This window comes from Phalangium opilio, unplaced genomic scaffold (assembly GCF_054372755.1).
Source record: "Phalangium opilio isolate 3A_F unplaced genomic scaffold, DU_Popi_V2 ptg000022l_1, whole genome shotgun sequence".
NCBI lineage: Eukaryota > Metazoa > Arthropoda > Arachnida > Opiliones > Phalangiidae > Phalangium > Phalangium opilio.
The window spans coordinates 5,289,988-5,427,913 of NW_028324154.1; the positions used below are offsets into that span (position 1 = coordinate 5,289,988).

Here is a 137,926-nt window from a genome sequence, read left to right on the forward strand (position 1 = left end):
TTGTGGGTACTTGTGGGTGCTTATAGGTACTTGTGGATTCATGTAGGTGCTTGTAGGTACTTGTGGGTGCCTGTAGGTACTTGTGGGTGCTTGTAGGTACTTGTGGGTGCTTGTAGGTACTTGTGGGTACTTGTGGGTGCTTGTGGGTACTTGTGGGTGCTTATAGGTACTTGTGGATTCATGTAGGTGCTTGTAGGTACTTGTGGGTGCCTGTAGGTACTTGTGGGTGCTTGTAGGTACTTGTGGGTGCTTATAGGTACTTGTGGATTCATGTAGGTACTTGTGGATTCATGTAGGTACTTGTGGATTCATGTAGATGATTGTAGGTACTTGTGGGTGCTTGTAGGTACTTGTAGGTGCTTGTAGGTACTTGTGGGTACTTGTGGGTGCTTGTGGGTACTTGTGGGTGCTTATAGGTACTTGTGGATTCATGTAGGTGCTTGTAGGTACTTGTGGGTGCCTGTAGGTACTTGTGGGTGCTTGTAGGTACTTGTGGGTGCTTATAGGTACTTGTGGATTCATGTAGGTACTTGTGGATTCATGTAGATGATTGTAGGTACTTGTGGGTGCTTGTAGGTACTTGTGGGTGCTTGTAGGTACTTGTGGGTGCTTGTAGGTACTTCTGGGTGCTTGTAGGTACTTGTGGGTGCTTGTAGGTACTTGTGGGTGCTTGTAGGTACTTGTGGGTGCTTGTAGGTACTTGTAGGTGCTTGTAGGTACTTGTGGGTACTTGTGGGTGCTTGTGGGTACTTGTGGGTGCTTATAGGTACTTGTGGATTCATGTAGGTGCTTGTAGGTACTTGTGGGTGCCTGTAGGTACTTGTGGGTGCTTGTAGGTACTTGTGGGTGCTTATAGGTACTTGTGGATTCATGTAGGTACTTGTGGAGTCATGTAGATGATTGTAGGTACTTGTGGGTGCTTGTAGGTACTTGTGGGTGCTTGTAGGTGATGTGGGTGCTTGTAGGTACTTCTGGGTGCTTGTAGGTACTTGTGGGTGCTTGTAGGTACTTGTGGGTACATGTAGGTGCTTGTAGGTACTTGTGGGTGCTTGTAGGTACTTGTGGGTGCTTGTAGGTGCTTGTGGGTACTTGTAGGTACTTGTGGGTACTTGTAGGTACTTGTGGATTCATGTAGGTGCTTGTAGGTACTTGTGGGTGCTTGTAGGTACTTGTGGGTGCTTGTAGGTACTTGTGGGTACATGTAGGTGCTTGTAGGTACTTGTGGGTGCTGGTAGGTACTTGTGGGTGCTTGTAGGTACTTGTGGGTACTTGTGGGTGCTTGTGGGTACTTGTGGGTGCTAGCCCCGGGTGCTTGTGGGTGCTTGCCCCGGGTACTTGAGGGGGCTTGCCCGGGTGCTTGTGGATGCTTGCCCCGAGTTCTTGTAGGTGCTTGTGGGTGCTTGTAGGTGCTTGTGGGTGTTTGTAGGTGCTTGTGGGTGTTTGTAGGTGCTTGTGGGTACTTGTGGGTTCTTTTGGGTACTTGTGGGTGCTTATAGGTACTTGTGGATTCATGTAGGTACTTGTGGATTCATGTAGGTGCTTGTAGGTACTTGTGGGTGCTTGTAGGTACTTGTGGGTGCTTGTAGGTACTTGTGGGTGCTTGTAGGTACTTCTGGGTGCTTGTAGGTACTTGTGGGTGCTTGTAGGTACTTGTGGGTGCTTGTAGGTGCTTGTGGGTACTTGTAGGTACTTGTGGGTACTTGTAGGTACTTGTGGATTCATGTAGGTGCTTGTAGGTACTTGTGGGTGCTTTTAGGTACTTGTGGGTACTTGTGGGTGCTTGTGGGTACTTGTGGGTGCTTATAGGTACTTGTGGATTCATGTAGGTGCTTGTAGGTACTTGTGGGTGCCTGTAGGTACTTGTGGGTGCTTGTAGGTACTTGTGGGTGCTTGTAGGTACTTGTAGGTGCTTGTAGGTACTTGTGGGTACTTGTGGGTGCTTGTGGGTACTTGTGGGTGCTTATAGGTACTTGTGGATTCATGTAGGTGCTTGTAGGTACTTGTGGGTGCCTGTAGGTACTTGTGGGTGCTTGTAGGTACTTGTGGGTGCTTGTAGGTACTTGTAGGTGCTTGTAGGTACTTGTGGGTGCTTGTAGGTACTTGTGGGTGATTGTAGGTACTTGTGGGTTCTTATAGGTACTTGTGAATTCATGTAGGTACTTGTGGATTCATGTAGGTACTTCTGGATTCATGTAGGTGCTTGTAGGTACTTGTGGGTGCTTGTAGGTACTTGTGGGTACTTGTAGGTGCTTATGGGTACTTGTATGTGCTTGTGGGTACTTGTGGGTGCTTGTAGGTACTTGTGGGTGCTTTTAGGTACTTGTAGGTGCTTTTAGGTACTTGTAGGTACTTGTGGGTGCTTGTAGGTACTTCTGGGTGCTTGTAGGTACTTGTGGGTGCTTGTAGGTGCTTGTGGGTACTTGTAGGTACTTGTGGGTACTTGTAGGTACTTGTGGATTCATGTAGGTGCTTGTAGGTACTTGTGGGTGCTTGTAGGTACTTGTGGGTGCTTGTAGGTACTTGTGGGTACTTGTGGGTGCTTGTGGGTACTTGTGGGTGCTTATAGGTACTTGTGGATTCATGTAGGTGCTTGTAGGTACTTGTGGGTGCCTGTAGGTACTTGTGGGTGCTTGTAGGTACTTGTGGGTGCTTGTAGGTACTTGTAGGTGCTTGTAGGTACTTGTGGGTACTTGTGGGTGCTTGTGGGTACTTGTGGGTGCTTATAGGTACTTGTGGATTCATGTAGGTGCTTGTAGGTACTTGTGGGTGCCTGTAGGTACTTATGGGTGCTTGTAGGTACTTGTGGGTGCTTATAGGTACTTGTGGATTCATGTAGGTACTTGTGGATTCATGTAGATGATTGTAGGTACTTGTGGGTGCTTGTAGGTACTTGTGGGTGCTTGTAGGTACTTGTGGGTGCTTGTAGGTACTTCTGGGTGCTTGTAGGTACTTGTGGGTGCTTGTAGGTACTTGTGGGTACATGTAGGTGCTTGTAGGTACTTGTGGGTGCTTGTGGGTACTTGTGGGTGCTTATAGGTACTTGTGGATTCATGTAGGTGCTTGTAGGTACTTGTGGGTGCCTGTAGGTACTTGTGGGTGCTTGTAGGTACTTGTGGGTGCTTGTAGGTACTTGTAGGTGCTTGTAGGTACTTGTGGGTGCTTGTAGGTACTTGTGGGTGATTGTAGGTACTTGTGGGTTCTTATAGGTACTTGTGGATTCATGTAGGTACTTGTGGATTCATGTAGGTACTTGTGGATTCATGTAGGTGCTTGTAGGTACTTGTGGGTGCTTGTAGGTACTTGTGGGTACTTGTAGGTGCTTATGGGTACTTGTAGGTGCTTGTGGGTACTTGTGGGTGCTTGTAGGTGCTTGTAGGTACTTGTGGGTACTTGTAGGTACTTGTGGATTCATGTAGGAGCTTGTAGGTACTTGTGGGTGCTGGTAGGTACTTGTGGGTGCTTGTAGGTACTTGTGGGTACTTGAGGGTGCTTGTGGGTACTTGTGGGTGCTTATAGGTACTTGTGGATTCATGTAGGTGCTTGTAGGTACTTGTGGGTGCCTGTAGGTACTTGTGGGTGCTTGTAGGTACTTGTGGGTGCTTGTAGGTACTTCTGGGTGCTTGTAGGTACTTGTGGGTGCTTGTAGGTACTTGTGGGTGCTTGTAGGTGCTTGTGGGTACTTGTAGGTACTTGTGGGTACTTGTAGGTACTTGTGGATTCATGTAGGTGCTTGTAGGTACTTGTGGGTGCTTGTAGGTACTTGTGGGTGCTTGTAGGTACTTGTGGGTACATGTAGGTGCTTGTAGGTACTTGTGGGTGCTGGTAGGTACTTGTGGGTGCTTGTAGGTACTTGTGGGTACTTGTGGGTGCTTGTGGGTACTTGTGGGTGCTAGCCCCGGGTGCTTGTGGGTGCTTGCCCCGGGTACTTGAGGGGGCTTGCCCGGGTGCTTGTGGATGCTTGCCCCGAGTTCTTGTAGGTGCTTGTGGGTGCTTGTAGGTGCTTGTGGGTGTTTGTAGGTGCTTGTGGGTGTTTGTAGGTGCTTGTGGGTGCTTGTAGGTGCTTGTGGGTGTTTGTAGGTGCTTGTGGGTGTTTGTAGGTGCTTGTGGGTACTTGTGGGTTCTTTTGGGTACTTGTGGGTGCTTATAGGTACTTGTGGATTCATGTAGGTACTTGTGGATTCATGTAGGTGCTTGTAGGTACTTGTGGGTGCTTGTAGGTACTTGTGGGTGCTTGTAGGTACTTGTGGGTGCTTGTAGGTACTTCTGGGTGCTTGTAGGTACTTGTGGGTGCTTGTAGGTACTTGTGGGTGCTTGTAGGTGCTTGTGGGTACTTGTAGGTACTTGTGGGTACTTGTAGGTACTTGTGGATTCATGTAGGTGCTTGTAGGTACTTGTGGGTGCTTGTAGGTACTTGTGGGTGCTTTTAGGTACTTGTGGGTACTTGTGGGTGCTTGTGGGTACTTGTGGGTGCTTATAGGTACTTGTGGATTCATGTAGGTGCTTGTAGGTACTTGTGGGTGCCTGTCGGTACTTGTGGGTGCTTGTAGGTACTTGTGGGTGCTTGTAGGTACTTGTAGGTGCTTGTAGGTACTTGTGGGTACTTGTGGGTGCTTGTGGGTACTTGTGGGTGCTTATAGGTACTTGTGGATTCATGTAGGTGCTTGTAGGTACTTGTGGGTGCCTGTAGGTACTTGTGGGTGCTTGTAGGTACTTGTGGGTGCTTGTAGGTACTTGTAGGTGCTTGTAGGTACTTGTGGGTGCTTGTAGGTACTTGTGGGTGATTGTAGGTACTTGTGGGTTCTTATAGGTACTTGTGGATTCATGTAGGTACTTGTGGATTCATGTAGGTACTTGTGGATTCATGTAGGTGCTTGTAGGTACTTGTGGGTGCTTGTAGGTACTTGTGGGTACTTGTAGGTACTTGTGGGTACTTGTGGGTGCTTGTGGGTACTTGTGGGTGCTAGCCCCGGGTGCTTGTGGGTGCTTGCCCCGGGTACTTGAGGGGGCTTGCCCGGGTGCTTGTGGATGCTTGCCCCGAGTTCTTGTAGGTGCTTGTGGGTGCTTGTAGGTGCTTGTGGGTGTTTGTAGGTGCTTGTGGGTGTTTGTAGGTGCTTGTGGGTACTTGTGGGTTCTTTTGGGTACTTGTGGGTGCTTATAGGTACTTGTGGATTCATGTAGGTACTTGTGGATTCATGTAGGTGCTTGTAGGTACTTGTGGGTGCTTGTAGGTACTTGTGGGTGCTTGTAGGTACTTGTGGGTGCTTGTAGGTACTTCTGGGTGCTTGTAGGTACTTGTGGGTGCTTGTAGGTACTTGTGGGTGCTTGTAGGTGCTTGTGGGTACTTGTAGGTACTTGTGGGTACTTGTAGGTACTTGTGGATTCATGTAGGTGCTTGTAGGTACTTGTGGGTGCTTGTAGGTACTTGTGGGTGCTTTTAGGTACTTGTGGGTACTTGTGGGTGCTTGTGGGTACTTGTGGGTGCTTATAGGTACTTGTGGATTCATGTAGGTGCTTGTAGGTACTTGTGGGTGCCTGTCGGTACTTGTGGGTGCTTGTAGGTACTTGTGGGTGCTTGTAGGTACTTGTAGGTGCTTGTAGGTACTTGTGGGTACTTGTGGGTGCTTGTGGGTACTTGTGGGTGCTTATAGGTACTTGTGGATTCATGTAGGTGCTTGTAGGTACTTGTGGGTGCCTGTAGGTACTTGTGGGTGCTTGTAGGTACTTGTGGGTGCTTGTAGGTACTTGTAGGTGCTTGTAGGTACTTGTGGGTGCTTGTAGGTACTTGTGGGTGATTGTAGGTACTTGTGGGTTCTTATAGGTACTTGTGGATTCATGTAGGTACTTGTGGATTCATGTAGGTACTTGTGGATTCATGTAGGTGCTTGTAGGTACTTGTGGGTGCTTGTAGGTACTTGTGGGTACTTGTAGGTGCTTATGGGTACTTGTAGGTGCTTGTGGGTACTTGTGGGTGCTTGTAGGTACTTGTGGGTGCTTTTAGGTACTTGTAGGTGCTTTTAGGTACTTGTAGGTACTTGTGGGTGCTTGTAGGTACTTCTGGGTGCTTGTAGGTACTTGTGGGTGCTTGTAGGTACTTGTGGGTGCTTGTAGGTGCTTGTGGGTACTTGTAGGTACTTGTGGGTACTTGTAGGTACTTGTGGATTCATGTAGGTGCTTGTAGGTACTTGTGGGTGCTTTTAGGTACTTGTGGGTGCTTGTAGGTACTTGTGGGTACTTGTGGGTGCTTGTGGGTACTTGTGGGTGCTTATAGGTACTTGTGGATTCATGTAGGTGCTTGTAGGTACTTGTGGGTGCCTGTAGGTACTTGTGGGTGCTTGTAGGTACTTGTGGGTGCTTGTAGGTACTTGTAGGTGCTTGTAGGTACTTGTGGGTACTTGTGGGTGCTTGTGGGTACTTGTGGGTGCTTATAGGTACTTGTGGATTCATGTAGGTGCTTGTAGGTACTTGTGGGTGCCTGTAGGTACTTGTGGGTGCTTGTAGGTACTTGTGGGTGCTTGTAGGTACTTGTAGGTGCTTGTAGGTACTTGTGGGTGCTTGTAGATACTTGTGGGTGATTGTAGGTACTTGTGGGTTCTTATAGGTACTTGTGGATTCATGTAGGTACTTGTGGATTCATGTAGGTACTTGTGGATTCATGTAGGTGCTTGTAGGTACTTGTGGGTGCTTGTAGGTACTTGTGGGTACTTGTAGGTGCTTATGGGTACTTGTAGGTGCTTGTGGGTACTTGTGGGTGCTTGTAGGTACTTGTGGGTGCTTTTAGGTACTTGAAGGTGCTTTTAGGTACTTGTAGGTGCTTGTGGGTGTTTGTAGGTGCTTGTGGGTGCTTGTAGGTACTTGTGGGTGCTTGTAGGTACTTGTGGGTACTTGTGGGTGCTTGTAGGTACTTGTGGGTGCTTAGAGGTACTTGTGGATTCATGTAGGTACTTGTGGATTCATGTAGGTGCTTGTAGGTACTTGTGGGTGCTTGTAGGTACTTGTAGGTGCTTGTAGGTACTTGTGGGTTCTTATAGGTACTTGTGGATTCATGTAGGTACTTGTGGATTCATGTAGGTGCTTGTAGGTACTTGTGGGTGCTTGTAGGTACTTGTGGGTACTTGTAGGTGCTTATGGGTACTTGTAGGTGCTTGTGGGTACTTGTGGGTGCTTGTAGGTGCTTGTAGGTACTTGTGGGTGCTTGTAGGTACTTGTGGGTGCTTGTAGGTACTTGTGGGTGCTTATAGGTACTTGTGGATTCATGTAGGTACTTGTGGATTCATGTAGATGATTGTAGGTACTTGTGGGTGCTTGTAGGTACTTGTGGGTGCTTGTAGGTACTTGTGGGTGCTTGTAGGTACTTCTGGGTGCTTGTAGGTACTTGTGGGTGCTTGTAGGTACTTGTGGGTGCTTGTAGGTGCTTGTGGGTACTTGTAGGTACTTGTGGGTACTTGTAGGTACTTGTGGATTCATGTAGGAGCTTGTAGGTACTTGTGGGTGCTGGTAGGTACTTGTGGGTGCTTGTAGGTACTTGTGGGTACTTGTGGGTGCTTGTGGGTACTTGTGGGTGCTTATAGGTACTTGTGGATTCATGTAGGTGCTTGTAGGTACTTGTGGGTGCCTGTAGGTACTTGTGGGTGCTTGTAGGTACTTGTGGGTGCTTGTAGGTACTTCTGGGTGCTTGTAGGTACTTGTCGGTGCTTGTAGGTACTTGTGGGTGCTTGTAGGTGCTTGTGGGTACTTGTAGGTACTTGTGGGTACTTGTAGGTACTTGTGGATTCATGTAGGAGCTTGTAGGTACTTGTGGGTGCTTGTAGGTACTTGTGGGTGCTTGTAGGTACTTGTGGGTACATGTAGGTGCTTGTAGGTACTTGTGGGTGCTGGTAGGTACTTGTGGGTGCTTGTAGGTACTTGTGGGTACTTGTGGGTGCTTGTGGGTACTTGTGGGTGCTTATAGGTACTTGTGGATTCATGTAGGTGCTTGTAGGTACTTGTGGGTGCCTGTAGGTACTTGTGGGTGCTTGTAGGTACTTGTGGGTGCTTGTAGGTACTTGTTTGTGCTTGTAGGTACTTGTGGGTGCTTGTAGGTACTTGTGGGTGCTTGTAGGTACTTGTGGGTGCTTGTAGGTACTAGTGGGTGCTTGTAGGTACTTGTGGGTGCTAGCCCCGGGTGCTTGTGGGTGCTTGCCCCGGGTACTTGAGGGGGCTTGCCCGGGTGCTTGTGGATGCTTGCCCCGAGTTCTTGTAGGTGCTTGTGGGTGCTTGTAGGTGCTTGTGGGTGTTTGTAGGTGCTTGTGGGTGTTTGTAGGTGCTTGTGGGTACTTGTGGGTTCTTTTGGGTACTTGTGGGTGCTTATAGGTACTTGTGGATTCATGTAGGTACTTGTGGATTCATGTAGGTGCTTGTAGGTACTTGTGGGTGCTTGTAGGTACTTGTGGGTGCTTGTAGGTACTTGTGGGTGCTTGTAGGTACTTCTGGGTGCTTGTAGGTACTTGTGGGTGCTTGTAGGTACTTGTGGGTGCTTGTAGGTGCTTGTGGGTACTTGTAGGTACTTGTGGGTACTTGTAGGTACTTGTGGATTCATGTAGGTGCTTGTAGGTACTTGTGGGTGCTTGTAGGTACTTGTGGGTGCTTTTAGGTACTTGTGGGTACTTGTGGGTGCTTGTGGGTACTTGTGGGTGCTTATAGGTACTTGTGGATTCATGTAGGTGCTTGTAGGTACTTGTGGGTGCCTGTAGGTACTTGTGGGTGCTTGTAGGTACTTGTGGGTGCTTGTAGGTACTTGTAGGTGCTTGTAGGTACTTGTGGGTACTTGTGGGTGCTTGTGGGTACTTGTGGGTGCTTATAGGTACTTGTGGATTCATGTAGGTGCTTGTAGGTACTTGTGGGTGCCTGTAGGTACTTGTGGGTGCTTGTAGGTACTTGTGGATTCATGTAGGTACTTGTGGATTCATGTAGGTGCTTGTAGGTACTTGTGGGTGCTTGTAGGTACTTGTGGGTACTTGTAGGTGCTTATGGGTACTTGTAGGTGCTTGTGGGTACTTGTGGGTGCTTGTAGGTGCTTGTAGGTACTTGTGGGTGCTTGTAGGTACTTGCGGGTGCTTGTAGGTACTTGTGGGTGCTTGTAGGTACTTGTGGGTGCTAGCCCCGGGTGCTTGTGGGTGCTTGCCCCGGGTACTTGAGGGGGCTTGCCCGGGTACTTGTGGATGCTTGCCCCGAGTTCTTGTAGGTGCTTGTGGGTGCTTGTAGGTGCTTGTGGGTGTTTGTAGGTGCTTGTGGGTGTTTGTAGGTGCTTGTGGGTACTTGTGGGTTCTTTTGGGTACTTGTAGGTACTTGTGGGTGCTTCTAGGTACTTGTGGATTCATGTAGGTGCTTGTAGGTACTTGTGGATTCATGTAGGTGCTTGTAGGTACTTGTGGGTGCTTGTAGGTACTTGTGGGTACTTGTAGGTGCTTATGGGTACTTGTAGGTGCTTGTGGGTACTTGTGGGTGCTTGTAGGTGCTTGTAGGTACTTGTGGGTGCTTATAGGTACTTGTGGATTCATGTAGGTACTTGTGGATTCATGTAGGTGCTTGTAGGTACTTGTGGGTGCTTGTAGGTACTTGTGGGTGCTTGTAGGTACTTGTGGGTGCTTGTAGGTACTTCTGGGTGCTTGTAGGTACTTGTGGGTGCTTGTAGGTACTTGTGGGTGCTTGTAGGTGCTTGTGGGTACTTGTAGGTACTTGTGGGTACTTGTAGGTACTTGTGGATTCATGTAGGTGCTTGTAGGTACTTGTGGGTGCTTGTAGGTACTTGTGGGTGCTTGTAGGTACTTGTGGGTACTTGTGGGTGCTTGTGGGTGCTTGTGGGTGCTTATAGGTACTTGTGGATTCATGTAGGTACTTGTGGATTCATGTAGGTGCTTGTAGGTACTTGTGGGTGCTTGTAGGTACTTGTGGGTGCTTGTAGGTACTTGTGGGTACTTGTGGGTGCTTGTGGGTACTTGTGGGTGCTTATAGGTACTTGTGGATTCATGTAGGTGCTTGTAGGTACTTGTGGGTGCCTGTAGGTACTTGTGGGTGCTTGTAGGTACTTGTGGGTGCTTGTAGGTACTTGTGGGTTCTTATAGGTACTTGTGGATTCATGTAGGTACTTGTGGATTCATGTAGGTGCTTGTAGGTACTTGTGGGTGCTTGTAGGTACTTGTGGGTACTTGTAGGTGCTTATGGGTACTTGTAGGTGCTTGTGGGTACTTGTGGGTGCTTGTAGGTGCTTGTAGGTACTTGTGGGTGCTTGTAGGTACTTGTGGGTGCTTGTAGGTACTTGTGGGTGCTTATAGGTACTTGTGGATTCATGTAGGTACTTGTGGATTCATGTAGGTGCTTGTATGTACTTGTGGGTGCTTGTAGGTACTTGTGGGTACTTGTAGGTGCTTATGGGTACTTGTAGGTACTTGTGGGTGCTTGTAGGTACTTGTGGGTGCTTGTAGGTACTTCTGGGTGCTTGTAGGTACTTGTGGGTGCTTGTAGGTACTTGTGGGTGCTTGTAGGTGCTTGTGGGTACTTGTAGGTACTTGTGGGTACTTGTAGGTACTTGTGGATTCATGTAGGTGCTTGTAGGTACTTGTGGGTGCTGGTAGGTACTTGTGGGTGCTTGTAGGTACTTGTGGGTACTTGTGGGTGCTTGTGGGTACTTGTGGGTGCTTATAGGTACTTGTGGATTCATGTAGGTGCTTGTAGGTACTTGTGGGTGCCTGTAGGTACTTGTGGGTGCTTGTAGGTACTTGTGGGTGCTTGTAGGTACTTGTGGGTGCTTGTAGGTACTTGTGGGTGCTTGTAGGTGCTTGTGGGTACTTGTAGGTACTTGTGGGTACTTGTAGGTACTTGTGGATTCATGTAGGTGCTTGTAGGTACTTGTGGGTGCTGGTAGGTACTTGTGGGTGCTTGTAGGTACTTGTGGGTACTTGTGGGTGCTTGTGGGTACTTGTGGGTGCTTATAGGTACTTGTGGATTCATGTAGGTACTTGTGGATTCATGTAGGTGCTTGTAGGTACTTGTGGGTGCTTGTAGGTACTTGTGGGTACTTGTAGGTGCTTATGGGTACTTGTAGGTGCTTGTGGGTACTTGTGGGTGCTTGTAGGTGCTTGTAGGTACTTGTGGGTGCTTGTAGGTACTTGTGGGTGCTTGTAGGTACTTGTGGGTGCTTATAGGTACTTGTGGATTCATGTAGGTACTTGTGGATTCATGTAGGTGCTTGTAGGTACTTGTGGGTGCTTGTAGGTACTTGTGGGTACTTGTAGGTGCTTATGGGTACTTGTAGGTACTTGTGGGTGCTTGTAGGTACTTGTGGGTGCTTGTAGGTACTTCTGGGTGCTTGTAGGTACTTGTGGGTGCTTGTAGGTACTTGTGGGTGCTTGTAGGTGCTTGTGGGTACTTGTAGGTACTTGTGGGTACTTGTAGGTACTTGTGGATTCATGTAGGTGCTTGTAGGTACTTGTGGGTGCTGGTAGGTACTTGTGGGTGCTTGTAGGTACTTGTGGGTACTTGTGGGTGCTTGTGGGTACTTGTGGGTGCTTATAGGTACTTGTGGATTCATGTAGGTGCTTGTAGGTACTTGTGGGTGCCTGTAGGTACTTGTGGGTGCTTGTAGGTACTTCTGGGTGCTTGTAGGTACTTGTGGGTGCTTGTAGGTACTTGTGGGTGCTTGTAGGTGCTTGTGGGTACTTGTAGGTACTTGTGGGTACTTGTAGGTACTTGTGGATTCATGTAGGTGCTTGTAGGTACTTGTGGGTGCCTGTAGGTACTTGTGGGTGCTTGTAGGTACTTGTGGGTGCTTGTAGGTACTTGTAGGTGCTTGTAGGTACTTGTGGGTGCTTGTAGGTACTTGTGGGTGATTGTAGGTACTTGTGGGTTCTTATAGGTACTTGTGGATTCATGTAGGTACTTGTGGATTCATGTAGGTACTTGTGGATTCATGTAGGTGCTTGTAGGTACTTGTGGGTGCTTGTAGGTACTTGTGGGTACTTGTAGGTGCTTATTGGTACTTGTAGGTGCTTGTGGGTACTTGTGGGTGCTTGTAGGTGCTTGTAGGTACTTGTGGGTGCTTTTAGGTACTTGTAGGTGCTTTTAGGTACTTGTAGGTGCTTGTGGGTGTTTGTAGGTGCTTGTGGGTGCTTGTAGGTACTTGTGGGTGCTTGTAGGTACTTGTGGGTGCTTGCCCCGGGTGCTTGTGGGTGCTTGTAGGTACTTGTGGATGCTTGTAGGTACTTGTGGGTGCTTGTAGGTACTTGTGGGTGCTTTTAGGTACTTGTGGGTGCTTGTAGGTACTTGTGGGTGCTTGTAGGTACATGTGGGTTCTTGTGGGTACTTGTGGGCGCTTTTAGGTACTTGTAGGTGCTTGTGGGTGTTTGTAGGTGCTTGTGGGTGCTTGTAGGTACTTGTGGGTGCTTGTAGGTACTTGTGGGTGCTTGTAGGTACTTGTGGGTACTTGTGGGTGCTTGTGGGTGCTTGTAGGTACTTGTGGATGCTTGTAGGTACTTCTGGATGCTTGTAGGTACTTGTGGGTGCTTGTAGGTACTTGTGGGTGCTTGTAGGTACTTGTGGGTGCTTGTAGGTACTTGTGGGTGCTTATAGGTACTTGTGGATTCAGGTAGGTACTTGTGGATGCTTGTAGGTACTTGTGGGTGCTTGTAGGTACTTGTGGGTACTTGTAGGTGCTTATGGGTACTTGTAGGTGCTTGTGGGTACTTGTGGGTGCTTGTAGGTGCTTGTAGGTACTTGTGGGTGCTTGTAGGTACTTGTGGGTGCTTGTAGGTACTTGTGGGTGCTTGTAGGTACTTGTGGGTGCTTGTAGGTACTTGTGGGTGCTTGTAGGTACTTGTGGGTACTTGTGGGTGCTTGTGGGTGCTTGTAGGTACTTGTGGATGCTTGTAGGTACTTCTGGATGCTTGTAGGTACTTGTGGGTGCTTGTAGGTACTTGTGGGTACTTGTAGGTGCTTATGGGTACTTGTAGGTGCTTGTGGGTACTTGTGGGTGCTTGTAGGTGCTTGTAGGTACTTGTGGGTGCTTGTAGGTACTTGTGGGTGCTTGTAGGTACTTGTGGGTGCTTATAGGTACTTGTGGATTCAGGTAGGTACTTGTGGATTCATGTAGATGATTGTAGGTACTTGTGGGTGCTTGTAGGTACTTGTGGGTGCTTGTAGGTACTTGTGGGTGCTTGTAGGTACTTCTGGGTGCTTGTAGGTACTTGTGGGTGCTTGTAGGTACTTGTGGGTGCTTGTAGGTGCTTGTGGGTACTTGTAGGTACTTGTGGGTACTTGTAGGTACTTGTGGATTCATGTAGGTGCTTGTAGGTACTTGTGGGTGCTGGTAGGTACTTGTGGGTGCTTGTAGGTACTTGTGGGTACTTGTGGGTGCTTGTGGGTACTTGTGGGTGCTTATAGGTACTTGTGGATTCATGTAGGTGCTTGTAGGTACTTGTGGGTGCCTGTAGGTACTTGTGGGTGCTTGTAGGTACTTCTGGGTGCTTGTAGGTACTTGTGGGTGCTTTTAGGTACTTGTGGGTGCTTGTAGGTGCTTGTGGGTACTTGTAGGTACTTGTGGGTACTTGTAGGTACTTGTGGATTCATGTAGGTGCTTGTAGGTACTTGTGGGTGCTGGTAGGTACTTGTGGGTGCTTGTAGGTACTTGTGGGTACTTGTGGGTGCTTGTGGGTACTTGTGGGTGCTTATAGGTACTTGTGGATTCATGTAGGTGCTTGTAGGTACTTGTGGGTGCCTGTAGGTACTTGTGGGTGCTTGTAGGTACTTGTGGGTGCTTGTAGGTACTTGTAGGTGCTTGTAGGTACTTGTGGGTGCTTGTAGGTACTTGTGGGTGATTGTAGGTACTTGTGGGTTCTTATAGGTACTTGTGGATTCATGTAGGTACTTGTGGATTCATGTAGGTACTTGTGGATTCATGTAGGTGCTTGTAGGTACTTGTGGGTGCTTGTAGGTACTTGTGGGTACTTGTAGGTGCTTATGGGTACTTGTAGGTGCTTGTGGGTACTTGTGGGTGCTTGTAGGTGCTTGTAGGTACTTGTGGGTGCTTTTAGGTACTTGTAGGTGCTTTTAGGTACTTGTAGGTGCTTGTGGGTGTTTGTAGGTGCTTGTGGGTGCTTGTAGGTACTTGTAGGTGCTTGTAGGTACTTGTGGGTGCTTGCCCCGGGTGCTTGTGGGTGCTTGTAGGTACTTGTGGATGCTTGTAGGTACTTGTGGGTGCTTGTAGGTACTTGTGGGTGCTTTTAGGTACTTGTGGGTGCTTGTAGGTACTTGTGGGTGCTTGTAGGTACATGTGGGTTCTTGTGGGTACTTGTGGGCGCTTTTAGGTACTTGTAGGTGCTTGTGGGTGTTTGTAGGTGCTTGTGGGTGCTTGTAGGTACTTGTGGGTGCTTGTAGGTACTTGTGGGTGCTTGTAGGTACTTGTGGGTACTTGTGGGTGCTTGTGGGTGCTTGTAGGTACTTGTGGATGCTTGTAGGTACTTGTGGATTCATGTAGGTGCTTGTAGGTACTTGTGGGTGCTGGTAGGTACTTGTGGGTGCTTGTAGGTACTTGTGGGTACTTGTGGGTGCTTGTGGGTACTTGTGGGTGCTTATAGGTACTTGTGGATTCATGTAGGTGCTTGTACGTACTTGTGGGTGCTTGTGGGTACTTGTGGGTGCTTATAGGTACTTGTGGATTCATGTAGGTGCTTGTACGTACTTGTGGGTGCCTGTAGGTACTTGTGGGTGCTTGTAGGTACTTGTGGGTGCTTGTAGGTACTTGTAGGTGCTTGTAGGTACTTGTGGGTGCTTGTAGGTACTTGTGGGTGATTGTAGGTACTTGTGGGTTCTTATTCTAGGAGAGCGATAGCTCTCTTAGATAAGACCTCATACCGACTTTAATGTATAAGGATGGTTTTTTGATTGGTTATAACTTTTTTTGTATCGTATTAACTGCTTTGAAAAAATTCCACAGAACTACAATTCGGGACCTAAATATGTGGTTAAAATTTCAAAAAGATCCATCCATTAGTTTTTCTTATAAAAAATAAAGTTGCTAAGGGTGGTTTTCATTTCCATAAAAATTTTACGATATTTTGATGAAAATCATGAAATTTTCCATAGAAATAACATGGGAAAAATTTAACAGATAGCCTTTTTGTGGAAGCCGTCATGAAATAACTATACGTTTGTTTGATTTGAAAACGGTTTCAAATGAAAGCCTCATATTTAGTATTTGTGCTTTCCAGCTTTCATTGATTAATTTTAAGTTTAAGTATGTTTAATTTTAAATTTTCAAAATTACCCCAATCTGCGTTATTTAAGCATGGATAGACTGATTTACTAGAAAATTGCAGCGCGACCAAAATTGGCCTTTTTTTGCGTTTAGTTGCGTCATATTAATCCGATTGTTTTTTCTTAATGCCTTTTGGTTGAAATGCCCTATCGGTAGTGAGATAAGACTGCTTTAATATTGCCGCCGTGACAAATACCCCGTTTGTGGTCGCCATTTTTTTAAGGGGAAAAAATTTGAGAGTGGGTCCTTTATCGTTGTCATTTTCATATTTTTTGAGGATTTGCTGATGGATAGATTTTAAATATAATATAAAGTAGGTTTCAAGTTTTAATATAAGCCTAATTTCATAATTTTCCACCTTTCTATTGTCCCACAATCTGTTTCTAAACTTGCCACTTTTTTTAAGGCGGTGAAACCCGTGAAATTGCGCTAAGCCTTGGTCGCTTCAGCCCCTTTAATGCTTCTAATCGTGGTGCGCAGCCATGGTGAATTAATTTCTCTAAGCCTTGGTCAAAACAATATCCATAGTGCACCAGGCCCGTCAATCTTATTTCCCATCCTGGTTTCCTCATATATGCTCTGTCTTCGAAGTCTGCTTTGTATTATGCTATGAATTTATGCTTTATTTATTTCGTAAGCATAGGTAACAGTAGTGATAGTTAAAAATGCCGTTATTTATTTACTCAAATCAGGGTTCCATTGTATTAATTAAAACCTTGTATTCTACCTAAATGATTAAAATGTTTCATTTGGTAATGCTTTATGAAAAACAACGCTCACTACAGAAGATTTATACACATATTCCTCACCAACGTAACACGTTTGTTTACCTTGTAAACTATTAAATACAATAAATACTATTGCCATTAACGGTGATTTTCTGGAAAGTATTGACAGCAAACCTTATTTTCTTAATTAATAGTTTACATATTTATAATTTAACTCAAACACACTTTTAACAAGTTATATTAATTGTGGTTATATGTAATATTTCATGAATGAAGCTCAGTTTCGAACAAAACCACTATTAGTGAGCCATCCAACAAACAATGGTTTGGAACTAATAATAATAATAATAGATGGAAATGATTAACGCAAGTTGATAAAGAAATTAATAATCTTTTGATTAATTATGTTAGAAAGGAAATGATTTACGCAAGTTGATAAAGAAATTAATAATCTTTTGATTGGAAATGATTTACGCAAGTTGATGATAAAGAAATTAATAATCTTTTAATTAGTTATGTTAGGAAGGAAATGATTTACGCAAGTTCATAAAGAAATTAATAATCTTTTAATTAGTTATGTTAGGAAGGAAATGATTTACGCAAGTTGATAAAGAAATTAATAATCTTTTAATTAGTTATGTTAGGAAGGAAATGATTAACGCAAGTTGATAAAGAAATTAATAATCTTTTAATTAGTTATGTTAGGAAGGAAATGATTTACGCAAGTTGATAAAGAAATTAATAATCTTTTAATTAGTTATGTTAGGAAGGAAATGATTAACGCAAGTTGATAAAGAAATTAATAATCTTTTAATTAGTTATGTTAGGAAGGAAATGATTTACGCAAGTTGATGATAAAGAAATTAATAATCTTTTAATTAGTTATGTTAGGAAGGAAATGATTAACGCAAGTTGATAAAGAAATTAATAATCTTTTAATTAGTTATGTTAGGAAGGAAATGATTAACGCAAGTTGATAAAGAAATTAATAATCTTTTAATTAGTTATGTTAGGAAGGAAATGATTTACGCAAGTTGATGATAAAGAAATTAATAATCTTTTAATTAGTTATGTTAGGAAGGAAATGATTAACGCAAGTTGATAAAGAAATTAATAATCTTTTAATTAGTTATGTTAGGAAGGAAATGATTAACGCAAGTTGATAAAGAAATTAATAATCTTTTAATTAGTTATGTTAGGAAGGAAATGATTAACGCAAGTTGATGATAAAGAAATTAATAATCTTTTAATTAGTTATGTTAGGAAGGAAATGATTTACGCAAGTTGATAAAGAAATTAATAATCTTTTAATTAGTTATGTTAGGAAGGAAATGATTAACGCAAGTTGATAAAGAAATTAATAAATTAATAATAATTTGATAAATATTATGGGGAAGAATATAATACTTCTTTTCCCCTTCTGATATGGGAACTCATGACGGAGACAATAGGGAGCTAACAGTTCTGACCCTGAAACGTCACACCCTTCTATCTCTTACTGGAGTTTCATCCCCCCTAACGGTTGGAAACAGTATTCTACTCGCAAAAATTCCAACCAGAGAGGGGCTGTGTGACGTCAGACTATCTGTTCCCCCTAGCCAGTTGTTAGCTCCTTATAGCTTTTAGACCAAACTACATTTTAAATGTCAGGAAGCTTTGACTGTAATTGGATTTAGGAATATTTTGAACTAATAATTCTACCCAAATGATTAAAATCTTAAATTAGGTAAGGCTTTATGAAAAACCACGCTTTCTAGAGAAGATATCCACATATTTCTCGCCAACGTAACATCTTTTTATACCTTGCAAACTATTAAACATAAGAAAAAGCACTGTCGTTAACAGTGATTTTCCAAGGAAAGTAATGACAGCACACCTTATTTTGTTAACTAATGGACCCCAGATTTATAATTTATCTCAAACACTTTTAACAAGTTTTATTAATGTTTATTTTGTTACATTTTAAATATTTTTTGTTTTATTACATTTTTAAATATTTTTGGTTTAATACATTTTAAAAAGTTTTGGTTTATTAAATTTATATTTTTTGACAGTTATGATTATTAATTTTTTTGAAAAAAGACGCTCTACAGTGCTGCCCCCAATAATTCGTCTTCAGCGCTAGCTAGGTTAGTGGTGGTCTTTAGAACTTTCGTAACCGACCAATCAAAATTGTTTTTGCTGGTTTGCAATCAGGGTTGGAAATAAGAAATATTTCTTATAGGACGTGTGTCCAGTGACCCCCTATTTGACTCGAAAATTTATAGGACATTGTAACTGGAGTGTGCGTGCCAAAATATTCTCGCTTCTCCATAGTCAAGATATCAAAATTTCGGGATACTCATTGGTCAAACTGTCCATAGTTTAAAAAAAAGTTATGGGACATTTTAAAATTTTATTGGACAATGTCCACTGTCCTGTGCTTATTTCCGGTTTCGGGCTGCCAGATTCTGAGTGAGTCTGACGTAGCAGACGACAAATGAGTTTTCCTTTAAAATCCTCATAGAGTGGCACAGGCTTAGCAATTTTAATTAATATTTTAGTTAAAAATGGTTTATTGTTCAGTTTTTAAGTGTAAAAGTCGCACGGAAAAAGATAAGGGGATTTCGTTTTACTGTTTTCCTTGTGTAAATAAGAAATATGGGCCTTATATTGAAGAACTTTCGCGTAAAAGAAGGCAGGCTTGGGTTAACGCCCTTCATCTTGAAAAAAAATTTTCAACTTTTGATCTAATACAGAAATGGCATAGAATATGTAGTCGTCATTTTATTTCAGGTAAGAAATACTAAAATTAAAGAAATGGTACAAGTTTTAAAATTTTTTCATTAATGCAATGTATTTTAATTTAGGAAAACCATCAAATTTGGAGGATGAGACGCACCCTGATTGGGTTCCATCACTTTTCCTGGGATATAGAAGTGTGCAAAGCTTAAGATCTCCAAAATCTAGACTAGATTTACATAATCGGTATTTAGAGCGTTCTGAGAAGAAGAGAGAATTGGAATCAAAAAGTGAAAATGCGATCTCAATGTCATCATTGGGAAATGATCTCTTCGTTTCTGTGTTAACGGAAGATAGTCAAGATGATTCTGTGTTAACGGTAGACAGTCTAGATGATTCTGTGATTATGGAAATAAGCATTCTTGAAGACAGAATTGAAGATTCTGGAAGAACTGAAGTTGCTTGTCAATGCGTACCACTTTTTTTAAATGCATCTGTTCAAGCAAATGTTAAAATGGTGGAGGCATCGAGTCAGACAAGCAATAATACATACAAAACTGCCGAAATTCAAACTGATCTAACCATAGAAAATATAAATTTTTATGAAGACTTCAAAAAATACAATCAAATGAAACGAGGACCGTTTATTATACTTGCCTTCCATCAATTCTGTAGTACCATTTGATTAGATTTAAGATGTTCATAGTATATTTTTGCAAATTTTAAATTTTTTATTGCACAATTAAGGTGGAAGGAATAAAAATTATCACAAATTAAGTTTTATCACTTTTTCTTTCCTGGTCTACCTCTACCTCGGTTTTTGGGTTGGTTTTTAGAAAATATTTTGTACTTGGGGCCTTTGTAATTTTTAAAGATATGTAATGAAAGTTATTATGAAACTATTTCTATCACAGTTCTCATTATCACAAGCTATCATTCTCCCCTCTTCCCCTTTACCGCAATAACAATACTTTTTATTGACCAGATTTTTACAATTGCGGCTAGAGAGTTCACTGGAATTTCTCTAATGCCATTATAGAGAACATTTCTTCTAAAATGCTTACAAACCAATTCTAATAATATGCACTTGTAAAAATTTTTTGTACATTTTTGAATTATTTCTTCCCAAAGTTCAGTCAGGTAAAATTCTTTCAATTTTGACTTCATTCAGTGTCCAAATGACAAAAATCACAATAACTTCTATCACGGATCATCATTTGGGTTTGTACTTGATAATAGTAAGCGTAACTAGAGGACAGTTTATACTTCTTCGTTTGTTAACAATATTCCAAGCATGAAGATTTCGTAGTTGCATACTCGTCTATTTTTATTTCTCTTACTGAATAAGGGCATTTGATTTCTAATAATCCAAGACCGCAGCATTCGCAAGAAATTTTGTTATCAGGTGAAGCTCCCATGAATGGGAAATCTGGGTTTATAACCAATCCTGACATAAAACACAGATTTGCAGGAGCATGTTTTGAAATTTCCAAAAATATTCAAACAAACATCTCACCTCATGTCATTGTTTTCAAGCAAATTGCTTTAATTTTTAAACCGTTTTCTTCCCTTTTATGACTGCATACTTATACTTTAAGACTTGGGCTCTTTCCACTAACATCTCTTTCTGCCACTTTCTACAAACTCTATATACTCCAAAAGGAGAATAATCGTTTGTTCAACAACGTTCAATTCTATGATATAAATGTAATTATAATTTTGCCCGTTAAAACCTAAAAACTACCCTTATGTGATAGATTTAAACAAGGTTTAACTAGTAAAACTTCCTTACATACAGCCGCAATTTTGATTTTTAATAGGGCACCTTCCCCCTCTTTAAAGTTCACTTTTTTTCGGCTTTTCGCCCTTACCACACCCCACTCAGGGAGCACATTATCCTATTTTTGAGCTCACTGCCCCACTCGATCACGCAAGTTGCACGCACTTGCGTGATCGAGTGGGCTACACCCTTACGAACTCTGCCTCTTCAAAGTTCACTTTTAGGCGGCAACTTTCCGAAGCCAGGCTTAAGGTTCGTATTCCTCTATTAAAAACCTGTATTTAATTATATCTATTACTTCAAATTATATTTAGAAGTATTTTATGGGTTAATAAGTTGGTTATTTAAACCAACTTCATACATCGTTTGTGCTCAATTATTTTTTTCTTTCCAATTTTCCTTTTGTTAAAGTTTATGATAAGCCTATTTTTTATTACTCACATTTCATTATTACCTACATCATTGAAATCTGAGTGTTTTGCAAAGGGTTCTTTGTGTACCTTTGCAAATTCAAGGGTTTCTTTGTGTACCTTTGCAAATTCAAGGGTTTCTTTGTGTACCTTTGCAAATTCAAGGGTTTCTTTGTGTACCTTTGCAAATTCAAGGGTTTCTTTGTGTACCTTTGCAAACTCAAGGGTTTCTTTGTGTACCTTTGCAAATTCAAGGGTTTCTTTGTGTACCTTTGCAAATTCAAGGGTTTCTTTGTGTACCTTTGCAAATTTAAAGGGTTTCTTTGTGTACCTTTGCAAATTCAAGGGTTTCTTTGTGTACCTTTGCAAATTCAAGGGTTTCTTTGTGTACCTCTGCAAATTCAAGGGTTTCTTTGTGTACCTTTGCAAATTCAAGGGTTTCTTTGTGTACCTTTGCAAATTCAAGGGTTTCTTTGTGTACCTTTGCAAATTTAAAGGGTTCTGTGTGTACCTTTGCCAATTCAAAGAGTTCTTAAAAAGTTCCTTGTGAACTGCTGGGTGTAACAAACATATTTGCAAAACCCGTTGCAATATATTATTAAATACATTATTGTGACAGCCATTCTTGACTATTTAAAATGGTTACTCGAGAACAAGCTAAGCGGAAAAAAAAACGCCTTGCAATGGGGAAATCTAGAACAGAAGCTAACTTAAAATTGCAAGCTGAGAGTAAAGCTTTGCAAAAGAAGCAAAGTAGGCAACTTTGCCTTAAAAAGCACTATTTGAAAAAGAAGGAGTGCTTTCAGAGAAAATACGCAAATAATCAAGTTGCGCGTAAATCTGGCCTTGGTATTGCGAAAAAAAAAATTGGACTAAACCACGTGGTGGCACTACTAATGTGGGTTCCCAATCAAAAAATAAAAAAAAAATATATGAAACCCACTAAACAAGATAAGTTTGGTTTTGCAAAAAAGCTTCTCAATGCGGGAATTTTCAAAACGAAAAACAAAAAAATTATAGCTGAAAGCTATAAAAGGTTTCTAGTCAAACGTCTAACTGAAAGACTGGCGGCGTCAGAGTCTTTCAACGGTGAGACTAAAAAACAACGCACGAAGTCTATCTCTCACAACCTAAAATGCCAAGTGCTAGCTGGTAGAATATTGCATTTCAAAAGGCAATTATATTCGGCTTACCACGCCCAAGTAACGAGGATAGTTAGTGAATTTAAGGATTTTGTCAAAAAAATCAAAGAAATTGGGTCAGTCACTTGTGACAATTTGACAGAAGTTGTGGGTGGTAAAAGGCTTCACAGTAGCATGAAAGAGGCCTATTTCCATGAAACTACCTATTATCCGATTGGAAATAATGGTAAAATATTGAAAAATGACGATGAGTCACATTACGGCAAAATTTTTCAATTGGATTCTGATGGTCGTGTACGAAAAGTTCTGAGAGACCGTGTTACCACTTCGACTAAAGAATTGTTTGTTGACGAAATGGGAAATATCGTTGACATGAAAAACAATAACGCAACTAGTAATGTTGAACTAGTTTTACAAGTTAATGAATCGGGAGATGTTACGAATCTTTTCAACATTGTTGAAACTGAAGAGAAGAATCCAAAAGCAAATTTTGTGATCAATGAAGGTTGGTTTATTGAAACCCAAAACAAAACTGTATATTGGGAATGCAGTGATATTTGTAATGTTCGAACTCGAGCCATTGCAAAAGTACTAGCTTTCGTAAACACAGTTGCCAATGCGAATGAAAAATCTTTGACTAAAATTTTTGAGTCTGATTTGGACCTTTGCGAATTAAGAAAAGAATTTTGCAAAAAATCAAACGTGTTTATACCACCAGATGGAGACGAAATAGTTGTGAGAATAGTTCCGTTCCTAGGACACACTGCTTACTGCGCTGATAGCGAAGAGTGCCAAAGTTATTTGCGTGCTTTCGCTGAACTGGCTCCTCACTATTCGGGAATTAGAAATATTCTGAATAATATTTATCACGTCAAAGCGTTACTCAACGCGTTAACTAAAATCTCAACTGAAATTGAAAGTGGTGATTACGAGTCTGTGACGAATGTCATGGCGGAATTAAGGAAAACCCTTGCTACACGTGGGAAAAATTTAAATAAGGAACAAAACGATGCTCCTGAAGGAAGCGTTATTTTTTGAGGATTTGCTGATGGATAGATTTTAAATATAATATAAAGTAGGTTTCAAGTTTTAATATAAGCCTAATTTCATAATTTTCCACCTTTCTATTGTCCCACAATCTGTTTCTAAACTTGCCACTTTTTTTAAGGCGGTGAAACCCGTGAAATTGCGCTAAGCCTTGGTCGCTTCAGCCCCTTTAATGCTTCTAATCGTGGTGCGCAGCCATGGTGAATTAATTTCTCTAAGCCTTGGTCAAAACAATATCCATAGTGCACCAGGCCCGTCAATCTTATTTCCCATCCTGGTTTCCTCATATATGCTCTGTCTTCGAAGTCTGCTTTGTATTATGCTATGAATTTATGCTTTATTTATTTCGTAAGCATAGGTAACAGTAGTGATAGTTAAAAATGCCGTTATTTATTTACTCAAATCAGGGTTCCATTGTATTAATTAAAACCTTGTATTCTACCTAAATGATTAAAATGTTTCATTTGGTAATGCTTTATGAAAAACAACGCTCACTACAGAAGATTTATACACATATTCCTCACCAACGTAACACGTTTGTTTACCTTGTAAACTATTAAATACAATAAATACTATTGCCATTAACGGTGATTTTCTGGAAAGTATTGACAGCAAACCTTATTTTCTTAATTAATAGTTTACATATTTATAATTTAACTCAAACACACTTTTAACAAGTTATATTAATTGTGGTTATATGTAATATTTCATGAATGAAGCTCAGTTTCGAACAAAACCACTATTAGTGAGCCATCCAACAAACAATGGTTTGGAACTAATAATAATAATAATAGATGGAAATGATTAACGCAAGTTGATAAAGAAATTAATAATCTTTTGATTAATTATGTTAGAAAGGAAATGATTTACGCAAGTTGATAAAGAAATTAATAATCTTTTGATTGGAAATGATTTACGCAAGTTGATGATAAAGAAATTAATAATCTTTTAATTAGTTATGTTAGGAAGGAAATGATTTACGCAAGTTCATAAAGAAATTAATAATCTTTTAATTAGTTATGTTAGGAAGGAAATGATTTACGCAAGTTGATAAAGAAATTAATAATCTTTTAATTAGTTATGTTAGGAAGGAAATGATTAACGCAAGTTGATAAAGAAATTAATAATCTTTTAATTAGTTATGTTAGGAAGGAAATGATTTACGCAAGTTGATAAAGAAATTAATAATCTTTTAATTAGTTATGTTAGGAAGGAAATGATTAACGCAAGTTGATAAAGAAATTAATAATCTTTTAATTAGTTATGTTAGGAAGGAAATGATTTACGCAAGTTGATGATAAAGAAATTAATAATCTTTTAATTAGTTATGTTAGGAAGGAAATGATTAACGCAAGTTGATAAAGAAATTAATAATCTTTTAATTAGTTATGTTAGGAAGGAAATGATTAACGCAAGTTGATAAAGAAATTAATAATCTTTTAATTAGTTATGTTAGGAAGGAAATGATTTACGCAAGTTGATGATAAAGAAATTAATAATCTTTTAATTAGTTATGTTAGGAAGGAAATGATTAACGCAAGTTGATAAAGAAATTAATAATCTTTTAATTAGTTATGTTAGGAAGGAAATGATTAACGCAAGTTGATAAAGAAATTAATAATCTTTTAATTAGTTATGTTAGGAAGGAAATGATTTACGCAAGTTGATGATAAAGAAATTAATAATCTTTTAATTAGTTATGTTAGGAAGGAAATGATTAACGCAAGTTGATAAAGAAATTAATAATCTTTTAATTAGTTATGTTAGGAAGGAAATGATTAACGCAAGTTGATAAAGAAATTAATAATCTTTTAATTAGTTATGTTAGGAAGGAAATGATTAACGCAAGTTGATGATAAAGAAATTAATAATCTTTTAATTAGTTATGTTAGGAAGGAAATGATTTACGCAAGTTGATAAAGAAATTAATAATCTTTTAATTAGTTATGTTAGGAAGGAAATGATTAACGCAAGTTGATAAAGAAATTAATAAATTAATAATAATTTGATAAATATTATGGGGAAGAATATAATACTTCTTTTCCCCTTCTGATATGGGAACTCATGACGGAGACAATAGGGAGCTAACAGTTCTGACCCTGAAACGTCACACCCTTCTATCTCTTACTGGAGTTTCATCCCCCCTAACGGTTGGAAACAGTATTCTACTCGCAAAAATTCCAACCAGAGAGGGGCTGTGTGACGTCAGACTATCTGTTCCCCCTAGCCAGTTGTTAGCTCCTTATAGCTTTTAGACCAAACTACATTTTAAATGTCAGGAAGCTTTGACTGTAATTGGATTTAGGAATATTTTGAACTAATAATTCTACCCAAATGATGAAAATCTTAAATTAGGTAAGGCTTTATGAAAAACCACGCTTTCTACAGAAGATATCCACATATTTCTCGCCAACGTAACATCTTTTTATACCTTGCAAACTATTAAACATAAGAAAAAGCACTGTCGTTAACAGTGATTTTCCAAGGAAAGTAATGACAGCACACCTTATTTTGTTAACTAATGGACCCCAGATTTATAATTTATCTCAAACACTTTTAACAAGTTTTATTAATGTTTATTTTGTTACATTTTAAATATTTTTTGTTTTATTACATTTTTAAATATTTTTGGTTTAATACATTTTAAAAAGTTTTGGTTTATTAAATTTATATTTTTTGACAGTTATGATTATTAATTTTTTTGAAAAAAGACGCTCTACAGTGCTGCCCCCAATAATTCGTCTTCAGCGCTAGCTAGGTTAGTGGTGGTCTTTAGAACTTTCGTAACCGACCAATCAAAATTGTTTTTGCTGGTTTGCAATCAGGGTTGGAAATAAGAAATATTTCTTATAGGACGTGTGTCCAGTGACCCCCTATTTGACTCGAAAATTTATAGGACATTGTAACTGGAGTGTGCGTGCCAAAATATTCTCGCTTCTCCATAGTCAAGATATCAAAATTTCGGGATACTCATTGGTCAAACTGTCCATAGTTTAAAAAAAAGTTATGGGACATTTTAAAATTTTATTGGACAATGTCCACTGTCCTGTGCTTATTTCCGGTTTCGGGCTGCCAGATTCTGAGTGAGTCTGACGTAGCAGACGACAAATGAGTTTTCCTTTAAAATCCTCATAGAGTGGCACAGGCTTAGCAATTTTAATTAATATTTTAGTTAAAAATGGTTTATTGTTCAGTTTTTAAGTGTAAAAGTCGCACGGAAAAAGATAAGGGGATTTCGTTTTACTGTTTTCCTTGTGTAAATAAGAAATATGGGCCTTATATTGAAGAACTTTCGCGTAAAAGAAGGCAGGCTTGGGTTAACGCCCTTCATCTTGAAAAAAAATTTTCAACTTTTGATCTAATACAGAAATGGCATAGAATATTTAGTCGTCATTTTATTTCAGGTAAGAAATACTAAAATTAAAGAAATGGTACAAGTTTTAAAATTTTTTCATTAATGCAATGTATTTTAATTTAGGAAAACCATCAAATTTGGAGGATGAGACGCACCCTGATTGGGTTCCATCACTTTTCCTGGGATATAGAAGTGTGCAAAGCTTAAGATCTCCAAAATCTAGACTAGATTTACATAATCGGTATTTAGAGCGTTCTGAGAAGAAGAGAGAATTGGAATCAAAAAGTGAAAATGCGATCTCAATGTCATCATTGGGAAATGATCTCTTCGTTTCTGTGTTAACGGAAGATAGTCAAGATGATTCTGTGTTAACGGTAGACAGTCTAGATGATTCTGTGATTATGGAAATAAGCATTCTTGAAGACAGAATTGAAGATTCTGGAAGAACTGAAGTTGCTTGTCAATGCGTACCACTTTTTTTAAATGCATCTGTTCAAGCAAATGTTAAAATGGTGGAGGCATCGAGTCAGACAAGCAATAATACATACAAAACTGCCGAAATTCAAACTGATCTAACCATAGAAAATATAAATTTTTATGAAGACTTCAAAAAATACAATCAAATGAAACGAGGACCGTTTATTATACTTGCCTTCCATCAATTCTGTAGTACCATTTGATTAGATTTAAGATGTTCATAGTATATTTTTGCAAATTTTAAATTTTTTATTGCACAATTAAGGTGGAAGGAATAAAAATTATCACAAATTAAGTTTTATCACTTTTTCTTTCCTGGTCTACCTCTACCTCGGTTTTTGGGTTGGTTTTTAGAAAATATTTTGTACTTGGGGCCTTTGTAATTTTTAAAGATATGTAATGAAAGTTATTATGAAACTATTTCTATCACAGTTCTCATTATCACAAGCTATCATTCTCCCCTCTTCCCCTTTACCGCAATAACAATACTTTTTATTGACCAGATTTTTACAATTGCGGCTAGAGAGTTCACTGGAATTTCTCTAATGCCATTATAGAGAACATTTCTTCTAAAATGCTTACAAACCAATTCTAATAATATGCACTTGTAAAAATTTTTTGTACATTTTTGAATTATTTCTTCCCAAAGTTCAGTCAGGTAAAATTCTTTCAATTTTGACTTCATTCAGTGTCCAAATGACAAAAATCACAATAACTTCTATCACGGATCATCATTTGGGTTTGTACTTGATAATAGTAAGCGTAACTAGAGGACAGTTTATACTTCTTCGTTTGTTAACAATATTCCAAGCATGAAGATTTCGTAGTTGCATACTCGTCTATTTTTATTTCTCTTACTGAATAAGGGCATTTGATTTCTAATAATCCAAGACCGCAGCATTCGCAAGAAATTTTGTTATCAGGTGAAGCTCCCATGAATGGGAAATCTGGGTTTATAACCAATCCTGACATAAAACACAGATTTGCAGGAGCATGTTTTGAAATTTCCAAAAATATTCAAACAAACATCTCACCTCATGTCATTGTTTTCAAGCAAATTGCTTTAATTTTTAAACCGTTTTCTTCCCTTTTATGACTGCATACTTATACTTTAAGACTTGGGCTCTTTCCACTAACATCTCTTTCTGCCACTTTCTACAAACTCTATATACTCCAAAAGGAGAATAATCGTTTGTTCAACAACGTTCAATTCTATGATATAAATGTAATTATAATTTTGCCCGTTAAAACCTAAAAACTACCCTTATGTGATAGATTTAAACAAGGTTTAACTAGTAAAACTTCCTTACATACAGCCGCAATTTTGATTTTTAATAGGGCACCTTCCCCCTCTTTAAAGTTCACTTTTTTTCGGCTTTTCGCCCTTACCACACCCCACTCAGGGAGCACATTATCCTATTTTTGAGCTCACTGCCCCACTCGATCACGCAAGTTGCACGCACTTGCGTGATCGAGTGGGCTACACCCTTACGAACTCTGCCTCTTCAAAGTTCACTTTTAGGCGGCAACTTTCCGAAGCCAGGCTTAAGGTTCGTATTCCTCTATTAAAAACCTGTATTTAATTATATCTATTACTTCAAATTATATTTAGAAGTATTTTATGGGTTAATAAGTTGGTTATTTAAACCAACTTCATACATCGTTTGTGCTCAATTATTTTTTTCTTTCCAATTTTCCTTTTGTTAAAGTTTATGATAAGCCTATTTTTTATTACTCACATTTCATTATTACCTACATCATTGAAATCTGAGTGTTTTGCAAAGGGTTCTTTGTGTACCTTTGCAAATTCAAGGGTTTCTTTGTGTACCTTTGCAAATTCAAGGGTTTCTTTGTGTACCTTTGCAAATTCAAGGGTTTCTTTGTGTACCTTTGCAAATTCAAGGGTTTCTTTGTGTACCTTTGCAAATTCAAGGGTTTCTTTGTGTACCTTTGCAAATTCAAGGGTTTCTTTGTGTACCTTTGCAAATTCAAGGGTTTCTTTGTGTACCTTTGCAAATTTAAAGGGTTTCTTTGTGTACCTTTGCAAATTCAAGGGTTTCTTTGTGTGTCTTTGCAAATTCAAGGGTTTCTTTGTGTACCTCTGCAAATTCAAGGGTTTCTTTGTGTACCTTTGCAAATTCAAGGGTTTCTTTGTGTACCTTTGCAAATTCAAGGGTTTCTTTGTGTACCTTTGCAAATTTAAAGGGTTCTGTGTGTACCTTTGCCAATTCAAAGAGTTCTTAAAAAGTTCCTTGTGAACTGCTGGGTGTAACAAACATATTTGCAAAACCCGTTGCAATATATTATTAAATACATTATTGTGACAGCCATTCTTGACTATTTAAAATGGTTACTCGAGAACAAGCTAAGCGGAAAAAAAACGCCTTGCAATGGGGAAATCTAGAACAGAAGCTAACTTAAAATTGCAAGCTGAGAGTAAAGCTTTGCAAAAGAAGCAAAGTAGGCAACTTTGCCTTAAAAAGCACTATTTGAAAAAGAAGGAGTGCTTTCAGAGAAAATACGCAAATAATCAAGTTGCGCGTAAATCTGGCCTTGGTATTGCGAAAAAAAAATTGGACTAAACCACGTGGTGGCACTACTAATGTGGGTTCCCAATCAAAAAATAAAAAAAAATATATGAAACCCACTAAACAAGATAAGTTTGGTTTTGCAAAAAAGCTTCTCAATGCGGGAATTTTCAAAACGAAAAACAAAAAAATTATAGCTGAAAGCTATAAAAGGTTTCTAGTCAAACGTCTAACTGAAAGACTGGCGGCGTCAGAGTCTTTCAACGGTGAGACTAAAAAACAACGCACGAAGTCTATCTCTCACAACCTAAAATGCCAAGTGCTAGCTGGTAGAATATTGCATTTCAAAAGGCAATTATATTCGGCTTACCACGCCCAAGTAACGAGGATAGTTAGTGAATTTAAGGATTTTGTCAAAAAAATCAAAGAAATTGGGTCAGTCACTTGTGACAATTTGACAGAAGTTGTGGGTGGTAAAAGGCTTCACAGTAGCATGAAAGAGGCCTATTTCCATGAAACTACCTATTATCCGATTGGAAATAATGGTAAAATATTGAAAAATGACGATGAGTCACATTACGGCAAAATTTTTCAATTGGATTCTGATGGTCGTGTACGAAAAGTTCTGAGAGACCGTGTTACCACTTCGACTAAAGAATTGTTTGTTGACGAAATGGGAAATATCGTTGACATGAAAAACAATAACGCAACTAGTAATGTTGAACTAGTTTTACAAGTTAATGAATCGGGAGATGTTACGAATCTTTTCAACATTGTTGAAACTGAAGAGAAGAATCCAAAAGCAAATTTTGTGATCAATGAAGGTTGGTTTATTGAAACCCAAAACAAAACTGTATATTGGGAATGCAGTGATATTTGTAATGTTCGAACTCGAGCCATTGCAAAAGTACTAGCTTTCGTAAACACAGTTGCCAATGCGAATGAAAAATCTTTGACTAAAATTTTTGAGTCTGATTTGGACCTTTGCGAATTAAGAAAAGAATTTTGCAAAAAATCAAACGTGTTTATACCACCAGATGGAGACGAAATAGTTGTGAGAATAGTTCCGTTCCTAGGACACACTGCTTACTGCGCTGATAGCGAAGAGTGCCAAAGTTATTTGCGTGCTTTCGCTGAACTGGCTCCTCACTATTCGGGAATTAGAAATATTCTGAATAATATTTATCACGTCAAAGCGTTACTCAACGCGTTAACTAAAATCTCAACTGAAATTGAAAGTGGTGATTACGAGTCTGTGACGAATGTCATGGCGGAATTAAGGAAAACCCTTGCTACACGTGGGAAAAATTTAAATAAGGAACAAAACGATGCTCCTGAAGGAAGCGTTATTTTTTGAGGATTTGCTGATGGATAGATTTTAAATATAATATAAAGTAGGTTTCAAGTTTTAATATAAGCCTAATTTCATAATTTTCCACCTTTCTATTGTCCCACAATCTGTTTCTAAACTTGCCACTTTTTTTAAGGCGGTGAAACCCGTGAAATTGCGCTAAGCCTTGGTCGCTTCAGCCCCTTTAATGCTTCTAATCGTGGTGCGCAGCCATGGTGAATTAATTTCTCTAAGCCTTGGTCAAAACAATATCCATAGTGCACCAGGCCCGTCAATCTTATTTCCCATCCTGGTTTCCTCATATATGCTCTGTCTTCGAAGTCTGCTTTGTATTATGCTATGAATTTATGCTTTATTTATTTCGTAAGCATAGGTAACAGTAGTGATAGTTAAAAATGCCGTTATTTATTTACTCAAATCAGGGTTCCATTGTATTAATTAAAACCTTGTATTCTACCTAAATGATTAAAATGTTTCATTTGGTAATGCTTTATGAAAAACAACGCTCACTACAGAAGATTTATACACATATTCCTCACCAACGTAACACGTTTGTTTACCTTGTAAACTATTAAATACAATAAATACTATTGCCATTAACGGTGATTTTCTGGAAAGTATTGACAGCAAACCTTATTTTCTTAATTAATAGTTTACATATTTATAATTTAACTCAAACACACTTTTAACAAGTTATATTAATTGTGGTTATATGTAATATTTCATGAATGAAGCTCAGTTTCGAACAAAACCACTATTAGTGAGCCATCCAACAAACAATGGTTTGGAACTAATAATAATAATAATAGATGGAAATGATTAACGCAAGTTGATAAAGAAATTAATAATCTTTTGATTAATTATGTTAGAAAGGAAATGATTTACGCAAGTTGATAAAGAAATTAATAATCTTTTGATTGGAAATGATTTACGCAAGTTGATGATAAAGAAATTAATAATCTTTTAATTAGTTATGTTAGGAAGGAAATGATTTACGCAAGTTCATAAAGAAATTAATAATCTTTTAATTAGTTATGTTAGGAAGGAAATGATTTACGCAAGTTGATAAAGAAATTAATAATCTTTTAATTAGTTATGTTAGGAAGGAAATGATTAACGCAAGTTGATAAAGAAATTAATAATCTTTTAATTAGTTATGTTAGGAAGGAAATGATTTACGCAAGTTGATAAAGAAATTAATAATCTTTTAATTAGTTATGTTAGGAAGGAAATGATTAACGCAAGTTGATAAAGAAATTAATAATCTTTTGATTAATTATGTTAGAAAGGAAATGATTTACGCAAGTTGATAAAGAAATTAATAATCTTTTGATTGGAAATGATTTACGCAAGTTGATGATAAAGAAATTAATAATCTTTTAATTAGTTATGTTAGGAAGGAAATGATTTACGCAAGTTCATAAAGAAATTAATAATCTTTTAATTAGTTATGTTAGGAAGGAAATGATTTACGCAAGTTGATAAAGAAATTAATAATCTTTTAATTAGTTATGTTAGGAAGGAAATGATTAACGCAAGTTGATAAAGAAATTAATAATCTTTTAATTAGTTATGTTAGGAAGGAAATGATTTACGCAAGTTGATAAAGAAATTAATAATCTTTTAATTAGTTATGTTAGGAAGGAAATGATTAACGCAAGTTGATAAAGAAATTAATAATCTTTTAATTAGTTATGTTAGGAAGGAAATGATTTACGCAAGTTGATGATAAAGAAATTAATAATCTTTTAATTAGTTATGTTAGGAAGGAAATGATTAACGCAAGTTGATAAAGAAATTAATAATCTTTTAATTAGTTATGTTAGGAAGGAAATGATTAACGCAAGTTGATAAAGAAATTAATAATCTTTTAATTAGTTATGTTAGGAAGGAAATGATTTACGCAAGTTGATGATAAAGAAATTAATAATCTTTTAATTAGTTATGTTAGGAAGGAAATGATTAACGCAAGTTGATAAAGAAATTAATAATCTTTTAATTAGTTATGTTAGGAAGGAAATGATTAACGCAAGTTGATAAAGAAATTAATAATCTTTTAATTAGTTATGTTAGGAAGGAAATGATTTACGCAAGTTGATGATAAAGAAATTAATAATCTTTTAATTAGTTATGTTAGGAAGGAAATGATTAACGCAAGTTGATAAAGAAATTAATAATCTTTTAATTAGTTATGTTAGGAAGGAAATGATTAACGCAAGTTGATAAAGAAATTAATAATCTTTTAATTAGTTATGTTAGGAAGGAAATGATTAACGCAAGTTGATGATAAAGAAATTAATAATCTTTTAATTAGTTATGTTAGGAAGGAAATGATTTACGCAAGTTGATAAAGAAATTAATAATCTTTTAATTAGTTATGTTAGGAAGGAAATGATTAACGCAAGTTGATAAAGAAATTAATAAATTAATAATAATTTGATAAATATTATGGGGAAGAATATAATACTTCTTTTCCCCTTCTGATATGGGAACTCATGACGGAGACAATAGGGAGCTAACAGTTCTGACCCTGAAACGTCACACCCTTCTATCTCTTACTGGAGTTTCATCCCCCCTAACGGTTGGAAACAGTATTCTACTCGCAAAAATTCCAACCAGAGAGGGGCTGTGTGACGTCAGACTATCTGTTCCCCCTAGCCAGTTGTTAGCTCCTTATAGCTTTTAGACCAAACTACATTTTAAATGTCAGGAAGCTTTGACTGTAATTGGATTTAGGAATATTTTGAACTAATAATTCTACCCAAATGATTAAAATCTTAAATTAGGTAAGGCTTTATGAAAAACCACGCTTTCTACAGAAGATATCCACATATTTCTCGCCAACGTAACATCTTTTTATACCTTGCAAACTATTAAACATAAGAAAAAGCACTGTCGTTAACAGTGATTTTCCAAGGAAAGTAATGACAGCACACCTTATTTTGTTAACTAATGGACCCCAGATTTATAATTTATCTCAAACACTTTTAACAAGTTTTATTAATGTTTATTTTGTTACATTTTAAATATTTTTTGTTTTATTACATTTTTAAATATTTTTGGTTTAATACATTTTAAAAAGTTTTGGTTTATTAAATTTATATTTTTTGACAGTTATGATTATTAATTTTTTTGAAAAAAGACGCTCTACAGTGCTGCCCCCAATAATTCGTCTTCAGCGCTAGCTAGGTTAGTGGTGGTCTTTAGAACTTTCGTAACCGACCAATCAAAATTGTTTTTGCTGGTTTGCAATCAGGGTTGGAAATAAGAAATATTTCTTATAGGACGTGTGTCCAGTGACCCCCTATTTGACTCGAAAATTTATAGGACATTGTAACTGGAGTGTGCGTGCCAAAATATTCTCGCTTCTCCATAGTCAAGATATCAAAATTTCGGGATACTCATTGGTCAAACTGTCCATAGTTTAAAAAAAAGTTATGGGACATTTTAAAATTTTATTGGACAATGTCCACTGTCCTGTGCTTATTTCCGGTTTCGGGCTGCCAGATTCTGAGTGAGTCTGACGTAGCAGACGACAAATGAGTTTTCCTTTAAAATCCTCATAGAGTGGCACAGGCTTAGCAATTTTAATTAATATTTTAGTTAAAAATGGTTTATTGTTCAGTTTTTAAGTGTAAAAGTCGCACGGAAAAAGATAAGGGGATTTCGTTTTACTGTTTTCCTTGTGTAAATAAGAAATATGGGCCTTATATTGAAGAACTTTCGCGTAAAAGAAGGCAGGCTTGGGTTAACGCCCTTCATCTTGAAAAAAAATTTTCAACTTTTGATCTAATACAGAAATGGCATAGAATATGTAGTCGTCATTTTATTTCAGGTAAGAAATACTAAAATTAAAGAAATGGTACAAGTTTTAAAATTTTTTCATTAATGCAATGTATTTTAATTTAGGAAAACCATCAAATTTGGAGGATGAGACGCACCCTGATTGGGTTCCATCACTTTTCCTGGGATATAGAAGTGTGCAAAGCTTAAGATCTCCAAAATCTAGACTAGATTTACATAATCGGTATTTAGAGCGTTCTGAGAAGAAGAGAGAATTGGAATCAAAAAGTGAAAATGCGATCTCAATGTCATCATTGGGAAATGATCTCTTCGTTTCTGTGTTAACGGAAGATAGTCAAGATGATTCTGTGTTAACGGTAGACAGTCTAGATGATTCTGTGATTATGGAAATAAGCATTCTTGAAGACAGAATTGAAGATTCTGGAAGAACTGAAGTTGCTTGTCAATGCGTACCACTTTTTTTAAATGCATCTGTTCAAGCTAATGTTAAAATGGTGGAGGCATCGAGTCAGACAAGCAATAATACATACAAAACTGCCGAAATTCAAACTGATCTAACCATAGAAAATATAAATTTTTATGAAGACTTCAAAAAATACAATCAAATGAAACGAGGACCGTTTATTATACTTGCCTTCCATCAATTCTGTAGTACCATTTGATTAGATTTAAGATGTTCATAGTATATTTTTGCAAATTTTAAATTTTTTATTGCACAATTAAGGTGGAAGGAATAAAAATTATCACAAATTAAGTTTTATCACTTTTTCTTTCCTGGTCTACCTCTACCTCGGTTTTTGGGTTGGTTTTTAGAAAATATTTTGTACTTGGGGCCTTTGTAATTTTTAAAGATATGTAATGAAAGTTATTATGAAACTATTTCTATCACAGTTCTCATTATCACAAGCTATCATTCTCCCCTCTTCCCCTTTACCGCAATAACAATACTTTTTATTGACCAGATTTTTACAATTGCGGCTAGAGAGTTCACTGGAATTTCTCTAATGCCATTATAGAGAACATTTCTTCTAAAATGCTTACAAACCAATTCTAATAATATGCACTTGTAAAAATTTTTTGTACATTTTTGAATTATTTCTTCCCAAAGTTCAGTCAGGTAAAATTCTTTCAATTTTGACTTCATTCAGTGTCCAAATGACAAAAATCACAATAACTTCTATCACGGATCATCATTTGGGTTTGTACTTGATAATAGTAAGCGTAACTAGAGGACAGTTTATACTTCTTCGTTTGTTAACAATATTCCAAGCATGAAGATTTCGTAGTTGCATACTCGTCTATTTTTATTTCTCTTACTGAATAAGGGCATTTGATTTCTAATAATCCAAGACCGCAGCATTCGCAAGAAATTTTGTTATCAGGTGAAGCTCCCATGAATGGGAAATCTGGGTTTATAACCAATCCTGACATAAAACACAGATTTGCAGGAGCATGTTTTGAAATTTCCAAAAATATTCAAACAAACATCTCACCTCATGTCATTGTTTTCAAGCAAATTGCTTTAATTTTTAAACCGTTTTCTTCCCTTTTATGACTGCATACTTATACTTTAAGACTTGGGCTCTTTCCACTAACATCTCTTTCTGCCACTTTCTACAAACTCTATATACTCCAAAAGGAGAATAATCGTTTGTTCAACAACGTTCAATTCTATGATATAAATGTAATTATAATTTTGCCCGTTAAAACCTAAAAACTACCCTTATGTGATAGATTTAAACAAGGTTTAACTAGTAAAACTTCCTTACATACAGCCGCAATTTTGATTTTTAATAGGGCACCTTCCCCCTCTTTAAAGTTCACTTTTTTTCGGCTTTTCGCCCTTACCACACCCCACTCAGGGAGCACATTATCCTATTTTTGAGCTCACTGCCCCACTCGATCACGCAAGTTGCACGCACTTGCGTGATCGAGTGGGCTACACCCTTACGAACTCTGCCTCTTCAAAGTTCACTTTTAGGCGGCAACTTTCCGAAGCCAGGCTTAAGGTTCGTATTCCTCTATTAAAAACCTGTATTTAATTATATCTATTACTTCAAATTATATTTAGAAGTATTTTATGGGTTAATAAGTTGGTTATTTAAACCAACTTCATACATCGTTTGTGCTCAATTATTTTTTTCTTTCCAATTTTCCTTTTGTTAAAGTTTATGATAAGCCTATTTTTTATTACTCACATTTCATTATTACCTACATCATTGAAATCTGAGTGTTTTGCAAAGGGTTCTTTGTGTACCTTTGCAAATTCAAGGGTTTCTTTGTGTACCTTTGCAAATTCAAGGGTTTCTTTGTGTACCTTTGCAAATTCAAGGGTTTCTTTGTGTACCTTTGCAAATTCAAGGGTTTCTTTGTGTACCTTTGCAAACTCAAGGGTTTCTTTGTGTACCTTTGCAAATTCAAGGGTTTCTTTGTGTACCTTTGCAAATTCAAGGGTTTCTTTGTGTACCTTTGCAAATTTAAAGGGTTTCTTTGTGTACCTTTGCAAATTCAAGGGTTTCTTTGTGTACCTTTGCAAATTCAAGGGTTTCTTTGTGTACCTCTGCAAATTCAAGGGTTTCTTTGTGTACCTTTGCAAATTCAAGGGTTTCATTGTGTACCTTTGCAAATTCAAGGGTTTCTTTGTGTACCTTTGCAAATTTAAAGGGTTCTGTGTGTACCTTTGCCAATTCAAAGAGTTCTTAAAAAGTTCCTTGTGAACTGCTGGGTGTAACAAACATATTTGCAAAACCCGTTGCAATATATTATTAAATACATTATTGTGACAGCCATTCTTGACTATTTAAAATGGTTACTCGAGAACAAGCTAAGCGGAAAAAAAAACGCCTTGCAATGGGGAAATCTAGAACAGAAGCTAACTTAAAATTGCAAGCTGAGAGTAAAGCTTTGCAAAAGAAGCAAAGTAGGCAACTTTGCCTTAAAAAGCACTATTTGAAAAAGAAGGAGTGCTTTCAGAGAAAATACGCAAATAATCAAGTTGCGCGTAAATCTGGCCTTGGTATTGCGAAAAAAAAAATTGGACTAAACCACGTGGTGGCACTACTAATGTGGGTTCCCAATCAAAAAATAAAAAAAAATATATGAAACCCACTAAACAAGATAAGTTTGGTTTTGCAAAAAAGCTTCTCAATGCGGGAATTTTCAAAACGAAAAACAAAAAAATTATAGCTGAAAGCTATAAAAGGTTTCTAGTCAAACGTCTAACTGAAAGACTGGCGGCGTCAGAGTCTTTCAACGGTGAGACTAAAAAACAACGCACGAAGTCTATCTCTCACAACCTAAAATGCCAAGTGCTAGCTGGTAGAATATTGCATTTCAAAAGGCAATTATATTCGGCTTACCACGCCCAAGTAACGAGGATAGTTAGTGAATTTAAGGATTTTGTCAAAAAAATCAAAGAAATTGGGTCAGTCACTTGTGACAATTTGACAGAAGTTGTGGGTGGTAAAAGGCTTCACAGTAGCATGAAAGAGGCCTATTTCCATGAAACTACCTATTATCCGATTGGAAATAATGGTAAAATATTGAAAAATGACGATGAGTCACATTACGGCAAAATTTTTCAATTGGATTCTGATGGTCGTGTACGAAAAGTTCTGAGAGACCGTGTTACCACTTCGACTAAAGAATTGTTTGTTGACGAAATGGGAAATATCGTTGACATGAAAAACAATAACGCAACTAGTAATGTTGAACTAGTTTTACAAGTTAATGAATCGGGAGATGTTACGAATCTTTTCAACATTGTTGAAACTGAAGAGAAGAATCCAAAAGCAAATTTTGTGATCAATGAAGGTTGGTTTATTGAAACCCAAAACAAAACTGTATATTGGGAATGCAGTGATATTTGTAATGTTCGAACTCGAGCCATTGCAAAAGTACTAGCTTTCGTAAACACAGTTGCCAATGCGAATGAAAAATCTTTGACTAAAATTTTTGAGTCTGATTTGGACCTTTGCGAATTAAGAAAAGAATTTTGCAAAAAATCAAACGTGTTTATACCACCAGATGGAGACGAAATAGTTGTGAGAATAGTTCCGTTCCTAGGACACACTGCTTACTGCGCTGATAGCGAAGAGTGCCAAAGTTATTTGCGTGCTTTCGCTGAACTGGCTCCTCACTATTCGGGAATTAGAAATATTCTGAATAATATTTATCACGTCAAAGCGTTACTCAACGCGTTAACTAAAATCTCAACTGAAATTGAAAGTGGTGATTACGAGTCTGTGACGAATGTCATGGCGGAATTAAGGAAAACCCTTGCTACACGTGGGAAAAATTTAAATAAAGAACAAAACGATGCTCCTGAAGGAAGCGTTATTTTTTGAGGATTTGCTGATGGATAGATTTTAAATATAATATAAAGTAGGTTTCAAGTTTTAATATAAGCCTAATTTCATAATTTTCCACCTTTCTATTGTCCCACAATCTGTTTCTAAACTTGCCACTTTTTTTAAGGCGGTGAAACCCGTGAAATTGCGCTAAGCCTTGGTCGCTTCAGCCCCTTTAATGCTTCTAATCGTGGTGCGCAGCCATGGTGAATTAATTTCTCTAAGCCTTGGTCAAAACAATATCCATAGTGCACCAGGCCCGTCAATCTTATTTCCCATCCTGGTTTCCTCATATATGCTCTGTCTTCGAAGTCTGCTTTGTATTATGCTATGAATTTATGCTTTATTTATTTCGTAAGCATAGGTAACAGTAGTGATAGTTAAAAATGCCGTTATTTATTTACTCAAATCAGGGTTCCATTGTATTAATTAAAACCTTGTATTCTACCTAAATGATTAAAATGTTTCATTTGGTAATGCTTTATGAAAAACAACGCTCACTACAGAAGATTTATACACATATTCCTCACCAACGTAACACGTTTGTTTACCTTGTAAACTATTAAATACAATAAATACTATTGCCATTAACGGTGATTTTCTGGAAAGTATTGACAGCAAACCTTATTTTCTTAATTAATAGTTTACATATTTATAATTTAACTCAAACACACTTTTAACAAGTTATATTAATTGTGGTTATATGTAATATTTCATGAATGAAGCTCAGTTTCGAACAAAACCACTATTAGTGAGCCATCCAACAAACAATGGTTTGGAACTAATAATAATAATAATAGATGGAAATGATTAACGCAAGTTGATAAAGAAATTAATAATCTTTTGATTAATTATGTTAGAAAGGAAATGATTTACGCAAGTTGATAAAGAAATTAATAATCTTTTGATTGGAAATGATTTACGCAAGTTGATGATAAAGAAATTAATAATCTTTTAATTAGTTATGTTAGGAAGGAAATGATTTACGCAAGTTCATAAAGAAATTAATAATCTTTTAATTAGTTATGTTAGGAAGGAAATGATTTACGCAAGTTGATAAAGAAATTAATAATCTTTTAATTAGTTATGTTAGGAAGGAAATGATTAACGCAAGTTGATAAAGAAATTAATAATCTTTTAATTAGTTATGTTAGGAAGGAAATGATTTACGCAAGTTGATAAAGAAATTAATAATCTTTTAATTAGTTATGTTAGGAAGGAAATGATTAACGCAAGTTGATAAAGAAATTAATAATCTTTTAATTAGTTATGTTAGGAAGGAAATGATTTACGCAAGTTGATGATAAAGAAATTAATAATCTTTTAATTAGTTATGTTAGGAAGGAAATGATTAACGCAAGTTGATAAAGAAATTAATAATCTTTTAATTAGTTATGTTAGGAAGGAAATGATTAACGCAAGTTGATAAAGAAATTAATAATCTTTTAATTAGTTATGTTAGGAAGGAAATGATTTACGCAAGTTGATGATAAAGAAATTAATAATCTTTTAATTAGTTATGTTAGGAAGGAAATGATTAACGCAAGTTGATAAAGAAATTAATAATCTTTTAATTAGTTATGTTAGGAAGGAAATGATTAACGCAAGTTGATAAAGAAATTAATAATCTTTTAATTAGTTATGTTAGGAAGGAAATGATTAACGCAAGTTGATGATAAAGAAATTAATAATCTTTTAATTAGTTATGTTAGGAAGGAAATGATTTACGCAAGTTGATAAAGAAATTAATAATCTTTTAATTAGTTATGTTAGGAAGGAAATGATTAACGCAAGTTGATAAAGAAATTAATAAATTAATAATAATTTGATAAATATTATGGGGAAGAATATAATACTTCTTTTCCCCTTCTGATATGGGAACTCATGACGGAGACAATAGGGAGCTAACAGTTCTGACCCTGAAACGTCACACCCTTCTATCTCTTACTGGAGTTTCATCCCCCCTAACGGTTGGAAACAGTATTCTACTCGCAAAAATTCCAACCAGAGAGGGGCTGTGTGACGTCAGACTATCTGTTCCCCCTAGCCAGTTGTTAGCTCCTTATAGCTTTTAGACCAAACTACATTTTAAATGTCAGGAAGCTTTGACTGTAATTGGATTTAGGAATATTTTGAACTAATAATTCTACCCAAATGATTAAAATCTTAAATTAGGTAAGGCTTTATGAAAAACCACGCTTTCTACAGAAGATATCCACATATTTCTCGCCAACGTAACATCTTTTTATACCTTGCAAACTATTAAACATAAGAAAAAGCACTGTCGTTAACAGTGATTTTCCAAGGAAAGTAATGACAGCACACCTTATTTTGTTAACTAATGGACCCCAGATTTATAATTTATCTCAAACACTTTTAACAAGTTTTATTAATGTTTATTTTGTTACATTTTAAATATTTTTTGTTTTATTACATTTTTAAATATTTTTGGTTTAATACATTTTAAAAAGTTTTGGTTTATTAAATTTATATTTTTTGACAGTTATGATTATTAATTTTTTTGAAAAAAGACGCTCTACAGTGCTGCCCCCAATAATTCGTCTTCAGCGCTAGCTAGGTTAGTGGTGGTCTTTAGAACTTTCGTAACCGACCAATCAAAATTGTTTTTGCTGGTTTGCAATCAGGGTTGGAAATAAGAAATATTTCTTATAGGACGTGTGTCCAGTGACCCCCTATTTGACTCGAAAATTTATAGGACATTGTAACTGGAGTGTGCGTGCCAAAATATTCTCGCTTCTCCATAGTCAAGATATCAAAATTTCGGGATACTCATTGGTCAAACTGTCCATAGTTTAAAAAAAAGTTATGGGACATTTTAAAATTTTATTGGACAATGTCCACTGTCCTGTGCTTATTTCCGGTTTCGGGCTGCCAGATTCTGAGTGAGTCTGACGTAGCAGACGACAAATGAGTTTTCCTTTAAAATCCTCATAGAGTGGCACAGGCTTAGCAATTTTAATTAATATTTTAGTTAAAAATGGTTTATTGTTCAGTTTTTAAGTGTAAAAGTCGCACGGAAAAAGATAAGGGGATTTCGTTTTACTGTTTTCCTTGTGTAAATAAGAAATATGGGCCTTATATTGAAGAACTTTCGCGTAAAAGAAGGCAGGCTTGGGTTAACGCCCTTCATCTTGAAAAAAAATTTTCAACTTTTGATCTAATACAGAAATGGCATAGAATATGTAGTCGTCATTTTATTTCAGGTAAGAAATACTAAAATTAAAGAAATGGTACAAGTTTTAAAATTTTTTCATTAATGCAATGTATTTTAATTTAGGAAAACCATCAAATTTGGAGGATGAGACGCACCCTGATTGGGTTCCATCACTTTTCCTGGGATATAGAAGTGTGCAAAGCTTAAGATCTCCAAAATCTAGACTAGATTTACATAATCGGTATTTAGAGCGTTCTGAGAAGAAGAGAGAATTGGAATCAAAAAGTGAAAATGCGATCTCAATGTCATCATTGGGAAATGATCTCTTCGTTTCTGTGTTAACGGAAGATAGTCAAGATGATTCTGTGTTAACGGTAGACAGTCTAGATGATTCTGTGATTATGGAAATAAGCATTCTTGAAGACAGAATTGAAGATTCTGGAAGAACTGAAGTTGCTTGTCAATGCGTACCACTTTTTTTAAATGCATCTGTTCAAGCTAATGTTAAAATGGTGGAGGCATCGAGTCAGACAAGCAATAATACATACAAAACTGCCGAAATTCAAACTGATCTAACCATAGAAAATATAAATTTTTATGAAGACTTCAAAAAATACAATCAAATGAAACGAGGACCGTTTATTATACTTGCCTTCCATCAATTCTGTAGTACCATTTGATTAGATTTAAGATGTTCATAGTATATTTTTGCAAATTTTAAATTTTTTATTGCACAATTAAGGTGGAAGGAATAAAAATTATCACAAATTAAGTTTTATCACTTTTTCTTTCCTGGTCTACCTCTACCTCGGTTTTTGGGTTGGTTTTTAGAAAATATTTTGTACTTGGGGCCTTTGTAATTTTTAAAGATATGTAATGAAAGTTATTATGAAACTATTTCTATCACAGTTCTCATTATCACAAGCTATCATTCTCCCCTCTTCCCCTTTACCGCAATAACAATACTTTTTATTGACCAGATTTTTACAATTGCGGCTAGAGAGTTCACTGGAATTTCTCTAATGCCATTATAGAGAACATTTCTTCTAAAATGCTTACAAACCAATTCTAATAATATGCACTTGTAAAAATTTTTTGTACATTTTTGAATTATTTCTTCCCAAAGTTCAGTCAGGTAAAATTCTTTCAATTTTGACTTCATTCAGTGTCCAAATGACAAAAATCACAATAACTTCTATCACGGATCATCATTTGGGTTTGTACTTGATAATAGTAAGCGTAACTAGAGGACAGTTTATACTTCTTCGTTTGTTAACAATATTCCAAGCATGAAGATTTCGTAGTTGCATACTCGTCTATTTTTATTTCTCTTACTGAATAAGGGCATTTGATTTCTAATAATCCAAGACCGCAGCATTCGCAAGAAATTTTGTTATCAGGTGAAGCTCCCATGAATGGGAAATCTGGGTTTATAACCAATCCTGACATAAAACACAGATTTGCAGGAGCATGTTTTGAAATTTCCAAAAATATTCAAACAAACATCTCACCTCATGTCATTGTTTTCAAGCAAATTGCTTTAATTTTTAAACCGTTTTCTTCCCTTTTATGACTGCATACTTATACTTTAAGACTTGGGCTCTTTCCACTAACATCTCTTTCTGCCACTTTCTACAAACTCTATATACTCCAAAAGGAGAATAATCGTTTGTTCAACAACGTTCAATTCTATGATATAAATGTAATTATAATTTTGCCCGTTAAAACCTAAAAACTACCCTTATGTGATAGATTTAAACAAGGTTTAACTAGTAAAACTTCCTTACATACAGCCGCAATTTTGATTTTTAATAGGGCACCTTCCCCCTCTTTAAAGTTCACTTTTTTTCGGCTTTTCGCCCTTACCACACCCCACTCAGGGCATTATCCTATTTTTGAGCTCACTGCCCCACTCGATCACGCAAGTTGCACGCACTTGCGTGATCGAGTGGGCTACACCCTTACGAACTCTGCCTCTTCAAAGTTCACTTTTAGGCGGCAACTTTCCGAAGCCAGGCTTAAGGTTCGTATTCCTCTATTAAAAACCTGTATTTAATTATATCTATTACTTCAAATTATATTTAGAAGTATTTTATGGGTTAATAAGTTGGTTATTTAAACCAACTTCATACATCGTTTGTGCTCAATTATTTTTTTCTTTCCAATTTTCCTTTTGTTAAAGTTTATGATAAGCCTATTTTTTATTACTCACATTTCATTATTACCTACATCATTGAAATCTGAGTGTTTTGCAAAGGGTTCTTTGTGTACCTTTGCAAATTCAAGGGTTTCTTTGTGTACCTTTGCAAATTCAAGGGTTTCTTTGTGTACCTTTGCAAATTCAAGGGTTTCTTTGTGTACCTTTGCAAATTCAAGGGTTTCTTTGTGTACCTTTGCAAATTCAAGGGTTTCTTTGTGTACCTTTGCAAATTCAAGGGTTTCTTTGTGTACCTTTGCAAATTCAAGGGTTTCTTTGTGTACCTTTGCAAATTTAAAGGGTTTCTTTGTGTACCTTTGCAAATTCAAGGGTTTCTTTGTGTACCTTTGCAAATTCAAGGGTTTCTTTGTGTACCTCTGCAAATTCAAGGGTTTCTTTGTGTACCTTTGCAAATTCAAGGGTTTCTTTGTGTACCTTTGCAAATTCAAGGGTTTCTTTGTGTACCTTTGCAAATTTAAAGGGTTCTGTGTGTACCTTTGCCAATTCAAAGAGTTCTTAAAAAGTTCCTTGTGAACTGCTGGGTGTAACAAACATATTTGCAAAACCCGTTGCAATATATTATTAAATACATTATTGTGACAGCCATTCTTGACTATTTAAAATGGTTACTCGAGAACAAGCTAAGCGGAAAAAAAACGCCTTGCAATGGGGAAATCTAGAACAGAAGCTAACTTAAAATTGCAAGCTGAGAGTAAAGCTTTGCAAAAGAAGCAAAGTAGGCAACTTTGCCTTAAAAAGCACTATTTGAAAAAGAAGGAGTGCTTTCAGAGAAAATACGCAAATAATCAAGTTGCGCGTAAATCTGGCCTTGGTATTGCGAAAAAAAAAATTGGACTAAACCACGTGGTGGCACTACTAATGTGGGTTCCCAATCAAAAAATAAAAAAAAATATATGAAACCCACTAAACAAGATAAGTTTGGTTTTGCAAAAAAGCTTCTCAATGCGGGAATTTTCAAAACGAAAAACAAAAAAATTATAGCTGAAAGCTATAAAAGGTTTCTAGTCAAACGTCTAACTGAAAGACTGGCGGCGTCAGAGTCTTTCAACGGTGAGACTAAAAAACAACGCACGAAGTCTATCTCTCACAACCTAAAATGCCAAGTGCTAGCTGGTAGAATATTGCATTTCAAAAGGCAATTATATTCGGCTTACCACGCCCAAGTAACGAGGATAGTTAGTGAATTTAAGGATTTTGTCAAAAAAATCAAAGAAATTGGGTCAGTCACTTGTGACAATTTGACAGAAGTTGTGGGTGGTAAAAGGCTTCACAGTAGCATGAAAGAGGCCTATTTCCATGAAACTACCTATTATCCGATTGGAAATAATGGTAAAATATTGAAAAATGACGATGAGTCACATTACGGCAAAATTTTTCAATTGGATTCTGATGGTCGTGTACGAAAAGTTCTGAGAGACCGTGTTACCACTTCGACTAAAGAATTGTTTGTTGACGAAATGGGAAATATCGTTGACATGAAAAACAATAACGCAACTAGTAATGTTGAACTAGTTTTACAAGTTAATGAATCGGGAGATGTTACGAATCTTTTCAACATTGTTGAAACTGAAGAGAAGAATCCAAAAGCAAATTTTGTGATCAATGAAGGTTGGTTTATTGAAACCCAAAACAAAACTGTATATTGGGAATGCAGTGATATTTGTAATGTTCGAACTCGAGCCATTGCAAAAGTACTAGCTTTCGTAAACACAGTTGCCAATGCGAATGAAAAATCTTTGACTAAAATTTTTGAGTCTGATTTGGACCTTTGCGAATTAAGAAAAGAATTTTGCAAAAAATCAAACGTGTTTATACCACCAGATGGAGACGAAATAGTTGTGAGAATAGTTCCGTTCCTAGGACACACTGCTTACTGCGCTGATAGCGAAGAGTGCCAAAGTTATTTGCGTGCTTTCGCTGAACTGGCTCCTCACTATTCGGGAATTAGAAATATTCTGAATAATATTTATCACGTCAAAGCGTTACTCAACGCGTTAACTAAAATCTCAACTGAAATTGAAAGTGGTGATTACGAGTCTGTGACGAATGTCATGGCGGAATTAAGGAAAACCCTTGCTACACGTGGGAAAAATTTAAATAAGGAACAAAACGATGCTCCTGAAGGAAGCGTTAACGCTCCTCGGCCGAGTCTCGATGAAAGTGAAATCTTGAGTCTTTACGAGAATCAATTCGCTCGGGCAATGCTAAACACCAACGAGTTTCACGACACGCCCTGCGACTGCTGTTTAAGATTATTGAAAAAATCTGATTTAAGAGCAGTAGAAAAATTGGTAAACAGTGCTGTTTTTGAGAACGAGGCCTATCTGATTTTAAGAGCTGGCTGGATAATGAATAATTCGGACGCTAGAGAAGCGGACATGCTTCTATGTCGTTACTGCGCTACGGATTTGGGAAAGGGTAAAGTTCCCAACAGAAGTTTTCTGAACAACTTGGCAGTTGACAATCCTCCGCCAGATGTCACCAATTTAAACATGTTCGAGAAAGTTTTAATTCAACTTGTGAAAGCCTTCCACACTGTGGTGCGGTTAGGCACTAAAACCAACTCCAACATGCAATTTGGCACGGTTAAAGCTTTGAAGGGAAGAGTAATTTATCTTCCAATACCCGTGGAGAAAAATTTGAAGATGATTCCCAAGACGGTGCCCAAAAATCACGAACTGCATATCTTGGTGAATGGCGTTCCCACAGCGGACAAAAAAGTTTGGCAACAGGTTGTTTGCCTCGAAAAAGTGTTGAAAGCATTCAGTGTGCTGAAAAAGATAAACCCTTTTTACAAAGACATTGATATTTCGACAATGAATGAGGAATATATTTGTGGCACGCAAGAAATTGATGGAAATGAAAATTCATTGACTCCCGAAGAATTACTGAGCGTAACAGATCCACTTGCGTTAATTAATGATGTATCCGATGCGTTGACACGCGCTTCCGCTGCGCTTCAAACAGAAGGGCCAGCGGATAGTAGTCACGACGTCCAAGGTGACCAAAACGCTTCGAACATACAGGAGCAGGATGAAAATCAGTCTAGGCTTGCACCAGGCAACGCCTACAAAATTTTAACACAGCCCGAGGCTTTGTTGCGAAAACTATCTGAGGGTGAAGCCAATGATCTGTACGATCATTACTCTATTCATCCAGTGAACGTTCAACCACCGAAAGATTTACTGGGCGCTTACCAAATGAAGCGCGTCGAAGCCGAGCCAGTTAGCACTTGGGACAAAAACTTGGAATACATGAGCTTTGTTCATTTGTTCCCTAAGGGTCGCTTTGGCAAGCACGATGATAGACCATTTGGGAAAATAACGGAAACCGAGTATCGTTTATCCCGTTTTTTGAACAAGAGTCCAATTTTTAGACGAGATTACGCCTATCTGTTCCATTCTTATCAAGAATGCGAAATGAAAGCGATTTCTAGCAGTTTGAACTACGTTCTTCGTGTAAAAAAACCCATGCCTATTGGGGTTGAAAATTTGCTCAGTCGCGTTGAATCTGGCGATAAAGAACTTGAGAGTAATTTAGCTACTTTCTTGGGTCATATTCGAGGAACTAAGGACTACTGGTATAAAGTTCTTAGAAACGTTTTAGCGATGATTCGGGAATTTGGTCCTCCCACCTGGCTTTTAACTTTTAATCCGGCCGAATACGATGATATGGAACTGCACGATCACTTGAGAAAAGTGAATTCAGACGTTCCAGGAATAGAGTCGATGACGGTGGCTGAATTGTTGAATTTGGATCCGCTTAGCGTAAATTTGCACTTTCACAACAAAGTGAGGTCGCTGCTAAACAACTTTGTCTTGTGTAAGCAAAATCCAGTTCTTGGCATGATAGAACATCATTTTTGGCGGGTTGAATACCAATCTCGTGGTTTACCTCACTACCACATGCTTTTGTGGGCCAAGGACGCTCCAAAGATTGGAACTTCTTCGCCCGAGACTATTTTGGATTACGTGCAAAAACACGTCACGTGTTCGATGCCAAGCGCATCGATAAGTCCAGAATTGCACCGGCTGGTAAAAAAATTTCAATTTCACAAATGCACCTCCAGTTGTTACAAGAAGGTGAAAAATTCTAAAAAAGGATCGAGAGTGTGTCGTTACGGTTTCCCTCGTAACGTAACAAACGTAGCGACTATGAATTCCGTTAGATCAGTTACTCGTCACCGTAAAATGAAAAAGGTGCAGAAACGGTTGTACGACTTGCCGAGAAAACAGCACGAAGAATTAATAAATGATTATAATCCAACGCTACTATTGGCTTCCAAAGCCAACATGGATTTGCAATTTGTCGCTGACAAATCGGAAATAGTGGCAAACTATGTTACGGCTTACGTGACAAAGGGAGACCGGGCTGACATGGACCAAACTTTTGCCGAGTTAGGCAACGAAAGTTTGTCCAAAAAATTATTTGCCTATAGATTGAAATCTTTGACGTGCAAGCAAATAGGAATTTATGAAGCTCTCGATATGATGCTGGGCCAAGACCTTTACAACAAGTCTGACAGCACTAAATTTATAAACACTAACTTGAAAGAAAACCGATCGAGAATTTTGAAAGGTTACAAGGAACTCGCTCGTTTGAGGGAAACTGACCCCGAAAGCAAGGACACTTGCCAAAAAGGGTTCGTCGACGACAAGTATCCGAATCGTCCCGACAGCTTGGAAAATCTTAGTTTGCGGGAATTTGGTCAGTTTTACGATTATGCCATGCGCTCCGAGGGTGTCGAGAAAAATGCGAATCTCATCCAGTTGAAAAACAATCTGGGTTTCATGAGAAAGAGAATTAAGCCGTACATAATAGAGCACTTTATTCACGACCCGATGGAGGAGAAAGAACAGTATTGTCACGCTCTACTGATCCTCTTCAAACCGTGGCGTGACGAAACTGAGCTATTGGGCGATTTTGAAACATACGCCGATGCTTTCGAAAACTCGCTTTCGGTGTTAAAAGACATGAGAGAATATCACGAGAAGCTGTCGGTTTCCAAAGAAGTTGAAAAGAAACGGAAGGCTTCTAAAAAGGCGAACGAGCTAGAAACCATAGTATCGGAGGCCGAAAGTGAAGACGATGAAAATGCGCTACAAGGGAAAGAAATTGTTATCGAAACTGAACACGCGATGGCTGATGTGGAAGCTGCCATGGAAATCAATTTCGAGACTGATGATGACAATGTGGCGTTACTAAACTCGGATCAAAGGCGAATATATGATCACATCATGGATCACTTCTCCCAAGAGGGAGAAAAATCTGGAAACAAGTGCCTTTTTGTGTCGGGACCTGGTGGCACTGGCAAATCGTTTCTTATCGACACTCTCGCCAACGCAGTAAGGCGACGCTTTCAAAATCCTGCTAGCGTGGCAATTGCCGCGCCAACGGGTTTGGCAGCGTTGAATGTTAATGGCGTAACATTACACAGATTACTAATGTTGCCGGTAGATCATGGGCGTATTGCCGAATACCATTCCCTAAGTTCTGACAATATGAGCATTATGAAAGAAACTTTGGGAAATTTAAAACTGTTAATTATTGATGAAATTTCCATGGTCTCGTCGGTGTTACTGACTCACGTTCACTTGAGGCTGAACGAATTTTGGGAAATGAACCAACCATTTGGTGGAGTTGTATTTATCCTTGTTTTGGGTGACTTTTTCCAATTGCCTCCGGTTCAAGGAAATCCCGCGTTCATCAAAATCACTTCCGAAGAAGCCAGACTTAGATTCAATTGCATCGGAGGAAGTGATCTTTGGAAGTTTTTTAAATACGATGAACTAACGCAAAATGTTAGACAAGCCAACGACCAAAGTTACGGCGACATTTTAAGCAGAGTTAGAATTGGAAATATTTCTAAAGCTGATGTTGCAACCTTAGAAAGTAGATTGGTTGCTCGAGGAAAAAACATCGAGGTGGCTATGGACCTTTTCATTAAACTGTCCAATGAAGGGTTTCGCCCAATTTGTTTGATGCCTAAATTAGCCATGTGCGAAAAATTCAACGGCGAAATGCTGCGAAAAAACGGCGAGAAAGTTGAAGTCATTCCTTGCCAGGATAGACTCGCTGACTATGGAAAAAAAATGAATAAAAACATTTTGAGGAGACTTCAAAGTCTAAAAAACGAACCGTCCAAAACGGGCGGTTTGGAGAGCGAGTTAATTCTTTGCGTTGGCTGCCGTATAATGGTCAGAAGGAATATCAGTTTTGAAAAAGGCGTTGTAAATGGTACGATGGGTTTCGTAACTGGATTCAAGAAGGACGAACAAGGAAACGTTGTTGGTATTTTTCTCAGAGTAGATCGCGAACCGAATAACGACAACGACAACGCTAACACTGACTTTTTAGTTGAGAAAATTTGCGTCAAATTTTTGCTCATGACAAACATTTACGTTAAGCGCTCCCAGTTTCCCGTCATCCTGGCATACGCAATTACGATACACAAAAGCCAAGGCATGAGTTTAAAATGCGCCATTATGGATTTGGGTCCGAATTTATTTGGAACGGGCATGGCGTACGTCGCTTTATCGAGAGTGACGTCCTTAGCCGGACTCCATCTATTACAGTTCGATCCGACTAAAATTAAGGCGGATGGACGAGCCATAATGGAATATAACAGGCTTCGCAAAAAATATAGGCCAGATCTGCCTCTTTTGGAAATAACGGAGTCGAAAGAAAGTAGAGGTGGGAAAAGAAGTGCGCCTACACTATCTAAAAGCCTTTTAGAAGGCGAGGAAGTGAGATGTGAAGAAACACCGAAGAAGAAAAGGAAAGCCCAACAGAGTTTGGATAGTTTTCCCTTTAAAGGTTTAGCTAACGATGATCAAGTAACGTGCTATTCTAATAGCGTTTTGCAACTACTCTTATTAGTGCCGGAATTAAGAGAATTGGTTAAATCTTACAATGGATCATTCGTTGAAAAACCAGTTTTACGTTGCCTCCATGACACGATAAACGACATCGAGAGTTCTCAAGGAAGTTTCAGTCGTAAAGGGTTGGAACTGAGAATGGCTGTCGGAAATCATTTTACGCAAAACGTTCAACAAGACGCCAGTGAATTTTTGATGGTGCTCTTGACGACACTAAGTCAAGAAATGGAAGCCAATTACTCTAAGGCTCTAAAAGATCTTTTTTGGTCAAAGTCGCGAAACTTTACCAAATGCCCCAAATGTCAAGTTGAACAAAATTCGGAAAATATTGTTGAAAGCAACATTTTCAATCTTCCACTAGAAAACCGAGATAAAATTGATTGGAAATCTCTAGAAAAAAGGATGAGATTAACAGAGGTGCCATGCGTATTTTGTAACAACCCAAAAATACAAGAGCGTGATGTATTGATATCCAGCGGGAAGTACGTATTTTTGTGTTTTCTCCGTGGCGATTACAAAGATGGTCGTCCCGTTAAGATTTCGACCAAAATATCAAGTTTTGAAAATCAAAATGTCACTTTGAGCAAGATGCTTTTTAAAACTAAAGGGGTGATTATTCATAAAGGTCAATCGTTGGCCGAGGGACATTATGTGAACTTTGTGAGAAAAGACAACGGCTGGTACGAGGTCAGTGATGCAATAATCAGAAAAAGGGAGAGATTCGTCAGTAACTTGACTGACGTCACTGTTCTGCTCTTGGAAAAAGTCCAGACACATTAAAGGATCTAACGTGATTGAAGAATCCATATCAAATTTACCCCGGGTAAAGCTTAAAATTTCAATATTCGTACCAGAAAGGAGCATCATATCTGTCAAAGATATACTAATAGTTTCATATTCCCTTTAAAGTAATTTATGATTGGGTAAATTTGTTAATTCTCGAGCAAGTTAAAGGTTTACAATGGTTGGAGATAAATTTTGATGTTGCCCAGACTATAATAACCGTGAATGGGAGAGGAAGGAGGATTGTAGGGCCATGCTATTGTTTCGAAAAAAGGCGATGATTCTTGAATTAATTTTTAAATTTTCTAGTGAAGGGTTTTGCCTTGCCCCAATGGTATTTTATATAAAAACAAGTTAAAAACGTAGCCCCTGTTGGTAATGCTATGTGATTAAATATAATTCTTTAATAAGCTGGTGTTACTATTGAGACAAACTCATATTATTAGTTAACATTGAACAGATTTTTGGAACTGAGATTTAGACACTCGTACCCAAATTTTAAATAAATACTGATTAAAATTAATATATTCCAAGAGTTCTCTAAATATCAGTTTCGCAACTACCATTTTTCTCTTTTAAGCGCGCTATATTTTTTTTACATTAAGACGCTCATAATTTTTTTTTTTGCATTAACAATTTCAAACCGTTCCAAAAAAATCCACGAGATTTTATAAACTAAATTAATTTAATCTAATATTATACTGTTTTAATTTCAACCCCCTGTAGCGAAGATTTTGTGTTTAAATATTATTTATTAATATAACCTTTTCTTTGTATAACTTATCAATAATGTGTACCCGACCCAATCTAATACCACTTACAAAAATTTATTTTAAAGTATTTAATAGCCATATGAACTTATTAATTTGTCCCACTAACTAATATCCTACTATTGTTGGATAATTTGTTTTTATAAAGTTTGAGAATTATTTCCCCAATTGCGGTTACCAAAAAATATATATATATATTACATTACCCGTGTAAATAAAATAACTAAAACATTTTTTTTTTCAATTAATATTCCAGGAAGTTTTGCATATTCTCTTTGTGTTTCTCACCAGCTGGAGTAGTCTGAGTGACGGGTGCCATTGATTAAAACCAACAGGGGTAGAATTTGCAAAGCCTTTTGGAATAATTTTTTTTCTTCAAAATTTTATAACCTTTTCATTGTCCCTTTGGTAACCCACGCGCAAAACAATAATTGTCATGTTCTAGCAGCACTGTTTTCAAACTTAAAGCTAAGAGTTGCCTGACATAATTTATAAAAATTGACCCTCAAAATCTCATATTTAAATGAACATATAATAGCCAGTAAATGGTAAAGTTTTCTTTCGCCTCCTCCCCCTCCGCCCCTTTACATAACTAATATACCGAAGAACAAAATTATTTCGACAAAAATGCTACGAGCAGTTCATATGTTCAACTTTGAAACATGCAATTTAAAGACTATTTTCGTACAACTACAAGCGTATTGTATCAACACGTGCCAGCTGCTAAGCTTCAACAGAAAGATAATTCATCATAGCCTTTACCAGTATAATAAAAGATTAAAACTACACAGCCAAAAAGTATGAACATCATCATTATATAAAACAACACCACAAGACTTCGATAGACAGATCAAGAAATATAAATATTCAACTTCTATGCCGAAATAACAGACACTTTAGACTGGCGTGTGCAAAGAATGAGAGCGACTTTGGATTAAAAACAGCAAAGATATTCAAAGAAATAACCCTCGTATTTGTTGAGTGAGTGTCTATAGAACGTCAAACTGTACCAAGGCCAAATAATACGTGTCAATTATTTAATTTCCCTGCATAGTTATATAACGACTTGGCAAGCCTTGCCTTCAAGTTCATCAACACAATAGAAGTTCATAACAGATATGATTTTGCTAAAAAAACTTTTTTGAACACAAGTTGCTTCAACGTTATTAAAATTTAGAACAGCAATGGTTTGTTACTAAAATTATGTACTTTACTATGTTGGGAGTTTGGGCGCACTCCTGTAAGCCAAGCTTCTGGGCGACAAAGTTTTGAGGGAATAAGGGACTTGTCAGCATGCCTACCCTACAGGAACTGACTACCCCGTGTCCGCGGCTGGTGAAATACCCCAAATCCCCCCTCCTTCACCACCCGATTAAACCTCAAGTACTTCACTCGTAACTCTAAAAAACCCAACTGTGATTAACCGCCTAATCACCTTGGACTTCAATTTAAATTTCCATCGAAACGCCTTATGAACGTTATTTTACGGACGTTTGCCAAACAAAACAAGCTCGATGGAATTAGTAAAATAAAGCTGCCAATTAATGACGTTAAGCAGTAATAATGCTATTTGAGTTCAAAAGTAATAAATATCAAAACAAAATAAAATGGACTGGAGATGTCGCTACCAAACACAAGGCACATCATTAACTCTCTGAACTAAATTGCAGATTCTACATTAACATAACAAAATCACGCGCGATGGAGCTAGTAAAAAAGCTACCGATTACTGAAATTAACCATTAACGCCATCTTAGTTCAATAGTGAAACACAAGGCTCCTCATTAACTGTGAACTAAACTGCAGACTCTACATCAATAAAACAAAACCAAGCGCGATGGAACCAGTAAAAAAAGCTACCAATTAATGACATTAACCACTAACGCCATCTTAGTTCAATAGTATTAAATATAGAAAAAAAAATAAATCAACTGGATTGAAGATGTCACTAACGAAATACAAGGCGCTTCATTAACTCTCTGAGCTAAACTGCAGATTCTACACCAACAAATCACTACCCTTTTTAAAAAGCATCTTTAAGTATATTAGCAGTATTTTAACAAACTCCCCCTTCCCTTTTTTATACCTAAAATAATTTAACATTAAAACCCATGCTTACTATTTTTCTGGCTATTATATATTCTCAATTTTACAGTCCTAGGATTACATGTGTATAAATATTTTTTCATCATTGAATTATTCACTTGAGAGATTAACAAAATGATTATTGGTGCTCTAACGTTAATGTTGAACTTTTCACACTTTTTAAATCCAACCTTCACGTATGACTCTCTTTGAACATTTTTTTAATCCCTCTCATGTATTCATAGTGAAACTTACATTTTAGATTCAGTTAAAATTAATTATAGTTATTCCTAGCTTTTCCCTGTTAAGGTCTATTTTTTGACAGTTAGGACGCTATCACTAATTATTCTCAAAAGCCTTTCTGGTGTCCAAAATAATTTTATAAAGTTACGAATGAAACCCTTTAAAAATACGCAACTATTAGCTTTAAACGTGAAAAATAAAATTTTTATTTACTGGAAAATAATTATAATGAATACCATAAATAAATAACAACCAGGGAAATTCAATTCCAAATTGCGTCCTATAAATAAATGTAGCAATTATCAAACCAAATGTGTTTTTAAAATAAATCTTTAGCACATGCCAATAAAATAATAATCATACGTGTTTTAACTTTGAAAAAAAGTTTAACAAAAATATTCTTAAAGCAATTTATTGTTTTAATGACTTTTAAGTAATTACTGAACAGCCATAACTTTAAAAAATTACAATTTATATTTTAACTATTATATAAAATAAATAATACTATTAACCCTAACTTTTGTCATCAATAAACTACTGTAACTCTCATTTCACTTTATTTATCAAAGGTAAAATAGTTACCATTAGTTTCATAAATACTACTAAATAATTTGTTGATCCTATTATTTCCTATATTCAATGATAAATCTAAGCACAGTTCCATTGCCAGACTCCCGTAGTACGCTGGCTAATCATTTATCATCTATCCCAATGGCTAAATCCAATTAAAATTGTACTTAAGGACAGAGCGAAAAATAAAATATGCCAAACTACCACACTATACGGAAGAGAAAATCTTTTTAAGACGCGTTATATTTATATTATATTATAATTATTATGATATTGCCAGCTTTTCCAAAACACTACAAAATTGTATTTCTTTTCCCCTGAAATATTGCCAAATTATTGCTAGTTGTCTTATTTAATGCCACTTTTAACAAAAAAAATTACTATTTTAGTTTCTTAAATTAGGTTAAAGTTAATCACAAAAGATGGTAATCTATATGTTGAATCTCGTGTAAAGGTTAAGAGAAATATCCGTTCTGAATAAGATCTTGTTGACACAATGACATTGGAAATGGGGTTCAAAATTAACGTGAAAGCAACTGGTATATTCTGGTCTGGGTTCATCAGAAATAGTCGAACTAAAATCTTTGTCATGACATCACACCCTCGTATATCTACGAATTTCATCAGCTTAAATTAAGACTAAAAATATTGATGTGACGTCCCCTTAGCTAATAACTCTCAGTCTATTGAATGACAAACTATTTCCTTTTCTGCAGCTAGCGGGAATGAGCACTGAAATAAATTAATCACCACCGCATGTACGCAAAATTAATAAAAATTAAGACCGAAGTAACAGATATTAATCAAAACGCGTCTTGGATTTAACCAAGACCTACAAAGTATCGATAAGAACAAGGTTAATCACTTGACTGAATGCGCAGATATTGAAACTTTTTTTTTAATTAAAACTTACATGCTTAAGAAAGTATGTTCCATCACCCTATTCCATTGAATAAACTTACTTTACTGGTAGTAAATTTTTTCCCTCTCAATAATTTGAAAAATTTACTTATCTCGGGTTTTCGAGCACAATTCCATTCCCCGAAAACATTTTATAACTACATTTATTATCACTTTTAAGAGTTTTCGTGTGGAAAAATACCTCATAACTAGTAACTACACGTAACAATGAAAAAACGATTAGGGGGTAGTCTGCTTTAGCTTCTGCTGCGCCCGATACGAACAAGGAGGATGTATAGTTGTATACCCCCCTTGATAGAAGTACGCCTTGTGCCATTCTCATGCCTTGTCTTTCGCTGGCCTCGTCACCAAGGCAATAGCCCACTCAATTACGCGTTAAGCTGCTCGAGAATTCTGTGTGAATCACTTTTTAAGGTATTCGTCAGCAAATAGTAATTGTTTTTGAGAGCATTCCTCGCCTTGAAATAGGACAACTACGAAATAATTCGACCAAATTGAAGTTTAAATATTCGAACAAATCTTATTTTATAAATATCTTCTACCATTTCAATTTCTATAAAACTGTTCTACCAAATGCATAAAGAGTGCTACCAGAAGTCTCTGGGGCTACTAGAAATACAACATTTACTATAGGAAGATTCGCAGCGACAAGTTTAAAAATCCCATATTCCTTTAAAAACCGTTAATGCATTATCCTTGTTCCTGAAGATATACAGACTAAGTAGCAGAGTCGAGCCACAGCGTCGTAGATCACGCGACTTGGTGAACGCAGGCTATTTTTCAAAATAACCAAGTCATAAATTTCAGGCTACGACCACGCTTAAGTTAACAATTACAACAAAGAAAATCAAAAAATTACGAATATCATGCACGCCCCTACTGCTTGCGAACCATAGAAACGCCATGGCAGAACCGTTTGAACATTGTCTGTCGTACCGTTGCTATAGACCCTTTTTACGTAAAAAAGAGATGTCAATCCTTAGTATCGGGACATATGGGAGGGGGGGGGGGTTTGACCCCTCGCCGTCTCTGCTCTATTTATGATCTTTCCATCGACTCGAGCGAGATGGAAGGCAAAGTTTTACCCCCGTGTCTTCCCATGTCGAAGTGGTCTATTAACATAAGTCAGTTTAACCAAGAGTAAAAATCATAACGTCCATGTTGAATGTGCTGCCATTGTTGAAATTTGCACTAAAATTAACAAAAGGTTTCACTATGGAGCGTTCAGGGCATAAACGGGGATATGTTAGCAACCTATTAACGACACAATGTCATACACGTACTCTCTTAAAAGTGATAATAAATGTAGTTATAAAATGTTTTCGGGGAATGGAATTGTGCTCGAAAACCCGAGATAAGTAAATTTTTCAAATTATTGAGAGGGAAAAAATTTACTACCAGTAAAGTAAGTTTATTCAATGGAATAGGGTGATGGAACATACTTTCTTAAGCATGTAAGTTTTAATTAAAAAAAAAGTTTCAATATCTGCGCATTCAGTCAAGTGATTAACCTTGTTCTTATCGATACTTTGTAGGTCTTGGTTAAATCCAAGACGCGTTTTGATTAATAGGTACTTGTGGATTCATGTAGGTACTTGTGGATTCATGTAGGTACTTGTGGATTCATGTAGGTGCTTGTAGGTACTTGTGGGTGCTTGTAGGTACTTGTGGGTACTTGTAGGTGCTTATGGGTACTTGTAGGTGCTTGTGGGTACTTGTGGGTGCTTGTAGGTGCTTGTAGGTACTTGTGGGTGCTTTTAGGTACTTGTAGGTGCTTTTAGGTACTTGTAGGTGCTTGTGGGTGCTTGTAGGTGCTTGTGGGTGCTTGTAGGTACTTGTGGGTGCTTGTAGGTACTTGTGGGTGCTTGCCCCGGGTGCTTGTGGGTGCTTGTAGGTACTTGTGGATGCTTGTAGGTACTTGTGGGTGCTTGTAGGTACTTGTGGGTGCTTTTAGGTACTTGTGGGTGCTTGTAGGTACTTGTGGGTGCTTGTAGGTACATGTGGGTTCTTGTGGGTACTTGTGGGCGCTTTTAGGTACTTGTAGGTGCTTGTGGGTGTTTGTAGGTGCTTGTGGGTGCTTGTAGGTACTTGTGGGTGCTTGTAGGTACTTGTGGGTGCTTGTAGGTACTTGTGGGTACTTGTGGGTGCTTGTGGGTGCTTGTAGGTACTTGTGGATGCTTGTAGGTACTTCTGGATGCTTGTAGGTACTTGTGGGTGCTTGTAGGTACTTGTGGGTACTTGTAGGTGCTTATGGGTACTTGTAGGTGCTTGTGGGTACTTGTGGGTGCTTGTAGGTGCTTGTAGGTACTTGTGGGTGCTTGTAGGTACTTGTGGGTGCTTGTAGGTACTTGTGGGTGCTTATAGGTACTTGTGGATTCAGGTAGGTACTTGTGGATTCATGTAGATGATTGTAGGTACTTGTGGGTGCTTGTAGGTACTTGTGGGTGCTTGTAGGTACTTGTGGGTGCTTGTAGGTACTTGTGGGTGCTTGTAGGTACTTCTGGGTGCTTGTAGGTACTTGTGGGTGCTTGTAGGTACTTGTGGGTGCTTGTAGGTGCTTGTGGGTACTTGTAGGTACTTGTGGGTACTTGTAGGTACTTGTGGATTCATGTAGGTGCTTGTAGGTACTTGTGGGTGCTGGTAGGTACTTGTGGGTGCTTGTAGGTACTTGTGGGTACTTGTGGGTGCTTGTGGGTACTTGTGGGTGCTTATAGGTACTTGTGGATTCATGTAGGTGCTTGTAGGTACTTGTGGGTGCCTGTAGGTACTTGTGGGTGCTTGTAGGTACTTCTGGGTGCTTGTAGGTACTTGTGGGTGCTTGTAGGTACTTGTGGGTGCTTGTAGGTGCTTGTGGGTACTTGTAGGTACTTGTGGGTACTTGTAGGTACTTGTGGATTCATGTAGGTGCTTGTAGGTACTTGTGGGTGCCTGTAGGTACTTGTGGGTGCTTGTAGGTACTTCTGGGTGCTTGTAGGTACTTGTGGGTACTTGTAGGTGCTTGTGGGTGTTTGTAGGTGCTTGTGGGTGCTTGTAGGTACTTGTAGGTGCTTGTAGGTACTTGTGGGTGCTTGCCCCGGGTGCTTGTGGGTGCTTGTAGGTACTTGTGGATGCTTGTAGGTACTTGTGGGTGCTTGTAGGTACTTGTGGGTGCTTTTAGGTACTTGTGGGTGCTTGTAGGTACTTGTGGGTGCTTGTAGGTACATGTGGGTTCTTGTGGGTACTTGTGGGCGCTTTTAGGTACTTGTAGGTGCTTGTGGGTGTTTGTAGGTGCTTGTGGGTGCTTGTAGGTACTTGTGGGTGCTTGTAGGTACTTGTGGGTGCTTGTAGGTACTTGTGGGTACTTGTGGGTGCTTGTGGGTGCTTGTAGGTACTTGTGGATGCTTGTAGGTACTTGTGGATTCATGTAGGTGCTTGTAGGTACTTGTGGGTGCTTGTAGGTACTTGTGGGTGCTGGTAGGTACTTGTGGGTGCTTGTAGGTACTTGTGGGTACTTGTGGGTGCTTGTGGGTACTTGTGGGTGCTTATAGGTACTTGTGGATTCATGTAGGTGCTTGTAGGTACTTGTGGGTGCCTGTAGGTACTTGTGGGTGCTTGTAGGTACTTGTGGGTGCTTGTAGGTACTTGTAGGTGCTTGTAGGTACTTGTGGGTGCTTGTAGGTACTTGTGGGTGATTGTAGGTACTTGTGGGTTCTTATAGGTACTTGTGGATTCATGTAGGTACTTGTGGATTCATGTAGGTACTTGTGGATTCATGTAGGTGCTTGTAGGTACTTGTGGGTGCTTGTAGGTACTTGTGGGTACTTGTAGGTGCTTATGGGTACTTGTAGGTGCTTGTGGGTACTTGTGGGTGCTTGTAGGTGCTTGTAGGTACTTGTGGGTGCTTTTAGGTACTTGTAGGTGCTTTTAGGTACTTGTAGGTGCTTGTGGGTGTTTGTAGGTGCTTGTGGGTGCTTGTAGGTACTTGTGGGTGCTTGTAGGTACTTGTGGGTGCTTGCCCCGGGTGCTTGTGGGTGCTTGTAGGTACTTGTGGATGCTTGTAGGTACTTGTGGGTGCTTGTAGGTACTTGTGGGTGCTTTTAGGTACTTGTGGGTGCTTGTAGGTACTTGTGGGTGCTTGTAGGTACATGTGGGTTCTTGTGGGTACTTGTGGGCGCTTTTAGGTACTTGTAGGTGCTTGTGGGTGTTTGTAGGTGCTTGTGGGTGCTTGTAGGTACTTGTGGGTGCTTGTAGGTACTTGTGGGTGCTTGTAGGTACTTGTGGGTACTTGTGGGTGCTTGTGGGTGCTTGTAGGTACTTGTGGATGCTTGTAGGTACTTCTGGATGCTTGTAGGTACTTGTGGGTGCTTGTAGGTACTTGTGGGTACTTGTAGGTGCTTATGGGTACTTGTAGGTGCTTGTGGGTACTTGTGGGTGCTTGTAGGTGCTTGTAGGTACTTGTGGGTGCTTGTAGGTACTTGTGGGTGCTTGTAGGTACTTGTGGGTGCTTATAGGTACTTGTGGATTCAGGTAGGTACTTGTGGATTCATGTAGATGATTGTAGGTACTTGTGGGTGCTTGTAGGTACTTGTGGGTGCTTGTAGGTACTTGTGGGTGCTTGTAGGTACTTCTGGGTGCTTGTAGGTACTTGTGGGTGCTTGTAGGTACTTGTGGGTGCTTGTAGGTGCTTGTGGGTACTTGTAGGTACTTGTGGATTCATGTAGGTGCTTGTAGGTACTTGTGGGTGCTGGTAGGTACTTGTGGGTGCTTGTAGGTACTTGTGGGTACTTGTGGGTGCTTGTGGGTACTTGTGGGTGCTTATAGGTACTTGTGGATTCATGTAGGTGCTTGTAGGTACTTGTGGGTGCCTGTAGGTACTTGTGGGTGCTTGTAGGTACTTCTGGGTGCTTGTAGGTACTTGTGGGTGCTTGTAGGTACTTGTGGGTGCTTGTAGGTGCTTGTGGGTACTTGTAGGTACTTGTGGGTACTTGTAGGTACTTGTGGATTCATGTAGGTGCTTGTAGGTACTTGTGGGTGCTGGTAGGTACTTGTGGGTGCTTGTAGGTACTTGTGGGTACTTGTGGGTGCTTGTGGGTACTTGTGGGTGCTTATAGGTACTTGTGGATTCATGTAGGTGCTTGTAGGTACTTGTGGGTGCCTGTAGGTACTTGTGGGTATTGTAGGTACTTGTGGGTGCTTGTAGGTACTTGTAGTTGCTTGTAGGTACTTGTGGGTGCTTGTAGGTACTTGTGGGTGATTGTAGGTACTTGTGGGTTCTTATAGGTACTTGTGGATTCATGTAGGTACTTGTGGATTCATGTAGGTACTTGTGGATTCATGTAGGTGCTTGTAGGTACTTGTGGGTGCTTGTAGGTACTTGTGGGTACTTGTAGGTGCTTATGGGTACTTGTAGGTGCTTGTGGGTACTTGTGGGTGCTTGTAGGTGCTTGTAGGTACTTGTGGGTGCTTGCCCCGGGTGCTTGTGGGTGCTTTTAGGTACTTGTGGGTGCTTGTAGGTACTTGTGGGTGCTTGTAGGTACATGTGGGTTCTTGTGGGTACTTGTGGGCGCTTTTAGGTACTTGTAGGTGCTTGTGGGTGATTGTAGGTGCTTGTGGGTGCTTGTAGGTACTTGTGGGTGCTTGTAGGTACTTGTGGGTGCTTGTAGGTACTTGTGGGTACTTGTGGGTGCTTGTGGGTGCTTGTAGGTACTTGTGGATGCTTGTAGGTACTTCTGGATGCTTGTAGGTACTTGTGGGTGCTTGTAGGTACTTGTGGGTGCTTGTAGGTACTTGTGTGTGCTTGTAGGTACTTGTGGGTGCTTGTAGGTACTTGTGGGTGCTTGTAGGTACTTGTGGGTGCTTGTAGGTACTAGTGGGTGCTTGTAGGTACTTGTGGGTGCTAGCCCCGGGTGCTTGTGGGTGCTTGCCCCGGGTACTTGAGGGGGCTTGCCCGGGTGCTTGTGGATGCTTGCCCCGAGTTCTTGTAGGTGCTTGTGGGTGCTTGTAGGTGCTTGTGGGTGTTTGTAGGTGCTTGTGGGTGTTTGTAGGTGCTTTTGGGTACTTGTGGGTTCTTTTGGGTACTTGTGGGTGCTTATAGGTACTTGTGGATTCATGTAGGTACTTGTGGATTCATGTAGGTGCTTGTAGGTACTTGTGGGTGCTTGTAGGTACTTGTGGGTGCTTGTAGGTACTTGTGGGTGCTTGTAGGTACTTCTGGGTGCTTGTAGGTACTTGTGGGTGCTTGTAGGTACTTGTGGGTGCTTGTAGGTGCTTGTGGGTACTTGTAGGTACTTGTGGGTACTTGTAGGTACTTGTGGATTCATGTAGGTGCTTGTAGGTACTTGTGGGTGCTTGTAGGTACTTGTGGGTGCTTGTAGGTACTTGTGGGTGCTTGTGGGTACTTGTGGGTGCTTATAGGTACTTGTGGATTCATGTAGGTGCTTGTAGGTACTTGTGGGTGCCTGTAGGTACTTGTGGGTGCTTGTAGGTACTTGTGGGTGCTTGTAGGTACTTGTGGGTTCTTATAGGTACTTGTGGATTCATGTAGGTACTTGTGGATTCATGTAGGTGCTTGTAGGTACTTGTGGGTGCTTGTAGGTACTTGTGGGTACTTGTAGGTGCTTATGGGTACTTGTAGGTGCTTGTGGGTACTTGTGGGTGCTTGTAGGTGCTTGTAGGTACTTGTGGGTGCTTGTAGGTACTTGTGGGTGCTTGTAGGTACTTGTGGGTGCTTATAGGTACTTGTGGATTCATGTAGGTACTTGTGGATTCATGTAGATGATTGTAGGTACTTGTGGGTGCTTGTAGGTACTTGTGGGTGCTTGTAGGTACTTGTGGGTGCTTGTAGGTACTTCTGGGTGCTTGTAGGTACTTGTGGGTGCTTGTAGGTACTTGTGGGTGCTTGTAGGTGCTTGTGGGTACTTGTAGGTACTTGTGGGTACTTGTAGGTACTTGTGGATTCATGTAGGTGCTTGTAGGTACTTGTGGGTGCTGGTAGGTACTTGTGGGTGCTTGTAGGTACTTGTGGGTGCTGGTAGGTACTTGTGGGTGCTTGTAGGTACTTGTGGGTACTTGTGGGTGCTTGTGGGTACTTGTGGGTGCTTATAGGTACTTGTGGATTCATGTAGGTGCTTGTAGGTACTTGTGGGTGCCTGTAGGTACTTGTGGGTGCTTGTAGGTACTTGTGGGTGCTTGTAGGTACTTGTAGGTGCTTGTAGGTACTTGTGGGTGCTTGTAGGTACTTGTGGGTTCTTATAGGTACTTGTGGATTCATGTAGGTACTTGTGGATTCATGTAGGTACTTGTGGATTCATGTAGGTGCTTGTAGGTACTTGTGGGTGCTTGTAGGTACTTGTGGGTACTTGTAGGTGCTTATGGGTACTTGTAGGTGCTTGTGGGTACTTGTGGGTGCTTGTAGGTGCTTGTAGGTACTTGTGGGTGCTTTTAGGTACTTGTAGGTGCTTTTAGGTACTTGTAGGTGCTTGTGGGTTTTTGTAGGTGCTTGTGGGTGCTTGTAGGTACTTGTGGGTGCTTGTAGGTACTTGTGGGTGCTTGCCCCGGGTGCTTGTGGGTGCTTGTAGGTACTTGTGGATGCTTGTAGGTACTTGTGGGTGCTTGTAGGTACTTGTGGGTGCTTTTAGGTACTTGTGGGTGCTTGTAGGTACTTGTGGGTGCTTGTAGGTACATGTGGGTTCTTGTGGGTACTTGTGGGCGCTTTTAGGTACTTGTAGGTGCTTGTGGGTGTTTGTAGGTGCTTGTGGGTGCTTGTAGGTACTTGTGGGTGCTTGTAGGTACTTGTGGGTGCTTGTAGGTACTTGTGGGTACTTGTGGGTACTTGTGGGTGCTTGTGGGTACTTGTGGGTGCTTATAGGTACTTGTGGATTCATGTAGGTGCTTGTAGGTACTTGTGGGTGCCTGTAGGTACTTGTGGGTGCTTGTAGGTACTTGTGGGTGCTTGTAGGTACTTGTGGGTGCTTGTAGGTGCTTGTGGGTACTTGTAGGTACTTGTGGGTACTTGTAGGTACTTGTGGATTCATGTAGGTGCTTGTAGGTACTTGTGGGTGCTGGTAGGTACTTGTGGGTGCTTGTAGGTACTTGTGGGTACTTGTGGGTGCTTGTGGGTACTTGTGGGTGCTTATAGGTACTTGTGGATTCATGTAGGTGCTTGTAGGTACTTGTGGGTGCCTGTAGGTACTTGTGGGTATTGTAGGTACTTGTGGGTGCTTGTAGGTACTTGTAGTTGCTTGTAGGTACTTGTGGGTGCTTGTAGGTACTTGTGGGTGATTGTAGGTACTTGTGGGTTCTTATAGGTACTTGTGGATTCATGTAGGTACTTGTGGATTCATGTAGGTACTTGTGGATTCATGTAGGTGCTTGTAGGTACTTGTGGGTGCTTGTAGGTACTTGTGGGTACTTGTAGGTGCTTATGGGTACTTGTAGGTGCTTGTGGGTACTTGTGGGTGCTTGTAGGTGCTTGTAGGTACTTGTGGGTGCTTGCCCCGGGTGCTTGTGGGTGCTTTTAGGTACTTGTGGGTGCTTGTAGGTACTTGTGGGTGCTTGTAGGTACATGTGGGTTCTTGTGGGTACTTGTGGGCGCTTTTAGGTACTTGTAGGTGCTTGTGGGTGTTTGTAGGTGCTTGTGGGTGCTTGTAGGTACTTGTGGGTGCTTGTAGGTACTTGTGGGTGCTTGTAGGTACTTGTGGGTACTTGTGGGTGCTTGTGGGTGCTTGTAGGTACTTGTGGATGCTTGTAGGTACTTCTGGATGCTTGTAGGTACTTGTGGGTGCTTGTAGGTACTTGTGGGTGCTTGTAGGTACTTGTGTGTGCTTGTAGGTACTTGTGGGTGCTTGTAGGTACTTGTGGGTGCTTGTAGGTACTAGTGGGTGCTTGTAGGTACTTGTGGGTGCTAGCCCCGGGTGCTTGTGGGTGCTTGCCCCGGGTACTTGAGGGGGCTTGCCCGGGTGCTTGTGGATGCTTGCCCCGAGTTCTTGTAGGTGCTTGTGGGTGCTTGTAGGTGCTTGTGGGTGTTTGTAGGTGCTTGTGGGTGTTTGTAGGTGCTTTTGGGTACTTGTGGGTTCTTTTGGGTACTTGTGGGTGCTTATAGGTACTTGTGGATTCATGTAGGTACTTGTGGATTCATGTAGGTGCTTGTAGGTACTTGTGGGTGCTTGTAGGTACTTGTGGGTGCTTGTAGGTACTTGTGGGTGCTTGTAGGTACTTCTGGGTGCTTGTAGGTACTTGTGGGTGCTTGTAGGTACTTGTGGGTGCTTGTAGGTGCTTGTGGGTACTTGTAGGTACTTGTGGGTACTTGTAGGTACTTGTGGATTCATGTAGGTGCTTGTAGGTACTTGTGGGTGCTTGTAGGTACTTGTGGGTGCTTGTAGGTACTTGTGGGTGCTTGTGGGTACTTGTGGGTGCTTATAGGTACTTGTGGATTCATGTAGGTGCTTGTAGGTACTTGTGGGTGCCTGTAGGTACTTGTGGGTGCTTGTAGGTACTTGTGGGTGCTTGTAGGTACTTGTGGGTTCTTATAGGTACTTGTGGATTCATGTAGGTACTTGTGGATTCATGTAGGTGCTTGTAGGTACTTGTGGGTGCTTGTAGGTACTTGTGGGTACTTGTAGGTGCTTATGGGTACTTGTAGGTGCTTGTGGGTACTTGTGGGTGCTTGTAGGTGCTTGTAGGTACTTGTGGGTGCTTGTAGGTACTTGTGGGTGCTTGTAGGTACTTGTGGGTGCTTATAGGTACTTGTGGATTCATGTAGGTACTTGTGGATTCATGTAGATGATTGTAGGTACTTGTGGGTGCTTGTAGGTACTTGTGGGTGCTTGTAGGTACTTGTGGGTGCTTGTAGGTACTTCTGGGTGCTTGTAGGTACTTGTGGGTGCTTGTAGGTACTTGTGGGTGCTTGTAGGTGCTTGTGGGTACTTGTAGGTACTTGTGGGTACTTGTAGGTACTTGTGGATTCATGTAGGTGCTTGTAGGTACTTGTGGGTGCTGGTAGGTACTTGTGGGTGCTTGTAGGTACTTGTGGGTGCTGGTAGGTACTTGTGGGTGCTTGTAGGTACTTGTGGGTACTTGTGGGTGCTTGTGGGTACTTGTGGGTGCTTATAGGTACTTGTGGATTCATGTAGGTGCTTGTAGGTACTTGTGGGTGCCTGTAGGTACTTGTGGGTGCTTGTAGGTACTTGTGGGTGCTTGTAGGTACTTGTAGGTGCTTGTAGGTACTTGTGGGTGCTTGTAGGTACTTGTGGGTTCTTATAGGTACTTGTGGATTCATGTAGGTACTTGTGGATTCATGTAGGTACTTGTGGATTCATGTAGGTGCTTGTAGGTACTTGTGGGTGCTTGTAGGTACTTGTGGGTACTTGTAGGTGCTTATGGGTACTTGTAGGTGCTTGTGGGTACTTGTGGGTGCTTGTAGGTGCTTGTAGGTACTTGTGGGTGCTTTTAGGTACTTGTAGGTGCTTTTAGGTACTTGTAGGTGCTTGTGGGTTTTTGTAGGTGCTTGTGGGTGCTTGTAGGTACTTGTGGGTGCTTGTAGGTACTTGTGGGTGCTTGCCCCGGGTGCTTGTGGGTGCTTGTAGGTACTTGTGGATGCTTGTAGGTACTTGTGGGTGCTTGTAGGTACTTGTGGGTGCTTTTAGGTACTTGTGGGTGCTTGTAGGTACTTGTGGGTGCTTGTAGGTACATGTGGGTTCTTGTGGGTACTTGTGGGCGCTTTTAGGTACTTGTAGGTGCTTGTGGGTGTTTGTAGGTGCTTGTGGGTGCTTGTAGGTACTTGTGGGTGCTTGTAGGTACTTGTGGGTGCTTGTAGGTACTTGTGGGTACTTGTGGGTGCTTGTGGGTACTTGTGGGTGCTTATAGGTACTTGTGGATTCATGTAGGTGCTTGTAGGTACTTGTGGGTGCCTGTAGGTACTTGTGGGTGCTTGTAGGTACTTGTGGGTGCTTGTAGGTACTTGTAGGTGCTTGTAGGTACTTGTGGGTACTTGTGGGTGCTTGTGGGTACTTGTGGGTGCTTATAGGTACTTGTGGATTCATGTACGTGCTTGTAGGTACTTGTGGGTGCCTGTAGGTACTTGTGGGTGCTTGTAGGTACTTGTGGGTGCTTGTAGGTACTTGTAGGTGCTTGTAGGTACTTGTGGGTGCTTGTAGGTACTTGTGGGTGATTGTAGGTACTTGTGGGTTCTTATAGGTACTTGTGGATTCATGTAGGTACTTGTGGATTCATGTAGGTACTTGTGGATTCATGTAGGTGCTTGTAGGTACTTGTGGGTGCTTGTAGGTACTTGTGGGTACTTGTAGGTGCTTATGGGTACTTGTAGGTGCTTGTGGGTACTTGTGGGTGCTTGTGGGTACTTGTGGGTGCTTATAGGTACTTGTGGATTCATGTAGGTGCTTGTAGGTACTTGTGGGTGCCTGTAGGTACTTGTGGGTGCTTGTAGGTACTTGTGGGTGCTTTTAGGTACTTGTAGGTGCTTTTAGGTACTTGTAGGTACTTGTGGGTGCTTGTAGGTACTTCTGGGTGCTTGTAGGTACTTGTGGGTGCTTGTAGGTACTTGTGGGTGCTTGTAGGTGCTTGTGGGTACTTGTAGGTACTTGTGGGTGCTTGTAGGTACATGTGGGTTCTTGTGGGTACTTGTGGGCGCTTTTAGGTACTTGTAGGTGCTTGTGGGTGTTTGTAGGTGCTTGTGGGTGCTTGTAGGTACTTGTGGGTGCTTGTAGGTACTTGTGGGTGCTTGTAGGTACTTGTGGGTACTTGTGGGTACTTGTGGGTGCTTGTGGGTACTTGTGGGTGCTTATAGGTACTTGTGGATTCATGTAGGTGCTTGTAGGTACTTGTGGGTGCCTGTAGGTACTTGTGGGTGCTTGTAGGTACTTGTGGGTGCTTGTAGGTACTTGTAGGTGCTTGTAGGTACTTGTGGGTACTTGTGGGTGCTTGTGGGTACTTGTGGGTGCTTATAGGTACTTGTGGATTCATGTACGTGCTTGTAGGTACTTGTGGGTGCCTGTAGGTACTTGTGGGTGCTTGTAGGTACTTGTGGGTGCTTGTAGGTACTTGTAGGTGCTTGTAGGTACTTGTGGGTGCTTGTAGGTACTTGTGGGTGATTGTAGGTACTTGTGGGTTCTTATAGGTACTTGTGGATTCATGTAGGTACTTGTGGATTCATGTAGGTACTTGTGGATTCATGTAGGTGCTTGTAGGTACTTGTGGGTGCTTGTAGGTACTTGTGGGTACTTGTAGGTGCTTATGGGTACTTGTAGGTGCTTGTGGGTACTTGTGGGTGCTTGTGGGTACTTGTGGGTGCTTATAGGTACTTGTGGATTCATGTAGGTGCTTGTAGGTACTTGTGGGTGCCTGTAGGTACTTGTGGGTGCTTGTAGGTACTTGTGGGTGCTTTTAGGTACTTGTAGGTGCTTTTAGGTACTTGTAGGTACTTGTGGGTGCTTGTAGGTACTTCTGGGTGCTTGTAGGTACTTGTGGGTGCTTGTAGGTACTTGTGGGTGCTTGTAGGTGCTTGTGGGTACTTGTAGGTACTTGTGGGTACTTGTAGGTACTTGTGGATTCATGTAGGTGCTTGTAGGTACTTGTGGGTGCTTGTAGGTACTTGTGGGTGCTTGTAGGTACTTGTGGGTACTTGTGGGTGCTTGTGGGTACTTGTGGGTGCTTATAGGTACTTGTGGATTCATGTAGGTGCTTGTAGGTACTTGTGGGTGCCTGTAGGTACTTGTGGGTGCTTGTAGGTACTTGTGGGTGCTTGTAGGTGCTTGTGGGTACTTGTAGGTACTTGTGGGTACTTGTAGGTACTTGTGGGTACTTGTAGGTACTTGTGGATTCATGTAGGTGCTTGTAGGTACTTGTGGGTGCTTGTAGGTACTTGTGGGTGCTTGTAGGTACTTGTGGGTACTTGTGGGTGCTTGTGGGTACTTGTGGGTGCTTATAGGTACTTGTGGATTCATGTAGGTACTTGTGGGTACTTGTGGGTGCCTGTAGGTACTTGTGGGTGCTTGTAGGTACTTGTGGGTGCTTGAAGGTACTTGTAGGTGCTTGTAGGTACTTGTGGGTGCTTGTAGGTACTTGTGGGTGATTGTAGGTACTTGTGGGTTCTTATAGGTACTTGTGGATTCATGTAGGTACTTGTGGATTCATGTAGGTACTTGTGGATTCATGTAGGTGCTTGTAGGTACTTGTGGGTGCTTGTAGGTACTTGTGGGTACTTGTAGGTGCTTATGGGTACTTGTAGGTGCTTGTAGGTACTTGTGGGTGCTTTAAGGTACTTGTAGGTGCTTTTAGGTACTTGTAGGTGCTTGTGGGTGTTTGTAGGTGCTTGTGGGTGCTTGTAGGTACTTGTGGGTACTTGTGGGTGCTTGTAGGTACTTGTGGGTGCTTATAGGTACTTGTGGATTCATGTAGGTACTTGTGGATTCATGTAGGTGCTTGTAGGTACTTGTGGGTGCTTGTAGGTACTTGTGGGTACTTTTAGGTACTTGTAGGTGCTTTTAGGTACTTGTAGGTGCTTGTGGGTACTTGTGGGTGCTTGTAGGTACTTGTGGGTGCTTTTAGGTACTTGTAGGTGCTTTTAGGTACTTGTAGGTGCTTGTGGGTGTTTGTAGGTGCTTGTGGGTGCTTGTAGGTAATTGTGGGTGCTTGTAGGTACTTGTGGGTACTTGTGGGTGCTTGTAGGTACTTGTGGGTGCTTATAGGTACTTGTGGATTCATGTAGGTACTTGTGGATTCATGTAGGTGCTTGTAGGTACTTGTGGGTGCTTGTAGGTACTTGTGGGTGCTTGTAGGTACTTGTAGGTGCTTGTAGGTACTTGTGGGTTCTTATAGGTACTTGTGGATTCATGTAGGTACTTGTGGATTCATGTAGGTGCTTGTAGGTACTTGTGGGTGCTTGTAGGTACTTGTGGGTACTTGTAGGTGCTTATGGGTACTTGTAGGTGCTTGTGGGTACTTGTGGGGGCTTGTAGGTGCTTGTAGGTACTTGTGGGTGCTTGTAGGTACTTGTGGGTGCTTGTAGGTACTTGTGGGTGCTTATAGGTACTTGTTGATTCATGTAGGTACTTGTGGATTCATGTAGATGATTGTAGGTACTTGTGGGTGCTTGTAGGTACTTGTGGGTGCTTGTAGGTACTTGTGGGTGCTTGTAGGTACTTCTGGGTGCTTGTAGGTACTTGTGGGTGCTTGTAGGTACTTGTGGGTGCTTGTAGGTGCTTGTGGGTACTTGTAGGTACTTGTGGGTACTTGTAGGTACTTGTGGATTCATGTAGGTGCTTGTAGGTACTTGTGGGTGCTGGTAGGTACTTGTGGGTGCTTGTAGGTACTTGTGGGTGCTTTTAGGTACTTGTAGGTGCTTTTAGGTACTTGTAGGTGCTTGTGGGTGTTTGTAGGTGCTTGTGGGTGCTTGTAGGTACTTGTGGGTGCTTGTAGGTACTTGTGGGTACTTGTGGGTGCTTGTAGGTACTTGTGGGTGCTTATAGGTACTTGTGGATTCATGTAGGTACTTGTGGATTCATGTAGGTGCTTGTAGGTACTTGTGGGTGCTTGTAGGTACTTGTGGGTGCTTGTAGGTACTTGTAGGTGCTTGTAGGTACTTGTGGGTTCTTATAGGTACTTGTGGATTCATGTAGGTACTTGTGGATTCATGTAGGTGCTTGTAGGTACTTGTGGGTGCTTGTAGGTACTTGTGGGTGCTTGTAGGTACTTCTGGGTGCTTGTAGGTACTTGTGGGTGCTTGTAGGTACTTGTGGGTGCTTGTAGGTGCTTGTAGGTACTTGTGGGTACTTGTAGGTACTTGTGGATTCATGTAGGTGCTTGTAGGTACTTGTGGGTGCTGGTAGGTACTTGTGGGTGCTTGTAGGTACTTGTGGGTACTTGTGGGTGCTTGTGGGTACTTGTGGGTGCTTATAGGTACTTGTGGATTCATGTAGGTGCTTGTAGGTACCTGTGGGTGCCTGTAGGTACTTGTGGGTGCTTGTAGGTACTTGTGGGTGCTTGTAGGTACTTGTAGGTGCTTGTAGGTACTTGTGGGTGCTTGTAGGTACTTGTGGGTGATTGTAGGTACTTGTGGATTCATGTAGGTACTTGTGGATTCATGTAGGTACTTGTGGATTCATGTAGGTGCTTGTAGGTACTTGTGGGTGCTTGTAGGTACTTGTGGGTACTTGTAGGTGCTTATGGGTACTTGTAGGTGCTTGTGGGTACTTGTGGGTGCTTGTAGGTGCTTGTAGGTACTTGTGGGTGCTTTTAGGTACTTGTAGGTGCTTTTAGGTACTTGTAGGTGCTTGTGGGTGTTTGTAGGTGCTTGTGGGTGCTTGTAGGTACTTGTGGGTGCTTGTAGGTACTTGTGGGTGCTTGCCCCGGGTGCTTGTGGGTGCTTGTAGGTACTTGTGGATGCTTGTAGGTACTTGTGGGTGCTTGTAGGTACTTGTGGGTGCTTTTAGGTACTTGTGGGTGCTTGTAGGTACATGTGGGTTCTTGTGGGTACTTGTGGGCGCTTTTAGGTACTTGTAGGTGCTTGTGGGTGTTTGTAGGTGCTTGTGGGTGCTTGTAGGTACTTGTGGGTGCTTGTAGGTACTTGTGGGTGCTTGTAGGTACTTGTGGGTACTTGTGGGTGCTTGTGGGTGCTTGTAGGTACTTGTGGATGCTTGTAGGTACTTCTGGATGCTTGTAGGTACTTGTGGGTGCTTGTAGGTACTTGTGGGTGCTTGTAGGTACTTGTGTGTACTTGTAGGTACTTGTGGGTGCTTGTAGGTACTTGTGGGTGCTTGTAGGTACTTGTGGGTGCTTGTAGGTACTAGTGGGTGCTTGTAGGTACTTGTGGGTGCTAGCCCCGGGTGCTTGTGGGTGCTTGCCCCGGGTACTTGAGGGGGCTTGCCCGGGTGCTTGTGGATGCTTGTAGGTACTTGTGGGTGCTTGTAGGTACTTGTGGGTGCTTGTAGGTACTTGTGGGTGCTTGTAGGTACTTGTGGATGCTTGTAGGTACTTCTGGATGCTTGTAGGTACTTGTGGGTGCTTGTAGGTACTTGTGGGTGCTTGTAGGTACTTGTGTGTGCTTGTAGGTACTTGTGGGTGCTTGTAGGTACTTGTGGGTGCTTGTAGGTACTTGTGGGTGCTTGTAGGTACTAGTGGGTGCTTGTAGGTACTTGTGGGTGCTAGCCCCGGGTGCTTGTGGGTGCTTGCCCCGGGTACTTGAGGGGGCTTGCCCGGGTGCTTCTGGGTGCTTGTAGGTACTTGTGGGTGCTTGTAGGTACTTGTGGGTGCTTGTAGGTGCTTGTGGGTACTTGTAGGTACTTGTGGGTACTTGTAGGTACTTGTGGATTCATGTAGGTGCTTGTAGGTACTTGTGGGTGCTGGTAGGTACTTGTGGGTGCTTGTAGGTACTTGTGGGTACTTGTGGGTGCTTGTGGGTACTTGTGGGTGCTTATAGGTACTTGTGGATTCATGTAGGTGCTTGTAGGTACTTGTGGGTGCCTGTAGGTACTTGTGGGTGCTTGTAGGTACTTGTGGGTGCTTGTAGGTACTTGTAGGTGCTTGTAGGTACTTGTGGGTGCTTGTAGGTACTTGTGGGTGATTGTAGGTACTTGTGGGTTCTTATAGGTACTTGTGCATTCATGTAGGTACTTGTGGATTCATGTAGGTACTTGTGGATTCATGTAGGTGCTTGTAGGTACTTGTGGGTGCTTGTAGGTACTTGTGGGTACTTGTAGGTGCTTATGGGTACTTGTAGGTGCTTGTGGGTACTTGTGGGTGCTTGTAGGTGCTTGTAGGTACTTGTGGGTGCTTTTAGGTACTTGTAGGTGCTTTTAGGTACTTGTAGGTGCTTGTGGGTGTTTGAAGGTGCTTGTGGGTGCTTGTAGGTACTTGTGGGTGCTTGTAGGTACTTGTGGGTGCTTGCCCCGGGTGCTTGTGGGTGCTTGTAGGTACTTGTGGATGCTTGTAGGTACTTGTGGGTGCTTGTAGGTACTTGTGGGTGCTTTTAGGTACTTGTGGGTGCTTGTAGGTACTTGTGGGTGCTTGTAGGTACATGTGGGTTCTTGTGGGTACTTGTGGGCGCTTTTAGGTACTTGTAGGTGCTTGTGGGTGTTTGTAGGTGCTTGTGGGTGCTTGTAGGTACTTGTGGGTGCTTGTAGGTACTTGTGGGTGCTTGTAGGTACTTGTGGGTACTTGTGGGTGCTTGTGGGTGCTTGTAGGTACTTGTGGATGCTTGTAGGTACTTCTGGATGCTTGTAGGTACTTGTGGGTGCTTGTAGGTACTTGTGGGTGCTTGTAGGTACTTGTGTGTGCTTGTAGGTACTTGTGGGTGCTTGTAGGTACTTGTGGGTGCTTGTAGGTACTTGTGGGTGCTTGTAGGTACTAGTGGGTGCTTGTAGGTACTTGTGGGTGCTAGCCCCGGGTGCTTGTGGGTGCTTGCCCCGGGTACTTGAGGGGGCTTGCCCGGGTGCTTGTGGATGCTTGCCCCGAGTTCTTGTAGGTGCTTGTGGGTGCTTGTAGGTGCTTGTGGGTGTTTGTAGGTGCTTGTGGGTGTTTGTAGGTGCTTGTGGGTACTTGTGGGTTCTTTTGGGTACTTGTGGGTGCTTATAGGTACTTGTGGATTCATGTAGGTACTTGTGGATTCATGTAGGTGCTTGTAGGTACTTGTGGGTGCTTGTAGGTACTTGTGGGTGCTTGTAGGTACTTGTGGGTGCTTGTAGGTACTTCTGGGTGCTTGTAGGTACTTGTGGGTGCTTGTAGGTACTTGTGGGTGCTTGTAGGTGCTTGTGGGTACTTGTAGGTACTTGTGGGTACTTGTAGGTACTTGTGGATTCATGTAGGTGCTTGTAGGTACTTGTGGGTGCTTGTAGGTACTTGTGGGTGCTTGTAGGTACTTGTGGGTACTTGTGGGTGCTTGTGGGTACTTGTGGGTGCTTATAGGTACTTGTGGATTCATGTAGGTGCTTGTAGGTACTTGTGGGTGCCTGTAGGTACTTGTGGGTGCTTGTAGGTACTTGTGGGTGCTTGTAGGTACTTGTAGGTGCTTGTAGGTACTTGTGGGTACTTGTGGGTGCTTGTGGGTACTTGTGGGTGCTTATAGGTACTTGTGGATTCATGTACGTGCTTGTAGGTACTTGTGGGTGCCTGTAGGTACTTGTGGGTGCTTGTAGGTACTTGTGGGTGCTTGTAGGTACTTGTGGGTGCTTGTAGGTACTTGTGTGTGCTTGTAGGTACTTGTGGGTGCTTGTAGGTACTTGTGGGTGCTTGTAGGTACTTGTGGGTGCTTGTAGGTACTAGTGGGTGCTTGTAGGTACTTGTGGGTGCTAGCCCCGGGTGCTTGTGGGTGCTTGCCCCGGGTACTTGAGGGGGCTTGCCCGGGTGCTTCTGGGTGCTTGTAGGTACTTGTGGGTGCTTGTAGGTACTTGTGGGTGCTTGTAGGTGCTTGTGGGTACTTGTAGGTACTTGTGGGTACTTGTAGGTACTTGTGGATTCATGTAGGTGCTTGTAGGTACTTGTGGGTGCTGGTAGGTACTTGTGGGTGCTTGTAGGTACTTGTGGGTACTTGTGGGTGCTTGTGGGTACTTGTGGGTGCTTATAGGTACTTGTGGATTCATGTAGGTGCTTGTAGGTACTTGTGGGTGCCTGTAGGTACTTGTGGGTGCTTGTAGGTACTTGTGGGTGCTTGTAGGTACTTGTAGGTGCTTGTAGGTACTTGTGGGTGCTTGTAGGTACTTGTGGGTGATTGTAGGTACTTGTGGGTTCTTATAGGTACTTGTGGATTCATGTAGGTACTTGTGGATTCATGTAGGTACTTGTGGATTCATGTAGGTGCTTGTAGGTACTTGTGGGTGCTTGTAGGTACTTGTGGGTACTTGTAGGTGCTTATGGGTACTTGTAGGTGCTTGTGGGTACTTGTGGGTGCTTGTAGGTGCTTGTAGGTACTTGTGGGTGCTTTTAGGTACTTGTAGGTGCTTTTAGGTACTTGTAGGTGCTTGTGGGTGTTTGAAGGTGCTTGTGGGTGCTTGTAGGTACTTGTGGGTGCTTGTAGGTACTTGTGGGTGCTTGCCCCGGGTGCTTGTGGGTGCTTGTAGGTACTTGTGGATGCTTGTAGGTACTTGTGGGTGCTTGTAGGTACTTGTGGGTGCTTTTAGGTACTTGTGGGTGCTTGTAGGTACTTGTGGGTGCTTGTAGGTACATGTGGGTTCTTGTGGGTACTTGTGGGCGCTTTTAGGTACTTGTAGGTGCTTGTGGGTGTTTGTAGGTGCTTGTGGGTGCTTGTAGGTACTTGTGGGTGCTTGTAGGTACTTGTGGGTGCTTGTAGGTACTTGTGGGTACTTGTAGGTACTTGTGGATTCATGTAGGTGCTTGTAGGTACTTGTGGGTGCTTGTAGGTACTTGTGGGTGCTTGTAGGTACTTGTGGGTACTTGTGGGTGCTTGTGGGTACTTGTGGGTGCTTATAGGTACTTGTGGATTCATGTAGGTGCTTGTAGGTACTTGTGGGTGCCTGTAGGTACTTGTGGGTGCTTGTAGGTACTTGTGGGTGCTTGTAGGTACTTGTAGGTGCTTGTAGGTACTTGTGGGTACTTGTGGGTGCTTGTGGGTACTTGTGGGTGCTTATAGGTACTTGTGGATTCATGTACGTGCTTGTAGGTACTTGTGGGTGCCTGTAGGTACTTGTGGGTGCTTGTAGGTACTTGTGGGTGCTTGTAGGTACTTGTGGGTGCTTGTAGGTACTTGTGTGTGCTTGTAGGTACTTGTGGGTGCTTGTAGGTACTTGTGGGTGCTTGTAGGTACTTGTGGGTGCTTGTAGGTACTAGTGGGTGCTTGTAGGTACTTGTGGGTGCTAGCCCCGGGTGCTTGTGGGTGCTTGCCCCGGGTACTTGAGGGGGCTTGCCCGGGTGCTTCTGGGTGCTTGTAGGTACTTGTGGGTGCTTGTAGGTACTTGTGGGTGCTTGTAGGTGCTTGTGGGTACTTGTAGGTACTTGTGGGTACTTGTAGGTACTTGTGGATTCATGTAGGTGCTTGTAGGTACTTGTGGGTGCTGGTAGGTACTTGTGGGTGCTTGTAGGTACTTGTGGGTACTTGTGGGTGCTTGTGGGTACTTGTGGGTGCTTATAGGTACTTGTGGATTCATGTAGGTGCTTGTAGGTACTTGTGGGTGCCTGTAGGTACTTGTGGGTGCTTGTAGGTACTTGTGGGTGCTTGTAGGTACTTGTAGGTGCTTGTAGGTACTTGTGGGTGCTTGTAGGTACTTGTGGGTGATTGTAGGTACTTGTGGGTTCTTATAGGTACTTGTGGATTCATGTAGGTACTTGTGGATTCATGTAGGTACTTGTGGATTCATGTAGGTGCTTGTAGGTACTTGTGGGTGCTTGTAGGTACTTGTGGGTACTTGTAGGTGCTTATGGGTACTTGTAGGTGCTTGTGGGTACTTGTGGGTGCTTGTAGGTGCTTGTAGGTACTTGTGGGTGCTTTTAGGTACTTGTAGGTGCTTTTAGGTACTTGTAGGTGCTTGTGGGTGTTTGAAGGTGCTTGTGGGTGCTTGTAGGTACTTGTGGGTGCTTGTAGGTACTTGTGGGTGCTTGCCCCGGGTGCTTGTGGGTGCTTGTAGGTACTTGTGGATGCTTGTAGGTACTTGTGGGTGCTTGTAGGTACTTGTGGGTGCTTTTAGGTACTTGTGGGTGCTTGTAGGTACTTGTGGGTGCTTGTAGGTACATGTGGGTTCTTGTGGGTACTTGTGGGCGCTTTTAGGTACTTGTAGGTGCTTGTGGGTGTTTGTAGGTGCTTGTGGGTGCTTGTAGGTACTTGTGGGTGCTTGTAGGTACTTGTGGGTGCTTGTAGGTACTTGTGGGTACTTGTGGGTGCTTGTGGGTGCTTGTAGGTACTTGTGGATGCTTGTAGGTACTTCTGGATGCTTGTAGGTACTTGTGGGTGCTTGTAGGTACTTGTGGGTGCTTGTAGGTACTTGTGTGTGCTTGTAGGTACTTGTGGGTGCTTGTAGGTACTTGTGGGTGCTTGTAGGTACTTGTGGGTGCTTGTAGGTACTAGTGGGTGCTTGTAGGTACTTGTGGGTGCTAGCCCCGGGTGCTTGTGGGTGCTTGCCCCGGGTACTTGAGGGGGCTTGCCCGGGTGCTTGTGGATGCTTGCCCCGAGTTCTTGTAGGTGCTTGTGGGTGCTTGTAGGTGCTTGTGGGTGTTTGTAGGTGCTTGTGGGTGTTTGTAGGTGCTTGTGGGTACTTGTGGGTTCTTTTGGGTACTTGTGGGTGCTTATAGGTACTTGTGGATTCATGTAGGTACTTGTGGATTCATGTAGGTGCTTGTAGGTACTTGTGGGTGCTTGTAGGTACTTGTGGGTGCTTGTAGGTACTTGTGGGTGCTTGTAGGTACTTCTGGGTGCTTGTAGGTACTTGTGGGTGCTTGTAGGTACTTGTGGGTGCTTGTAGGTGCTTGTGGGTACTTGTAGGTACTTGTGGGTACTTGTAGGTACTTGTGGATTCATGTAGGTGCTTGTAGGTACTTGTGGGTGCTTGTAGGTACTTGTGGGTGCTTGTAGGTACTTGTGGGTACTTGTGGGTGCTTGTGGGTACTTGTGGGTGCTTATAGGTACTTGTGGATTCATGTAGGTGCTTGTAGGTACTTGTGGGTGCCTGTAGGTACTTGTGGGTGCTTGTAGGTACTTGTGGGTGCTTGTAGGTACTTGTAGGTGCTTGTAGGTACTTGTGGGTACTTGTGGGTGCTTGTGGGTGCTTATAGGTACTTGTGGATTCATGTACGTGCTTGTAGGTACTTGTGGGTGCCTGTAGGTACTTGTGGGTGCTTGTAGGTACTTGTGGGTGCTTGTAGGTACTTGTAGGTGCTTGTAGGTACTTGTGGGTGCTTGTAGGTACTTGTGGGTGATTGTAGGTACTTGTGGGTTCTTATAGGTACTTGTGGATTCATGTAGGTACTTGTGGATTCATGTAGGTACTTGTGGATTCATGTAGGTGCTTGTAGGTACTTGTGGGTGCTTGTAGGTACTTGTGGGTACTTGTAGGTGCTTATGGGTACTTGTAGGTGCTTGTGGGTACTTGTGGGTGCTTGTAGGTACTTGTGGGTGCTTTTAGGTACTTGTAGGTGCTTTTAGGTACTTGTAGGTACTTGTGGGTGCTTGTAGGTACTTCTGGGTGCTTGTAGGTACTTGTGGGTGCTTGTAGGTACTTGTGGGTGCTTGTAGGTGCTTGTGGGTACTTGTAGGTACTTGTGGGTACTTGTAGGTACTTGTGGATTCATGTAGGTGCTTGTAGGTACTTGTGGGTGCTTGTAGGTACTTGTGGGTGCTTGTAGGTACTTGTGGGTACTTGTGGGTGCTTGTGGGTACTTGTGGGTGCTTATAGGTACTTGTGGATTCATGTAGGTGCTTGTAGGTACTTGTGGGTGCCTGTAGGTACTTGTGGGTGCTTGTAGGTACTTGTGGGTGCTTGTAGGTACTTGTAGGTGCTTGTAGGTACTTGTGGGTACTTGTGGGTGCTTGTGGGTACTTGTGGGTGCTTATAGGTACTTGTGGATTCATGTAGGTGCTTGTAGGTACTTGTGGGTGCCTGTAGGTACTTGTGGGTGCTTGTAGGTACTTGTGGGTGCTTGAAGGTACTTGTAGGTGCTTGTAGGTACTTGTGGGTGCTTGTAGGTACTTGTGGGTGATTGTAGGTACTTGTGGGTTCTTATAGGTACTTGTGGATTCATGTAGGTACTTGTGGATTCATGTAGGTACTTGTGGATTCATGTAGGTGCTTGTAGGTACTTGTGGGTGCTTGTAGGTACTTGTGGGTACTTGTAGGTGCTTATGGGTACTTGTAGGTGCTTGTAGGTACTTGTGGGTGCTTTAAGGTACTTGTAGGTGCTTTTAGGTACTTGTAGGTGCTTGTGGGTGTTTGTAGGTGCTTGTGGGTGCTTGTAGGTACTTGTGGGTACTTGTGGGTGCTTGTAGGTACTTGTGGGTGCTTATAGGTACTTGTGGATTCATGTAGGTACTTGTGGATTCATGTAGGTGCTTGTAGGTACTTGTGGGTGCTTGTAGGTACTTGTGGGTACTTGTAGGTGCTTATGGGTACTTGTAGGTGCTTGTGGGTACTTGTGGGTGCTTGTAGGTACTTGTGGGTGCTTTTAGGTACTTGTAGGTGCTTTTAGGTACTTGTAGGTGCTTGTGGGTGTTTGTAGGTGCTTGTGGGTGCTTGTAGGTAATTGTGGGTGCTTGTAGGTACTTGTGGGTACTTGTGGGTGCTTGTAGGTACTTGTGGGTGCTTATAGGTACTTGTGGATTCATGTAGGTACTTGTGGATTCATGTAGGTGCTTGTAGGTACTTGTGGGTGCTTGTAGGTACTTGTGGGTGCTTGTAGGTACTTGTAGGTGCTTGTAGGTACTTGTGGGTTCTTATAGGTACTTGTGGATTCATGTAGGTACTTGTGGATTCATGTAGGTGCTTGTAGGTACTTGTGGGTGCTTGTAGGTACTTGTGGGTATTTGTAGGTGCTTATGGGTACTTGTAGGTGCTTGTGGGTACTTGTGGGGGCTTGTAGGTGCTTGTAGGTACTTGTGGGTGCTTGTAGGTACTTAAGGGTGCTTGTAGGTACTTGTGGGTGCTTATAGGTACTTGTTGATTCATGTAGGTACTTGTGGATTCATGTAGATGATTGTAGGTACTTGTGGGTGCTTGTAGGTACTTGTGGGTGCTTGTAGGTACTTGTGGGTGCTTGTAGGTACTTCTGGGTGCTTGTAGGTACTTGTGGGTGCTTGTAGGTACTTGTGGGTGCTTGTAGGTGCTTGTGGGTACTTGTAGGTACTTGTGGGTACTTGTAGGTACTTGTGGATTCATGTAGGTGCTTGTAGGTACTTGTGGGTGCTGGTAGGTACTTGTGGGTGCTTGTAGGTACTTGTGGGTGCTTGTAGGTACTTGTGGGTGCTTGTAGGTACTTGTGGGTACTTGTGGGTGCTTGTGGGTACTTGTGGGTGCTTATAGGTACTTGTGGATTCATGTAGGTGCTTGTAGGTACTTGTGGGTGCCTGTAGGTACTTGTGGGTGCTTGTAGGTACTTGTGGGTGCTTGTAGGTACTTGTAGGTGCTTGTAGGTACTTGTGGGTACTTGTGGGTGCTTGTGGGTACTTGTGGGTGCTTATAGGTACTTGTGGATTCATGTAGGTGCTTGTAGGTACTTGTGGGTGCCTGTAGGTACTTGTGGGTGCTTGTAGGTACTTGTGGGTGCTTGAAGGTACTTGTAGGTGCTTGTAGGTACTTGTGGGTGCTTGTAGGTACTTGTGGGTGATTGTAGGTACTTGTGGGTTCTTATAGGTACTTGTGGATTCATGTAGGTACTTGTGGATTCATGTAGGTACTTGTGGATTCATGTAGGTGCTTGTAGGTACTTGTGGGTGCTTGTAGGTACTTGTGGGTACTTGTAGGTGCTTATGGGTACTTGTAGGTGCTTGTAGGTACTTGTGGGTGCTTTAAGGTACTTGTAGGTGCTTTTAGGTACTTGTAGGTGCTTGTGGGTGTTTGTAGGTGCTTGTGGGTGCTTGTAGGTACTTGTGGGTACTTGTGGGTGCTTGTAGGTACTTGTGGGTGCTTATAGGTACTTGTGGATTCATGTAGGTACTTGTGGATTCATGTAGGTGCTTGTAGGTACTTGTGGGTGCTTGTAGGTACTTGTGGGTACTTGTAGGTGCTTATGGGTACTTGTAGGTGCTTGTGGGTACTTGTGGGTGCTTGTAGGTACTTGTGGGTGCTTTTAGGTACTTGTAGGTGCTTTTAGGTACTTGTAGGTGCTTGTGGGTGTTTGTAGGTGCTTGTGGGTGCTTGTAGGTAATTGTGGGTGCTTGTAGGTACTTGTGGGTACTTGTGGGTGCTTGTAGGTACTTGTGGGTGCTTATAGGTACTTGTGGATTCATGTAGGTACTTGTGGATTCATGTAGGTGCTTGTAGGTACTTGTGGGTGCTTGTACTTACTTGTGGGTGCTTGTAGGTACTTGTAGGTGCTTGTAGGTACTTGTGGGTTCTTATAGGTACTTGTGGATTCATGTAGGTACTTGTGGATTCATGTAGGTGCTTGTAGGTACTTGTGGGTGCTTGTAGGTACTTGTGGGTACTTGTAGGTGCTTATGGGTACTTGTAGGTGCTTGTGGGTACTTGTGGGGGCTTGTAGGTGCTTGTAGGTACTTGTGGGTGCTTGTAGGTACTTAAGGGTGCTTGTAGGTACTTGTGGGTGCTTATAGGTACTTGTTGATTCATGTAGGTACTTGTGGATTCATGTAGATGATTGTAGGTACTTGTGGGTGCTTGTAGGTACTTGTGGGTGCTTGTAGGTACTTCTGGGTGCTTGTAGGTACTTGTGGGTGCTTGTAGGTACTTGTGGGTGCTTGTAGGTGCTTGTGGGTACTTGTAGGTACTTGTGGGTACTTGTAGGTACTTGTGGATTCATGTAGGTGCTTGTAGGTACTTGTGGGTGCTGGTAGGTACTTGTGGGTGCTTGTAGGTACTTGTGGGTGCTTTTAGGTACTTGTAGGTGCTTTTAGGTACTTGTAGGTGCTTGTGGGTGTTTGTAGGTGCTTGTGGGTGCTTGTAGGTACTTGTGGGTGCTTGTAGGTACTTGTGGGTACTTGTGGGTGCTTGTAGGTACTTGTGGGTGCTTATAGGTACTTGTGGATTCATGTAGGTACTTGTGGATTCATGTAGGTGCTTGTAGGTACTTGTGGGTGCTTGTAGGTACTTGTGGGTGCTTGTAGGTACTTGTAGGTGCTTGTAGGTACTTGTGGGTTCTTATAGGTACTTGTGGATTCATGTAGGTACTTGTGGATTCATGTAGGTGCTTGTAGGTACTTGTGGGTGCTTGTAGGTACTTGTGGGTGCTTGTAGGTACTTCTGGGTGCTTGTAGGTACTTGTGGGTGCTTGTAGGTACTTGTGGGTGCTTGTAGGTGCTTGTGGGTACTTGTAGGTACTTGTGGGTACTTGTAGGTACTTGTGGATTCATGTAGGTGCTTGTAGGTACTTGTGGGTGCTTGTAGGTACTTGTGGGTACTTGTAGGTGCTTATGGGTACTTGTAGGTGCTTGTGGGTACTTGTGGGTGCTTGTAGGTACTTGTGGGTGCTTTTAGGTACTTGTAGGTGCTTTTAGGTACTTGTAGGTACTTGTGGGTGCTTGTAGGTACTTCTGGGTGCTTGTAGGTACTTGTGGGTGCTTGTAGGTGCTTGTGGGTACTTGTAGGTACTTGTGGGTACTTGTAGGTACTTGTGGATTCATGTAGGTGCTTGTAGGTACTTGTGGGTGCTTGTAGGTACTTGTGGGTGCTTGTAGGTACTTGTGGGTACTTGTGGGTGCTTGTGGGTACTTGTGGGTGCTTATAGGTACTTGTGGATTCATGTAGGTGCTTGTAGGTACTTGTGGGTGCCTGTAGGTACTTGTGGGTGCTTGTAGGTACTTGTGGGTGCTTGTAGGTACTTGTAGGTGCTTGTAGGTACTTGTGGGTACTTGTGGGTGCTTGTAGGTACTTGTGGGTGCTTGCCCCGGGTGCTTGTGGGTGCTTGTAGGTACTTGTGGATGCTTGTAGGTACTTGTGGGTGCTTGTAGGTACTTGTGGGTGCTTTTAGGTACTTGTGGGTGCTTGTAGGTACTTGTGGGTGCTTGTAGGTACATGTGGGTTCTTGTGGGTACTTGTGGGCGCTTTTAGGTACTTGTAGGTGCTTGTGGGTGTTTGTAGGTGCTTGTGGGTGCTTGTAGGTACTTGTGGGTGCTTGTAGGTACTTGTGGGTGCTTGTAGGTACTTGTGGGTACTTGTGGGTGCTTGTGGGTGCTTGTAGGTACTTGTGGATGCTTGTAGGTACTTCTGGATGCTTGTAGGTACTTGTGGGTGCTTGTAGGTACTTGTGGGTGCTTGTAGGTACTTGTGTGTGCTTGTAGGTACTTGTGGGTGCTTGTAGGTACTTGTGGGTGCTTGTAGGTACTTGTGGGTGCTTGTAGGTACTAGTGGGTGCTTGTAGGTACTTGTGGGTGCTAGCCCCGGGTGCTTGTGGGTGCTTGCCCCGGGTACTTGAGGGGGCTTGCCCGGGTGCTTGTGGATGCTTGTAGGTACTTGTGGGTGCTTGTAGGTACTTGTGGGTGCTTGTAGGTACTTGTGGGTGCTTGTAGGTACTTGTGGATGCTTGTAGGTACTTCTGGATGCTTGTAGGTACTTGTGGGTGCTTGTAGGTACTTGTGGGTGCTTGTAGGTACTTGTGTGTGCTTGTAGGTACTTGTGGGTGTTTGTAGGTACTTGTGGGTGCTTGTAGGTACTTGTGGGTGCTTGTAGGTACTAGTGGGTGCTTGTAGGTACTTGTGGGTGCTAGCCCCGGGTGCTTGTGGGTGCTTGCCCCGGGTACTTGAGGGGGCTTGCCCGGGTGCTTCTGGGTGCTTGTAGGTACTTGTGGGTGCTTGTAGGTACTTGTGGGTGCTTGTAGGTGCTTGTGGGTACTTGTAGGTACTTGTGGGTACTTGTAGGTACTTGTGGATTCATGTAGGTGCTTGTAGGTACTTGTGGGTGCTTGTAGGTACTTGTGGGTGCTTGTAGGTACTTGTGGGTACTTGTGGGTGCTTGTGGGTACTTGTGGGTGCTTATAGGTACTTGTGGATTCATGTAGGTGCTTGTAGGTACTTGTGGGTGCCTGTAGGTACTTGTGGGTGCTTGTAGGTACTTGTGGGTGCTTGAAGGTACTTGTAGGTGCTTGTAGGTACTTGTGGGTGCTTGTAGGTACTTGTGGGTGATTGTAGGTACTTGTGGGTTCTTATAGGTACTTGTGGATTCATGTAGGTACTTGTGGATTCATGTAGGTACTTGTGGATTCATGTAGGTGCTTGTAGGTACTTGTGGGTGCTTGTAGGTACTTGTGGGTACTTGTAGGTGCTTATGGGTACTTGTAGGTGCTTGTGGGTACTTGTGGGTGCTTGTAGGTGCTTGTAGGTACTTGTGGGTGCTTTTAGGTACTTGTAGGTGCTTTTAGGTACTTGTAGGTGCTTGTGGGTGTTTGTAGGTGCTTGTGGGTGCTTGTAGGTACTTGTGGGTGCTTGTAGGTACTTGTGGGTGCTTGCCCCGGGTGCTTGTGGGTGCTTGTAGGTACTTGTGGATGCTTGTAGGTACTTGTGGGTGCTTGTAGGTACTTGTGGGTGCTTTTAGGTACTTGTGGGTGCTTGTAGGTACTTGTGGGTGCTTGTAGGTACATGTGGGTTCTTGTGGGTACTTGTGGGCGCTTTTAGGTACTTGTAGGTGCTTGTGGGTGTTTGTAGGTGCTTGTGGGTGCTTGTAGGTACTTGTGGGTGCTTGTAGGTACTTGTGGGTGCTTGTAGGTACTTGTGGGTACTTGTGGGTGCTTGTGGGTGCTTGTAGGTACTTGTGGATGCTTGTAGGTACTTCTGGATGCTTGTAGGTACTTGTGGGTGCTTGTAGGTACTTGTGGGTGCTTGTAGGTACTTGTGTGTGCTTGTAGGTACTTGTGGGTGCTTGTAGGTACTTGTGGGTGCTTGTAGGTACTTGTGGGTGCTTGTAGGTACTAGTGGGTGCTTGTAGGTACTTGTGGGTGCTAGCCCCGGGTGCTTGTGGGTGCTTGCCCCGGGTACTTGAGGGGGCTTGCCCGGGTGCTTGTGGATGCTTGCCCCGAGTTCTTGTAGGTGCTTGTGGGTGCTTGTAGGTGCTTGTGGGTGTTTGTAGGTGCTTGTGGGTGTTTGTAGGTGCTTGTGGGTACTTGTGGGTTCTTTTGGGTACTTGTGGGTGCTTATAGGTACTTGTGGATTCATGTAGGTACTTGTGGATTCATGTAGGTGCTTGTAGGTACTTGTGGGTGCTTGTAGGTACTTGTGGGTGCTTGTAGGTACTTGTGGGTGCTTGTAGGTACTTCTGGGTGCTTGTAGGTACTTGTGGGTGCTTGTAGGTACTTGTGGGTGCTTGTAGGTGCTTGTGGGTACTTGTAGGTACTTGTGGGTACTTGTAGGTACTTGTGGATTCATGTAGGTGCTTGTAGGTACTTGTGGGTGCTTGTAGGTACTTGTGGGTGCTTGTAGGTACTTGTGGGTACTTGTGGGTGCTTGTGGGTACTTGTGGGTGCTTATAGGTACTTGTGGATTCATGTAGGTGCTTGTAGGTACTTGTGGGTGCCTGTAGGTACTTGTGGGTGCTTGTAGGTACTTGTGGGTGCTTGTAGGTACTTGTAGGTGCTTGTAGGTACTTGTGGGTACTTGTGGGTGCTTGTGGGTACTTGTGGGTGCTTATAGGTACTTGTGGATTCATGTACGTGCTTGTAGGTACTTGTGGGTGCCTGTAGGTACTTGTGGGTGCTTGTAGGTACTTGTGGGTGCTTGTAGGTACTTGTAGGTGCTTGTAGGTACTTGTGGGTGCTTGTAGGTACTTGTGGGTGATTGTAGGTACTTGTGGGTTCTTATAGGTACTTGTGGATTCATGTAGGTACTTGTGGATTCATGTAGGTACTTGTGGATTCATGTAGGTGCTTGTAGGTACTTGTGGGTGCTTGTAGGTACTTGTGGGTACTTGTAGGTGCTTATGGGTACTTGTAGGTACTTGTGGATTCATGTAGGTGCTTGTAGGTACTTGTGGGTGCTTGTAGGTACTTGTGGGTGCTTGTAGGTACTTGTGGGTACTTGTGGGTGCTTGTGGGTACTTAAGGGTGCTTATAGGTACTTGTGGATTCATGTAGGTGCTTGTAGGTACTTGTGGGTGCCTGTAGGTACTTGTGGGTGCTTGTAGGTACTTGTGGGTGCTTGTAGGTACTTGTAGGTGCTTGTAGGTACTTGTGGGTACTTGTGGGTGCTTGTGGGTACTTGTGGGTGCTTATAGGTACTTGTGGATTCATGTACGTGCTTGTAGGTACTTGTGGGTGCCTGTACGTACTTGTGGGTGCTTGTAGGTACTTGTGGGTGCTTGTAGGTACTTGTAGGTGCTTGTAGGTACTTGTGGGTGCTTGTAGGTACTTGTGGGTGATTGTAGGTACTTGTGGGTTCTTATAGGTACTTGTGGATTCATGTAGGTACTTGTGGAGTCATGTAGGTACTTGTGGATTCATGTAGGTGCTTGTAGGTACTTGTGGGTGCTTGTAGGTACTTGTGGGTACTTGTAGGTGCTTATGGGTACTTGTAGGTGCTTGTGGGTACTTGTGGGTGCTTGTAGGTACTTGTGGGTGCTTTTAGGTACTTGTAGGTGCTTTTAGGTACTTGTGGGTACTTGTGGGTGCTTGTAGGTACTTCTGGGTGCTTGTAGGTACTTGTGGGTGCTTGTAGGTACTTGTGGGTGCTTGTAGGTGCTTGTGGGTACTTGTAGGTACTTGTGGGTACTTGTAGGTACTTGTGGATTCATGTAGGTGCTTGTAGGTACTTGTGGGTGCTTGTAGGTACTTGTGGGTGCTTGTAGGTACTTGTGGGTACTTGTGGGTGCTTGTGGGTACTTGTGGGTGCTTATAGGTACTTGTGGATTCATGTAGGTGCTTGTAGGTACTTGTGGGTGCCTGTAGGTACTTGTGGGTGCTTGTAGGTACTTGTGGGTGCTTGTAGGTACTTGTAGGTGCTTGTAGGTACTTGTGGGTACTTGTGGGTGCTTGTGGGTACTTGTGGGTGCTTATAGGTACTTGTGGGTGCTTGTAGGTACTTGTGGATGCTTGTAGGTACTTCTGGATGCTTGTAGGTACTTGTGGGTGCTTGTAGGTACTTGTGGGTGCTTGTAGGTACTTGTGTGTGCTTGTAGGTACTTGTGGGTGCTTGTAGGTACTTGTGGGTGCTTGTAGGTACTTGTGGGTGCTTGTAGGTACTCGTGGGTGCTTGTAGGTACTTGTGGGTGCTAGCCCCGGGTGCTTGTGGGTGCTTGCCCCGGGTACTTGAGGGGGCTTGCCCGGGTGCTTCTGGGTGCTTGTAGGTACTTGTGGGTGCTTGTAGGTACTTGTGGGTGCTTGTAGGTGCTTGTGGGTACTTGTAGGTACTTGTGGGTACTTGTAGGTACTTGTGGATTCATGTAGGTGCTTGTAGGTACTTGTGGGTGCTTGTAGGTACTTGTGGGTGCTTGTAGGTACTTGTGGGTACTTGTGGGTGCTTGTGGGTACTTGTGGGTGCTTATAGGTACTTGTGGATTCATGTAGGTGCTTGTAGGTACTTGTGGGTGCCTGTAGGTACTTGTGGGTGCTTGTAGGTACTTGTGGGTGCTTGAAGGTACTTGTAGGTGCTTGTAGGTACTTGTGGGTGCTTGTAGGTACTTGTGGGTGATTGTAGGTACTTGTGGGTTCTTATAGGTACTTGTGGATTCATGTAGGTACTTGTGGATTCATGTAGGTACTTGTGGATTCATGTAGGTGCTTGTAGGTACTTGTGGGTGCTTGTAGGTACTTGTGGGTACTTGTAGGTGCTTATGGGTACTTGTAGGTGCTTGTGGGTACTTGTGGGTGCTTGTAGGTGCTTGTAGGTACTTGTGGGTGCTTTTAGGTACTTGTAGGTGCTTTTAGGTACTTGTAGGTGCTTGTGGGTGTTTGTAGGTGCTTGTGGGTGCTTGTAGGTACTTGTGGGTGCTTGTAGGTACTTGTGGGTGCTTGCCCCGGGTGCTTGTGGGTGCTTGTAGGTACTTGTGGATGCTTGTAGGTACTTGTGGGTGCTTGTAGGTACTTGTGGGTGCTTTTAGGTACTTGTGGGTGCTTGTAGGTACTTGTGGGTGCTTGTAGGTACATGTGGGTTCTTGTGGGTACTTGTGGGCGCTTTTAGGTACTTGTAGGTGCTTGTGGGTGTTTGTAGGTGCTTGTGGGTGCTTGTAGGTACTTGTGGGTGCTTGTAGGTACTTGTGGGTGCTTGTAGGTACTTGTGGGTACTTGTGGGTGCTTGTGGGTGCTTGTAGGTACTTGTGGATGCTTGTAGGTACTTCTGGATGCTTGTAGGTACTTGTGGGTGCTTGTAGGTACTTGTGGGTGCTTGTAGGTACTTGTGTGTGCTTGTAGGTACTTGTGGGTGCTTGTAGGTACTTGTGGGTGCTTGTAGGTACTTGTGGGTGCTTGTAGGTACTAGTGGGTGCTTGTAGGTACTTGTGGGTGCTAGCCCCGGGTGCTTGTGGGTGCTTGCCCCGGGTACTTGAGGGGGCTTGCCCGGGTGCTTGTGGATGCTTGCCCCGAGTTCTTGTAGGTGCTTGTGGGTGCTTGTAGGTGCTTGTGGGTGTTTGTAGGTGCTTGTGGGTGTTTGTAGGTGCTTGTGGGTACTTGTGGGTTCTTTTGGGTACTTGTGGGTGCTTATAGGTACTTGTGGATTCATGTAGGTACTTGTGGATTCATGTAGGTGCTTGTAGGTACTTGTGGGTGCTTGTAGGTACTTGTGGGTGCTTGTAGGTACTTGTGGGTGCTTGTAGGTACTTCTGGGTGCTTGTAGGTACTTGTGGGTGCTTGTAGGTACTTGTGGGTGCTTGTAGGTGCTTGTGGGTACTTGTAGGTACTTGTGGGTACTTGTAGGTACTTGTGGATTCATGTAGGTGCTTGTAGGTACTTGTGGGTGCTTGTAGGTACTTGTGGGTGCTTGTAGGTACTTGTGGGTACTTGTGGGTGCTTGTGGGTACTTGTGGGTGCTTATAGGTACTTGTGGATTCATGTAGGTGCTTGTAGGTACTTGTGGGTGCCTGTAGGTACTTGTGGGTGCTTGTAGGTACTTGTGGGTGCTTGTAGGTACTTGTAGGTGCTTGTAGGTACTTGTGGGTACTTGTGGGTGCTTGTGGGTACTTGTGGGTGCTTATAGGTACTTGTGGATTCATGTACGTGCTTGTAGGTACTTGTGGGTGCCTGTAGGTACTTGTGGGTGCTTGTAGGTACTTGTGGGTGCTTGTAGGTACTTGTAGGTGCTTGTAGGTACTTGTGGGTGCTTGTAGGTACTTGTGGGTGATTGTAGGTACTTGTGGGTTCTTATAGGTACTTGTGGATTCATGTAGGTACTTGTGGATTCATGTAGGTACTTGTGGATTCATGTAGGTGCTTGTAGGTACTTGTGGGTGCTTGTAGGTACTTGTGGGTACTTGTAGGTGCTTATGGGTACTTGTAGGTACTTGTGGATTCATGTAGGTGCTTGTAGGTACTTGTGGTTGCTTGTAGGTACTTGTGGGTGCTTGTAGGTACTTGTGGGTACTTGTGGGTGCTTGTGGGTACTTAAGGGTGCTTATAGGTACTTGTGGATTCATGTAGGTGCTTGTAGGTACTTGTGGGTGCCTGTAGGTACTTGTGGGTGCTTGTAGGTACTTGTGGGTGCTTGTAGGTACTTGTAGGTGCTTGTAGGTACTTGTGGGTACTTGTGGGTGCTTGTGGGTACTTGTGGGTGCTTATAGGTACTTGTGGATTCATGTACGTGCTTGTAGGTACTTGTGGGTGCCTGTAGGTACTTGTGGGTGCTTGTAGGTACTTGTGGGTGCTTGTAGGTACTTGTAGGTGCTTGTAGGTACTTGTGGGTGCTTGTAGGTACTTGTGGGTGATTGTAGGTACTTGTGGGTTCTTATAGGTACTTGTGGATTCATGTAGGTACTTGTGGATTCATGTAGGTACTTGTGGATTCATGTAGGTGCTTGTAGGTACTTGTGGGTGCTTGTAGGTACTTGTGGGTACTTGTAGGTGCTTATGGGTACTTGTAGGTGCTTGTGGGTACTTGTGGGTGCTTGTAGGTACTTGTGGGTGCTTTTAGGTACTTGTAGGTGCTTTTAGGTACTTGTGGGTACTTGTGGGTGCTTGTAGGTACTTCTGGGTGCTTGTAGGTACTTGTGGGTGCTTGTAGGTACTTGTGGGTGCTTGTAGGTGCTTGTGGGTACTTGTAGGTACTTGTGGGTACTTGTAGGTACTTGTGGATTCATGTAGGTGCTTGTAGGTACTTGTGGGTGCTTGTAGGTACTTGTGGGTGCTTGTAGGTACTTGTGGGTACTTGTGGGTGCTTGTAGGTACTTGTAGGTGCTTGTAGGTACTTGTGGGTACTTGTGGGTGCTTGTGGGTACTTGTGGGTGCTTATAGGTACTTGTGGATTCATGTAGGTGCTTGTAGGTACTTGTGGGTGCCTGTAGGTACTTGTGGGTGCTTGTAGGTACTTGTGGGTGCTTGAAGGTACTTGTAGGTGCTTGTAGGTACTTGTGGGTGCTTGAAGGTACTTGTAGGTGCTTGTAGGTACTTGTGGGTGCTTGTAGGTACTTGTGGGTTCTTATAGGTACTTGTGGATTCATGTAGGTACTTGTGGATTCATGTAGGTACTTGTGGATTCATGTAGGTGCTTGTAGGTACTTGTGGGTGCTTGTAGGTACTTGTGGGTACTTGTAGGTGCTTATGGGTTCTTGTAGGTGCTTGTAGGTACTTGTGGGTGCTTTAAGGTACTTGTAGGTGCTTTTAGGTACTTGTAGGTGCTTGTGGGTGTTTGTAGGTGCTTGTGGGTGCTTGTAGGTACTTGTGGGTACTTGTGGGTGCTTGTAGGTACTTGTGGGTGCTTATAGGTACTTGTGGATTCATGTAGGTACTTGTGGATTCATGTAGGTGCTTGTAGGTACTTGTGGGTGCTTGTAGGTACTTGTGGGTACTTGTAGGTGCTTATGGGTACTTGTAGGTGCTTGTGGGTACTTGTGGGTGCTTGTAGGTACTTGTGGGTGCTTTTAGGTACTTGTAGGTGCTTTTAGGTACTTGTAGGTGCTTGTGGGTGTTTGTAGGTGCTTGTGGGTGCTTGTAGGTAATTGTGGGTGCTTGTAGGTACTTGTGGGTACTTGTGGGTGCTTGTAGGTACTTGTGGGTGCTTATAGGTACTTGTGGATTCATGTAGGTACTTGTGGATTCATGTAGGTGCTTGTAGGTACTTGTGGGTGCTTGTAGGTACTTGTGGGTGCTTGTAGGTACTTGTAGGTGCTTGTAGGTACTTGTGGGTTCTTATAGGTACTTGTGGATTCATGTAGGTACTTGTGGATTCATGTAGGTGCTTGTAGGTACTTGTGGGTGCTTGTAGGTACTTGTGGGTACTTGTAGGTGCTTATGGGTACTTGTAGGTGCTTGTGGGTACTTGTGGGGGCTTGTAGGTGCTTGTAGGTACTTGTGGGTGCTTGTAGGTACTTAAGGGTGCTTGTAGGTACTTGTGGGTGCTTATAGGTACTTGTTGATTCATGTAGGTACTTGTGGATTCATGTAGATGATTGTAGGTACTTGTGGGTGCTTGTAGGTACTTGTGGGTGCTTGTAGGTACTTGTGGGTGCTTGTAGGTACTTCTGGGTGCTTGTAGGTACTTGTGGGTGCTTGTAGGTACTTGTGGGTGCTTGTAGGTGCTTGTGGGTACTTGTAGGTACTTGTGGGTACTTGTAGGTACTTGTGGATTCATGTAGGTGCTTGTAGGTACTTGTGGGTGCTGGTAGGTACTTGTGGGTGCTTGTAGGTACTTGTGGGTGCTTTTAGGTACTTGTAGGTGCTTTTAGGTACTTGTAGGTGCTTGTGGGTGTTTGTAGGTGCTTGTGGGTGCTTGTAGGTACTTGTGGGTGCTTGTAGGTACTTGTGGGTACTTGTGGGTGCTTGTAGGTACTTGTGGGTGCTTATAGGTACTTGTGGATTCATGTAGGTACTTGTGGATTCATGTAGGTGCTTGTAGGTACTTGTGGGTGCTTGTAGGTACTTGTGGGTGCTTGTAGGTACTTGTAGGTGCTTGTAGGTACTTGTGGGTTCTTATAGGTACTTGTGGATTCATGTAGGTACTTGTGGATTCATGTAGGTGCTTGTAGGTACTTGTGGGTGCTTGTAGGTACTTGTGGGTGCTTGTAGGTACTTCTGGGTGCTTGTAGGTACTTGTGGGTGCTTGTAGGTACTTGTGGGTGCTTGTAGGTGCTTGTGGGTACTTGTAGGTACTTGTGGGTACTTGTAGGTACTTGTGGATTCATGTAGGTGCTTGTAGGTACTTGTGGGTGCTTGTAGGTACTTGTGGGTGCTTGTAGGTACTTGTGGGTACTTGTGGGTGCTTGTGGGTACTTGTGGGTGCTTATAGGTACTTGTGGATTCATGTAGGTGCTTGTAGGTACTTGTGGGTGCCTGTAGGTACTTGTGGGTGCTTGTAGGTACTTGTGGGTGCTTGTAGGTACTTGTAGGTGCTTGTAGGTACTTGTGGGTACTTGTGGGTGCTTGTGGGTACTTGTGGGTGCTTATAGGTACTTGTGGATTCATGTACGTGCTTGTAGGTACTTGTGGGTGCCTGTAGGTACTTGTGGGTGCTTGTAGGTACTTGTGGGTGCTTGTAGGTACTTGTAGGTGCTTGTAGGTACTTGTGGGTGCTTGTAGGTACTTGTGGGTGATTGTAGGTACTTGTGGGTTCTTATAGGTACTTGTGGATTCATGTAGGTACTTGTGGATTCATGTAGGTACTTGTGGATTCATGTAGGTGCTTGTAGGTACTTGTGGGTGCTTGTAGGTACTTGTGGGTACTTGTAGGTGCTTATGGGTACTTGTAGGTACTTGTGGATTCATGTAGGTGCTTGTAGGTACTTGTGGGTGCTTGTAGGTACTTGTGGGTGCTTGTAGGTACTTGTGGGTACTTGTGGGTGCTTGTGGGTACTTAAGGGTGCTTATAGGTACTTGTGGATTCATGTAGGTGCTTGTAGGTACTTGTGGGTGCCTGTAGGTACTTGTGGGTGCTTGTAGGTACTTGTGGGTGCTTGTAGGTACTTGTAGGTGCTTGTAGGTACTTGTGGGTACTTGTGGGTGCTTGTGGGTACTTGTGGGTGCTTATAGGTACTTGTGGATTCATGTACGTGCTTGTAGGTACTTGTGGGTGCCTGTAGGTACTTGTGGGTGCTTGTAGGTACTTGTAGGTGCTTGTAGGTACTTGTGGGTGCTTGTAGGTACTTGTGGGTGATTGTAGGTACTTGTGGGTTCTTATAGGTACTTGTGGATTCATGTAGGTACTTGTGGATTCATGTAGGTACTTGTGGATTCATGTAGGTGCTTGTAGGTACTTGTGGGTGCTTGTAGGTACTTGTGGGTACTTGTAGGTGCTTATGGGTACTTGTAGGTGCTTGTGGGTACTTGTGGGTGCTTGTAGGTACTTGTGGGTGCTTTTAGGTACTTGTAGGTGCTTTTAGGTACTTGTGGGTACTTGTGGGTGCTTGTAGGTACTTCTGGGTGCTTGTAGGTACTTGTGGGTGCTTGTAGGTACTTGTGGGTGCTTGTAGGTGCTTGTGGGTACTTGTAGGTACTTGTGGGTACTTGTAGGTACTTGTGGATTCATGTAGGTGCTTGTAGGTACTTGTGGGTGCTTGTAGGTACTTGTGGGTGCTTGTAGGTACTTTTGGGTACTTGTGGGTGCTTGTGGGTACTTGTGGGTGCTTATAGGTACTTGTGGATTCATGTAGGTGCTTGTAGGTACTTGTGGGTGCCTGTAGGTACTTGTGGGTGCTTGTAGGTACTTGTGGGTGCTTGTAGGTACTTGTAGGTGCTTGTAGGTACTTGTGGGTACTTGTGGGTGCTTGTGGGTACTTGTGGGTGCTTATAGGTACTTGTGGATTCATGTAGGTGCTTGTAGGTACTTGTGGGTGCCTGTAGGTACTTGTGGGTGCTTGTAGGTACTTGTGGGTGCTTGAAGGTACTTGTAGGTGCTTGTAGGTACTTGTGGGTGCTTGTAGGTACTTGTGGGTGATTGTAGGTACTTGTGGGTTCTTATAGGTACTTGTGGATTCATGTAGGTACTTGTGGATTCATGTAGGTACTTGTGGATTCATGTAGGTGCTTGTAGGTACTTGTGGGTGCTTGTAGGTACTTGTGGGTACTTGTAGGTGCTTATGGGTTCTTGTAGGTGCTTGTAGGTACTTGTGGGTGCTTTAAGGTACTTGTAGGTGCTTTTAGGTACTTGTAGGTGCTTGTGGGTGTTTGTAGGTGCTTGTGGGTGCTTGTAGGTACTTGTGGGTACTTGTGGGTGCTTGTAGGTACTTGTGGGTGCTTATAGGTACTTGTGGATTCATGTAGGTACTTGTGGATTCATGTAGGTGCTTGTAGGTACTTGTGGGTGCTTGTAGGTACTTGTGGGTACTTGTAGGTGCTTATGGGTACTTGTAGGTGCTTGTGGGTGCTTGTAGGTAATTGTGGGTGCTTGTAGGTACTTGTGGGTACTTGTGGGTGCTTGTAGGTACTTGTGGGTGCTTATAGGTACTTGTGGATTCATGTAGGTACTTGTGGATTCATGTAGGTGCTTGTAGGTACTTGTGGGTGCTTGTAGGTACTTGTGGGTGCTTGTAGGTACTTGTAGGTGCTTGTAGGTACTTGTGGGTTCTTATAGGTACTTGTGGATTCATGTAGGTACTTGTGGATTCATGTAGGTGCTTGTAGGTACTTGTGGGTGCTTGTAGGTACTTGTGGGTACTTGTAGGTGCTTATGGGTACTTGTAGGTGCTTGTGGGTACTTGTGGGGGCTTGTAGGTGCTTGTAGGTACTTGTGGGTGCTTGTAGGTACTTAAGGGTGCTTGTAGGTACTTGTGGGTGCTTATAGGTACTTGTTGATTCATGTAGGTACTTGTGGATTCATGTAGATGATTGTAGGTACTTGTGGGTGCTTGTAGGTACTTGTGGGTGCTTGTAGGTACTTGTGGGTGCTTGTAGGTACTTCTGGGTGCTTGTAGGTACTTGTGGGTGCTTGTAGGTACTTGTGGGTGCTTGTAGGTGCTTGTGGGTACTTGTAGGTACTTGTGGGTACTTGTAGGTACTTGTGGATTCATGTAGGTGCTTGTAGGTACTTGTGGGTGCTGGTAGGTACTTGTGGGTGCTTGTAGGTACTTGTGGGTGCTTTTAGGTACTTGTAGGTGCTTTTAGGTACTTGTAGGTGCTTGTGGGTGTTTGTAGGTGCTTGTGGGTGCTTGTAGGTACTTGTGGGTGCTAGTAGGTACTTGTGGGTACTTGTGGGTGCTTGTAGGTACTTGTGGGTGCTTATAGGTACTTGTGGATTCATGTAGGTACTTGTGGATTCATGTAGGTGCTTGTAGGTACTTGTGGGTGCTTGTAGGTACTTGTGGGTGCTTGTAGGTACTTGTAGGTGCTTGTAGGTACTTGTGGGTTCTTATAGGTACTTGTGGATTCATGTAGGTACTTGTGGATTCATGTAGGTGCTTGTAGGTACTTGTGGGTGCTTGTAGGTACTTGTGGGTGCTTGTAGGTACTTCTGGGTGCTTGTAGGTACTTGTGGGTGCTTGTAGGTACTTGTGGGTGCTTGTAGGTGCTTGTGGGTACTTGTAGGTACTTGTGGGTACTTGTAGGTACTTGTGGATTCATGTAGGTGCTTGTAGGTACTTGTGGGTGCTTGTAGGTACTTGTGGGTACTTGTAGGTGCTTATGGGTGCTTTTAGGTACTTGTAGGTACTTGTGGGTGCTTGTAGGTACTTCTGGGTGCTTGTAGGTACTTGTGGGTGCTTGTAGGTACTTGTGGGTGCTTGTAGGTGCTTGTGGGTACTTGTAGGTACTTGTGGGTACTTGTAGGTACTTGTGGATTCATGTAGGTGCTTGTAGGTACTTGTGGGTGCTTGTAGGTACTTGTGGGTGCTTGTAGGTACTTGTGGGTACTTGTGGGTGCTTGTGGGTACTTGTGGGCGCTTATAGGTACTTGTGGATTCATGTAGGTGCTTGTAGGTACTTGTGGGTGCCTGTAGGTACTTGTGGGTGCTTGTAGGTACTTGTGGGTGCTTGTAGGTACTTGTAGGTGCTTGTAGGTACTTGTGGGTACTTGTGGGTGCTTGTGGGTACTTGTGGGTGCTTACAGGTACTTGTGGATTCATGTAGGTGCTTGTAGGTACTTGTGGGTGCCTGTAGGTACTTGTGGGTGCTTGTAGGTACTTGTGGGTGCTTGAAGGTACTTGTAGGTGCTTGTAGGTACTTGTGGGTGCTTGTAGGTACTTGTGGGTGATTGTAGGTACTTGTGGGTTCTTATAGGTACTTGTGGATTCATGTAGGTACTTGTGGATTCATGTAGGTGCTTGTAGGTACTTGTGGGTGCTTGTAGGTACTTGTGGGTACTTGTAGGTGCTTATGGGTACTTGTAGGTGCTTGTAGGTACTTGTGGGTGCTTTAAGGTACTTGTAGGTGCTTTTAGGTACTTGTAGGTGCTTGTGGGTGTTTGTAGGTGCTTGTGGGTGCTTGTAGGTACTTGTGGGTACTTGTGGGTGCTTGTAGGTACTTGTGGGTGCTTATAGCTACTTGTGGATTCATGTAGGTACTTGTGGATTCATGTAGGTGCTTGTAGGTACTTGTGGGTGCTGGTAGGTACTTGTGGGTGCTTGTAGGTACTTGTGGGTGCTTTTAGGTACTTGTAGGTGCTTTTAGGTACTTGTAGGTGCTTGTGGGTGTTTGTAGGTGCTTGTGGGTGCTTGTAGGTACTTGTGGGTGCTAGTAGGTACTTGTGGGTACTTGTGGGTGCTTGTAGGTACTTGTGGGTGCTTATAGGTACTTGTGGATTCATGTAGGTACTTGTGGATTCATGTAGGTGCTTGTAGGTACTTGTGGGTGCTTGTAGGTACTTGTGGGTGCTTGTAGGTACTTGTAGGTGCTTGTAGGTACTTGTGGGTTCTTATAGGTACTTGTGGATTCATGTAGGTACTTGTGGATTCATGTAGGTGCTTGTAGGTACTTGTGGATTCATGTAGGTGCTTGTAGGTACTTGTGGGTGCTTGTAGGTACTTGTGGGTGCTTGTAGGTACTTCTGGGTGCTTGTAGGTACTTGTGGGTGCTTGTAGGTACTTGTGGGTGCTTGTAGGTGCTTGTGGGTACTTGTAGGTACTTGTGGGTACTTGTAGGTACTTGTGGATTCATGTAGGTGCTTGTAGGTACTTGTGGGTGCTTGTAGGTACTTGTGGGTACTTGTAGGTGCTTATGGGTGCTTTTAGGTACTTGTAGGTACTTGTGGGTGCTTGTAGGTACTTCTGGGTGCTTGTAGGTACTTGTGGGTGCTTGTAGGTACTTGTGGGTGCTTGTAGGTGCTTGTGGGTACTTGTAGGTACTTGTGGGTACTTGTAGGTACTTGTGGATTCATGTAGGTGCTTGTAGGTACTTGTGGGTGCTTGTAGGTACTTGTGGGTGCTTGTAGGTACTTGTGGGTACTTGTGGGTGCTTGTGGGTACTTGTGGGCGCTTATAGGTACTTGTGGATTCATGTAGGTGCTTGTAGGTACTTGTGGGTGCCTGTAGGTACTTGTGGGTGCTTGTAGGTACTTGTGGGTGCTTGTAGGTACTTGTAGGTGCTTGTAGGTACTTGTGGGTACTTGTGGGTGCTTGTGGGTACTTGTGGGTGCTTACAGGTACTTGTGGATTCATGTAGGTGCTTGTAGGTACTTGTGGGTGCCTGTAGGTACTTGTGGGTGCTTGTAGGTACTTGTGGGTGCTTGAAGGTACTTGTAGGTGCTTGTAGGTACTTGTGGGTGCTTGTAGGTACTTGTGGGTGATTGTAGGTACTTGTGGGTTCTTATAGGTACTTGTGGATTCATGTAGGTACTTGTGGATTCATGTAGGTGCTTGTAGGTACTTGTGGGTGCTTGTAGGTACTTGTGGGTACTTGTAGGTGCTTATGGGTACTTGTAGGTGCTTGTAGGTACTTGTGGGTGCTTTAAGGTACTTGTAGGTGCTTTTAGGTACTTGTAGGTGCTTGTGGGTGTTTGTAGGTGCTTGTGGGTGCTTGTAGGTACTTGTGGGTACTTGTGGGTGCTTGTAGGTACTTGTGGGTGCTTATAGCTACTTGTGGATTCATGTAGGTACTTGTGGATTCATGTAGGTGCTTGTAGGTACTTGTGGGTGCTTGTAGGTACTTGTGGGTACTTGTAGGTGCTTATGGGTACTTGTAGGTGCTTGTGGGTACTTGTGGGTGCTTGTAGGTACTTGTGGGTGCTTTTAGGTACTTGTAGGTGCTTTTAGGTACTTGTAGGTGCTTGTGGGTGTTTGTAGGTGCTTGTGGGTGCTTGTAGGTAATTGTGGGTGCTTGTAGGTACTTGTGGGTACTTGTGGGTGCTTGTAGGTACTTGTGGGTGCTTATAGGTACTTGTGGATTCATGTAGGTACTTGTGGATTCATGTAGGTGCTTGTAGGTACTTGTGGGTGCTTGTAGGTACTTGTGGGTGCTTGTAGGTACTTGTAGGTGCTTGTAGGTACTTGTGGGTTCTTATAGGTACTTGTGGATTCATGTAGGTACTTGTGGATTCATGTAGGTGCTTGTAGGTACTTGTGGGTGCTTGTAGGTACTTGTGGGTACTTGTAGGTGCTTATGGGTACTTGTAGGTGCTTGTGGGTACTTGTGGGGGCTTGTAGGTGCTTGTAGGTACTTGTGGGTGCTTGTAGGTACTTAAGGGTGCTTGTAGGTACTTGTGGGTGCTTATAGGTACTTGTTGATTCATGTAGGTACTTGTGGATTCATGTAGATGATTGTAGGTACTTGTGGGTGCTTGTAGGTACTTGTGGGTGCTTGTAGGTACTTGTGGGTGCTTGTAGGTACTTCTGGGTGCTTGTAGGTACTTGTGGGTGCTTGTAGGTACTTGTGGGTGCTTGTAGGTGCTTGTGGGTACTTGTAGGTACTTGTGGGTACTTGTAGGTACTTGTGGATTCATGTAGGTGCTTGTAGGTACTTGTGGGTGCTGGTAGGTACTTGTGGGTGCTTGTAGGTACTTGTGGGTGCTTTTAGGTACTTGTAGGTGCTTTTAGGTACTTGTAGGTGCTTGTGGGTGTTTGTAGGTGCTTGTGGGTGCTTGTAGGTACTTGTGGGTGCTTGTAGGTACTTGTGGGTACTTGTGGGTGCTTGTAGGTACTTGTGGGTGCTTATAGGTACTTGTGGATTCATGTAGGTACTTGTGGATTCATGTAGGTGCTTGTAGGTACTTGTGGGTGCTTGTAGGTACTTGTGGGTGCTTGTAGGTACTTGTAGGTGCTTGTAGGTACTTGTGGGTTCTTATAGGTACTTGTGGATTCATGTAGGTACTTGTGGATTCATGTAGGTGCTTGTAGGTACTTGTGGGTGCTTGTAGGTACTTGTGGGTGCTTGTAGGTACTTCTGGGTGCTTGTAGGTACTTGTGGGTGCTTGTAGGTACTTGTGGGTGCTTGTAGGTGCTTGTGGGTACTTGTAGGTACTTGTGGGTACTTGTAGGTACTTGTGGATTCATGTAGGTGCTTGTAGGTACTTGTGGGTGCTGGTAGGTACTTGTGGGTGCTTGTAGGTACTTGTGGGTGCTTATAGGTACTTGTGGATTCATGTAGGTACTTGTGGATTCATGTAGGTGCTTGTAGGTACTTGTGGGTGCTTGTAGGTACTTGTGGGTGCTTGTAGGTACTTGTAGGTGCTTGTAGGTACTTGTGGGTGCTTGTAGGTACTTGTGGGTGATTGTAGGTACTTGTGGGTTCTTATAGGTACTTGTGGATTCATGTAGGTACTTGTGGATTCATGTAGGTACTTGTGGATTCATGTAGGTGCTTGTAGGTACTTGTGGGTGCTTGTAAGTACTTGTGGGTACTTGTAGGTGCTTATGGGTACTTGTAGGTGCTTGTGGGTACTTGTGGGTGCTTGTAGGTGCTTGTAGGTACTTGTGGGTGCTTTTAGGTACTTGTAGGTGCTTTTAGGTACTTGTAGGTGCTTGTGGGTGTTTGTAGGTGCTTGTGGGTGCTTGTAGGTACTTGTGGGTGCTTGTAGGTACTTGTGGGTGCTTGCCCCGGGTGCTTGTGGGTGCTTGTAAGTACTTGTGGATGCTTGTAGGTACTTGTGGGTGCTTGTAGGTACTTGTGGGTGCTTTTAGGTACTTGTGGGTGCTTGTAGGTACTTGTGGGTGCTTGTAGGTACATGTGGGTTCTTGTGGGTACTTGTGGGCGCTTTTAGGTTCTTGTAGGTGCTTGTGGGTGTTTGTAGGTGCTTGTGGGTGCTTGTAGGTACTTGTGGGTGCTTGTAGGTACTTGTGGGTGCTTGTAGGTACTTGTGGGTACTTGTGGGTGCTTGTGGGTGCTTGTAGGTACTTGTGGATGCTTGTAGGTACTTCTGGATGCTTGTAGGTACTTGTGGGTGCTTGTAGGTACTTGTGTGTGCTTGTAGGTACTTGTGGGTGCTTGTAGGTACTTGTGGGTGCTTGTAGGTACTTGTGGGTGCTTGTAGGTACTAGTGGGTGCTTATAGGTACTTGTGGGTGCTAGCCCCGGGTGCTTGTGGGTGCTTGCCCCGGGTACTTGAGGGGGCTTGCCCGGGTGCTTGTGGATGCTTGCCCCGAGTTCTTGTAGGTGCTTGTGGGTGCTTGTAGGTGCTTGTGGGTGTTTGTAGGTGCTTGTGGGTGTTTGTAGGTGCTTGTGGGTACTAGTGGGTTATTTTGGGTACTTGTGGGTGCTTATAGGTACTTGTGGATTCATGTAGGTACTTGTGGATTCATGTAGGTGCTTGTAGGTACTTGTGGGTGCTTGTAGGTACTTGTGGGTGCTTGTAGGTACTTGTGGGTGCTTGTAGGTACTTCTGGGTGCTTGTAGGTACTTGTGGGTGCTTGTAGGTACTTGTAGGTGCTTGTAGGTACTTGTGGGTGCTTGTAGGTACTTGTGGGTGATTGTAGGTACTTGTGGGTTCTTATAGGTACTTGTGGATTCATGTAGGTGCTTGTAGGTACTTGTGGGTGCCTGTAGGTACTTGTGGGTGCTTGTAGGTACTTGTGGGTGCTTGTAGGTACTTGTAGGTGCTTGTAGGTACTTGTGGGTACTTGTGGGTGCTTGTGGGTACTTGTGGGTGCTTATAGGTACTTGTGGATTCATGTAGGTGCTTGTAGGTACTTGTGGGTGCCTGTAGGTACTTGTGGGTGCTTGTAGGTACTTGTGGGTGCTTGTAGGTACTTGTAGGTGCTTGTAGGTACTTGTGGGTGCTTGTAGGTACTTGTGGGTGATTGTAGGTACTTGTGGGTTCTTATAGGTACTTGTGGATTCATGTAGGTACTTGTGGATTCATGTAGGTACTTGTGGATTCATGTAGGTGCTTGTAGGTACTTGTGGGTGCTTGTAGGTACTTGTGGGTACTTGTAGGTGCTTATGGGTACTTGTAGGTGCTTGTGGGTACTTGTGGGTGCTTGTAGGTACTTGTGGGTGCTTTTAGGTACTTGTAGGTGCTTTTAGGTACTTGTAGGTGCTTGTGGGTGTTTGTAGGTGCTTGTGGGTGCTTGTAGGTACTTGTGGGTACTTGTGGGTGCTTGTAGGTACTTGTGGGTGCTTGCCCCGGGTGCTTGTGGGTGCTTGTAGGTACTTGTGGATGCTTGTAGGTACTTGTGGGTGCTTGTAGGTACTTGTGGGTGCTTTTAGGTACTTGTGGGTGCTTGTTGGTACTTGTGGGTGCTTGTAGGTACATGTGGGTTCTTGTAGGTACTTGTGGGTGCTAGCCCCGGGTGCTTGTGGGTGCTTGCCCCGGGTACTTGAGGGGGCTTGCCCGGGTGCTTGTGGATGCTTGCCCCGAGTTCTTGTAGGTGCTTGTGGGTGCTTGTAGGTGCTTGTGGGTGTTTGTAGGTGCTTGTGGGTGTTTGTAGGTGCTTGTGGGTACTTGTGGGTTCTTTTGGGTACTTGTGGGTGCTTATAGGTACTTGTGGATTCATGTAGGTACTTGTGGATTCATGTAGGTGCTTGTAGGTACTTGTGGGTGCTTGTAGGTACTTGTGGGTGCTTGTAGGTACTTGTGGGTGCTTGTAGGTACTTCTGGGTGCTTGTAGGTACTTGTGGGTGCTTGTAGGTACTTGTGGGTGCTTGTAGGTGCTTGTGGGTACTTGTAGGTACTTGTGGGTACTTGTAGGTACTTGTGGATTCATGTAGGTGCTTGTAGGTACTTGTGGGTGCTTGTAGGTACTTGTGGGTGCTTGTAGGTACTTGTGGGTACTTGTGGGTGCTTGTGGGTACTTGTGGGTGCTTATAGGTACTTGTGGATTCATGTAGGTGCTTGTAGGTACTTGTGGGTGCCTGTAGGTACTTGTGGGTGCTTGTAGGTACTTGTGCGTGCTTGTAGGTACTTGTAGGTGCTTGTAGATACTTGTGGGTGCTTGTAGGTACTTGTGGGTGATTGTAGGTACTTGTGGGTTCTTATAGGTACTTGTGGATTCATTCAGGTACTTGTGGATTCATGTAGGTACTTGTGGATTCATGTAGGTGCTTGTAGGTACTTGTGGGTGCTTGTAGGTACTTGTGGGTTCTTGTAGGTGCTTATGGGTACTTGTAGGTGCTTGTGGGTACTTGTGGGTGCTTGTAGGTACTTGTGGGTGCTTTTAGGTACTTGTAGGTGCTTTTAGGTACTTGTAGGTGCTTGTGGGTGTTTGTAGGTACTTGTGGGTACTTGTGGGTGCTTGTAGGTACTTGTGGGTGCTTGCCCCGGGTGCTTGTGGGTGCTTGTAGGTACTTGTGGATGCTTGTAGGTACTTGTGGGTGCTTGTAGGTACTTGTGGGTGCTTGTAGGTACATGTGGGTTCTTGTGGGTACTTGTGGGTGCTTGTAGGTACATGTGGGTTCTTGTGGGTACTTGTGGGTGCTTTTAGGTACTTGTAGGTGCTTGTGGGTGTTTGTAGGTGCTTGTGGGTGCTTGTAGGTACTTGTGGGTGCTTGTAGGTACTTGTGGGTGCTTGTAGGTACTTGTGGGTACTTGTGGGTGCTTGTGGGTGCTTGTAGGTACTTGTGGGTGCTTGTAGGTACTTGTGGGTACTTGTGGGTGCTTGTGGGTGCTTGTAGGTACTTGTGGATGCTTGTAGGTACTTCTGGATGCTTGTAGGTACTTGTGGGTGCTTGTAGGTACTTGTGGGTGCTTGTAGGTACTTGTGGGTGCTTGTAGGTACTAGTGGGTGCTTGTAGGTACTTGTGGGTGCTAGCCCCGGGTGCTTGTGGGTGCTTGCCCCGGGTACTTGAGGGGGCTTGCCCGGGTGCTTGTGGATGCTTGCCCCGAGTTCTTGTAGGTGCTTGTGGGTGCTTGTAGGTGCTTGTGGGTGTTTGTAGGTGCTTGTGGGTGTTTGTAGGTGCTTGTGGGTACTTGTGGGTTCTTTTGGGTACTTGTGGGTGCTTATAGGTACTTGTGGATTCATGTAGGTACTTGTGGATTCATGTAGGTGCTTGTAGGTACTTGTGGGTGCTTGTAGGTACTTGTGGGTGCTTGTAGGTACTTGTGGGTGCTTGTAGGTACTTCTGGGTGCTTGTAGGTACTTGTGGGTGCTTGTAGGTACTTGTGGGTGCTTGTAGGTGCTTGTGGGTACTTGTAGGTACTTGTGGGTACTTTTAGGTACTTGTGGATTCATGTAGGTGCTTGTAGGTACTTGTGGGTGCTTGTGGGTACTTGTGGGTGCTTATAGGTACTTGTGGATTCATGTAGGTGCTTGTAGGTACTTGTGGGTGCCTGTAGGTACTTGTGGGTGCTTGTAAGTACTTGTGGGTGCTTGTAGGTACTTGTAGGTGCTTGTAGGTACTTGTGGGTACTTGTGGGTGCTTGTGGGTACTTGTGGGTGCTTATAGGTACTTGTGGATTCATGTAGGTGCTTGTAGGTACTTGTGGGTGCCTGTAGGTACTTGTGGGTGCTTGTAGGTACTTGTGGGTGTTTGTAGGTACTTGTAGGTGCTTGTAGGTACTTGTGGGTGCTTGTGGGTACTTGTGGGTGATTGTAGGTACTTGTGGGTTCTTATAGGTACTTGTGGATTCATGTAGGTACTTGTGGATTCATGTAGGTACTTGTGGATTCATGTAGGTGCTTGTAGGTACTTGTGGGTACTTGTAGGTGCTTATGGGTACTTGTAGGTGCTTGTGGGTACTTGTGGGTGCTTGTAGGTACTTGTGGGTGCTTGTAGGTACTTGTGGGTGCTTTTAGGTACTTGTAGGTGCTTTTAGGTACTTGTAGGTGCTTGTGGGTGTTTGTAGGTGCTTGTGGGTGCTTGTAGGTACTTGTGGGTGCTTGTAGGTACTTGTGGGTACTTGTGGGTGCTTGTAGGTACTTGTGGGTGCTTGCCCCGGGTGCTTGTGGGTGCTTGTAGGTACTTGTGGATGCTTGTAGGTACTTTTGGGTGCTTGTAGGTACTTGTGGGTGCTTTTAGGTACTTGTGGGTGCTTGTTGGTACTTGTGGGTGCTTGTAGGTACATGTGGGTTCTTGTGGGTACTTGTGGGTGCTTTTAAGTACTTGTAGGTGCCTGTGGGTGTTTGTAGGTGCTTGTGGGTGCTTGTAGGTACTTGTGGGTGCTTGTAGGTACTTGTGGGTGCTTGTAGGTACTTGTGGGTGCTTGTGGGTGCTTGTAGGTACTTGTGGATGCTTGTAGGTACTTCTGGATGCTTGTAGGTACTTGTGGGTGCTTGTAGGTACTTGTGGGTGCTTGTAGGTACCTGTGTGTGCTTATAGGTACTTGTGGGTGCTTGTAGGTACTTGTGGGTGCTTGTAGGTACTAGTGTGTGCTTGTAGGTACTCGTGGGTGCTAGCCCCGGGTGCTTGTGGGTGCTTGCCCCGGGTACTTGAGGGGGCTTGCCCGGGTGCTTGTGGATGCTTGCCCCGAGTTCTTGTAGGTGCTTGTGGGTGCTTGTAGGTGCTTGTGGGTGTTTGTAGGTGCTTGTGGGTGTTTGTAGGTGCTTGTGGGTACTTGTGGGTTCTTTTGGGTACTTGTGGGTGCTTGTAGGTGCTTGTGGGTGCTTGTGGGTGTTTGTAGGTGCTTGTGGGTGCTTGTAGGTACTTGTGGGTGCTTCTAGGTACTTGTGGATTCATGTAGGTGCTTGTAGGTACTTGTAGGTGCTTGTAGGTACTTGTGGGTGCTTGTAGGTACTTGTGGGTGCTTGTAGGTACTTGTGGGTGCTTATAGGTACTTCTGGGTGCTTGTAGGTACTTGTGGGTGCTTGTAGGTACTTGTGGGTGCTTGTAGGTGCTTGTGGGTACTTGTAGGTACTTGTGGGTACTTGTAGGTACTTGTGGATTCATGTAGGTGCTTGTAGGTACTTGTGGGTGCTTGTAGGTACTTGTGGGTACTTGTAGGTGCTTATGGGTGCTTTTAGGTACTTGTAGGTACTTGTGGGTGCTTGTAGGTACTTCTGGGTGCTTGTAGGTACTTGTGGGTGCTTGTAGGTACTTGTGGGTGCTTGTAGGTGCTTGTGGGTACTTGTAGGTACTTGTGGGTACTTGTAGGTACTTGTGGATTCATGTAGGTGCTTGTAGGTACTTGTGGGTGCTTGTAGGTACTTGTGGGTGCTTGTAGGTACTTGTGGGTACTTGTGGGTGCTTGTGGGTACTTGTGGGCGCTTATAGGTACTTGTGGATTCATGTAGGTGCTTGTAGGTACTTGTGGGTGCCTGTAGGTACTTGTGGGTGCTTGTAGGTACTTGTGGGTGCTAGTAGGTACTTGTAGGTGCTTGTAGGTACTTGTGGGTACTTGTGGGTGCTTGTGGGTACTTGTGGGTGCTTACAGGTACTTGTGGATTCATGTAGGTGCTTGTAGGTACTTGTGGGTGCCTGTAGGTACTTGTGGGTGCTTGTAGGTACTTGTGGGTGCTTGAAGGTACTTGTAGGTGCTTGTAGGTACTTGTGGGTGCTTGTAGGTACTTGTGGGTGATTGTAGGTACTTGTGGGTTCTTATAGGTACTTGTGGATTCATGTAGGTACTTGTGGATTCATGTAGGTGCTTGTAGGTACTTGTGGGTGCTTGTAGGTACTTGTGGGTACTTGTAGGTGCTTATGGGTACTTGTAGGTGCTTGTAGGTACTTGTGGGTGCTTTAAGGTACTTGTAGGTGCTTTTATGTACTTGTAGGTGCTTGTGGGTGTTTGTAGGTGCTTGTGGGTGCTTGTAGGTACTTGTGGGTACTTGTGGGTGCTTGTAGGTACTTGTGGGTGCTTATAGCTACTTGTGGATTCATGTAGGTACTTGTGGATTCATGTAGGTGCTTGTAGGTACTTGTGGGTGCTTGTAGGTACTTGTGGGTACTTGTAGGTGCTTATGGGTACTTGTAGGTGCTTGTGGGTACTTGTGGGTGCTTGTAGGTACTTGTGGGTGCTTTTAGGTACTTGTAGGTGCTTTTAGGTACTTGTAGGTGCTTGTGGGTGTTTGTAGGTGCTTGTGGGTGCTTGTAGGTAATTGTGGGTGCTTGTAGGTACTTGTGGGTACTTGTGGGTGCTTGTAGGTACTTGTGGGTGCTTATAGGTACTTGTGGATTCATGTAGGTACTTGTGGATTCATGTAGGTGCTTGTAGGTACTTGTGGGTGCTTGTAGGTACTTGTGGGTGCTTGTAGGTACTTGTAGGTGCTTGTAGGTACTTGTGGGTTCTTATAGGTACTTGTGGATTCATGTAGGTACTTGTGGATTCATGTAGGTGCTTGTAGGTACTTGTGGGTGCTTGTAGGTACTTGTGGGTGCTTGTAGGTACTTCTGGGTGCTTGTAGGTACTTGTGGGTGCTTGTAGGTACTTGTGGGTGCTTGTAGGTGCTTGTGGGTACTTGTAGGTACTTGTAGGTACTTGTGGATTCATGTAGGTGCTTGTAGGTACTTGTGGGTGCTTGTAGGTACTTGTGGGTACTTGTAGGTGCTTATGGGTGCTTTTAGGTACTTGTAGGTACTTGTGGGTGCTTGTAGGTACTTCTGGGTGCTTGTAGGTACTTGTGGGTGCTTGTAGGTACTTGTGGGTGCTTGTAGGTGCTTGTGGGTACTTGTAGGTACTTGTGGGTACTTGTAGGTACTTGTGGATTCATGTAGGTGCTTGTAGGTACTTGTGGGTGCTTGTAGGTACTTGTGGGTGCTTGTAGGTACTTGTGGGTACTTGTGGGTGCTTGTGGGTACTTGTGGGCGCTTATAGGTACTTGTGGATTCATGTAGGTGCTTGTAGGTACTTGTGGGTGCCTGTAGGTACTTGTGGGTGCTTGTAGGTACTTGTGGGTGCTTGTAGGTACTTGTAGGTGCTTGTAGGTACTTGTGGGTACTTGTGGGTGCTTGTGGGTACTTGTGGGTGCTTACAGGTACTTGTGGATTCATGTAGGTGCTTGTAGGTACTTGTGGGTGCCTGTAGGTACTTGTGGGTGCTTGTAGGTACTTGTGGGTGCTTGAAGGTACTTGTAGGTGCTTGTAGGTACTTGTGGGTGCTTGTAGGTACTTGTGGGTGATTGTAGGTACTTGTGGGTTCTTATAGGTACTTGTGGATTCATGTAGGTACTTGTGGATTCATGTAGGTGCTTGTAGGTACTTGTGGGTGCTTGTAGGTACTTGTGGGTACTTGTAGGTGCTTATGGGTACTTGTAGGTGCTTGTAGGTACTTGTGGGTGGTTTAAGGTACTTGTAGGTGCTTTTAGGTACTTGTAGGTGCTTGTGGGTGTTTGTAGGTGCTTGTGGGTGCTTGTAGGTACTTGTGGGTACTTGTGGGTGCTTGTAGGTACTTGTGGGTGCTTATAGCTACTTGTGGATTCATGTAGGTACTTGTGGATTCATGTAGGTGCTTGTAGGTACTTGTGGGTGCTTGTAGGTACTTGTGGGTACTTGTAGGTGCTTATGGGTACTTGTAGGTGCTTGTGGGTACTTGTGGGTGCTTGTAGGTACTTGTGGGTGCTTTTAGGTACTTGTAGGTGCTTTTAGGTACTTGTAGGTGCTTGTGGGTGTTTGTAGGTGCTTGTGGGTGCTTGTAGGTAATTGTGGGTGCTTGTAGGTACTTGTGGGTACTTGTGGGTGCTTGTAGGTACTTGTGGGTGCTTATAGGTACTTGTGGATTCATGTAGGTACTTGTGGATTCATGTAGGTGCTTGTAGGTACTTGTGGGTGCTTGTAGGTACTTGTGGGTGCTTGTAGGTACTTGTAGGTGCTTGTAGGTACTTGTGGGTTCTTATAGGTACTTGTGGATTCATGTAGGTACTTGTGGATTCATGTAGGTGCTTGTAGGTACTTGTGGGTGCTTGTAGGTACTTGTGGGTACTTGTAGGTGCTTATGGGTACTTGTAGGTGCTTGTGGGTACTTGTGGGGGCTTGTAGGTGCTTGTAGGTACTTGTGGGTGCTTGTAGGTACTTAAGGGTGCTTGTAGGTACTTGTGGGTGCTTATAGGTACTTGTTGATTCATGTAGGTACTTGTGGATTCATGTAGATGATTGTAGGTACTTGTGGGTGCTTGTAGGTACTTGTGGGTGCTTGTAGGTACTTGTGGGTGCTTGTAGGTACTTCTGGGTGCTTGTAGGTACTTGTGGGTGCTTGTAGGTACTTGTGGGTGCTTGTAGGTGCTTGTGGGTACTTGTAGGTACTTGTGGGTACTTGTAGGTACTTGTGGATTCATGTAGGTGCTTGTAGGTACTTGTGGGTGCTGGTAGGTACTTGTGGGTGCTTGTAGGTACTTGTGGGTGCTTTTAGGTACTTGTAGGTGCTTTTAGGTACTTGTAGGTGCTTGTGGGTGTTTGTAGGTGCTTGTGGGTGCTTGTAGGTACTTGTGGGTGCTTGTAGGTACTTGTGGGTACTTGTGGGTGCTTGTAGGTACTTGTGGGTGCTTATAGGTACTTGTGGATTCATGTAGGTACTTGTGGATTCATGTAGGTGCTTGTAGGTACTTGTGGGTGCTTGTAGGTACTTGTGGGTGCTTGTAGGTACTTGTAGGTGCTTGTAGGTACTTGTGGGTTCTTATAGGTACTTGTGGATTCATGTAGGTACTTGTGGATTCATGTAGGTGCTTGTAGGTACTTGTGGGTGCTTGTAGGTACTTGTGGGTGCTTGTAGGTGCTTATGGGTACTTGTAGGTGCTTGTGGGTACTTGTGGGTGCTTGTAGGTACTTGTGGGTGCTTTTAGGTACTTGTAGGTGCTTTTAGGTACTTGTAGGTGCTTGTGGGTGTTTGTAGGTGCTTGTGGGTGCTTGTAGGTAATTGTGGGTGCTTGTAGGTACTTGTGGGTACTTGTGGGTGCTTGTAGGTACTTGTGGGTGCTTATAGGTACTTGTGGATTCATGTAGGTACTTGTGGATTCATGTAGGTGCTTGTAGGTACTTGTGGGTGCTTGTAGGTACTTGTGGGTGCTTGTAGGTACTTGTAGGTGCTTGTAGGTACTTGTGGGTTCTTATAGGTACTTGTGGATTCATGTAGGTACTTGTGGATTCATGTAGGTGCTTGTAGGTACTTGTGGGTGCTTGTAGGTACTTGTGGGTACTTGTAGGTGCTTATGGGTACTTGTAGGTGCTTGTGGGTACTTGTGGGGGCTTGTAGGTGCTTGTAGGTACTTGTGGGTGCTTGTAGGTACTTAAGGGTGCTTGTAGGTACTTGTGGGTGCTTATAGGTACTTGTTGATTCATGTAGGTACTTGTGGATTCATGTAGATGATTGTAGGTACTTGTGGGTGCTTGTAGGTACTTGTGGGTGCTTGTAGGTACTTGTGGGTGCTTGTAGGTACTTCTGGGTGCTTGTAGGTACTTGTGGGTGCTTGTAGGTACTTGTGGGTGCTTGTAGGTGCTTGTGGGTACTTGTAGGTACTTGTGGGTACTTGTAGGTACTTGTGGATTCATGTAGGTGCTTGTAGGTACTTGTGGGTGCTGGTAGGTACTTGTGGGTGCTTGTAGGTACTTGTGGGTGCTTTTAGGTACTTGTAGGTGCTTTTAGGTACTTGTAGGTGCTTGTGGGTGTTTGTAGGTGCTTGTGGGTGCTTGTAGGTACTTGTGGGTGCTTGTAGGTACTTGTGGGTACTTGTGGGTGCTTGTAGGTACTTGTGGGTGCTTATAGGTACTTGTGGATTCATGTAGGTACTTGTGGATTCATGTAGGTGCTTGTAGGTACTTGTGGGTGCTTGTAGGTACTTGTGGGTGCTTGTAGGTACTTGTAGGTGCTTGTAGGTACTTGTGGGTTCTTATAGGTACTTGTGGATTCATGTAGGTACTTGTGGATTCATGTAGGTGCTTGTAGGTACTTGTGGGTGCTTGTAGGTACTTGTGGGTGCTTGTAGGTACTTCTGGGTGCTTGTAGGTACTTGTGGGTGCTTGTAGGTACTTGTGGGTGCTTGTAGGTGCTTGTGGGTACTTGTAGGTACTTGTGGGTACTTGTAGGTACTTGTGGATTCATGTAGGTGCTTGTAGGTACTTGTGGGTGCTGGTAGGTACTTGTGGGTGCTTGTAGGTACTTGTGGGTACTTGTGGGTGCTTGTGGGTACTTGTGGGTGCTTATAGGTACTTGTGGATTCATGTAGGTGCTTGTAGGTACTTGTGGGTGCCTGTAGGTACTTGTGGGTGCTTGTAGGTACTTGTGGGTGCTTGTAGGTACTTGTAGGTGCTTGTAGGTACTTGTGGGTGCTTGTAGGTACTTGTGGGTGATTGTAGGTACTTGTGGGTTCTTATAGGTACTTGTGGATTCATGTAGGTACTTGTGGATTCATGTAGGTACTTGTGGATTCATGTAGGTGCTTGTAGGTACTTGTGGGTGCTTGTAGGTACTTGTGGGTACTTGTAGGTGCTTATGGGTACTTGTAGGTGCTTGTGGGTACTTGTGGGTGCTTGTAGGTGCTTGTAGGTACTTGTGGGTGCTTTTAGGTACTTGTAGGTGCTTTTAGGTACTTGTAGGTGCTTGTGGGTGTTTGTAGGTGCTTGTGGGTGCTTGTAGGTACTTGTGGGTGCATGTAGGTACTTGTGGGTGCTTGCCCCGGGTGCTTGTGGGTGCTTGTAAGTACTTGTGGATGCTTGTAGGTACTTGTGGGTGCTTGTAGGTACTTGTGGGTGCTTTTAGGTACTTGTGGGTGCTTGTAGGTACTTGTGGGTGCTTGTAGGTACATGTGGGTTCTTGTGGGTACTTGTGGGCGCTTTTAGGTTCTTGTAGGTGCTTGTGGGTGTTTGTAGGTGCTTGTGGGTGCTTGTAGGTACTTGTGGGTGCTTGTAGGTACTTGTGGGTGCTTGTAGGTACTTGTGGGTACTTGTGGGTGCTTGTGGGTGCTTGTAGGTACTTGTGGATGCTTGTAGGTACTTCTGGATGCTTGTAGGTACTTGTGGGTGCTTGTAGGTACTTGTGTGTGCTTGTAGGTACTTGTGGGTGCTTGTAGGTACTTGTGGGTGCTTGTAGGTACTTGTGGGTGCTTGTAGGTACTAGTGGGTGCTTGTAGGTACTTGTGGGTGCTAGCCCCGGGTGCTTGTGGGTGCTTGCCCCGGGTACTTGAGGGGGCTTGCCCGGGTGCTTGTGGATGCTTGCCCCGAGTTCTTGTAGGTGCTTGTGGGTGCTTGTAGGTGCTTGTGGGTGTTTGTAGGTGCTTGTGGGTGTTTGTAGGTGCTTGTGGGTACTAGTGGGTTATTTTGGGTACTTGTGGGTGCTTATAGGTACTTGTGGATTCATGTAGGTACTTGTGGATTCATGTAGGTGCTTGTAGGTACTTGTGGGTGCTTGTAGGTACTTGTGGGTGCTTGTAGGTACTTGTGGGTGCTTGTAGGTACTTCTGGGTGCTTGTAGGTACTTGTGGGTGCTTGTAGGTACTTGTAGGTGCTTGTAGGTACTTGTGGGTGCTTGTAGGTACTTGTGGGTGATTGTAGGTACTTGTGGGTTCTTATAGGTACTTGTGGATTCATGTAGGTGCTTGTAGGTACTTGTGGGTGCCTGTAGGTACTTGTGGGTGCTTGTAGGTACTTGTGGGTGCTTGTAGGTACTTGTAGGTGCTTGTAGGTACTTGTGGGTACTTGTGGGTGCTTGTGGGTACTTGTGGGTGCTTATAGGTACTTGTGGATTCATGTAGGTGCTTGTAGGTACTTGTGGGTGCCTGTAGGTACTTGTGGGTGCTTGTAGGTACTTGTGGGTGCTTGTAGGTACTTGTAGGTGCTTGTAGGTACTTGTGGGTGCTTGTAGGTACTTGTGGGTGATTGTAGGTACTTGTGGGTTCTTATAGGTACTTGTGGATTCATGTAGGTACTTGTGGATTCATGTAGGTACTTGTGGATTCATGTAGGTGCTTGTAGGTACTTGTGGGTGCTTGTAGGTACTTGTGGGTACTTGTAGGTGCTTATGGGTACTTGTAGGTGCTTGTGGGTACTTGTGGGTGCTTGTAGGTACTTGTGGGTGCTTTTAGGTACTTGTAGGTGCTTTTAGGTACTTGTAGGTGCTTGTGGGTGTTTGTAGGTGCTTGTGGGTGCTTGTAGGTACTTGTGGGTACTTGTGGGTGCTTGTAGGTACTTGTGGGTGCTTGCCCCGGGTGCTTGTGGGTGCTTGTAGGTACTTGTGGATGCTTGTAGGTACTTGTGGGTGCTTGTAGGTACTTGTGGGTGCTTTTAGGTACTTGTGGGTGCTTGTTGGTACTTGTGGGTGCTTGTAGGTACATGTGGGTTCTTGTAGGTACTTGTGGGTGCTAGCCCCGGGTGCTTGTGGGTGCTTGCCCCGGGTACTTGAGGGGGCTTGCCCGGGTGCTTGTGGATGCTTGCCCCGAGTTCTTGTAGGTGCTTGTGGGTGCTTGTAGGTGCTTGTGGGTGTTTGTAGGTGCTTGTGGGTGTTTGTAGGTGCTTGTGGGTACTTGTGGGTTCTTTTGGGTACTTGTGGGTGCTTATAGGTACTTGTGGATTCATGTAGGTACTTGTGGATTCATGTAGGTGCTTGTAGGTACTTGTGGGTGCTTGTAGGTACTTGTGGGTGCTTGTAGGTACTTGTGGGTGCTTGTAGGTACTTCTGGGTGCTTGTAGGTACTTGTGGGTGCTTGTAGGTACTTGTGGGTGCTTGTAGGTGCTTGTGGGTACTTGTAGGTACTTGTGGGTACTTGTAGGTACTTGTGGATTCATGTAGGTGCTTGTAGGTACTTGTGGGTGCTTGTAGGTACTTGTGGGTGCTTGTAGGTACTTGTGGGTACTTGTGGGTGCTTGTGGGTACTTGTGGGTGCTTATAGGTACTTGTGGATTCATGTAGGTGCTTGTAGGTACTTGTGGGTGCCTGTAGGTACTTGTGGGTGCTTGTAGGTACTTGTGGGTGCTTGTAGGTACTTGTAGGTGCTTGTAGATACTTGTGGGTGCTTGTAGGTACTTGTGGGTGATTGTAGGTACTTGTGGGTTCTTATAGGTACTTGTGGATTCATTCAGGTACTTGTGGATTCATGTAGGTACTTGTGGATTCATGTAGGTGCTTGTAGGTACTTGTGGGTGCTTGTAGGTACTTGTGGGTTCTTGTAGGTGCTTATGGGTACTTGTAGGTGCTTGTGGGTACTTGTGGGTGCTTGTAGGTACTTGTGGGTGCTTTTAGGTACTTGTAGGTGCTTTTAGGTACTTGTAGGTGCTTGTGGGTGTTTGTAGGTGCTTGTGGGTGCTTGTAGGTACTTGTGGGTGCTTGTAGGTACTTGTGGGTACTTGTGGGTGCTTGTAGGTACTTGTGGGTGCTTGCCCCGGGTGCTTGTGGGTGCTTGTAGGTACTTGTGGATGCTTGTAGGTACTTGTGGGTGCTTGTAGGTACTTGTGGGTGCTTGTAGGTACATGTGGGTTCTTGTGGGTACTTGTGGGTGCTTGTAGGTACATGTGGGTTCTTGTGGGTACTTGTGGGTGCTTTTAGGTACTTGTAGGTGCTTGTGGGTGTTTGTAGGTGCTTGTGGGTGCTTGTAGGTACTTGTGGGTGCTTGTAGGTACTTGTGGGTGCTTGTAGGTACTTGTGGGTACTTGTGGGTGCTTGTGGGTGCTTGTAGGTACTTGTGGGTGCTTGTAGGTACTTGTGGGTACTTGTGGGTGCTTGTGGGTGCTTGTAGGTACTTGTGGATGCTTGTAGGTACTTCTGGATGCTTGTAGGTACTTGTGGGTGCTTGTAGGTACTTGTGGGTGCTTGTAGGTACTTGTGGGTGCTTGTAGGTACTAGTGGGTGCTTGTAGGTACTTGTGGGTGCTAGCCCCGGGTGCTTGTGGGTGCTTGCCCCGGGTACTTGAGGGGGCTTGCCCGGGTGCTTGTGGATGCTTGCCCCGAGTTCTTGTAGGTGCTTGTGGGTGCTTGTAGGTGCTTGTGGGTGTTTGTAGGTGCTTGTGGGTGTTTGTAGGTGCTTGTGGGTACTTGTGGGTTCTTTTGGGTACTTGTGGGTGCTTATAGGTACTTGTGGATTCATGTAGGTACTTGTGGATTCATGTAGGTGCTTGTAGGTACTTGTGGGTGCTTGTAGGTACTTGTGGGTGCTTGTAGGTACTTGTGGGTAATTGTAGGTACTTCTGGGTGCTTGTAGGTACTTGTGGGTGCTTGTAGGTACTTGTGGGTGCTTGTAGGTGCTTGTGGGTACTTGTAGGTACTTGTGGGTACTTTTAGGTACTTGTGGATTCATGTAGGTGCTTGTAGGTACTTGTGGGTGCTTGTGGGTACTTGTGGGTGCTTATAGGTACTTGTGGATTCATGTAGGTGCTTGTAGGTACTTGTGGGTGCCTGTAGGTACTTGTGGGTGCTTGTAAGTACTTGTGGGTGCTTGTAGGTACTTGTAGGTGCTTGTAGGTACTTGTGGGTACTTGTGGGTGCTTGTGGGTACTTGTGGGTGCTTATAGGTACTTGTGGATTCATGTAGGTGCTTGTAGGTACTTGTGGGTGCCTGTAGGTACTTGTGGGTGCTTGTAGGTACTTGTGGGTGCTTGTAGGTACTTGTAGGTGCTTGTAGGTACTTGTGGGTGCTTGTGGGTACTTGTGGGTGATTGTAGGTACTTGTGGGTTCTTATAGGTACTTGTGGATTCATGTAGGTACTTGTGGATTCATGTAGGTACTTGTGGATTCATGTAGGTGCTTGTAGGTACTTGTGGGTACTTGTAGGTGCTTATGGGTACTTGTAGGTGCTTGTGGGTACTTGTGGGTGCTTGTAGGTACTTGTGGGTGCTTGTAGGTACTTGTGGGTGCTTTTAGGTACTTGTAGGTGCTTTTAGGTACTTGTAGGTGCTTGTGGGTGTTTGTAGGTGCTTGTGGGTGCTTGTAGGTACTTGTGGGTGCTTGTAGGTACTTGTGGGTACTTGTGGGTGCTTGTAGGTACTTGTGGGTGCTTGCCCCGGGTGCTTGTGGGTGCTTGTAGGTACTTGTGGATGCTTGTAGGTACTTTTGGGTGCTTGTAGGTACTTGTGGGTGCTTTTAGGTACTTGTGGGTGCTTGTTGGTACTTGTGGGTGCTTGTAGGTACATGTGGGTTCTTGTGGGTACTTGTGGGTGCTTTTAAGTACTTGTAGGTGCCTGTGGGTGTTTGTAGGTGCTTGTGGGTGCTTGTAGGTACTTGTGGGTGCTTGTAGGTACTTGTGGGTGCTTGTAGGTACTTGTGGGTGCTTGTGGGTGCTTGTAGGTACTTGTGGATGCTTGTAGGTACTTCTGGATGCTTGTAGGTACTTGTGGGTGCTTGTAGGTACTTGTGGGTGCTTGTAGGTACCTGTGTGTGCTTGTAGGTACTTGTGGGTGCTTGTAGGTACTTGTGGGTGCTTGTAGGTACTAGTGTGTGCTTGTAGGTACTCGTGGGTGCTAGCCCCGGGTGCTTGTGGGTGCTTGCCCCGGGTACTTGAGGGGGCTTGCCCGGGTGCTTGTGGATGCTTGCCCCGAGTTCTTGTAGGTGCTTGTGGGTGCTTGTAGGTGCTTGTGGGTGTTTGTAGGTGCTTGTGGGTGTTTGTAGGTGCTTGTGGGTACTTGTGGGTTCTTTTGGGTACTTGTGGGTGCTTGTAGGTGCTTGTGGGTGCTTGTGGGTGTTTGTAGGTGCTTGTGGGTGCTTGTAGGTACTTGTGGGTGCTTCTAGGTACTTGTGGATTCATGTAGGTGCTTGTAGGTACTTGTAGGTGCTTGTAGGTACTTGTGGGTGCTTGTAGGTACTTGTGGGTGCTTGTAGGTACTTGTGGGTGCTTATAGGTACTTGTGGATTCATGTAGGTACTTGTGGATTCATGTAGGTGCTTGTAGGTACTTGTGGGTGCTTGTAGGTACTTGTGGGTGCCTGTAGGTACTTGTGGGTGCTTGTAGGTACTTGTGGTTGGTTGTAGGTACTTGTAGGTGCTTGTAGGTACTTGTGGGTGCTTGTAGGTACTTGTGGGTGATTGTAGGTACTTGTGGGTACTTGTGGGTGCTTGTGGGTACTTGTGGGTGCTTATAGGTACTTGTGGATTCATGTAGGTGCTTGTAGGTACTTGTGGGTGCCTGTAGGTACTTGTGGGTGCTTGTAGGTACTTGTGGGTGCTTGTAGGTACTTGTAGGTGCTTGTAGGTACTTGTGGGTGCTTGTAGGTACTTGTGGATTCATGTAGGTACTTGTGGATTCATGTAGGTGCTTGTAGGTATTTGTGGGTGCTTGTAGGTACTTGTGGGTGCTTGTAGGTACTAGTGGGTGCTTGTAGGTACTTGTGGGTGCTAGCCCCGTATGCTTGTGGGTGCTTGCCCCGGGTACTTGAGGGGGCTTGCCCGGGTGCTTGTGGATGCTTGCCCCGAGTTCTTGTAGGTGCTTGTGGGTGCTTGTAGGTGCTTGTGGGTGTTTGTAGGTGCTTGTGGGTGTTTGTAGGTGCTTGTGGGTACTTGTGGGTTCTTTTGGGTACTTGTGGGTGCTTGTAGGTGCTTGTGGGTGCTTGTGGGTGCTTGTGGGTGCTTGTGGGTGTTTGTAGGTGCTTGTGGATGCTTGTAGGTACTTGTGGGTGCTTCTAGGTACTTGTGGATTCATGTAGGTGCTTGTAGGTACTTGTGGGTGCTTGTAGGTACTTGTGGGTGCTTGTAGGTACTTGTGGGTGCTTGTAGGTACTTGTGGATGCTTGTAGGTACTTGTGGGTGCTTATAGGTACTTGTGGATTCATTTAGGTACTTGTGGATTCATGTACGTGCTTGTAGGTACTTGTGGGTGCTTGTAGGTACTTGTGGGTGCTTGTAGGTACTTGTGGGTGCTTGTAGGTACTTGTGGGTGCTTATAGGTACTTGTGGATTCATGTAGGTACTTGTGGATTCATGTAGGTGCTTGTAGGTACTTGTGGGTGCTTGTAGGTACTTGTGGGTGCCTGTAGGTACTTGTGGGTGCTTGTAGGTACTTGTGGTTGCTTGTAGGTACTTGTAGGTGCTTGTAGGTACTTGTGGGTGCTTGTAGGTTCTTGTGGGTGATTGTAGGTACTTGTGGGTACTTGTGGGTACTTGTGGGTGCTTGTGGGTACTTGTGGGTGCTTATAGGTACTTGTGGATTCATGTAGGTGCTTGTAGGTACTTGTGGGTGCCTGTAGGTACTTGTGGGTGCTTGTAGGTACTTGTGGGTGCTTGTAGGTACTTGTAGGTGCTTGTAGGTACTTGTGGGTGCTTGTAGGTACTTGTGGATTCATGTAGGTACTTGTGGATTCATGTAGGTGCTTGTAGGTATTTGTGGGTGCTTATAGGTACTTGTGGGTGCTTGTAGGTACTAGTGGGTGCTTGTAGGTACTTGTGGGTGCTAGCCCCGTATGCTTGTGGGTGCTTGCCCCGGGTACTTGAGGGGGCTTGCCCGGGTGCTTGTGGATGCTTGCCCCGAGTTCTTGTAGGTGCTTGTGGGTGCTTGTAGGTGCTTATGGGTGTTTGTAGGTGCTTGTGGGTGTTTGTAGGTGCTTGTGGGTACTTGTGGGTTCTTTTTGGTACTTGTGGGTGCTTGTAGGTGCTTGTGGGTGCTTGTGGGTGTTTGTAGGTGCTTGTGGATGCTTGTAGGTACTTGTGGGTGCTTCTAGGTACTTGTGGATTCATGTAGGTGCTTGTAGGTACTTGTGGGTGCTTGTAGGTACTTGTGGGTGCTTGTAAATACTTGTGGGTGCTTGTAGGTACTTGTGGGTGCTTGTAGGTACTTGTGGGTGCTTATAGGTACTTGTGGATTCATGTAGGTACTTGTGGATTCATGTAGGTGCTTGTAGGTACTTGTGGGTGCTTGTAGGTACTTGTGGGTGCTTGTAGGTACTTGTGGGTGCTTGTAGGTACTTGTGGGTGCTTGTAGGTACTTCTGGGTGCTTGTAGGTACTTGTGGGTGCTTGTAGGTACTTGTGGGTGCTTGTAGGTACTTGTGGGTACTTGTGGGTGCTTGTGGGTACTTGTGGGTGCTTATAGATACTTGTGGATTCATGTAGGTACTTGTGAATTCATGTAGGTGCTTGTAGGTACTTGTGGGTGCTTGTAGGTACTTGTGGGTGCTTGTAGGTACTTGTGGGTGCTTGTAGGTACTAGTGGGTGCTTGTAGGTACTTGTGGGTGCTAGCCCCGGGTGCTTGTGGGTGCTTGCCCCGGGTACTTGAGGGGGCTTGCCCGGGTACTTGTGGATTCTTGCCCCGAGTTCTTGTAGGTGCTTGTGGGTGCTTGTAGGTGCTTGTGGGTGTTTGTAGGTGCTTGTGGGTGTTTGTAGGTGCTTGTGGGTACTTGTGGGTTCTTTTGGGTACTTGTGGGTGCTTGTAGGTGCTTGTGGGTGCTTGTGGGTGTTTGTAGGTGCTTGTGGGTGCTTGTAGGTACTTGTGGATGCTTCTAGGTACTTGTGGATTCATGTAGGTGCTTGTAGATACTTGTGGGTGCTTGTAGGTACTTGTGGGTGCTTGTAGGTACTTGTGGGTTCTTGTAGGTACTTGTGGGTGCTTGTAGGTACTTGTGGGTGCTTGTAGGTATTTGTGGGTGCTTATAGGTACTTGTGGATTCATGTAGGTACTTGTGGATTCATGTAGGTGCTTGTAGGTACTTATGGGTGCTTGTAGGTACTTGTGGGTGCTTGTAGGTACTTGTGGGTGATTGTGGGTACTTGTGGGTACTTGTGGGTGCTTGTGGGTACTTGTGGGTGCTTATAGGTACTTGTGGATTCATGTAGGTGCTCGTAGTTACTTGTGGATTCATGTAGGTACTTGTGGATTCATGTAGGTGCTTGTAGGTATTTGTGGGTGCTTGTAGGTACTTGTGGGTGCGTGTAGGTACTAGTGGGTGCTTGTAGGTACTTGTGGGTGCTAGCCCCGTATGCTTGTGGGTGCTTGCCCCGGGTTCTTGTAGGTGCTTGTGGGTGCTTGTAGGTGCTTGTGGGTGTTTGTAGGTACTTGTGGGTGTTTGTAGGTGCTTGTGGGTACTTGTGGGTTCTTTTGGGTACTTGTGGGTGCTTGTAGGTGCTTGTGGGTGCTTGTGGGTGTTTGTAGGTGCTTGTGGATGCTTGTAGGTACTTGTGGGTGCTTCTAGGTACTTGTGGATTCATGTAGGTGCTTGTAGATACTTGTGGGTGCTTGTAGGTACTTGTGGGTGCTTGTAGGTACTTGTGGGTGCTTGTAGGTACTTGTGGGTACTTGTGGGTACTTGTGGGTGCTTGTGGGTACTTGTGGGTGCTTATAGGTACTTGTGGATTCATGTAGGTGCTTGTAGGTACTTGTGGGTGCCTGTAGGTACTTGTGGGTGCTTGTAGGTACTTGTGGGTGCTTGTAGGTACTTGTAGGTGCTTGTAGATACTTGTGGGTGCTTGTAGGTACTTGTGGGTGATTGTAGGTACTTGTGGGTTCTTATAGGTACTTGTGGATTCATTCAGGTACTTGTGGATTCATGTAGGTACTTGTGGATTCATGTAGGTGCTTGTAGGTACTTGTGGGTGCTTGTAGGTACTTGTGGGTTCTTGTAGGTGCTTATGGGTACTTGTAGGTGCTTGTGGGTACTTGTGGGTGCTTGTAGGTACTTGTGGGTGCTTTTAGGTACTTGTAGGTGCTTTTAGGTACTTGTAGGTGCTTGTGGGTGTTTGTAGGTGCTTGTGGGTGCTTGTAGGTACTTGTGGGTGCTTGTAGGTACTTGTGGGTACTTGTGGGTGCTTGTAGGTACTTGTGGGTGCTTGCCCCGGGTGCTTGTGGGTGCTTGTAGGTACTTGTGGATGCTTGTAGGTACTTGTGGGTGCTTGTAGGTACTTGTGGGTGCTTGTAGGTACATGTGGGTTCTTGTGGGTACTTGTGGGTGCTTGTAGGTACATGTGGGTTCTTGTGGGTACTTGTGGGTGCTTTTAGGTACTTGTAGGTGCTTGTGGGTGTTTGTAGGTGCTTGTGGGTGCTTGTAGGTACTTGTGGGTGCTTGTAGGTACTTGTGGGTGCTTGTAGGTACTTGTGGGTACTTGTGGGTGCTTGTGGGTGCTTGTAGGTACTTGTGGGTGCTTGTAGGTACTTGTGGGTACTTGTGGGTGCTTGTGGGTGCTTGTAGGTACTTGTGGATGCTTGTAGGTACTTCTGGATGCTTGTAGGTACTTGTGGGTGCTTGTAGGTACTTGTGGGTGCTTGTAGGTACTTGTGGGTGCTTGTAGGTACTAGTGGGTGCTTGTAGGTACTTGTGGGTGCTAGCCCCGGGTGCTTGTGGGTGCTTGCCCCGGGTACTTGAGGGGGCTTGCCCGGGTGCTTGTGGATGCTTGCCCCGAGTTCTTGTAGGTGCTTGTGGGTGCTTGTAGGTGCTTGTGGGTGTTTGTAGGTGCTTGTGGGTGTTTGTAGGTGCTTGTGGGTACTTGTGGGCTCTTTTGGGTACTTGTGGGTGCTTATAGGTACTTGTGGATTCATGTAGGTACTTGTGGATTCATGTAGGTGCTTGTAGGTACTTGTGGGTGCTTGTAGGTACTTGTGGGTGCTTGTAGGTACTTGTGGGTGCTTGTAGGTACTTCTGGGTGCTTGTAGGTACTTGTGGGTGCTTGTAGGTACTTGTGGGTGCTTGTAGGTGCTTGTGGGTACTTGTAGGTACTTGTGGGTACTTGTAGGTACTTGTGGATTCATGTAGGTGCTTGTAGGTACTTGTGGGTGCTTGTGGGTACTTGTGGGTGCTTATAGGTACTTGTGGATTCATGTAGGTGCTTGTAGGTACTTGTGGGTGCCTGTAGGTACTTGTGGGTGCTTGTAAGTACTTGTGGGTGCTTGTAGGTACTTGTAGGTGCTTGTAGGTACTTGTGGGTACTTGTGGGTGCTTGTGGGTACTTGTGGGTGCTTATAGGTACTTGTGGATTCATGTAGGTGCTTGTAGGTACTTGTGGGTGCCTGTAGGTACTTGTGGGTGCTTGTAGGTACTTGTGGGTGCTTGTAGGTACTTGTAGGTGCTTGTAGGTACTTGTGGGTGCTTGTGGGTACTTGTGGGTGATTGTAGGTACTTGTGGGTTCTTATAGGTACTTGTGGATTCATGTAGGTACTTGTGGATTCATGTAGGTACTTGTGGATTCATGTAGGTGCTTGTAGGTACTTGTGGGTACTTGTAGGTGCTTATGGGTACTTGTAGGTGCTTGTGGGTACTTGTGGGTGCTTGTAGGTACTTGTGGGTGCTTGTAGGTACTTGTGGGTGCTTTTAGGTACTTGTAGGTGCTTGTGGGTGCTTGTAGGTACTTGTGGGTGCTTGCCCCGGGTGCTTGTGGGTGCTTGTAGGTACTTGTGGATGCTTGTAGGTACTTTTGGGTGCTTGTAGGTACTTGTGGGTGCTTTTAGGTACTTGTGGGTGCTTGTTGGTACTTGTGGGTGCTTGTAGGTACATGTGGGTTCTTGTGGGTACTTGTGGGTGCTTTTAAGTACTTGTAGGTGCCTGTGGGTGTTTGTAGGTGCTTGTGGGTGCTTGTAGGTACTTGTGGGTGCTTGTAGGTACTTGTGGGTGCTTGTGGGTGCTTGTAGGTACTTGTGGATGCTTGTAGGTACTTCTGGATGCTTGTAGGTACTTGTGGGTGCTTGTAGGTACTTGTGGGTGCTTGTAGGTACTTGTGTGTGCTTGTAGGTACTTGTGGGTGCTTGTAGGTACTTGTGGGTGCTTGTAGGTACTAGTGTGTGCTTGTAGGTACTCGTGGGTGCTAGCCCCGGGTGCTTGTGGGTGCTTGCCCCGGGTACTTGAGGGGGCTTGCCCGGGTGCTTGTGGATGCTTGCCCCGAGTTCTTGTAGGTGCTTGTGGGTGCTTGTAGGTGCTTGTGGGTGTTTGTAGGTGCTTGTGGGTGTTTGTAGGTGCTTGTGGGTACTTGTGGGTTCTTTTGGGTACTTGTGGGTGCTTGTAGGTGCTTGTGGGTGCTTGTGGGTGTTTGTAGGTGCTTGTGGGTGCTTGTAGGTACTTGTGGGTGCTTCTAGGTACTTGTGGATTCATGTAGGTGCTTGTAGGTACTTGTAGGTGCTTGTAGGTACTTGTGGGTGCTTGTAGGTACTTGTGGGTGCTTGTAGGTACTTGTGGGTGCTTATAGGTACTTGTGGATTCATGTAGGTACTTGTGGATTCATGTAGGTGCTTGTAGGTACTTGTGGGTGCTTGTAGGTACTTGTGGGTGCCTGTAGGTACTTGTGGGTGCTTGTAGGTACTTGTGGTTGCTTGTAGGTACTTGTAGGTGCTTGTAGGTACTTGTGGGTGCTTGTAGGTACTTGTGGGTGATTGTAGGTACTTGTGGGTACTTGTGGGTGCTTGTGGGTACTTGTGGGTGCTTATAGGTACTTGTGGATTCATGTAGGTGCTTGTAGGTACTTGTGGGTGCCTGTAGGTACTTGTGGGTGCTTGTAGGTACTTGTGGGTGCTTGTAGGTACTTGTAGGTGCTTGTAGGTACTTGTGGGTGCTTGTAGGTACTTGTGGATTCATGTAGGTACTTGTGGATTCATGTAGGTGCTTGTAGGTATTTGTGGGTGCTTGTAGGTACTTGTGGGTGCTTGTAGGTACTAGTGGGTGCTTGTAGGTACTTGTGGGTGCTAGCCCCGTATGCTTGTGGGTGCTTGCCCCGGGTACTTGAGGGGGCTTGCCCGGGTGCTTGTGGATGCTTGCCCCGAGTTCTTGTAGGTGCTTGTGGGTGCTTGTAGGTGCTTGTGGGTGTTTGTAGGAGCTTGTGGGTGTTTGTAGGTGCTTGTAGGTATTTGTGGGTGCTTGTAGGTACTTGTGGGTGCTTGTAGGTACTAGTGGGTGCTTGTAGGTACTTGTGGGTGCTAGCCCCGTATGCTTGTGGGTGCTTGCCCCGGGTACTTGAGGGGGCTTGCCCGGGTGCTTGTGGATGCTTGCCCCGAGTTCTTGTAGGTGCTTGTGGGTGCTTGTAGGTGCTTGTGGGTGTTTGTAGGAGCTTGTGGGTGTTTGTAGGTGCTTGTAGGTATTTGTGGGTGCTTGTAGGTACTTGTGGGTGCTTGTAGGTACTAGTGGGTGCTTGTAGGTACTTGTGGGTGCTAGCCCCGTATGCTTGTGGGTGCTTGCCCCGGGTACTTGAGGGGGCTTGCCCGGGTGCTTGTGGATGCTTGCCCCGAGTTCTTGTAGGTGCTTGTGGGTGCTTGTAGGTGCTTGTGGGTGTTTGTAGGTGCTTGTGGGTGTTTGTAGGTGCTTGTGGGTACTTGTGGGTTCTTTTTGGTACTTGTGGGTGCTTGTAGGTGCTTGTGGGTGCTTGTGGGTGTTTGTAGGTGCTTGTGGATGCTTGTAGGTACTTGTGGGTGCTTCTAGGTACTTGTGGATTCATGTAGGTGCTTGTAGGTACTTGTGGGTGCTTGTAGGTACTTGTGGGTGCTTGTAAATACTTGTGGGTGCTTGTAGGTACTTGTGGGTGCTTGTAGGTACTTGTGGGTGCTTATAGGTACTTGTGGATTCATGTAGGTACTTGTGGATTCATGTAGGTGCTTGTAGGTACTTGTGGGTGCTTGTAGGTACTTGTGGGTGCTTGTAGGTACTTGTGGGTGCTTGTAGGTACTTGTGGGTGCTTGTAGGTACTTCTGGGTGCTTGTAGGTACTTGTGGGTGCTTGTAGGTACTTGTGGGTGCTTGTAGGTACTTGTGGGTACTTGTGGGTGCTTGTGGGTACTTGTGGGTGCTTATAGATACTTGTGGATTCATGTAGGTACTTGTGAATTCATGTAGGTGCTTGTAGGTACTTGTGGGTGCTTGTAGGTACTTGTGGGTGCTTGTAGGTACTTGTGGGTGCTTGTAGGTACTAGTGGGTGCTTGTAGGTACTTGTGGGTGCTAGCCCCGGGTGCTTGTGGGTGCTTGCCCCGGGTACTTGAGGGGGCTTGCCCGGGTACTTGTGGATTCTTGCCCCGAGTTCTTGTAGGTGCTTGTGGGTGCTTGTAGGTGCTTGTGGGTGTTTGTAGGTGCTTGTGGGTGTTTGTAGGTGCTTGTGGGTACTTGTGGGTTCTTTTGGGTACTTGTGGGTGCTTGTAGGTGCTTGTGGGTGCTTGTGGGTGTTTGTAGGTGCTTGTGGGTGCTTGTAGGTACTTGTGGATGCTTCTAGGTACTTGTGGATTCATGTAGGTGCTTGTAGATACTTGTGGGTGCTTGTAGGTACTTGTGGGTGCTTGTAGGTACTTGTGGGTTCTTGTAGGTACTTGTGGGTGCTTGTAGGTACTTGTGGGTGCTTGTAGGTATTTGTGGGTGCTTATAGGTACTTGTGGATTCATGTAGGTACTTGTGGATTCATGTAGGTGCTTGTAGGTACTTATGGGTGCTTGTAGGTACTTGTGGGTGCTTGTAGGTACTTGTGGGTGATTGTAGGTACTTGTGGGTACTTGTGGGTGCTTGTGGGTACTTGTGGGTGCTTATAGGTACTTGTGGATTCATGTAGGTGCTCGTAGTTACTTGTGGATTCATGTAGGTACTTGTGGATTCATGTAGGTGCTTGTAGGTATTTGTGGGTGCTTGTAGGTACTTGTGGGTGCGTGTAGGTACTAGTGGGTGCTTGTAGGTACTTGTGGGTGCTAGCCCCGTATGCTTGTGGGTGCTTGCCCCGGGTTCTTGTAGGTGCTTGTGGGTGCTTGTAGGTGCTTGTGGGTGTTTGTAGGTACTTGTGGGTGTTTGTAGGTGCTTGTGGGTACTCGTGGGTTCTTTTGGGTACTTGTGGGTGCTTGTAGGTGCTTGTGGGTGCTTGTGGGTGTTTGTAGGTGCTTGTGGATGCTTGTAGGTACTTGTGGGTGCTTCTAGGTACTTGTGGATTCATGTAGGTGCTTGTAGATACTTGTGGGTGCTTGTAGGTACTTGTGGGTGCTTGTAGGTACTTGTGGGTGCTTGTAGGTACTTGTGGGTACTTGTGGGTACTTGTGGGTGCTTGTGGGTACTTGTGGGTGCTTATAGGTACTTGTGGATTCATGTAGGTGCTTGTAGGTACTTGTGGGTGCCTGTAGGTACTTGTGGGTGCTTGTAGGTACTTGTGGGTGCTTGTAGGTACTTGTAGGTGCTTGTAGATACTTGTGGGTGCTTGTAGGTACTTGTGGGTGATTGTAGGTACTTGTGGGTTCTTATAGGTACTTGTGGATTCATTCAGGTACTTGTGGATTCATGTAGGTACTTGTGGATTCATGTAGGTGCTTGTAGGTACTTGTGGGTGCTTGTAGGTACTTGTGGGTTCTTGTAGGTGCTTATGGGTACTTGTAGGTGCTTGTGGGTACTTGTGGGTGCTTGTAGGTACTTGTGGGTGCTTTTAGGTACTTGTAGGTGCTTTTAGGTACTTGTAGGTGCTTGTGGGTGTTTGTAGGTGCTTGTGGGTGCTTGTAGGTACTTGTGGGTGCTTGTAGGTACTTGTGGGTACTTGTGGGTGCTTGTAGGTACTTGTGGGTGCTTGCCCCGGGTGCTTGTGGGTGCTTGTAGGTACTTGTGGATGCTTGTAGGTACTTGTGGGTGCTTGTAGGTACTTGTGGGTGCTTGTAGGTACATGTGGGTTCTTGTGGGTACTTGTGGGTGCTTGTAGGTACATGTGGGTTCTTGTGGGTACTTGTGGGTGCTTTTAGGTACTTGTAGGTGCTTGTGGGTGTTTGTAGGTGCTTGTGGGTGCTTGTAGGTACTTGTGGGTGCTTGTAGGTACTTGTGGGTGCTTGTAGGTACTTGTGGGTACTTGTGGGTGCTTGTGGGTGCTTGTAGGTACTTGTGGGTGCTTGTAGGTACTTGTGGGTACTTGTGGGTGCTTGTGGGTGCTTGTAGGTACTTGTGGATGCTTGTAGGTACTTCTGGATGCTTGTAGGTACTTGTGGGTGCTTGTAGGTACTTGTGGGTGCTTGTAGGTACTTGTGGGTGCTTGTAGGTACTAGTGGGTGCTTGTAGGTACTTGTGGGTGCTAGCCCCGGGTGCTTGTGGGTGCTTGCCCCGGGTACTTGAGGGGGCTTGCCCGGGTGCTTGTGGATGCTTGCCCCGAGTTCTTGTAGGTGCTTGTGGGTGCTTGTAGGTGCTTGTGGGTGTTTGTAGGTGCTTGTGGGTGTTTGTAGGTGCTTGTGGGTACTTGTGGGCTCTTTTGGGTACTTGTGGGTGCTTATAGGTACTTGTGGATTCATGTAGGTACTTGTGGATTCATGTAGGTGCTTGTAGGTACTTGTGGGTGCTTGTAGGTACTTGTGGGTGCTTGTAGGTACTTGTGGGTGCTTGTAGGTACTTCTGGGTGCTTGTAGGTACTTGTGGGTGCTTGTAGGTACTTGTGGGTGCTTGTAGGTGCTTGTGGGTACTTGTAGGTACTTGTGGGTACTTGTAGGTACTTGTGGATTCATGTAGGTGCTTGTAGGTACTTGTGGGTGCTTGTGGGTACTTGTGGGTGCTTATAGGTACTTGTGGATTCATGTAGGTGCTTGTAGGTACTTGTGGGTGCCTGTAGGTACTTGTGGGTGCTTGTAAGTACTTGTGGGTGCTTGTAGGTACTTGTAGGTGCTTGTAGGTACTTGTGGGTACTTGTGGGTGCTTGTGGGTACTTGTGGGTGCTTATAGGTACTTGTGGATTCATGTAGGTGCTTGTAGGTACTTGTGGGTGCCTGTAGGTACTTGTGGGTGCTTGTAGGTACTTGTGGGTGCTTGTAGGTACTTGTAGGTGCTTGTAGGTACTTGTGGGTGCTTGTGGGTACTTGTGGGTGATTGTAGGTACTTGTGGGTTCTTATAGGTACTTGTGGATTCATGTAGGTACTTGTGGATTCATGTAGGTACTTGTGGATTCATGTAGGTGCTTGTAGGTACTTGTGGGTACTTGTAGGTGCTTATGGGTACTTGTAGGTGCTTGTGGGTACTTGTGGGTGCTTGTAGGTACTTGTGGGTGCTTGTAGGTACTTGTGGGTGCTTTTAGGTACTTGTAGGTGCTTGTGGGTGCTTGTAGGTACTTGTGGGTGCTTGCCCCGGGTGCTTGTGGGTGCTTGTAGGTACTTGTGGATGCTTGTAGGTACTTTTGGGTGCTTGTAGGTACTTGTGGGTGCTTTTAGGTACTTGTGGGTGCTTGTTGGTACTTGTGGGTGCTTGTAGGTACATGTGGGTTCTTGTGGGTACTTGTGGGTGCTTTTAAGTACTTGTAGGTGCCTGTGGGTGTTTGTAGGTGCTTGTGGGTGCTTGTAGGTACTTGTGGGTGCTTGTAGGTACTTGTGGGTGCTTGTGGGTGCTTGTAGGTACTTGTGGATGCTTGTAGGTACTTCTGGATGCTTGTAGGTACTTGTGGGTGCTTGTAGGTACTTGTGGGTGCTTGTAGGTACTTGTGTGTGCTTGTAGGTACTTGTGGGTGCTTGTAGGTACTTGTGGGTGCTTGTAGGTACTAGTGTGTGCTTGTAGGTACTCGTGGGTGCTAGCCCCGGGTGCTTGTGGGTGCTTGCCCCGGGTACTTGAGGGGGCTTGCCCGGGTGCTTGTGGATGCTTGCCCCGAGTTCTTGTAGGTGCTTGTGGGTGCTTGTAGGTGCTTGTGGGTGTTTGTAGGTGCTTGTGGGTGTTTGTAGGTGCTTGTGGGTACTTGTGGGTTCTTTTGGGTACTTGTGGGTGCTTGTAGGTGCTTGTGGGTGCTTGTGGGTGTTTGTAGGTGCTTGTGGGTGCTTGTAGGTACTTGTGGGTGCTTCTAGGTACTTGTGGATTCATGTAGGTGCTTGTAGGTACTTGTAGGTGCTTGTAGGTACTTGTGGGTGCTTGTAGGTACTTGTGGGTGCTTGTAGGTACTTGTGGGTGCTTATAGGTACTTGTGGATTCATGTAGGTACTTGTGGATTCATGTAGGTGCTTGTAGGTACTTGTGGGTGCTTGTAGGTACTTGTGGGTGCCTGTAGGTACTTGTGGGTGCTTGTAGGTACTTGTGGTTGCTTGTAGGTACTTGTAGGTGCTTGTAGGTACTTGTGGGTGCTTGTAGGTACTTGTGGGTGATTGTAGGTACTTGTGGGTACTTGTGGGTGCTTGTGGGTACTTGTGGGTGCTTATAGGTACTTGTGGATTCATGTAGGTGCTTGTAGGTACTTGTGGGTGCCTGTAGGTACTTGTGGGTGCTTGTAGGTACTTGTGGGTGCTTGTAGGTACTTGTAGGTGCTTGTAGGTACTTGTGGGTGCTTGTAGGTACTTGTGGATTCATGTAGGTACTTGTGGATTCATGTAGGTGCTTGTAGGTATTTGTGGGTGCTTGTAGGTACTTGTGGGTGCTTGTAGGTACTAGTGGGTGCTTGTAGGTACTTGTGGGTGCTAGCCCCGTATGCTTGTGGGTGCTTTCCCCGGGTACTTGAGGGGGCTTGCCCGGGTGCTTGTGGATGCTTGCCCCGAGTTCTTGTAGGTGCTTGTGGGTGCTTGTAGGTGCTTGTGGGTGTTTGTAGGAGCTTGTGGGTGTTTGTAGGTGCTTGTGGGTACTTGTGGGTTCTTTTGGGTACTTGTGGGTGCTTGTAGGTGCTTGTGGGTGCTTGTGGGTGCTTGTGGGTGCTTGTGGGTGTTTGTAGGTGCTTGTGGATGCTTGTAGGTACTTGTGGGTGCTTCTAGGTACGTGTGGATTCATGTAGGTGCTTGTAGGTACTTGTGGGTGCTTGTAGGTACTTGTGGGTGCTTGTAGGTACTTGTGGGTGCTTGTAGGTACTTGTGGGTGCTTGTAGGTACTTGTGGATGCTTGTAGGTACTTGTGGGTGCTTATAGGTACTTGTGGATTCATTTAGGTACTTGTGGATTCATGTACGTGCTTGTAGGTACTTGTGGGTGCTTGTAGGTACTTGTGGGTGCTTGTAGGTACTTGTGGGTGCTTGTAGGTACTTGTGGGTGCTTATAGGTACTTGTGGATTCATGTAGGTACTTGTGGATTCATGTAGGTGCTTGTAGGTACTTGTGGGTGCTTGTAGGTACTTGTGGGTGCCTGTAGGTACTTGTGGGTGCTTGTAGGTACTTGTGGTTGCTTGTAGGTACTTGTAGGTGCTTGTAGGTACTTGTGGGTGCTTGTAGGTACTTGTGGGTGATTGTAGGTACTTGTGGGTACTTGTGGGTACTTGTGGGTGCTTGTGGGTACTTGTGGGTGCTTATAGGTACTTGTGGATTCATGTAGGTGCTTGTAGGTACTTGTGGGTGCCTGTAGGTACTTGTGGGTGCTTGTAGGTACTTGTGGGTGCTTGTAGGTACTTGTAGGTGCTTGTAGGTACTTGTGGGTGCTTGTAGGTACTTGTGGATTCATGTAGGTACTTGTGGATTCATGTAGGTGCTTGTAGGTACTTGTGGGTGCTTGTAGGTACTTGTGGGTGCTTGTAGGTACTTGTGGGTGCTTGTAGGTACTTGTGGGTGCTTGTAGGTACTTCTGGGTGCTTGTAGGTACTTGTGGGTGCTTGTAGTTACTTGTGGGTGCTTTTAGGTGCTTGTGGGTACTTGTAGGTACTTGTGGGTACTTGTAGGTACTTGTGGATTCATGTAGGTACTTGTGAATTCATGTAGGTGCTTGTAGGTACTTGTGGGTGCTCTTAGGTACTTGTGGGTACTTGTGGGTGCTTGTGGGTACTTGTGGGTGCTTATAGATACTTGTGGATTCATGTAGGTACTTGTGAATTCATGTAGGTGCTTGTAGGTACTTGTGGGTGCTTGTAGGTACTTGTGGGTGCTTGTAGGTACTTGTGGGTGCTTGTAGGTACTTGTGGGTGCTTGTAGGTACTAGTGGGTGCTTGTAGGTACTTGTGGGTGCTAGCCCCGGGTGCTTGTGGGTGCTTGCCCCGGGTACTTGAGGGGGCTTGCCCGGGTACTTGTGGATTCTTGCCCCGAGTTCTTGTAGGTGCTTGTGGGTGCTTGTAGGTGCTTGTGGGTGTTTGTAGGTGCTTGTGGGTGTTTGTAGGTGCTTGTGGGTACTTGTGGGTTCTTTTGGGTACTTGTGGGTGCTTGTAGGTGCTTGTGGGTGCTTGTGGGTGTTTGTAGGTGCTTGTGGGTGCTTGTAGGTACTTGTGGATGCTTCTAGGTACTTGTGGATTCATGTAGGTGCTTGTAGATACTTGTGGGTGCTTGTAGGTACTTGTGGGTGCTTGTAGGTACTTGTGGGTGCTTGTAGGTACTTGTGGGTGCTTGTAGGTACTTGTGGGTGCTTGTAGGTACTTGTGGGTGCTTATAGGTACTTGTGGATTCATGTAGGTACTTGTGGATTCATGTAGGTGCTTGTAGGTACTTGTGGGTGCTTGTAGGTACTTGTGGGTGCTTGTAGGTACTTGTGGGTGCTTGTAGGTATTTGTGGGTGCTTATAGGTACTTGTGGATTCATGTAGGTACTTGTGGATTCATGTAGGTGCTTGTAGGTACTTATGGGTGCTTGTAGGTACTTGTGGGTGCTTGTAGGTACTTGTGGGTGATTGTAGGTACTTGTGGGTACTTGTGGGTGCTTGTGGGTACTTGTGGGTGCTTATAGGTACTTGTGGATTCATGTAGGTGCTCGTAGTTACTTGTGGATTCATGTAGGTACTTGTGGATTCATGTAGGTGCTTGTAGGTATTTGTGGGTGCTTGTAGGTACTTGTGGGTGCGTGTAGGTACTAGTGGGTGCTTGTAGGTACTTGTGGGTGCTAGCCCCGTATGCTTGTGGGTGCTTGCCCCGGGTTCTTGTAGGTGCTTGTGGGTGCTTGTAGGTGCTTGTGGGTGTTTGTAGGTGCTTGTGGGTGTTTGTAGGTGCTTGTGGGTACTTGTGGGTTCTTTTGGGTACTTGTGGGTGCTTGTAGGTGCTTGTGGGTGCTTGTGGGTGTTTGTAGGTGCTTGTGGATGCTTGTAGGTACTTGTGGGTGCTTCTAGGTACTTGTGGATTCATGTAGGTGCTTGTAGATACTTGTGGGTGCTTGTAGGTACTTGTGGGTGCTTGTAGGTACTTGTGGGTGCTTGTAGGTACTTGTGGGTACTTGTGGGTGCTTGTGGGTACTTGTGGATTCATGTAGGTGCTTGTAGGTACTTGTGGGTGCTTGTGGGTACTTGTGGGTGCTTATAGGTACTTGTGGATTCATGTAGGTGCTTGTAGGTACTTGTGGGTGCCTGTAGGTACTTGTGGGTGCTTGTAAGTACTTGTGGGTGCTTGTAGGTACTTGTAGGTGCTTGTAGGTACTTGTGGGTACTTGTGGGTGCTTGTGGGTACTTGTGGGTGCTTATAGGTACTTGTGGATTCATGTAGGTGCTTGTAGGTACTTGTGGGTGCCTGTAGGTACTTGTGGGTGCTTGTAGGTACTTGTGGGTGCTTGTAGGTACTTGTAGGTGCTTGTAGGTACTTGTGGGTGCTTGTGGGTACTTGTGGGTGATTGTAGGTACTTGTGGGTTCTTATAGGTACTTGTGGATTCATGTAGGTACTTGTGGATTCATGTAGGTACTTGTGGATTCATGTAGGTGCTTGTAGGTACTTGTGGGTACTTGTAGGTGCTTATGGGTACTTGTAGGTGCTTGTGGGTACTTGTGGGTGCATGTAGGTACTTGTGGGTGCTTGTAGGTACTTGTGGGTGCTTTTAGGTACTTGTAGGTGCTTTTAGGTACTTGTAGGTGCTTGTGGGTGTTTGTAGGTGCTTGTGGGTGCTTGTAGGTACTTGTGGGTGCTTGTAGGTACTTGTGGGTACTTGTGGGTGCTTGTAGGTACTTGTGGGTGCTTGCCCCGGGTGCTTGTGGGTGCTTGTAGGTACTTGTGGATGCTTGTAGGTACTTTTGGGTGCTTGTAGGTACTTGTGGGTGCTTTTAGGTACTTGTGGGTGCTTGTTGGTACTTGTGGGTGCTTGTAGGTACATGTGGGTTCTTGTGGGTACTTGTGGGTGCTTTTAAGTACTTGTAGGTGCCTGTGGGTGTTTGTAGGTGCTTGTGGGTGCTTGTAGGTACTTGTGGGTGCTTGTAGGTACTTGTGGGTGCTTGTAGGTACTTGTGGGTGCTTGTGGGTGCTTGTAGGTACTTGTGGATGCTTGTAGGTACTTCTGGATGCTTGTAGGTACTTGTGGGTGCTTGTAGGTACTTGTGGGTGCTTGTAGGTACTTGTGTGTGCTTGTAGGTACTTGTGGGTGCTTGTAGGTACTTGTGGGTGCTTGTAGGTACTAGTGTGTGCTTGTAGGTACTCGTGGGTGCTAGCCCCGGGTGCTTGTGGGTGCTTGCCCCGGGTACTTGAGGGGGCTTGCCCGGGTGCTTGTGGATGCTTGCCCCGAGTTCTTGTAGGTGCTTGTGGGTGTTTGTAGGTGCTTGTGGGTGTTTGTAGGTGCTTGTGGGTACTTGTGGGTTCTTTTGGGTACTTGTGGGTGCTTGTAGGTGCTTGTGGGTGCTTGTGGGTGTTTGTAGGTGCTTGTGGGTGCTTGTAGGTACTTGTGGGTGCTTCTAGGTACTTGTGGATTCATGTAGGTGCTTGTAGGTACTTGTAGGTGCTTGTAGGTACTTGTGGGTGCTTGTAGGTACTTGTGGGTGCTTGTAGGTACTTGTGGGTGCTTATAGGTACTTGTGGATTCATGTAGGTACTTGTGGATTCATGTAGGTGCTTGTAGGTACTTGTGGGTGCTTGTAGGTACTTGTGGGTGCCTGTAGGTACTTGTGGGTGCTTGTAGGTACTTGTGGTTGCTTGTAGGTACTTGTAGGTGCTTGTAGGTACTTGTGGGTGCTTGTAGGTACTTGTGGGTGATTGTAGGTACTTGTGGGTACTTGTGGGTGCTTGTGGGTACTTGTGGGTGCTTATAGGTACTTGTGGATTCATGTAGGTGCTTGTAGGTACTTGTGGGTGCCTGTAGGTACTTGTGGGTGCTTGTAGGTACTTGTGGGTGCTTGTAGGTACTTGTAGGTGCTTGTAGGTACTTGTGGGTGCTTGTAGGTACTTGTGGATTCATGTAGGTACTTGTGGATTCATGTAGGTGCTTGTAGGTATTTGTGGGTGCTTGTAGGTACTTGTGGGTGCTTGTAGGTACTAGTGGGTGCTTGTAGGTACTTGTGGGTGCTAGCCCCGTATGCTTGTGGGTGCTTGCCCCGGGTACTTGAGGGGGCTTGCCCGGGTGCTTGTGGATGCTTGCCCCGAGTTCTTGTAGGTGCTTGTGGGTGCTTGTAGGTGCTTGTGGGTGTTTGTAGGTGCTTGTGGGTGTTTGTAGGTGCTTGTGGGTACTTGTGGGTTCTTTTGGGTACTTGTGGGTGCTTGTAGGTGCTTGTGGGTGCTTGTGGGTGCTTGTGGGTGTTTGTAGGTGCTTGTGGATGCTTGTAGGTACTTGTGGGTGCTTCTAGGTACGTGTGGATTCATGTAGGTGCTTGTAGGTACTTGTGGGTGCTTGTAGGTACTTGTGGGTGCTTGTAGGTACTTGTGGGTGCTTGTAGGTACTTGTGGATGCTTGTAGGTACTTGTGGGTGCTTATAGGTACTTGTGGATTCATTTAGGTACTTGTGGATTCATGTACGTGCTTGTAGGTACTTGTGGGTGCTTGTAGGTACTTGTGGGTGCTTGTAGGTACTTGTGGGTGCTTGTAGGTACTTGTGGGTGCTTATAGGTACTTGTGGATTCATGTAGGTACTTGTGGATTCATGTAGGTGCTTGTAGGTACTTGTGGGTGCTTGTAGGTACTTGTGGGTGCCTGTAGGTACTTGTGGGTGCTTGTAGGTACTTGTGGTTGCTTGTAGGTACTTGTAGGTGCTTGTAGGTACTTGTGGGTGCTTGTAGGTACTTGTGGGTGATTGTAGGTACTTGTGGGTACTTGTGGGTACTTGTGGGTGCTTGTGGGTACTTGTGGGTGCTTATAGGTACTTGTGGATTCATGTAGGTGCTTGTAGGTACTTGTGGGTGCCTGTAGGTACTTGTGGGTGCTTGTAGGTACTTGTGGGTGCTTGTAGGTACTTGTAGGTGCTTGTAGGTACTTGTGGGTGCTTGTAGGTACTTGTGGATTCATGTAGGTACTTGTGGATTCATGTAGGTGCTTGTAGGTATTTGTGGGTGCTTGTAGGTACTTGTGGGTGCTTGTAGGTACTAGTGGGTGCTTGTAGGTACTTGTGGGTGCTAGCCCCGTATGCTTGTGGGTGCTTGCCCCGGGTACTTGAGGGGGCTTGCCCGGGTGCTTGTGGATGCTTGCCCCGAGTTCTTGTAGGTGCTTGTGGGTGCTTGTAGGTGCTTGTGGGTGTTTGTAGGTGCTTGTGGGTGTTTGTAGGTGCTTGTGGGTACTTGTGGGTTCTTTTTGGTACTTGTGGGTGCTTGTAGGTGCTTGTGGGTGCTTGTGGGTGTTTGTAGGTGCTTGTGGATGCTTGTAGGTACTTGTGGGTGCTTCTAGGTACTTGTGGATTCATGTAGGTGCTTGTAGGTACTTGTGGGTGCTTGTAGGTACTTGTGGGTGCTTGTAAATACTTGTGGGTGCTTGTAGGTACTTGTGGGTGCTTGTAGGTACTTGTGGGTGCTTATAGGTACTTGTGGATTCATGTAGGTACTTGTGGATTCATGTAGGTGCTTGTAGGTACTTGTGGGTGCTTGTAGGTACTTGTGGGTGCTTGTAGGTACTTGTGGGTGCTTGTAGGTACTTGTGGGTGCTTGTAGGTACTTGTGGGTGCTTGTAGGTACTTGTGGGTGCTTGTAGTTACTTGTGGGTGCTTTTAGGTGCTTGTGGGTACTTGTAGGTACTTGTGGGTACTTGTAGGTACTTGTGGATTCATGTAGGTACTTGTGAATTCATGTAGGTGCTTGTAGGTACTTGTGGGTGCTCTTAGGTACTTGTGGGTACTTGTGGGTGCTTGTGGGTACTTGTGGGTGCTTATAGATACTTGTGGATTCATGTAGGTACTTGTGAATTCATGTAGGTGCTTGTAGGTACTTGTGGGTGCTTGTAGGTACTTGTGGGTGCTTGTAGGTACTTGTGGGTGCTTGTAGGTACTTGTGGGTGCTTGTAGGTACTAGTGGGTGCTTGTAGGTACTTGTGGGTGCTAGCCCCGGGTGCTTGTGGGTGCTTGCCCCGGGTACTTGAGGGGGCTTGCCCGGGTACTTGTGGATTCTTGCCCCGAGTTCTTGTAGGTGCTTGTGGGTGCTTGTAGGTGCTTGTGGGTGTTTGTAGGTGCTTGTGGGTGTTTGTAGGTGCTTGTGGGTACTTGTGGGTTCTTTTGGGTACTTGTGGGTGCTTGTAGGTGCTTGTGGGTGCTTGTGGGTGTTTGTAGGTGCTTGTGGGTGCTTGTAGGTACTTGTGGATGCTTCTAGGTACTTGTGGATTCATGTAGGTGCTTGTAGATACTTGTGGGTGCTTGTAGGTACATGTGGGTGCTTGTAGGTACTTGTGGGTGCTTGTAGGTACTTGTGGGTGCTTGTAGGTACTTGTGGGTGCTTGTAGGTACTTGTGGGTGCTTATAGGTACTTGTGGATTCATGTAGGTACTTGTGGATTCATGTAGGTGCTTGTAGGTACTTATGGGTGCTTGTAGGTACTTGTGGGTGCTTGTAGGTACTTGTGGGTGATTGTAGGTACTTGTGGGTACTTGTGGGTGCTTGTGGGTACTTGTGGGTGCTTATAGGTACTTGTGGATTCATGTAGGTGCTCGTAGTTACTTGTGGATTCATGTAGGTACTTGTGGATTCATGTAGGTGCTTGTAGGTATTTGTGGGTGCTTGTAGGTACTTGTGGGTGCGTGTAGGTACTAGTGGGTGCTTGTAGGTACTTGTGGGTGCTAGCCCCGTATGCTTGTGGGTGCTTGCCCCGGGTTCTTGTAGGTGCTTGTGGGTGCTTGTAGGTGCTTGTGGGTGTTTGTAGGTGCTTGTGGGTGTTTGTAGGTGCTTGTGGGTACTTGTGGGTTCTTTTGGGTACTTGTGGGTGCTTGTAGGTGCTTGTGGGTGCTTGTGGGTGTTTGTAGGTGCTTGTGGATGCTTGTAGGTACTTGTGGGTGCTTCTAGGTACTTGTGGATTCATGTAGGTGCTTGTAGATACTTGTGGGTGCTTGTAGGTACTTGTGGGTGCTTGTAGGTACTTGTGGGTGCTTGTAGGTACTTGTGGGTGCTTGTAGGTACTTGTGGGTGCTTGTAGGTACTTGTGGGTGCTTATAGGTACTTGTGGATTCATGTAGGTACTTGTGGATTCATGTAGGTGCTTGTAGGTACTTGTTGGTGCTTGTAGGTACTTGTGGGTGATTGTAGGTACTTGTGGGTACTTGTGGGTGCTTGTGGGTACTTGTGGGTGCTTATAGGTACTTGTGGATTCATGTAGGTGCTTGTAGGTACTTGTGGGTGCCTGTAGGTACTTGTGGGTGCTTGTAGGTACTTGTGGGTGCTTGTAGGTACTTGTAGGTGCTTGTAGGTACTTGTGGGTGCTTGTAGGTACTTGTGGATTCATGTAGGTGCTTGTAGGTATTTGTGGGTGCTTGTAGGTACTTGTGGGTGCGTGTAGGTACTAGTGGGTGCTTGTAGGTACTTGTGGGTGCTAGCCCCGTATGCTTGTGGGTGCTTGCCCCGGGAACTTGAGGGGGCTTGCCCGGGTGCTTGTGGATGCTTGCCCCGAGTTCTTGTAGGTGCTTGTGGGTGCTTGTAGGTGCTTGTGGGTGTTTGTAGGTGCTTGTGGGTGTTTGTAGGTGCTTGTGGGTACTTGTGGGTTCTTTTGGGTACTTGTGGGTGCTTGTAGGTGCTTGTGGGTGCTTGTGGATGTTTGTAGGTGCTTGTGGATGCTTGTAGGTACTTGTGGATTCATGTAGGTACTTGTAGGTACTTGTGGGTGCTTGTAGGTACTTGTGGGTGCTTGTAGGTACTTGTGGGTGCTTGTATGTACTTTTGGGTGCTTGTAGGTACTTGTGGGTGCTTGTAGGTACTTGTGGGTGCTTATAGGTACTTGTGGATTCATGTAGGTACTTGTGGATTCATGTAGGTGCTTGTAGGTACTTGTGGGTGCTTGTAGGTACTTGTGGGTGCTTGTAGGTACTTGTGGGTGCTTGTAGGTACTTGTGGGTGCTTGTAGGTACTTCTGGGTGCTTGTAGGTACTTGTGGGTGCTTGTAGGTACTTGTGGGTGCTTGTAGGTGCTTGTGGGTACTTGTAGGTACTTGTGGGTACTTGTAGGTACTTGTGGATTCATGTAGGTGCTTGTAGGTACTTGTGGGTGCTTGTAGGTACTTGTGGGTGCTTGTAGGTACTTGTGGGTACTTGTGGGTGCTTATAGGTACTTGTGGATTCATGTAGGTACTTGTGGATAAATGTAGGTACTTGTGAATTCATGTAGGTGCTTGTAGGTACTTGTGGGTGCTTGTGGGTACTTGTGGGTGCTTATAGATACTTGTGGATTCATGTAGGTACTTGTGAATTCATGTAGGTGATTGTAGGTACTTGTGGGTGCTAGCCCCGTATTTTTGTGGGTGCTTGCCCCGGGTACTTGAGGGGGCTTGCCCGGGTGCTTGTGGATGCTTGCCCCGAGTTCTTGTAGGTGCTTGTGGGTGCTTGTAGGTGCTTGTGGGTGTTTGTAGGTGCTTGTTGGTGTTTGTAGGTGCTTGTGGGTACTTGTGGGTTCTTTTGGGTACTTGTGGGTGCTTGTAGGTGCTTGTGGGTGCTTGTGGGT

The 137,926-nt window shown here is 43.9% G+C and overlaps 4 protein-coding genes and 9 long non-coding RNA genes across 21 annotated transcripts; 8 read left to right on the top strand and 5 right to left on the bottom strand.

The window, feature by feature from the left end:
- The first annotated feature begins 14,845 nt into the window (after nt 1-14,845).
- Nucleotides 14,846-16,176, top strand: LOC149696129 (uncharacterized). Its single transcript, XR_016382542.1, has 2 exons — nt 14,846-15,599; nt 15,693-16,176. It is a non-coding gene; the product is annotated as an uncharacterized LOC149696129 (long non-coding RNA).
- A 2,387-nt stretch (nt 16,177-18,563) lies between these two features.
- Nucleotides 18,564-19,512, top strand: LOC149696130 (uncharacterized). Its single transcript, XM_089867459.1, has 2 exons — nt 18,564-18,789; nt 18,864-19,512. Exons 1-2 carry the CDS (start codon nt 18,564-18,566, stop codon nt 19,418-19,420), a joined length of 783 nt encoding a protein of 260 aa, XP_089723585.1. The 3' UTR covers nt 19,421-19,512.
- LOC149696131 (uncharacterized) lies at nt 19,251-21,170 on the bottom strand. Of its 3 annotated transcripts, none has more exons than XR_016382541.1 (3): nt 20,252-21,119; nt 19,393-20,182; nt 19,251-19,312 (listed from the first exon to the last, which is right to left on the bottom strand). It is a non-coding gene; the product is annotated as an uncharacterized LOC149696131 (long non-coding RNA). The 3 variants fall into 3 exon arrangements; XR_016382540.1 differs by lacking the exon at nt 19,251-19,312 and having other exon boundaries at nt 19,446-20,182; nt 20,252-20,429; nt 20,528-21,122; XR_016382539.1 differs by lacking the exon at nt 19,251-19,312 and having other exon boundaries at nt 19,446-20,182; nt 20,252-21,170.
- Nucleotides 21,171-23,086: 1,916 nt separating this feature from the next.
- On the top strand, nt 23,087-23,719 carry LOC149696132 (uncharacterized). Its single transcript, XR_016382543.1, has 2 exons — nt 23,087-23,142; nt 23,236-23,719. It is a non-coding gene; the product is annotated as an uncharacterized LOC149696132 (long non-coding RNA).
- Nucleotides 23,720-26,292: 2,573 nt separating this feature from the next.
- LOC149696133 (uncharacterized) lies at nt 26,293-27,241 on the top strand. Its single transcript, XM_089867460.1, has 2 exons — nt 26,293-26,518; nt 26,593-27,241. The coding sequence occupies exons 1-2, from the start codon at nt 26,293-26,295 to the stop codon at nt 27,147-27,149; spliced, it is 783 nt and encodes a 260-aa protein (XP_089723586.1). The 3' UTR covers nt 27,150-27,241.
- Nucleotides 26,980-28,850, bottom strand: LOC149696134 (uncharacterized). Of its 3 annotated transcripts, none has more exons than XR_016382538.1 (3): nt 27,981-28,846; nt 27,122-27,911; nt 26,980-27,041 (listed from the first exon to the last, which is right to left on the bottom strand). It is a non-coding gene; the product is annotated as an uncharacterized LOC149696134 (long non-coding RNA). The 3 variants fall into 3 exon arrangements; XR_016382537.1 differs by lacking the exon at nt 26,980-27,041 and having other exon boundaries at nt 27,175-27,911; nt 27,981-28,158; nt 28,257-28,848; XR_016382536.1 differs by lacking the exon at nt 26,980-27,041 and having other exon boundaries at nt 27,175-27,911; nt 27,981-28,850.
- Nucleotides 28,851-30,812: 1,962 nt separating this feature from the next.
- On the top strand, nt 30,813-31,445 carry LOC149696135 (uncharacterized). Its single transcript, XR_016382547.1, has 2 exons — nt 30,813-30,868; nt 30,962-31,445. It is a non-coding gene; the product is annotated as an uncharacterized LOC149696135 (long non-coding RNA).
- A 2,989-nt stretch (nt 31,446-34,434) lies between these two features.
- LOC149696136 (uncharacterized) lies at nt 34,435-35,383 on the top strand. Its single transcript, XM_089867461.1, has 2 exons — nt 34,435-34,660; nt 34,735-35,383. The coding sequence occupies exons 1-2, from the start codon at nt 34,435-34,437 to the stop codon at nt 35,289-35,291; spliced, it is 783 nt and encodes a 260-aa protein (XP_089723587.1). The 3' UTR covers nt 35,292-35,383.
- LOC149696137 (uncharacterized) lies at nt 34,530-36,985 on the bottom strand. Of its 3 annotated transcripts, none has more exons than XR_016382545.1 (4): nt 36,399-36,985; nt 36,123-36,300; nt 34,767-36,053; nt 34,530-34,670 (listed from the first exon to the last, which is right to left on the bottom strand). It is a non-coding gene; the product is annotated as an uncharacterized LOC149696137 (long non-coding RNA). The 3 variants fall into 3 exon arrangements; XR_016382546.1 differs by having other exon boundaries at nt 34,767-35,004; nt 35,083-36,053; nt 36,123-36,985; XR_016382544.1 differs by having other exon boundaries at nt 36,123-36,985.
- A 1,971-nt stretch (nt 36,986-38,956) lies between these two features.
- Nucleotides 38,957-39,589, top strand: LOC149696138 (uncharacterized). The gene is made up of 2 exons (XR_016382551.1): nt 38,957-39,012; nt 39,106-39,589. It is a non-coding gene; the product is annotated as an uncharacterized LOC149696138 (long non-coding RNA).
- A 2,387-nt stretch (nt 39,590-41,976) lies between these two features.
- LOC149696139 (uncharacterized) lies at nt 41,977-42,925 on the top strand. The gene is made up of 2 exons (XM_089867462.1): nt 41,977-42,202; nt 42,277-42,925. The coding sequence occupies exons 1-2, from the start codon at nt 41,977-41,979 to the stop codon at nt 42,831-42,833; spliced, it is 783 nt and encodes a 260-aa protein (XP_089723588.1). The 3' UTR covers nt 42,834-42,925.
- Nucleotides 42,072-44,035, bottom strand: LOC149696140 (uncharacterized). 3 transcript variants are annotated; one of them, XR_016382549.1, is made up of 4 exons: nt 43,941-44,035; nt 43,665-43,842; nt 42,309-43,595; nt 42,072-42,212 (listed from the first exon to the last, which is right to left on the bottom strand). It is a non-coding gene; the product is annotated as an uncharacterized LOC149696140 (long non-coding RNA). The 3 variants fall into 3 exon arrangements; XR_016382550.1 differs by having other exon boundaries at nt 42,309-42,546; nt 42,625-43,595; nt 43,665-44,027; XR_016382548.1 differs by having other exon boundaries at nt 43,665-44,027.
- An 11,272-nt stretch (nt 44,036-55,307) lies between these two features.
- Nucleotides 55,308-57,675, bottom strand: LOC149696141 (uncharacterized). The gene is made up of 2 exons (XR_016382552.1): nt 57,164-57,675; nt 55,308-57,094 (listed from the first exon to the last, which is right to left on the bottom strand). It is a non-coding gene; the product is annotated as an uncharacterized LOC149696141 (long non-coding RNA).
- Between the last annotated feature and the right edge of the window lie 80,251 nt (nt 57,676-137,926).

Bases quoted from the DNA above. Each gene is read 5' to 3' on its own strand.
- LOC149696130 (XM_089867459.1), top strand. From the start codon at position 18,564: ATGGTTTATTGTTCAGTTTTTAAGTGTAAAAGTCGCACGGAAAAAGAT. The intron at 18,790-18,863 runs GTAAGAAATACT...ATTTTAATTTAG, and splicing joins TAGTCGTCATTTTATTTCAG to GAAAACCATCAAATTTGGAG.
- LOC149696133 (XM_089867460.1), top strand. From the start codon at position 26,293: ATGGTTTATTGTTCAGTTTTTAAGTGTAAAAGTCGCACGGAAAAAGAT. The intron at 26,519-26,592 runs GTAAGAAATACT...ATTTTAATTTAG, and splicing joins TAGTCGTCATTTTATTTCAG to GAAAACCATCAAATTTGGAG.
- LOC149696136 (XM_089867461.1), top strand. From the start codon at position 34,435: ATGGTTTATTGTTCAGTTTTTAAGTGTAAAAGTCGCACGGAAAAAGAT. The intron at 34,661-34,734 runs GTAAGAAATACT...ATTTTAATTTAG, and splicing joins TAGTCGTCATTTTATTTCAG to GAAAACCATCAAATTTGGAG.
- LOC149696139 (XM_089867462.1), top strand. From the start codon at position 41,977: ATGGTTTATTGTTCAGTTTTTAAGTGTAAAAGTCGCACGGAAAAAGAT. The intron at 42,203-42,276 runs GTAAGAAATACT...ATTTTAATTTAG, and splicing joins TAGTCGTCATTTTATTTCAG to GAAAACCATCAAATTTGGAG.